Source organism: Mytilus edulis, chromosome 3 (assembly GCF_963676685.1).
Source record: "Mytilus edulis chromosome 3, xbMytEdul2.2, whole genome shotgun sequence".
Classification (NCBI taxonomy): Eukaryota; Metazoa; Mollusca; class Bivalvia; order Mytilida; family Mytilidae; genus Mytilus; species Mytilus edulis.
This window is the reverse complement of record NC_092346.1, coordinates 30,124,043-30,255,378: the sequence shown is the minus strand read 5'-3', so window position 1 is coordinate 30,255,378 and position 131,336 is coordinate 30,124,043. Positions and strand designations below refer to the sequence as shown.

General features: G+C 32.9%; 9 protein-coding genes across 9 annotated transcripts; 6 read left to right on the top strand and 3 right to left on the bottom strand.

Moving 5' to 3' along the window:
• Positions 1 to 6,157: 6,157 nt before the first annotated feature.
• Positions 6,158 to 15,675, bottom strand: LOC139516171 (uncharacterized). The gene is made up of 3 exons (XM_071306071.1): positions 15,459 to 15,675; positions 11,614 to 11,670; positions 6,158 to 11,181 (listed from the first exon to the last, which is right to left on the bottom strand). Exon 3 carries the CDS (start codon positions 11,176 to 11,178, stop codon positions 6,352 to 6,354), a length of 4,827 nt encoding a protein of 1,608 aa, XP_071162172.1. The 5' UTR covers positions 11,179 to 11,181; positions 11,614 to 11,670; positions 15,459 to 15,675; the 3' UTR covers positions 6,158 to 6,351.
• Positions 15,676 to 37,722: 22,047 nt separating this feature from the next.
• Positions 37,723 to 48,498, bottom strand: LOC139516169 (cytochrome P450 4Z1-like). The gene is made up of 5 exons (XM_071306069.1): positions 48,368 to 48,498; positions 44,965 to 45,657; positions 42,336 to 42,437; positions 38,907 to 39,086; positions 37,723 to 38,475 (listed from the first exon to the last, which is right to left on the bottom strand). Exons 1-5 carry the CDS (start codon positions 48,440 to 48,442, stop codon positions 38,158 to 38,160), a joined length of 1,368 nt encoding a protein of 455 aa, XP_071162170.1. The 5' UTR covers positions 48,443 to 48,498; the 3' UTR covers positions 37,723 to 38,157.
• Positions 48,499 to 54,256: 5,758 nt separating this feature from the next.
• LOC139516170 (flavin-containing monooxygenase 5-like) lies at positions 54,257 to 57,879 on the top strand. Its single transcript, XM_071306070.1, has 3 exons — positions 54,257 to 54,314; positions 55,455 to 56,069; positions 56,738 to 57,879. Exons 2-3 carry the CDS (start codon positions 55,455 to 55,457, stop codon positions 57,743 to 57,745), a joined length of 1,623 nt encoding a protein of 540 aa, XP_071162171.1. The 5' UTR covers positions 54,257 to 54,314; the 3' UTR covers positions 57,746 to 57,879.
• A 2,345-nt stretch (positions 57,880 to 60,224) lies between these two features.
• LOC139516168 (dimethylaniline monooxygenase [N-oxide-forming] 2-like) lies at positions 60,225 to 64,098 on the top strand. The gene is made up of 3 exons (XM_071306068.1): positions 60,225 to 60,294; positions 61,350 to 61,979; positions 62,813 to 64,098. Exons 1-3 carry the CDS (start codon positions 60,289 to 60,291, stop codon positions 63,863 to 63,865), a joined length of 1,689 nt encoding a protein of 562 aa, XP_071162169.1. The 5' UTR covers positions 60,225 to 60,288; the 3' UTR covers positions 63,866 to 64,098.
• A 5,530-nt stretch (positions 64,099 to 69,628) lies between these two features.
• Positions 69,629 to 80,765, bottom strand: LOC139516167 (cytochrome P450 4A4-like). The gene is made up of 12 exons (XM_071306067.1): positions 80,499 to 80,765; positions 78,789 to 78,933; positions 78,276 to 78,320; positions 77,571 to 77,698; positions 76,345 to 76,460; positions 75,223 to 75,333; positions 74,230 to 74,365; positions 73,243 to 73,433; positions 72,117 to 72,250; positions 71,817 to 71,881; positions 71,582 to 71,658; positions 69,629 to 69,943 (listed from the first exon to the last, which is right to left on the bottom strand). The coding sequence occupies exons 1-12, from the start codon at positions 80,661 to 80,663 to the stop codon at positions 69,778 to 69,780; spliced, it is 1,479 nt and encodes a 492-aa protein (XP_071162168.1). The 5' UTR covers positions 80,664 to 80,765; the 3' UTR covers positions 69,629 to 69,777.
• A 2,419-nt stretch (positions 80,766 to 83,184) lies between these two features.
• Positions 83,185 to 93,240, top strand: LOC139516166 (uncharacterized). The gene is made up of 5 exons (XM_071306066.1): positions 83,185 to 83,385; positions 85,026 to 85,162; positions 85,876 to 85,957; positions 86,651 to 86,828; positions 91,870 to 93,240. The coding sequence occupies exons 1-5, from the start codon at positions 83,239 to 83,241 to the stop codon at positions 93,111 to 93,113; spliced, it is 1,788 nt and encodes a 595-aa protein (XP_071162167.1). The 5' UTR covers positions 83,185 to 83,238; the 3' UTR covers positions 93,114 to 93,240.
• Positions 93,241 to 103,494: 10,254 nt separating this feature from the next.
• On the top strand, positions 103,495 to 105,197 carry LOC139515163 (uncharacterized). Its single transcript, XM_071304725.1, has 2 exons — positions 103,495 to 103,713; positions 104,055 to 105,197. The coding sequence occupies exons 1-2, from the start codon at positions 103,495 to 103,497 to the stop codon at positions 105,195 to 105,197; spliced, it is 1,362 nt and encodes a 453-aa protein (XP_071160826.1).
• Positions 105,198 to 119,162: 13,965 nt separating this feature from the next.
• LOC139514829 (E3 ubiquitin-protein ligase TRIM71-like) lies at positions 119,163 to 121,099 on the top strand. Its single transcript, XM_071304440.1, has one exon. The coding sequence runs from the start codon at positions 119,249 to 119,251 to the stop codon at positions 120,953 to 120,955; it is 1,707 nt and encodes a 568-aa protein (XP_071160541.1). The 5' UTR covers positions 119,163 to 119,248; the 3' UTR covers positions 120,956 to 121,099.
• A 7,986-nt stretch (positions 121,100 to 129,085) lies between these two features.
• Positions 129,086 to 130,795, top strand: LOC139515161 (ras guanine nucleotide exchange factor O-like). Its single transcript, XM_071304724.1, has one exon. The coding sequence runs from the start codon at positions 129,086 to 129,088 to the stop codon at positions 130,793 to 130,795; it is 1,710 nt and encodes a 569-aa protein (XP_071160825.1).
• Positions 130,796 to 131,336: the final 541 nt, after the last annotated feature.

The following is a 131,336-nucleotide window of genomic DNA, read 5'->3' as shown; positions in this document are numbered from 1 at the left end:
TTGCAACTCATCTGAATTCCTTTTACCATATTTCATGAATTTTCTTGAAACTTTTGTAGAGTTTCCAGCTTAGAAGTTATCAAATTAACTTAATTATTTTTAAATTTAATTAATTGTACAACTGAAAATTCATATAGTTTATATTAACTAATAAAATATTTAAATTGATATGGAACTACCCAAATCTCTTATATCCTTTATTTAGTTTGAAACAATTGTATTAAACTTAAATTTCATTTAAAATTTTAATATTTCTTATGTTATTAACATATTCATTCCAAACATATTTTTTGATAAAAATTAAAAATACGTTTTAATTTTCTTTATTTCTTTAAAATTCATTATAATTTTACCTCTAAAATCTACTATTTTTCCTTCATGATGAGAAAGTGATAAAATGTTGCATTTCTATAAAGTTCATTAATTATTTTAAACAGTTAAATACTTATAAAAACACCTATTGTTATTATATAAACATATATTGAAATATTTTTGTTGGCATTCAAGGAATATGTAACATATAAAATGTTGGCATTCAAGGAATATGTAACATATAAAATGTTGGCATTCAAGGAATATGTAACATATAAAATGTTGGCATTCAAGGAATATGTAACATATAAAATGTTGGCATTCGAGGAAGACACTGAGTAGTCAAGGACAATCTACGTTAATCATTATCGTGTTTGTTCGGTGAGATAAATTCTCATGTTGCTTTCTTAAGGTTCCCGATTCCTCAGACAAAATTTACCTTCGGTGGATTTGGCTATTGTTTTCATGTTCATTCGTTCATTCTAGTATTTATATAAGTATTTAGTAGCCCTTTTCACAAGGCTACAGGTCTGTAAATATCATTGGAGTTCACATTCTCTTAGGTTGAACGTTCCTGATAAAAGCCAATGCGGAAAGCGTTTTTCATTGATCAATTGATGTTTTTTCGTGTTGTTAGTTGCTGTCACATTCACTTTTACGCCACATTGTAAGATAGAACAATGGAGGCTATCACCTGTCACACACATCCGTATAAGTTTGTTTATAGCTAGTTACAGTATTAAAATTGTCTTTTGGTGAATATTATTTCTACGTTCTTGCCTTTATTGCTGTTATAGTCTTACAATATTGAAATTGGTAAGTGTTTATAAAGATTAAATAATTACTACTTGAAGCAAGACTATAGTTGAGCATTGCCAAGAAGAACTCACACGAAAAGACAAACAGAACATTGGGCGCTATTGAATAGTACTCAACGTATGGGTAATATCTGTGAGGTTGGATCCCATGATTTGAATAGGGCTATATAAATACATGCATCCGTGCATAAAAAGTAAAATAACAAAGACATCGTACCTCAACGGAAATTAAAAACGGAAAATCCATTAGAAAATGACAAATTCAAAAGCTCAAACAATCAAACGATCAAACGAAATTAAAACAACTGTCATATTCCTGACTTGGTACAGTCATTTCCTTATGTAAAAAAAAATCAGGCTTAGTCTGGTGATATAGCTAGTCAAACCTCACTTGATGGATGGTCGCATAGAATTTCATTTAAATGACATGATAGAAATATGTGAACAAAACAGACATAATAGGAAAAAAGTCAAAAACTGGGGTTCAGTATTCAATATTGTGATGAAATCTTAATCACAATAAAAAAAAAATAGCTGTTTCAACACAGAAAATCCAAATCGTTTGGATCCTTCGAGGAATGTATTTGGTCGCTGAATAATGTATAAGAAAGAGGTAGGGCAATTTCCCCATATTTGTTTTCACAGAAGGGCCAATTTCAAAAAGTGATGAAAGAATAAAATTTACTTTAAAAACAAAAAGTAAAAATGCTTTTTGATTAATATCTCGATTTTTATATATCATGATATGTGTGAAAGACAGTTAATTCAACCCTAAAAAAGGACAAAAGACAAATTTACGGAATTTAGGGTGTTGTCAGGTTGAAAAAACAGGGAATCTCCCAAGAAGGACATTTCAAACCAAAACAAATCTGTTTTTTTTTAATCATTGTAATTTATACAACTTTTCCCCTCAAAAATGAAACTGGTTTAGTGTGTCCTTAATATCTAAACAACTTTTAAATGAAAAAGTGGAACATCGCTAAATTGTACCTATATAGTTGATTAATACCAGTAACAAATGTATGTACCGTCGGGGCTCAATTGGTAGAGCCTAGAACATGGAAGGAAAGAATTTTATGAAGAATGAGTTCGAATCTCACTTAGATACTTTGATTATTTGTTTTTGTGTTGAAACATTAGATAATAATGTTTTTATTATATTTTTTCGGATGTTTGCTTAAAGGGGCACTAGCTGTCAAATTCATGGTCACTGGTTTGACTCAAATTCTCATATTTTGATTTATAACAATGTAAAACATTTATCCAAACTATCAAAAGTCTAAAATAAACAGTTTACAGAGCATGGGGTAGATAATATATAGGTTCGTTTTGTGTGTATTTTAGTCGATACGCCATCTAATTAACTATCGATTTGACCTCAGACGACCATATAAGCGATGTAAACATAAATGAAGATATGAATAGATTAAACCAACACGTGCAATTGGATTTTTATAGGTCTGTTTGATTTTATCGTATAGATTAAAAATAGATGTTTCTCATTGTTTTTAATCGTACACGAATGATCTTATGTGCATCGAATTAGTAATCAAATGATTTACCGTAGTTTTACTTTTATTATTGACATTCTTTTTCTTTAAATAACCAGTACACGTATTACCAATGTTTTTTCAACTGATCAGGCGGAGCTTACGTTTTAAATTGCATAGGGACAGTCTATTTGAAGATGTGTGTGACAAGGATGATTGCCGTTATAATTATTACTGATTTCTAATCACCTATCAGTGTCACCAAAGGACTTTACAAAACAATGACTGGACACTTCATTGATGAGTTTATCATAAAACACCTATCTATAGATGGACTGGTTTATTATGAGCGAACAGGTTAAACTCCGCCCAGTCAAGTGAAATAAATCGAGTAATACAATGCATGCGTTGTCAATCTCTAGCTAGGGGTTAAATTGAAGTTCACATGAATACGGATTTAAAGAGGTCGACTCATTCACTTGCAAGTGAATAACTAATTATCAACGTTTCTTAGCGTAATTTGACAAAATTGAACCTTTTTGGCTGCAAAAAGCGAATTGTTATTTCACTATTGCACTTTCAGTATTGATTGAACAGAAAAAAATCAAACTTTAGATTTTTTTATATATCTCATAGCTAGTGCCTCTTTAATTCATAGAGTCATTCTGGATCATTTTGACTATATATCATTTTATTAAAGAAAAAATAATGTATCACTTATTTTGTGCATTCGGAATTTCCTATATTGACTGCACATAATCTTGAACTACTTTCTATTCACGTGTTCACATTTATTACATATTTGCAAGGAGAAACTGCCATCAAACTGGAGTAGATGCCTGTACATAACCAATAACACGAGAATTGATTATATAGCAATGAAGCTCAAATGTTGCATGTGTAATATACACATAACTTAAAATAAGGCCATTGTATACAAGTTTCAAAACAACACAAACAATTTTTGGAAACCTTTTTTGAACATTGTATTACATGTAACAAATGCAGTCAACATGGTCAACAGCAATTTTGTTCCAAATTCACCAACTTTGTAGATACTAGTACTGACATTTTTACCACTGTCCCTAAACCGGAACATATAGGTCATCAGAAAATAAAACAACACCACAGAACAAATCAATTCAATACAAATCGTGATTGTATGTAAAAAGTAAGATCACAAAAACACTGAACTCAGAGGAAAATCAATCCGGAAAGTCAATAATCACATGGCAAAATCAAATAACAAAACGCATAAAAAACGAATGGGCAAGAACTGTCATATTCCTGACTTGGTACAGGCATTTTCAAATGTAGAAAATGGTGGATGAAACCTGGTTTTATAGCGCTAACCCTCTCACTTTGATGACACATCTAATTCCGTTAAATTTACATTGAAGTAAAACATCAAGAAGTGTGAATGTTCGATATTATCAGGCTTCTTAACAAGTTACGTGGTATGGTACCTTATGCGCATAAAGGTTGTTAACAATTAGATAACATCATTATAAAAAAATCAATAGTCTTGGCCTTTTTTTTTAAGGAATACCTGTTCAAGGTATGAACATAGATAATGTGACGTATTTTAATGTACTATAATTAGCATCGTTCATACTATCTAAAACATGATTTACCTATCTTATCGAATGAAAAGAATTCACGGGAAATTGGCCATACCTGTTTCCTGCGTTCAGTCTAAATCTTTAATCTGATGCCTCGAGTAGGTAAATAAATTATCATGTTCGTCGTACGTTAAAGGTCCATAACAGGAATTCTCATTGATCCGTAATTGTCCTGTTGGGAAAGACAACTTCTGCCCAAACCTAATATAATCAATTTTCAAGTGACAGTTGAACTCGCACCCTTTATTTCACTCAAAATATCATGCAAAAAATGCATATTGGATTTAATCTTAATTTAATAATTTCCTGAATATGCTTTGTCAGCGAACAACATCAAATCATGCAATCAATGAGGTTGGTGTTACAAATCAAGGATTATTGATTGATCATAAGAAGTCCTGAAGGCTTGCCAATAGTTTTAGTACTATGATGATATATTCTCAAAAGGAAATCAAAACGTAATTTCTGCTGGCAGCCTTTTAAAATTTTTAAAAGTAACTAAACTGCCTACACCCTTACAGAAACAGCCCTGTCAAGCTATCTTTGAATGCAATGGTTAATTTTTTTCTTTATTATATATCTAAATATGGGAATTATGATAATCGGCTATTTAGAACAAAGTAACAGAACCCGGTAGAAAATTCCACAAAACGCTTCTGCATGGTATGTTTTATCACGCTTTATTATATCCTTGCGAAGAAAAGTAAAGTGTATATTCTTATAGTGATTCAAATTAGAGCATTTGACCTAATTTTGCGACTTAAATTTTGATTGTCACCAAAGTAGTAGAACTTGTGTATAATAGTAATGAGAAGAGCGTATCTAGCTTTTGGTTCTGTAGATTTTGAGATGATCTTTGGTCGTCTTTTCCCCTTGAAGATATATTTGACTTTTTGTCAGGACCAATATAACAGCACTTGGTTATACCTTCTCAAAGCATTTTGCAAGGTTTGTTTTCGTCTCACTTCAACTGCACTTGAAAAACAAAGCAAACAGTAATTGTCTATAGGGTTTCAATACAAACTTTGATCTCAGTTGGACGCATTTGTTGAATTTTCAGTTGACACCAAAATCACAACACTGGTTAAGACCTTCAGACGAACATATTTGTCTATGTTTGTTTTCATTGGTTTAGCAGAGAAAGTTTTCACTTGTCTTTTTTCAGTCAATCGAATATTAAAAAGACATAGGTTACTATTTTTTGTTGACGTATCGCTCCTTAACAATCAACACTAAGATAAACTTTAATTTGACCTTAAATACCTTTATATTCGATCGTCATTGATAAAGCGTCTTGATGGTAAGACGTGCATCGTTTTATGATTAAGTGATAACATTTTCCAGGCACCTGATTCGGACTTCTTTTAAAGTGAGTGTTACTGTGTGGATTGGTGTGTTTTCCTTTATACTACAATGGCTAGAGGTATAAGAGGGGGGGGGGGTGGTGAGATCTCAGAAATATGTTTAACTCCGACGCATTTTTTTTAGCCTGTTTCAAGTCAGGAACATCTGGCCTATGTTAATATTGTATGTTTTTTAAATTTTAGTTTCAGAGTTCAATATGACGTCCATTTGCAGTGAACTTGTACACATTTTTATATAGGGACCAACAGAAGCACTCCTCCGGGTGCGGAATTTTCTCGCTGTGTTGAAGACCCCTTAGTTGGCTTCGGCTGTTATCTACTCTTTAATCAGGTTGTTGTCTCTTTGACATATTCACCATTTCCATGTTTCATTTTGTATGTTTCGGTACTGGCATTCTTTTTAAAAAAAATAGACTATTTTGTTTCAATTGTTCAGAGTGCTGATGGTTATTTCTACTGTAGAAAAGTAAATTTCAAAATCTAATATGCACATTACCTTAAGGGAATTTTATAATTTTCATAGATATGATATCACGAAAAAACAGAATTAATTCAACAGTGATATTATAATGTAAAATAAAAATCTTCTAACTAAACAATATATCTCTAATTTAAATAGACTATGTATATACAATATGGATTGACACATAATAATAAGTCTCCATGTCAGAATTTAATGCATAATATTAAATAAAACAATAAATATACACACAAGTCACGTTATTGTAATCCTGTTAGTATTAGCTTACGATATTCCAAAAAAGCGTTTATAAACTTCTAACAGTTCAGTACTATGTAACATCAAGTCCTTTGTTTCTTTGGAAATCATTTTGTCGGTGTTTGATGTATCAAAGATCGGCCAATAAGCTGCTCTGTCCCAAAACTGGGACATAAAAAATGGTGTAAGCGGAATAAGTTCTTTGTGTTCTTCTGCAGCTGTTTTCAGCTTCTCTCTCCAGTCATTTAGAGGCAACGGTTTTAAGTCCATGCCTTTGAAAATGTCACGAAAAGGGAATGTTTTGGAGTTAAACAAATGGTAGGCTTTGGGAAATCCATTACTTTCGTTGCAAATTCGGACGGCAATTTCTACCATTGCTTTCGCACAAAAGTCTACCGGTGTAAGGTCAAATGGAAAATCCATGTCGGGATAATAACCAAACTTTCTCATTCCAATCAAAGTAGACGCAAAAAGATCGTTCTTGGGTCCGGATCCAGTAACTGAACATCCAGATATTCTTGCCGGTCTAAATATTGCTCCGCCAGGTAGATGGTCTATTGCTTCCATTACGATTTTTTCGCTAGCCCATTTACTTTGACCATAACCACCTTCAACAGTACAAGGATCGTCGAAAAATTCAGATTCATAGCACATACGATGTTGTGATTCTCCAGTTTTTGGTTCCGGTGGAAACAGAAATACGCTTAGTGAAGAAGTTTGAAATATATATTTTTGAACTCCGGTCATGGCAAATTTAACAAATTCTTTGGTGCTGTCGACATTTGCAATTCTGTGATCTTCGTAATTAGTATTGAAATTCATCATTGCAGCATTCATGAATACCACATCAATAGCATTACAAAGAGCGTTGTATATATCAGGTGCAATTCCAAGCTTCTCCTGGGAAAGATCAGATATAACTACTGCCACTCTTGTAGAGTAACTGAATTTCCATAAATTGTATCGCCGCAGATTTTCTATGATCCTTCCAAGACCTCGAGCTTCTGTCGTTTCTCTAACCATGCAGCATATATGTGCATTTGTCTGCTCCAGGAGCTGTGACAGTAAGTAAGCTCCGAGAAAGCCAGTAACGCCAGATATTAGTATGTTCCTTGGATACTTGAAATTACATTTAGCTGTACTCGGAGAAAAATACTGAAATTGGACGGCTCCTTTTTTACCAACACGTGTTCGATCATCAAAAGCTATCTGGGAATCTTTTAAAATCAAATCTCTCAGGTCGTGTTTATCTTTAGTGGGACACTGTGACGACTTTCTCAGAACATCTTTCTTGCGTTTTATAACTTCTGCAAACTCCTCAACTGTATCGGCAGTACCTAGATCGGTGAATGATAATTTTACGCTGAGTGTTTCTTCTAGTATCCTTTGCAGAAGAACCAGTTGAAGAGAGTTGCCACCAAGTTCTGTGAACGAACTTTGTCGATGAAGAGTGTAAGCAAACGACTCTTCGAATTTCAGAAGGTTGCACCAAAGCTTAGAAATAGCAAGCTGTGTTTCATTTAAGTGGCTTGATCCAACATACTGCTGTTGTTCATGCACGGACTCGTCCTTTTCTAAGAGCTTTCGGTCAATTTTTCCGTTTAGCGTCATTGGATAATCTATTACCTCTAACTTTTTAATATACGTTGGAATCATATATTTTGGCAGTACTTTTGTAAGATACTCTTTTAGTTCTGACGTGTAAACAAACGTTGGAGAAACATAAGCCGCAATGCTCATTTCTTTGAGTTTTTGACATCTATGGACTACAACAACTGCAATATCTATTTTAGGATGTTGAATAAGAACCTGTTCTATTTCACTAAGGTCTACTCTCTGGCCTCGAATTTTCACCATATCATCTAGGCGACCTATATATGTTAATGTGCCGTCAGGATCCTGAAAGGCATGATCTCCGGTTTTGTAAAGAAGTATATCATCTGACAATGGATTCCTGATAAATTTATCTGTGTTGTGATGACTTGCATGTCCTATATATCCTTTTGATAAGCCTAAACCACCAACGTATATTTCTCCAACAACATCAGGTGGGACAGGTTGTAGAAATTCGTCAAATAAATATACGCATGCGCCAGGAATCCCCTTTCCTATTGGAATGTCTCTATTGACATCTTCATGTCCAAGTCCTTTGTTGAATTTGTAGTTTGTTGCACAAACTGTTGTTTCGGTTGGACCATATGCATTGAAGAATTGTATATCTCTACCAGATGACGTCCACTTGACTGCAGTATTTAAAGTACACGGCTCTCCAGCTGTTATGACTTTTTCCAAATTCGGGAGGTCTGATGGTTTATAAACATTAAGAGCTGATGGTGGTAAAGTAATGGTATTGACTTTCAGTTTGTTCATGGAAACGACAAATTCTTGACCTAATCGTTCATTCTCTCGTAGTATTGCTAAAGTTGCACCGGAAAACAATGCTGTAAATATTTCCGATATAGTAGCATCGAATCCTATCGATGCAAACTGGGCTATGATATCGTTTTCATTTAGACTCCACAGTTCTATTTGGGCCCTTGAAAGATTGAGAACTCCTGTTTTTGTAACTTGTACACCCTTTGGTCGGCCAGTGGATCCTGATGTATACATAATGTAACAAATATCATCATCCAACGGTGCAAAAGACGATTTTCTCTTAGGTTCACGTTGGTTTCTTTGAACGGATTTTTCTTCTGGTTTGAATTCTACTATGACTATGTCTTCATCGCCAACAGTACCAACTTTTGTTTCAATGTTTCTGATTTTTGTAAAGTCAGCTCTTTCATATGTTTCGGTTGTCATAATAAGAATGTTTACATCTGCATCTTTCATGGTAAAACCCAATCGTTCAGGTGGGTAGTCTAAAGGCAATGGTAGAAACGCTTTGTCTGCGTGAACGGCGGCCATGACTGATATGACATAAGACAAAGAGTTTGGTAGGTGCAGTGCCACAATTTTGTTCCCGAACTGAGTAGAACGGTCACGATCACTTATGAGTTTAGCTAACCTCTTTACCTCGTTGTAACATTGTTTGTAGGTCATGCTGCATTGCGTAGATGTTAAAGCAACGTTATTTGGTGCAGCCCTGCACTGTTCTTCAAAAGCTGTAAAGGGTGATTCTGCAATGATCTCCGGATGAGTATAAATTGGATAAAGCTTTCGCAACTCTTCTGTTGAAACCATGGACACTTCTGACAGTTTGGCATCATTTCCAATTTCGACCATAGATTTTAAAAATGTAGGGAAATGCTTCAAAACGTCTTTAATGTGTTCAAAGTCTTGCGAAGGTCTTTCATTATAAAGCAAATGCATCTCGGTTCCGAAATTTTCGAATAAGAGCAGGATGTTGCAGTCATGCAGAACTTTTTCTACAAATTCCCGCTCTGATGATTTTTTAATCAGACTTCCAAGTACAATATTATGATGGGGGACTTGTTTCCGACCTCTCAATTCTGGATATCGATAGAACATGTCCACCAAGAATGAGTGTGACGAGTGGTGTTTCTGTAGTGATTCATGACAAGAATGCAAAATAGAGGACAACTCGTCACGGATGTTGATTTTGAATAAACCAGGACAGATGTCGGAATACAAAGGAAGAGCTGCATCTGAAATTTTATCCTTATCTGCTAAAATACCTACACAAATAGTTTTGAGGCAACATATACGAGCCATAAATGCCAGAAAAGCAGTTGAGAGGTAATCGTTCACATCCTCAAACGTAACTGGTAGTGGGATGTTAGGTAATTGCATCACAGCTGTTTTGACGTTGATTTCAGTTGATACATCTATGATACCGGCAACTACATTCATACGTTGACGGAAAAAAGTTGTAGGTTCATAAGCAGCCATTTTATTCTTCCAAAACTGTTCTTTCTTCTTTATGTCTACTAGTGCATCAGTATTTAAATTGACAGTTGTCAATTTTGCTCCTGTATATAGACTGTGTTCTTTGTAAGTGTTTTGAAGTGGATGGGTGCCATCTAAATATGCAAATGAAACGAAAAGTGGTTTATCAGATGTGCTAACGACTAGAGTATCGTCAACAATATCTAAAATACAACCAGGATCTCCAGATTTATAGATGTCTCCACGAGCTGGTTCAACGTTGGTAACTAAAAGAAATTCCCCTGATGCTGTTACAATTTTTGGACTAGCAAGCGCGTTGTTATGGTTACCAAATTCAAGGGATCTCGCTATATTGTATATTTCTTGTGACTTAGAGTCAAATGATAACACTCCTGCGTTTGGAGGAATAGCATATAAACCAAAGTATGATCTCCCTACTTGTGGTTGTATCTGTCGTTCGACGGTATCATTTCTTATATCTGAGAGCAGATCTTCAAATGCCTGTTTAGCAGCTTCCTGACATTTAAGGTTAAGAGTCAAAGCTGAATCGTTGTCAGCAACAGTAACCTCCTTAAATTGTAAAATATCGCCCGTATCTATTCCTATTTCAATGACGTGCCAACTGATTCCATGTTTCAATTCACCGTTCATAATTGCCCAGCTTGTTGAGTGGACACCAGCATACGCCGGAAGTGGGGAATCGTGATAATTGATTGACATCACACGTGGTAGCCTGAGAACATTTTCTTTTATTATACGTGGATTTGAAATACTGAATAAATAATCAAATTCTGCGTCCTTTAAAACTTCTTCCATGTTAGCTCCTCTCTCCCAGTGACAAATGTTTCCATCTTCACAGTATTTCCGAACAGCTGGAGTATTTGTAAATACGGTGATAACGTTGAATCTTAGTTCAGTTAGGTTTTGCAGACAACTGAGCAGGAGATTTCCCTCCCCAATACAAACACAAGGAATTGGCTCTATTACGCTGGAAGGTGGCATCATGAACTGGAAAGTATAAAAATAAAGATTAACAAAAATCAACACACACAAAATAAAAACAACCGTTTTTTTTAAATGTTCATACACATGAGACTTATTCATTCACTACTATAGAATAATTTATAGAATTTTTTTTTTCATAACTGTTCGCCATCAGCATTATGCCATCACCATGTTAAAATATAGAGCTAAGTTTATATCTGTTCCGAAAATTATTTCTAAGTTGTATATCCATTTTTTTTATTTTAGACTCTTTGTATGGATTTCCCGATTGACTTCTCATAAATTCGCCAAGAACAAAAACTGTTTCTTTCAAACCTAATCAAGAAAAAAAAATTATATCCTAAAAAATCCGTATATTATTTTTTTATTATGCTTTTGTCGTATTCAAATTGATGGAAATGGGCACAGAAAACTAAATCTCACAACTTCACTTACAAGTTTAGTAACTTAATTCTCCCTCTTCTAAGAATATACATACATTCTTCATATAATCTGAAAGTTGAAAATATAAGGTAAATATTTATTATAACAATAAACATGATGGATTTTATTTGGTTGACCCTCACCCTAAAATAATAAGAATATTATTATGCTCTGTAAATCCATTGATAATAGTTTTGGTTTGAAGTTCAGTGTGACGTTCATTTTCACTGAACTATTACACAATTTTAATGAAGAGCCAGCTGTGAACCACCTCTTCGTTGAAGACCCATTGATGGCCTTTGGCCGTTGTCTGCTCTTTGATCGGGTTGTTGTCTCTATAACATGTTTCTCATTTCCATTTTCAATTTCATTATCTTTTAGTTTATGGGCCGAAACGACAAAAATAAATAGAAGCGTACTATAGATTTACACTTAGAACGAACGTTAACGTCCGTTTGACCTTCACCCTTTTCAAGTCAGCTATAGGATTTATTAGGTAGATTCGCCTTATCGAAACCTGTATATTTTTGAACAAATAAACTCATAGATATTCCCTATTTCTATTGAATGTCTTGTCAGTTGTTCTAACCATGAATGACAGAAATATTTGCCACTGGACGTAGTTTTCAATCTAAAAACCCATTAAGTTGTATAAACTTGTAGTTAACCATTTTTATGGAAAATAATATTTCTTAGTTAGATGGATTCCTTTGTGACTGAAAAAAAACTTGGGCGTCTTACAGTGACGTCGTAACTCCGTGATTTCTTCACAAAATATCCGACTGGTGGAGGTAGAACAAATATGAACAAAACTTAAAACTTGCATTTAGTCATTATGTTTCGTAACACTTCCTTTTTGAAAGAAAACTGGGGATGATCTCAGGTGCTCCGGGATTTTTATGGGTGCTCAAACCTACCCCAACATAGGATAATTGTGTAACAGCATAACATGAGAACAAACAATAAAAAATTACTTGGAAATTACTTGACTCAAAAAAAACAACAACAAACAACTAACATAGAGACGAAAAGTTACGAAGTTAGTTTTTCAACAAGTATACTAGTTCGATAATAAAGAAAAATTCCAGAATCAGGAATTATTCAGTCCAGTGATAAATCGTGCGATAATTGTGGTAGAAAGTCAGTTACTATGTCAGTGTAAGAATATAGGTCAGTTATATCCCACGTTCAACAGATATAAGAAGATATGGTATGAGTGCCAATGAGACACTGACCTCTTCATCCAAGTCACAATTTATAAAAGTAAACCATAATATCATAGGTCTAAGTACGGTCTTCAACAAGGAGCATTGGTTCACACCGCACAGCTATAAAGGGCCCCAAAAAGTACTTATGTAAAAACATTCAAACGGGAAAACCAACGGTCTAATCTATATAAAAACGATAGAAACGAGAAACACTTATGAACCACAGATAACTACTGGTCATCACATTCCTTACATAGGACAGGTGCAAACAATTGCAGCGGGTTTAACGTTTAATGGAACCAAACGTCCACCCTTATCAAGTTTACATTTTCACTTCAAAGTTGGAACAGCATAAGCAATGTCAAGTGGGAAGGAGGAAATATCAATTTTAAATTCATCACATAAAATTTGGAACTGAGAATTGTTCAGGTTTACATTGATCACATCCAAGTTTAAATTGGGAAATATCAACTTGGAATTAAGGGAGCTACCATTTGATTTTTATGGGGGGGGGGGAGGGGGGGGGGCTAGGATGAAATTTGAAAAAAATAGGCAGGACAGGAGTTTTGAGTAAAACAAAAGGCAGGATGAGACACTTTGTAAAAAAAGTCAGGATAAACTAATAAAAAAAAAGGCAGGACCGAATAGAGTGAAAAATAAAAAGACAGGACAGAGATTACAACTAAAAAAAATGCAGGACAAAATTTTTCATCCTAGCCCCCATAAAAATCAAATGGTAGATCCCTAAGTAATGCCAACGGTAAAGTGAATGATATTGACTTGGAATTGAGAAAAGTCAACAACGAAGTTAGAAATGCAAAATTGATAGTGAAAAATGTCAGTTTTGCTCATTGTTGAAGGCCGTAAGGTGACCTATCGTTGTTAATTTCTGTGTCATTTTGGTCTCTTGTAGAGAGATGTCTCATTGGCAATTACACCACTTTTTTATACGAAGTTAGAAATGTCAATATGAAAGGAAGAAATGTCAGCTTGGTATGAGAAATGTCAATTACAGATTAAAAAAGCTAAACTTGTCTGAAGTAAGAAATGTCAAAATTGAAATAAAAAACAAATAAAAATAGAATGTGACTTCTAGTTTGCGTACACAACAGATGACGTGTCCATTTGACTTGACTCCCGGTGTTATTCATAGCTTTAGTTGTCCTCAAATATTGTCTTGAGTTTCAACTTTATTAAATTACTTTTTAGTATTCGAAAAAAGGATTCACACAAAGTCATTTTCTTTTTTAAAGCTTTAATTCTGTGTAAAACAAATAATTTAGTGAAAGAACATTACATGCTCAATAGTCACAGATTCGGAAAATGTTCTCAAAAATTGAGAATTTTGTGGATTTTGCAGACATATTTTTAAAGCTTCTGAAAACATTTGCCACAACTTACAATAAAAAGCCCTTTTACAAATGTGCTAACGGGTACCGATAATCCCTAGATACAAAAAGAATTTGGAGCAGGGGTAACCTAAGATATTTATGTTAAAAACTGAAAAATAAAACAATAATTGACGTTTATATAATACAAATTTGGCATCATTTAGGATTCATAATTTTAGTATATATACTGTGTTGTACCTAATAAAAGTTGTGTTTATCGTTTTTTTCGTTTTGTAGAATAATGACCAATTTGGGATAATACCAAAATGTAAGGCCCAGTTTTAATCCTTTGCACGTCTTATAGTAAACAAAAAGTTTTTGAAGCCAGTTATATTCTTAAGCAATTTTTTAGACCCTAATTTTTCAGCGTAATTTTCTACGTGTAAAAATTTGATTGTGACATTGCTTGAAATTTCCTTAATATTCAGTTTTAGCAAAATTCTAGAGAAAGTAAATATACATTTCTGCTGTTCATGCTTGGGACAACCTTTTGGTTTGACAGTATAAGTGATTTTAAATTCTGGATTTTTCACAACACATTTATGACTGCCATTTTTTCAATGCACTTTTTTTTTTTATATTTTTCTTCTTTATTCGCCATGTAATCAATTAGTCACATCTAGCAGCATGGACAGGATCTGATAACATCTTCAGAAGCGCCTGAGATTACCCCCGTTTTTTTGGTTAGTTTTGTGTCTTTTCATTGTTTTGTTTTTTGCAATTCTTTGCTGGTCTCTCTTCGACTGCAGAATTTAACTTTTCTGTTGGTAAAACAATTTCTTTTCTTTTTCTTTTTTTTCTGTTTTTTTTTTTTTTTTTTAAATCGCACTTTTTCATTTAAATCTTTGAATATAAGGTTTAAAAAAACAAATAATATTATAAGAAAATTAGAAAGTCATAACCAAATAGAATGCAAGAAGAACGGAAAGTGGTTCTTGGCATATTGTTCATTGCTATGCACCAAGATAAAGAACTGCACTTTAAAACAAAAAAGACTAAGTTGTAAGACAGAGAACAACAATAAAAAAGTGTGCTTTTTTCGTATATGGTAATTTTCAAGTATGTCATTAGATGATCTTCCCCTTTAAATTGATGTTTTAATGCCAAGAACATATTTCTAAATTTACTAGCTCACACTTGCAACGAACAGTGCAGTGTGTGTGTATTTACAAAACTTTTAAAATTTGTGTTCGTATGTTTTTTTTTATGTTGCTTTAAACCTTTAAAATAATTTACAAGCTGCAAAAAAAATACATACCTATCCTGGCCTTCCAAACCCCAGAACAACACCGGTGGTGGCTCTCTGAAAAAGTTTCTCTTTCTATTAACTTATCTCTGTCGAGTCCATTAAGGTTATTTGGTACACCGTGGTCAAATATTATCAAGATTACAGCCGCAAACTTCTGACCCTAATTTAAGGACGTGGTGACCAATGGGTTCAATAATAATGACAATATCCTTTTACGTTGTGTTTGTCCAGAAAGAGAATCTGTGTTCCAACTGACTGCATCACCGTTATTTTGGCCCTAACAGTACTGTTCATAATATTTCTTATCTCATTTAAGATTATGAAATATTATTCGTGTATGATTGCACTTGAATATTTCAATTATTTTCATTTATTCACTGATATGATATATCTATGCATGAACATATTGGATTGTACGGTTTCCGTCTTAAATGAAAGTTGCAGCATTCGTGTTCATTCTTCATATTGAAATGTAAGTTTTATTTGATGATAATACATAAAGGTTGAGGATGAACACGGATGCAGCCACTTTCATTTGTGACAAAAAAACATCTGTAAAGTGACATTTTATAGCATATTTGATAGATTTTCCATATTTAAGCTTGAATCGGAGCGTTTCTGTTAAAATCTTTCACATAAACTAATTAAATCAACTGAGTTAAGCCTTTTTCAACTGATTTTTATAGTTCGTTCTTATGTTGTACTGTTATACCACTGTCCCAGGTTTAGGGGGGGGGGTGATCCCGCTAACATGTTTAACCCCGCCACATTATTTAAGTATGTGCCTGTCCCAAGTCAGGAGCCTGTAATTCAGTGGTTGTCGTTTGTTTATGTGTTACATATTTGTTTTTCGTTCATTTTTTTACATAAATAAGGTCGTTAGTTTTCTCGTTTGAATTGTTTTACATTGTCTTATCAGGGCCTTTTATAGCTTACTATAATAATGACAGTATCCTTTTACGTTGTTTATGTCCAGAAAGAGAATCTGTGTTCCAACTGACTGCATCATTTATTTTGGCCCTAACAGTACTGTTCATGATATTTCTTATCTCATTTAAGATTATGAAATAATATCCGTGTATGATTGCACTTGAATATTTCAATTATTTTCATTTATTCACTGATATGATATATCTATGCATGAACATATTGGATTGTACTTTTATTTTTTCATAACATTTGATAAAGAGGGGTGAAAGATAGTACACACGACACAACATAGAAAACTAAACACTAAGCAACACGAACCTCACCAAAAACTGGGGGTGATCTCATGTGCTCCGGAAGGGTAAACATATCCTGCTCCACATGTGGCAATTTCCTGCTCCACATGTGAAAGGAGTTGGTTCAGTAAGACCCCTTTTTGGCCCCAAAATATAGCAGTTTTACAAAATTGTTAAAATGTAAACTTTTAGTTATTTATTGGAAAGTAGAATGCTTCTGCTACATAAATATTGGCTGTTTTTTTTTTTACAATACAATGCACATATATCGGGTACTAGCATCATTAAGTCATGGTAAATTACTGAAATCTTCACAATTTTAACATCTATACTATTAAACGAGAAGACATTTTAGTTAAATTTTAGACGGTTTCCGTCTTAAATGAAAGTTGCAGCATTCGTGTTCATTCTTAATATTGAAATGTAAGTTTTATTTGATGATAATACATAACATACACAAAGGTTTAGGATGAACACGGATGCAGCCACTTTCATTTGTGACAAAAAACATCTGTAAATTGACATTTTTAGCATATTTGATAGATTTTCCATATTTAAGCTTGAATCGGAGCGTTTCTGTTAAAATCTTTCACATAAACTAATTAAATCAACTGAGTTAAGCCTTTTTCAACTGATTTTTATAGTTCGTTCTTATGTTGTACTGTTATATCACTGTCCCAGGTTAGGGGGGTTGGGATCCCGCTAACATGTTTAACCCCGCCACATTATTTAAGTATGTGCCTGTCCCAAGTCAGGAGCCTGTAATTCAGTGGTTGTCGTTTGTTTATGTGTTACATATTTGTTTTTCGTTAATTTTTTTACATAAATAAGGCCGTTAGTTTTCTCGTTTGAATTGTTTTACATTGTCTTATCAGGGCCTTTTATAGCTTACTATGCGGTATGGGCTTTGCTCATTGTTGAAGGCCGTACAGTGACCTATAGTTGTATATGTCTGTGTCATTTTGGTCTTTTGTGGATAGTTGTCTCATTGGTAATCATACTACATCTTTTTTTTAATATGAAATAGATACTTTTAAAAGTGTTTAAAAAGTGTTCAAAATCTTTCGTTAGATGAACCTGAAATTTGAGGGCAAAATCGGCCCTTAACTGACCTACTCATTTCACTTATCAATATGAAACAAATCATCAGTTAGACTCTGCCGATGACTTCGTCTTGTAGAGGGAAATAAAAAACACCACAGATGCAGAACTACTACAAAAAGACCTGGAGACCCTACAATAATAGAAGAATGATTGGCTCATGGAATTCAATCCCAAAAAGTGCCAAGTCATTCACATTGCCAACAAGAGAAAACCAATTAGAGAGTCATATATCATCCATGGTCTTAGAGGAAGTATAATGTGCAAAATATCTGGGGTCCAACATCCACTACAAACTGAACTGGACTACTCACATAGACCAAGTAGTAAGGAAAGCCAACAACACCAGGGCTTTTCTGTAGAGAAATATATCGCAATGCCCACGAAAGACCAAGTAACTATGCTACAAGACCCTTGTGAGACCACAGATGGAGTATGCAAGCATCATTTGGAATCCAAACACAGCAAACAACATCCACAACTTGGAAATGGTACAACGTAGGGCAGCAAGATGTGTTACTGGTGACTAGCACCAAACCACCAGTGTAACAAACCTATTACACCAGCTGCAATGGCCAACACTATGAGATCGTAGAGCTACAAACAAAGTCATAATGATGTACCGCATAGTTAACCACCTGGTTGCAATACCAACAGACAAATAATAATACAAAGTGACACAACATAGAAAACTGAAGACTACACCAACACTGACCTAATCACAAACTTAATAAATAAACTTACTAAATTTGTTAAAACCACTACAGATAACATCATACCTGTCTCACCTTCTAGACTTTATCGAATCGGAGAAAACCCAGTAAGTTGGGGTCATAAGGATGAACCGCGCCAACATCGGCACCTGGATTCCCTTGATACATATCGAAGTCTTTAGAAAACAATCAATATGCAAACTAAATTGATATCAGATTTATCTTGTTGTTCAGTGGTTTTCGTTTGTTGGTGTGGTTCGTAAGTGTTTCTCGTTTCAAGTTTTTTTATACATTGGTCCATTGGGTTTCCTGTCGGTATTGTTTTATACTAGTCATTTTTTGCCCTTTATAGTGGTTTTCTTATTTGCACTCATACCACATCTTTTTATCTATATTTGTATGCTAAATTTGGTTTTATGATGGTTGTATTTGGTCATAGTATTAATTGCATATAAGGTTGTGATAAATCTGATTTACATTTTCTTGCTTCATCTCATTCCCAGGTCTTGTTTTTCCTTTTTTTTTGCAGAATCAACTTATTTGATTTATATTTTTTTCTCGTCCTCATATGTTATACAGTGGACGTGGATCTAGCAAATAACCAATTATAGTACGAAAAGCATGAACTTTCACATCACGCTATGTGCTATGTGGCCTTCCAGACAGCCTGATTTCATACCGGTCAAAAATCTAAAAAAAAAAAAAAAGGAACGGCTACGAGTATAAGCCAGTATCTTGACGTCATGAATATGAATTCATACATAGGCGAAATAGTTCATTATGCGTTCATAAATCTTTAGATATAGACAAAATGCTCAATGCATTTTTAGGGAATTAAACTCGATATACGGAGTTTGCTAATAAATAAATACTGCCTTTCGCTCTTAAAAACATTCCATTTAACATGCAGTATATTTACATCATTAATAATAATACTAGTACACTCTTTTTAAGAGTGAGTTGCATGGTCGAGTTTGCACACCAATAAACTCCTTCAAATCCTTGTTCAAAATTAAGTCTTTAAGAATAATTTTATAATAAACTAAAAAAAATGGACAGTATGGGTTTGATGTTGTAATTCCCATTGACAATAAAACGCCAGAATATAGTTTAATTGGTGCAAAGATGACGGAACGAAAGATACCAAATGAATAGTCAAACTCATAGATTGAAAATAAACTGACTACGCCATGGCTAAAAATAAAAAGACAAAAAGATAATTAATAGTAGAAAAGACACAAAGACTTAATTGATGCATTATAATAGAATATTTATGAACTTTGAAGGATTTTTTAGGTGACACAATTACCATTATTTAGATTTACACAAATATACTTCTGGTAATTTCTGGTAATTTCTTCAAACCATGAACGTATCTGATCATCTTTACTTATGACCTTGAAGCACGTTTCATTCTACTAAGGAATTGAGATTCTCGCCAAATTGGTCATTAATTTCTATATTTGGGAACCATATGGCAGTTTCAGACCCATTCATTAAATAACCGGACCAAATGAGAACACGTTACCAGCTATCAAGGTTGATTATAGTACATGAGAATGTAACATTATGATGTGAAATAGTCCATCATTTTGACTGTAGGTAAACTATATCACTGATCACTGATAAAATTACTAAGTTATCATTTGGGTTCTTAGATTAATTAAACTAATTTCAAAATTTCAAAGCCATCAAATTGTGCGACCAGCGACATTATACGTTGCTAGCTTTTATGTCCTTTTTTAATAAATTACTTGTAATTTTTATTTAAAAAACAAACAGATAATTTTCAGCAGTTTTTAGATACACTTTTATATATATTGAACCGCAAAAGAAACGTCGCAGTAATTTAAGGCAAACATAACGAAAGATAAATGCTACATTTTTTTATTGAATGGGCGTAAAAAAAACCTTGTTATTTAGAAAATTCTCATCATTTCAGTTCATTCACTGTTCATCGATAAAGTTTTTTACCACTATATCACAATCAGTAACGTGTGTGTCCGCCATTAGCGTTGAGTACGTGGACGGTCATTTGTATTCTTTGTTGCATTGTGGCGTTCAGATAAACGTTCTAGCATTCAAACGTCATATTGCCTGTTCTCTGTGTAGTGGGTTAAGTCCCCGGTTAAGTCGTGGCATCGGTTCTACATCAAACAGATTATGATGACACAAAAACTTCGCACCTCTTGAATACCCTTATAGAGGCACGGATTCAACGTGTATCTCATCATAATAAAATTTGACTGCGAAACGCGTCCCACGGACTCAGCGAAACCACTATGAGAACGCCCGAATTAATGAAAGCAGTCAGCCGTAACAGAGATTTTGACATAATCCTAGCATCTTTTGAAGGTTATTTACCTAAACCGAAATACATAAATATTTTTTTTCAATGCATTTGAAAATTTGGGTTTTCCATAAAAAAAAAACGACGTTTATTTTGCGGTTCAGTATAGATATTGAAATTTATGTGTTTTAAGAAATAAAAACAGTTCTGGTACGAACCCAAGAAACGAGTTACATTGGGTAGGTAGCGTTTGGGCAAACAAACCTATTCTTTTTTATGGCCTAAGTCACATATCTTATTGAATGTCCCAATGTTGCTGGGTTTTTTTTTATTATTATTTTCAGCCTTTTAAAACATATCCCAAATATTATGTTTTATTATTTCTTAAGAAATCTAATAAATCATATCAAATAAAATAGACTGAACATTATAGAAGATCGTAGGCGATATTAGCGATTATCTTGCTACATTGAAACTTATGTTGTAATAATTTTACAGGATAGTAATAAAACATTTAGTATGTATTTAGGTTACATAACTTCATATTTGATTAGTTAACTGGACTAAGGTTTTCGAATGTGTTCGAAGTACACACTTATGGCAATCCGTGCAAGTTTTAATTTGCAATTGCTTTCTATGCGCATAAAAAAACAAAAGTAATGAAAAATTAAGATAGAGAAAGAGAGAAGAGAGAGATTAAAGTTAAACTTTGCTATTGTGTGTAAATCTTGAATGGTGACTTTTTCGGGGAAGCCTCCTTATGCTTTGGGGTTGGGTTTTTTTTCTCGCACAGTTTAGTTCTAAATGCGTTAAATATACATAAGTAGGTCTGAGTCAGTGACAACTCTACAACAGATTTATCCATCGGATCACCAGCAATGATGGTGATACATGGCTGTGTACATTATGTATATACAATAAAATTGAGAATGGAAATAAGGGGTGGGCCAAAGAGACAACAACCCGACCATAGAGCAGACAACAGCAGAAGGTCACCAACAGGTCTTCAATGCAACGAGAAATTCTCGCACACGGAGGCGTACTTCACCTGGCCCCTAAACAAATATATACGGGTTCAGTGATAATGAACACCATACTAAACTTCAAATTGTACACAAGAAACTAAAAGTTAAAATAATACAAGACTAACAAAGGTCAGAGGCTCCTGTCTTGGGACAGGCGCAAAAATGCGGCGGGGTTAAACATGTTTGTGAGATCTCAACCCTCCCCCTACACCTCTAGCCAATGCAGAAAAAAAGTAAACGCATAGCAATACGCACATTAAAATTCAGTTCAAGAGAAGGTGTAACCAAAGAAAATAAACAAAATGACAATAATACATAAATAACATCAGACGACTACTAGCAGTTAACTGACATGCCAGCTCCGGACCTCAATTAAACTGATTGAAAAATTATGTCTTCATCATATGAATATAAGGCACAATCCTCCCCGTGAGGGGTTTAGTATCATACCATCATAACATATATGAGAAGAACATAACCCGTGTCATGCCAACATCTGGTTTATTAATAATAAATGTATTTAGTTCCGATGCAAAGACCCTATAAGTGAATCAATATTAACGCCAAAATATGCAATCTTTAATGACCTGACAACAGTATCGTAACTATATCCCTTCTTAATAAGTCTATTTAAAGGTTTTGTTAGCTTCTGAGGTGAATGCTGACATTTTTGTGCTTTATGAAGAATATTTCCATAAAATATTTGATGTGAAATACCTGAACGTATAAGAAGTCTGCATGTTTAGTGGAAGATATTAGCAAGCAAAATCGAGGGAATTGTGCAAATGGTGATACAAGCATGAAAATTACCACAAAGCATCATTATTATATACTTTTTAAGAAATAACTGCTGGCCATTACAAATAAAAACTTTTTCAAGATGGCCACGGCCATTTTCTAAAATGGCTGTTTTCTTCAGTTTGAAAATATTGATTTTTCTGGAAAACTTTTCTTTGACCTTCTTTTGGTAAAAAACAATCATCAGGTTTGGCGGCTACCTTCCTTACATCATATATTTATTAAAAATGAATATTTGACATTTCAAGTATTTGCGCATGCGCGAAAATGTTACAAAATTCTTTCAAAATCGTTTGAACTATTTACTATATATTTAGTGTTTTTGGATTTCTAATGATATTGTGAATTGGTTTAATAACATTTTTCAAGGTTGTGATACACATGTGTTTAACAATACACATGTGTTTAACACTTATGCGCATGTGCAAACTATTCATAGACATCAAGAGCGATTTGTATGCACTACCAGGTAATTCTCATGTATTCGATGGATCAGGCGAAAATGTGGTGAATCCCGCAGAAACATCATGATCAATTGTAACTGCAGATCAGCCACTTTTTGAAATGCCTGAGCAAATTCACAGGGAATGGCCTGATTTGTACGGAAAAGATAAGTTTATCGTCATGTTTGGTGGATTGCACATTGAAATGACTTGTTATAAAACTCTGGGTGATAGGGGATGGACATGATGTCTTACTAAAGCCAATATTGCAACACCAAGAACGGCATATTCTTTTTATGTATGTTCAAATGTACCTAGGACTAGACAGGCGCATCAGATACCTGCATGTCTTTTGCTTGAACTGTTAATTTCGGATTATGAAAGCTAAACTCAGAATATATAATTATGTCATGGCTCTGTGACGTTCAATGACTTTAAAGACTGGTGTGAAGAAATAGAGTCATCTCGACCACAGTTTCATTCCTGGCGTTCAATTATAAAATAAGAACTTCTTCTGATTTTAACATTATGCTCATTTCATGAGTGAGATTTCGTACTTTACAAACAGCCCATATAACGCATGATAGGGTATTGATTTAGGACTTGATCAAGTAAATTATGCTCGATCGTTACCGACCCATCTCCAAGATATGACTTCCCTTCCCGAAAATCACCCAAAGGTGGCAATGGAATTTGAAAATGATACTTGCACTGTACGTAAGACCAGCAAATTTCTTTCTTATAACACAATTGATCAGGCACAAACACAGAATAATGCAATTGTGAAGGGCGATATTGGTGCTTTAGGATTAACCGAAGATCCCATTTAGACAAGTGGATGGATGGAGTCAGTATACATGAGGATGAATTTGTAAGATCTTGTGGTTTGGGTCATTCTATAACAGATGAACGACCTAATGAAGACTCTACAAAAAACACAAAAAGATGTCTTTAAACAGCTTTGAAGGCTTTGTAAAGTGATGAACAAGTTTAGAAATTCATTTCTAGAAGAGTTGTCAGATTTGTAAAAAAACAAATACTCCATTTAGGAAATTGTTGAACAGGTAAGATATGTAAATAAATTCCAAGATATTGGTCCAAACAATACGAAGATCTTTTGAAGCAAATGCAAATAACCAAATAACCAAATAAAAAATAACCTTTTCCTATTTTGGCTGCAAAATGACACTGGAAACGTCTATGTCAAAAACATAGCTAGAGAACCTTAAAAGTGATTTGGAAACTTTTCTAGACTTTTCATTTCTTTTCACAGTAGTCACTTTTACTTGGAATATTTCTTTATCCATAAAAACCAAACTGCTCCTCCGTCTTTATCGCAGGATATTTCTTGAAATAGTGGTATTAAATCGCCGTAAATGGGTTTACTTGAAACATTCTGCGATTTGCTGATCCAAATTCGGACGCATTTATCGTCGGTGGGGCAGCAATGGTTCATTCCAGGTCACAAAGTTGGGCAAACATAATTGATGATTATGCAAATAATGTCATACTGCCTACATATAATCTGGCATCGATAAGTATTCAAGAATAGACATTGTATTTGATGTTTACTAAATGAATAATTTCAAGGCTGTGACAAGACAAAGACAAGGTTTTTTTGGTGCCAGATGGAAAGGTGTTGGTTCTGGTAGAACACCAAGAGAAGTTTTCTCTGTGAAGATGACAACGAAACGAAAAATTTTCAAATTTCTTAAGAGACTAATAAAATGTATATGTTACTCATGGTGAACATATTCTTTGCAATTTCAATAAGGATACTTCCTATCTACCCCTTGATGAAGAAGATACACGAATGTTTGTCCATGTTCGGCATGATTATGAGAAGTGTAGTACTGACACAGATGTAGTTGAGCTATATTTACGAATGATGTCCTTATACCGATGATAAAATTTAGTAAATGTTTTGACTAGTCTGTGATATCGAAAACCCTGGTGTAATAATTTTTCAGTAATACATAAATTTCTCTCGTTAAAATCTAAAACATTGTTACATACACGAGCGAATCGTACAAGTTGAGATATATAAACACCGTAAGATGGTGACAAGGGAACGTCACCATCTAAAAATGGATAATTAACGATAGGAAATGAGAAATCATCTCTTTTATCATAAATTTTAGTACTAAGCTTTCCGTTAATGATATATATATCAAGATCGAGGAAAGGGGAGTGGTCATTGTTAATATCAGCTTTATTTAAAGTAAGTTCAACAGGATAAATTTCTTTAGTATACATACTGAAGCCGTCATTATTGAGAGCTAAAGTATCATCCAAATATCTAAAAGTATTATTAAAATTTTGTATCAGATGTTGTTTCGATGGGTCTTTGTTGATTTTTGTCATAAATTGTAACTCAAAAAGGTCCGCAATAAGTGGTGCACAGTTAGTCCCCATTGGAATTCCGATAACCTGACGATATACGGAATCTCCAAAGCGAACAAAAATGTTATCTAATAAAAGTTCAAGGGCAGATATAGTATCAAAGCATGTCCAATTGAATTTGTTTTGTTTATTGCTACTAAAAAATGACCTAAAAGAGTTTGAACATATATATTCACATTCTGAATTTTTAAATGCCCATTTAATTAGGTGTGTGAATTTTTTCTTAATGAGAATGTGAGGCAATGTGGTATATAGGGTAGGAAAATCAAAACTTTGAACAGATTCAAAATCACCAATATAAACATGCAATTTATCAAGTACTTCCAACGAGTTCTTGACACTCCAAAAGGAATTAATTCCACTATTTTATAAGGCCTCATTTGAACAATTTATTGCCGGTCAGGTTTTTGATTGTACCAAGTGTACTGGTAAGAAGAATAGATAATTTAGTAGTGGAACAAGTGTGGACACAGATGAGTGTGGATAGTATGTTTGGATGTTTGACAGTGTTTTATGATAAATGTAGTTCTATGATTTTCCTATATGTGTTATTAACTGTGTTGCACGATGACAACCAACCGGAGCATTAGGAGTATTGTTTATTTTATATTTAGTTTAGTTTTTATGTTCAAGACAGGCATGGAAGAGACACTAATTGCATTAGTTACCAAATGATTATGATAGAGTATGTTCCACATCTTTGATTTTGGATACATTTTATAGCTAGGAGAGCAACACATAATAGGTTCAATTTTTCGTGATTTTTTTAAATTGGGAGATGATATCTGAGAACATGATATAAGGAGCCTGTAATTCAGTGGTTGTCGTTTGTTTGCGTGTTACATATTCGTTTTTTCTTTATTTTTTGTACATAAATAAGCCTGTTATTTTTCTCCTTTAAATTGTTTCACATTGTCATTTCGAGACCTTTTATAGCTGACTATGCTGCATTAGCTTTGCTCATTGTTGAAGGTTGTGCGGCAACCTGTTATTGTTAATTTCTATGTCATTTTGGTCTGTTGTGGAGAATTGTCTCATTGGCAATCATATCACATCTTTTTTTAATTGTATTTGCTAACTATTTGTATGGTTCTATTTATATATACTGAGTGCCAATGAAAACGCAACACTTGGTTTTTCAAAAATAAAATTTATATTAGAAATCATAATCTTTCAAAATGAATTGTTCTTGAAAATTAACAATTCTAACAATAGATCGATATCAAACAAAAATGTTTCATTGTCATCTTTCGGGCGCAATAGATAAACGAAACATCCAATGTCGAATCATCAAATCACAGTCCTAAAAAAAATGTTACAACCCCGTTGTGCAGCGCAATCTTGACAGAGCCGTGGAATTGATCATCCCGGACGTTTAATGTTATCTCGAGGAATATTATTCCACTTGTCCTGTAAAGCAAACTCAAGCTGACTTTATGATATTGGTGGTGGTTTTCATCTTCTAAACCATGTCAAATCTGATGCAAAATTTGCTCTATCGGACCTAAATCTGGCGAAACGCACAACTTTTGGCCAAGGCGGGTGCCAAACGTCTATGTAACCACCACTGACGATTTTTGGTACATAATGAATGATTTTTGGTCTACAGAATTCGATGTTTACACCAGACGGCCGTTTAGATGTCGGCTGTGGTCCTCTTTAACCGTTGAATTTCTGCGCAAATGGTGCTTTACTGAAATTGCTCCATAGGATCTACCGTGACCACCATTGAATTCACGTGACCTTTGGACATCCATCAGAGTCGATATCGGATATGTTAAAGACCAAATGTATTGGTTTTGCTGAGCGTTTCTTGCTTTTTGAACCCCGGGATGTGGCTTATCATTAACTGATCCATTTTTGTTGAATTTGTGGATGATTTGGGTTATTGTATGCTGTGAAAGGCTTCATTGGATCATGCCCGAAACTGCATGTCGCTGGTTGTCAGAAAGTCTTGGCATTTACTCAGATGTTTATTGCAGTTTCCTTACAATAAGGGCGGGAAAATTCATGACATTAGCCTAGCTTTAAATGACAAAATCGTGAAAATGATGAAGTTGAAAAGCGGTGAACTCGGTTTATGTCCGTTCAAAATAACCCTTACTTCGCATTTGTTCCAAAAATCACCCAACCGTAAAGTTGTCGACAATTGTCTTTAAAGTCATTTTCAACCAACTTTACAAAGTTCTAATATAAAATAAATAAAAATTATCAGACTTTTTTGAAAAACAAAAGTGTTGCGTTTTCATTGGCACTCAGTATATCTTTGTGGTGGCTTGTCAGTATCATTAGTAAAACACTTTAAAATGTTGAATTGATCCTCAGATTAGAAGACATTTATTGGTTTTTAGTAATGACAATGCCTAACATGATGCTTGGGCCTGATGAGCTAGAAAGTAAGCTTCTGTGCTGTTTTCTATCAATTCTTTGATAATATCTCCTTCAAAGCTGGTGAAAGCAAAACAAATTTGGTCAATGGACAAATAATGTTTGGTTCAAACAAACAAAAAATGCTTTTATCTCCCTGTTACTTACATTGTACATAGAAATGATAATACTTGCAGACATCCTTGTACATGAGAGTTGTCTGTAAAATCTTTATTTCACAAAGAATGAATTGCATAACAATGAACCAAGCTCAAAGCAAAGCACTTTAATAATACACTTTGACAGAGAGCTCAATCCAGTGATATACTTTGTACTACAGGTCCTTCATGAACTTCCATCAACCAGAACCATATCTCAATAACATGCCATTCTACATGGTTGGATCAGAAGTCCTGAAAAAGACATGATTTTTTTTTTATCATATTTAAAGTATATATGCATAGGTTAAAACTTTCACAAATCTGTGGTATAATCATTCAGTGTCTGGCAACTATCAATCGCTTCATGCACAAACTGATATAGGTTGAGCATGAGTGCCCCTCTGTTGGAAATAAACACATACCTCCACCTAATTTTAGTCTAGTCAACTGATGAAGAAACATTCAAAACTATAAAATGTAATCTAAGACTTGTCAGTGTCTATATAGAGCTATTCACCATCGCCACTGAATCAGTGATATATGTACACATAAATACATATAAGACTCAAATTAAAGTACATATATAAGACTAAAACTGACATTCGGTCTTTACCTTCATTCCCCAAGTCGTGTTCAAATCTGATTCATGATAAAATAAAAATTACAACCAATGAAATCAAAGGCGAATTAAGAGGCCCCCCCCCCCCCCCCCTTGTCTGGAAAGAAAATGGTTGATTATTTAGAGAACCACTGGAGCATGATCAGAGTGGGCCCTCTCTTAGGCAGTCAGTGGACCCCCACTTATGAAAATTTCTGGATTCGCCACTGGAAATATCCCTCTAATAGACTAGCGTTTAAATCCCAGTTTTCTAATATGGTAGCTAGGTGGAACCTAAAACTAAAAAATTTGAAAAAAATATTTTAAATATATTTCAAATGCATGTACATATGATAATATAAATTCTCCAAATTTCACTGTATTTTCCCTTTTGATGTTTTTCAACTACAGCCAGTTTGGTGTGGGTTGATGTTTGATTGTTGTACATGTTATATATCGACATGAGATTTGTTTTGTCTGTTTATATACATAATACTTATTTCCCTAAATTCAAATAAAATAGATGTGAGAAATTAAAGGAAACCATATGCAAATATTAAAAAAATAATTTGCATTTGTTCTGTTGATTGATAGTGGTACACATATGAAGAAATGGTGAAATCACTTATATATAGTTCTGATCAAAAGTTTCATGATAGACATGCATGGTAATTAAGTAGTTAGTAGGTTGTTTGAAGTTTGCAGCATATTCAACTTTGAAAATCTTTTTCAGGTCTACAATCCATATAAAAATCTGTATATATGTGGTATAATTTCCAATGAGACAGCTTTCCAGAGGTTAAAATAACAAAGTAATTATAGGCAACCATACAGCCTTAAAAAGTGAGAAAAAAACAGTCTAGACATGTTAAGTAAGCAACAATTAAATTAAGAAAAGTAATGGCCTGATTTGCAACTTATAAACAACTGGTTTGGAACCCTCCCCCCAAAAAAATCAAAGAGCAGATTGCTCTGAGGGATACGATTGCCGTTGTTTCGTTGACACATGTACATGTATACATGTAGCTGGATAATATTATTTTCAAAACTAATTAACTGCACATGTAAAATAGTTACAAAATAGCCAATCCCAGATAAAAGTGTATGAACAATGCAATTAGGCCTATTGTGTTTATTTTTTGAACTATCATTTCCAAGTTTACTTTCCACAGCAGTCACTGAGACTCAGAGTGAGAGAAGGTATTTCACTTCGTATCTTCTCACCTATTTTCCTACTTTAATTCTAGGAGGAACCCAATTCCTAACTCTTTAAATATTTAATTTCCTTTCGGTCAGTGATCATGACTCCTTTCCGTACACATTTATCGGTTTAAATTGCGATCGTTTTTAATATAATACACTTTATTGTACTTATTATGTAGTAATCAGTATGTATTGTGTAAAGGTCTCATAACATTTAACATTTGCAGGTTTTGGATTTATAGTGGGAAATAACTCAATAATGATTATAAAGTGACACCAAAAAAATATCAACTTGATTTGTGTTTTATGATAAAATACATTGCGTATAAGTTTCAGGACATTTGGTTGTAGCAAAATTAGTTATGTGGAAGTCTTATGCAATAATCATAAATAGTTTCTGAGAAAGTTTTAAGCGAAAACCATATATTGATTTTGAGACACAGCTGGACATGTGAACCCCCCCACCCTCACCTGGGTTTTTTTCTTCCAAAAAACTAAATATTACTTAAATAAAATTTTGAATTAAACCAAATAGTTTACAGATCTTAAGATTAATATAAGCAAAGAAGTGTGTAAAGTTTTAAGCAACAATCATAAATTATTTTTGAGATACAGTGCGACATGTAAAAAACTCTCCCCTCTTTTACAAAATACTCAATAACTCAAAAATAAAATTTTGAATCAATCAGCAAAAAGTACACAGATCTTTAGATGAATAAAACAAAGAAGTGTGTAAAGTTTATAGCAGTAATCATAAATCATTTTTAAAATACTAATAACTCAAAATTTGAATCATCACCAAAAAGTATACAGATCTTTAGGATAATATAACAAAGACATGTGTAAAGTTTGAAGCAAAAATCATAATTTGTTTTTGAGATATGGCCGACATGGAAAAAAACCTCCCCCTTTTTTACAAAATACCCAACAATTCAAAAATGAAATTTTGAATCATCACCAAAAAGTACACAGATATTGAGATTAATATAACTAAGAAGTGTTTAAAGTTTTAAGTCATAATCAAGAATGGTTTTTGAGATACAGTGTGATAAAGACACCCCCCCCCCCCCTTGTTTAGTTATAAAGTGCAGTAACTCAACAATTTTATTTTCACCAAAAACAGATCATTTGACCATCATAAGAAACAACTATATTAAATTTCATGGCATTTGGATAAGTCGTTCTCAAGTTATGGTGAGACATGTTTACGCCAGACAGCCGGACACCAGACATTTCTGTACCATAATATGTCCTGTCAAAATTTTGACGAGCGTATAAAAACAATCCATTGATGTACCTTTCCATTATGTTCATTATTATCTTGTGTTTAAATTTCACAGATTTCTATTTACTTATACTAAAGTAAATATGCGGAAACCAAGAAAAATGCTCATTTCGGCTTTTTTTTGTAGCCCCCAATTCCAAAACTATTGAGACTATAACCCCCAAGTTCTATCCCCACCTTCCTATGGTGGTATTCAACCTCCAAGTATAAAATTTTCAGAGATCCATTCACCAGAACTAAAGTTACTGCAGCAAACGAAATAAGTCTCAGTACGAAGACGCAGACAACATGATAGCATTATATACAACACAACGAAATTGTTCTGGTCATATAAAAAAATGTTAAGCGTCTTAATTTTCTTCCAGTCTTAGTACCGCCTACTTAACGTTTTTTTTGGTACAATTTTCAATAAGCACTGTTAAAGTGTGTGAATAACGTATAAATGTTAAGTTTAATAAAAGACACAAAAACTGTATTGCTATCAATTCTAAAATGAGTTTTGAGGGTGGTGTGAAGAAGCAAGCTTATTATAATTATATATGCCAATCTCTTATTATATTATTTATTGGCAACCCTTATTACCCTCGTGACACAAGTTCTATTTATTTTTCACTTTTAAGAGGAAAATAAATGACTTAGGGTTAGCGCTAAAATTAGGGTAGGTCATCAGGTAACGGTAAACAAACATATACTATTTTTTTGCCTAAGACTAGTCATTTTGCCACTGAGTTTTGAGGGCAGTGTGAAGAAGAAAGCTGATGCCAATCTCTTATTATATTATGCAAGTGTATTTCAAAAATTTTGAGGAAAATACAGCAAGATTAGAGTTAGTTTAGCATGGGCTTAGTTTATTTATAAACATAATGTAAACTTACCTAAATTTTCACTATTAACTACTGAACAGGATCCGGAACACTAACAATACTATGGTACGAAAATACTTCTAATCTGCAACACCTACTAAGAGACCAAGAAATAAAGAGAAATCAAAAAGTGAAATAAATAAGTTTGATTGCACCTTGAGTGAATAATTCTACATATTCCCAAGAATTCATTTTTTATTGAATCTTGGATTTCTAAATACCTAAATTGACTGGCTGATTAAACATACACATGTATCAATGAACTTTAATAGATCAGGTTTTCAATGATCTTTCACTATTTTGGTTTCCCTCTTACACCTCAATTGATATCAATAACCCCAAATAAGAGGCCCACAAACCATAAACTGAATACAATTTCATTAAATATCTGGGAATCCACCCCCTTTATAAGTAACGTACCACTCAGAAATATTAATCTTAAATTTATGTAAATGAAAAGTAAGCTCCATAAATAAAATTCAACAATGTGGCTAAAAATTGACCATAGATAGACAAACAATTCACTTACATTCGCATTTGAACTATGTTTTTGTTAATACAAATTAAAAGTAAACGTCATTCAGACAGCTAAGCTAATTTGAGGCGAATTGCAATTCAAATTACAATTGATGGTAGGATGTAAACCTTTTCAAATGTGAATTAAACTAATTCAAATTAGTTAATGTCAATCCAATTCAAATTAGGTGTGAACTCTGTATTATTATCAGGTAGTTTTAAAACTGAAAGATACTTTTAAGGGAAGGGAAAGAAACGGTTGAAACCATGTGTGTTACAAACACTGTTTATTCAAGTCAGAATCCTGGATCTCAAAAGCACTTTCGTAATGTCAAATGAAAACATGAATATGATAGTAATATACAAAACTATTTATTACTAAGTAAACGACATTTATTTTAGTGAAAAATCTGCATTCCAGGTGTAAATTGAGGCAAATAATATCATTGAGTGCATTTTCTTGTCAAGTGACCAGCAGACATTGAAATCTACCTTTAGAATGAAAGGAGAACTCATAAGTTGAAAATGAATGATGTAAATCTAGATTCTAATAATAGCAAAAGGGAGCTCACATTCACAACAGTTAAAGCATTGCTGAGTTAGTGAACAGAGCATTTTTCTCATTAACTAATCCACCTATTGGAATGGATAAAACCCGAATTTTAAGACATAAGTTATAAAATATCTGATAAAAAGCAGTACTAAGCGTGCATGTTACGCTAGAAACATATTCAAAGAATACAGTTTTATAACTTCTTAATGTGATATCCAATATTTATCAAAACCTAAAGGGGAGATACATGTGTACATGCACCTTACTTCCTATTTTTTTCCGTGGATGTCAATACACCTAATCGCTATTTATTCCATACCGGATAAGTTCTAACATTACACAACTTTTTCATCCAGTTGAAGCTATCTGGGGGCCGTTGAAACAATTCACCATGCACAATACTTTTTAATGAAAACCCTTTTAACTTACCGTAAATACTTAAAACAAAATAATTTTTACTTCAATTTAATTTCGAAAAAAGTGGATCATACTATATTAAAGTTTCTTGATAATCGCTTTCTAAAGTTTTTCCTCCCTCAGCTCTCTACTGAAAAACCTCTATTTTCAGCCGCATGACCCAAACAGGAAGTTTTACATGTGACTGGTTTTGCCAGATTGGACTAAATAGCAATAAGGTGTATTTTCTGGGATTGTTGGAAACTTGCATATTCATCACTATCTGATTTTATGGGTATAACAATCCAGACAGACAAATAGCAATAAGGTGTTTAGGAAAACATGACCTAAAGCCTCCTTCATATAAGTCAAAAACTTGGGAACTCATACTGAATGGTCAAATGTGTTCAATATGAAAATTGCAGTTAAGATGGTAAAATCACAAATCAGCCGTTAACGAAATGGACTGAAAGTATGACTTTTGCGCAAATTTAAAAGGGTAACAGAGGCGGATTTAGAGGGGGGCCCGGCCCCCCCTTTTTGGGAAAAAATTTGGTTGCTTATATAAAGAATCACTGAAGCGTGACTGGAGCGGGCCCCCTCTTAGGTCAGTCAGTGGGCCCCCACATATGAAAATTCCTGGATCCGTCACTGGGAAATGACGGGGAAGGGGCAAATTAACATTCAAGCAGAGCAAATGCTGTTTAAATTAGTATGCGGGTTTTAAATATAGAGTGAAAGTGGAGTCATCTTTTTAAACTTAAGTTAAATATAACTTATGTAGACTTACCTTCTAATTCAATAAAAAAAAAAACCACACACGACTCAGAACTATGTCTAATACACCTTATCGCTATTCCCGGCTGACCCGTCCGCTTGAACTTTTGACGTCAACAACAATCACTTTTCCATTGTGGCGTCAGACATTTTGTTTTATGACGTCAAAATTTTACGGGAACCTGTGTGATTTCCAGCAATGGCGGACAAATAGCGATAAGGTGTATTCACTTGGACTACTAATATGCAAACCTGAAAACAAAAAGAAATATATCATAAAATAGTGATTGAAAAATTCACAACACTTTGAAAGGATAATCCAGACACGTGTTACACGGGGAGCATGTTTGTTTACAAATAATGTCACGTGATCGCGCACTGACCTCGCATGTTGCATCGCCCTTACAATTCACCAATACATAACCATTTTCATGCAAACATGCAACGTGAATGTGATTGGTTATCAAATAATACAAAAATAATGCATGAACCGTTGAAGAAAAAATTATTTCATCAAATAGATGGATTTTCACTTTCGTCGTTTCGAATAGGTCGAGTTGACATTTCTGTCATCGGAGATAGTATTGAGATAAATGGGATAAAACGGACCGTCAAAAAGGTATAGAGAAGCACATCAGTAGAACCTTAACATGAATAAGTAATACTTACAAAAAATTCTCTAATTGATAAACTATATGACTAAAATTTCACGAAAATAACAATAAATAATTTTGTTCTTCGTGATGAAACTGCTTAAATTGGCGCTAAAAAATATTCTTACTCCTACTGCTTCACGTAAAAAAAAATGTATAGAATTGAATTCGACTACAGTTCAGCATAAAAAAACGTGAATATGCAAAAGTCTGATAATATGTTAATGAAAAAGTGTGTATAAATTTTCGTAAACGAAGTTACCTGTATACTTCACCAAGAACTACATTTAAGCGCAAAGATCGTATGTGTGATTCGGCTTATGTAACAATCGTCAATCGGAACTACTCGGCTATTCACTTCGTGCAACCAGAAAGGCCGAGTAGTTCCGATTGGTAACAAAGTACAACATGATTAATGGAATTTTTTGCGTTGCTATTAAATCATTGAAACCACGTGATTGAGGCCATCTATTTTTATTGCGGGTTCCACATATCTAAATCGGAATTATAGAAAAAATGGAATTTTGTGAGCAGAATCAAAACAGAAATGATGAACACTGCAACATTTCCATCAAAATAAAAATAGGATGGAGGATCTGTGTATTATCATTATTTGTAAAACTCTCCTTCTTCCTGTGAAGCGTGTGCTTTACATCGAGGCTTATTATGCTAAGCATCGACGCCACAGTACTTCAACCAATCAGACAATGTTTATTTGGGGCATTCTATCTAATTTTACTCAGATTTTGGAATATTTTAATCGAAATTATAGAAAAATGGAACATTGTTAGTACATATAAAATAGAAAAAGATGAATACTTTTAGCTGGAGATAATTTGGATGGGGGTTCTGTGTATTCACATTATTTGCACAACTCTCCTTACTGATGCCATATTTTGGAATTTCCGTGACCTAAATGGTTCGCGAAAATTAATATTTTTATATATAGTATAGTAACAATGGCTTGAAGACGAAATAAATCTATATTTGTAAGGTGTTTTGTGTAGTTTCGGAAGCCAATACATAGTTGGGACTTTCATTGTTTTTGGTTCTGCTTGTAAAGCGGTAGCTAAAAGTTTAGGTTTGTTACAGATGTCGTTTTCTGAAAATGGAGTCAGTTGGAATGTTGGTGAATTGGTGATTTCTTTTTGTAGAACCTCAATGTAAAACTTACGTCAAACAATAATAATATTATTAGCAGCTTTATCGGCCGGGACAAAAACAAATTCCTTGGCTAGTTCTTTTAGTTTATGTTTGATACGAGAAATAGGTTTATTGTGGTTATTGTTAAGAGTAAAATGTTCTTTAAAATGTTGAATACGTATAGAATCATATTCAAAACAGTGTAGCTGTGGCCATTGATTAATGACAACCTTAAATTATCCCATTGACTGGGGCAGATTAGGTGAACGTGTGTCTGTAACGACAACTGCTCACTACTTACTTATTATAGAATTTAAACTGTGGGGTCACCAAAGGTTCTTAACGCCTTTAATATTAAAATAGTTCGAAAAATTAATCAGGAATAACTTTATGTTTTGATTTATATTATTGATATAAATCAAAACATCGTGTTATTCCTGATTAGTTTTTCTAATTTCTTTATTTAGGTGTGACCCCACAGTTTAAGTGCCTTTAACAAGTACATAGTGAGCAGCGGTTGTTACAGACAAACGTTCACATAATCTGCCCCAGTCAATGGGATAATTTAAGGTTGTCAATCAATGGCCACAGCTACACTGTTTTGAATATGATTCTATCATTGGCAATCATACCACTCATCCTTATTTTTATATAACAACGTGTGCAGGGGTAAACCTTAAATGAACAACTTATTTTGTTAAACAGTTGTCATTGTTATTGCTTAATAACTTAGGCTGTCGTGCGGATTGCTATATATGATTATGTGTTCTAAAATATGATTGGTTTATTTCGTAGACATGTTGAACAGGTCACAATACAACTGTCATCAAGACTTAGGTATTCTTTTATTATATAAAAAAGAAGATGTGGTATTATTGCCAATTAGAACATTCTCCACAAGAGACCAAATGACACAGAAATTTACAACTATAGGTCATCGTACGTCCTTCAACAATGAGCAAAGCCATAATTTATGAACAAAAAATGAACGAAAAACAAATATATAACAAATAAACAAACGAAAAACAAATATATAACAAATAAACAAACGACAACAACTGAATTACAGGCTCCTGACTTGGGACTGCAGAATGTTAGCGGGGTTCCAAACTTCCCCTTTACCTGGGACAGTGGTGTAACAGCACAACATAAGACTGAACTATAAAAATCAGTTGAGAAGGCTAAACTCAACAAATGGATACAAATTCAAATACTTCACAGAGTTGACGTGGCCAGGTACTTGCATATCACAACAACAAAAATACACTAAATACAGATCTGAGAGTACTCGCAGTTACTGACAGCTAGTTCAAAGCCACTAACAACTAATGAAAAAAATCATGCATCTAAGACTAGATAAACATGTTCAACCTTATGTTGAAATCTGCAAGCAATAATCGTCTAATACAGAACTTTCTTGTATCGTACTTTGAAACGCATACATGTCAAACCTGCTCTAAAATATCAGATAGAAACCAACCTTGTGCGAGTGCGCTTATATATGTGCATGTATAAGACATTTGATAAATTTTGGTACATTCAAATACGCAATAAAAGATAAAGTTTGTCCTGTTGTATAGATTTTCTCAAGCAGCTCAATTTTCAAACAGTAACTTAATCTAAACGTTCCTGAATAGATTTACTAATGCAAAACGGCATTAGTCACAGCAATGAATGAGTCATTGATTTGAATGACGGCTTAACTTTATCGTGATTGGCATTGACTATGTAAAAAATGTCTTGCGTAAAAAGTACAAAGAAATATTTGGCACTGAATGTTTTATTTAACTCGTTTTAGTGCTCATATTGTAACTTTTAAATTTTCTGAAATTGGTCATGAATATAGCCCAATCGACAAATGTAGCAATATTATTGTTACCATATAGCAATACCCGTTAGCCACATATACCAATACCCGTTAGCCAATGCATCTTTTGTCCAAGCTGTTTTGAAATGCATGTTATTAAGGATAGGGCTCTTTGCGGTTAGTTCAGCTATATTTTTGAGAGGGGAAGATTTTTTTTAAAAGAGGTGGAAATAGTATGAAAGTATGGGAAATTCTATGCATGCTGCCAAGCAACTGCTCTGTTTTAAAGACGTTTTCCCGTATTTTTCACACCATTTTTACCTTCATTATGAAAATCTGCCCCTATCCAATATGGCCGAATTAACAGTGAAGAGCCCTATTAAAAGACAATTAAACATTCTGTAATGTAAACATCATATCTTTATCTGGGTGCACAACAGCATGGGCCCAGTCAACAACAAACTTTAAGTCTGGTGTGGATTGGTTCTTTGAAAATGTAAACGTATGAAGTAAGATTGCAATAGCTAATCGCAGTTCCAGAACCGCCATATGTTGTCCAATACACACTCGAGAGCTTGCTCCAAATGGTATATACATGTTTGAATGCAAAGCTTCCTCTCCAAGAAAGCGGAATGGTTTAAATACTTTTGAATCTTTCCACAGGTATGGAGATCTGTGAATTCCCCAGGTGAAAATAACGACATCACTCTGAAATGAAATATATAGTCAAAAAAATGAGCAAATACTAGAAGTATCATATAATTTAAGTTAACTTAATCTAAATAAGGAATGGAACATGTTTGTTTTATCTAATAATTCTTTGATAATCTATAAAGATATAACACATTTTTTTTCTAGAGGTTTTTGGTGTGTTAAATAGACCTCTGACTAACAAACGATACAAGTATTGAAGCCATTAGGACTCAATTAACATGCAGACGCAGTTATCACATCAATAACTGCAAGAAAAAAAATATTTAATCTTAAAGTAAATGGCGTATAACACATTTATGTGCATTTTCCGTTGGATTAACAATTATTCTTAGAATAACAAAAAAAAAGTAGCTAGCATTGCAGAAACTTGATTCTCTGTTAAAGCTAAGGTTTACAAATATACTGCATTATGTGTTGAAACTTACATGTTCATCCAAGTGTATGTTTCCCAGGTTTACAGGAACATTGTTCTGTCTGCTAATGAAAGGTGCTATTGGATAAAGTCTTAGGACCTCTTTAATCATACTTTCTATTTTTGGTAAAGACGTGGTAGGTTCTGCCATCAATTCAGACCAGCGATCAATTGCTTCATCTCTGAGTTCTTCCTTCGAAAAAACAATGTTTCATTAATGACAGATTGTGTTAATTTTTTCGAATTTTACAGGCTATGATATTGCTGTATGCTTAGTCAATTTGTATGATAAAATTCAAAAAAAATTAACGATCAAAATTAAAAAATTAATGAGCTATAATTGAACATATATGATTTTTCAATTTTGTGTTGTTTTATGTTAAACAAAATGGTCTAAAGACATGTAGGAGGTGTATTTGGTAAACCTCGACTTTAAGAAGCAGCAAGCAACCGACACAGACAAGCAAAATTATATTTAGAGGTAAATTACTTATAAGAGAGGGTCAGCCAAACTCATAGATCAAAAATAAACTGACAACACAATGGCTAAAAAAAGAAAAAGACAAACAGACAAATCATATTTACACAAGACACAACATAGAAAACTAAAGACTAAACACAAACTCCACTCCAGCTGGGGGTTATCTCAGGTGCTCCGGAAGGGTAAGCAGATCTTGCTGCACATGTGGCACCCGTCGTGACGCTTATGTTATTATAAACCTGGTAAATAGTCTTATTCGGTGGGTCACAATCGTGAAAAGGGAAGGGGATTGACGTTTGACATAAGGAACATATCCGATATCATCTGTGAAACAGTAATTCCAGAACGGTCAACCAACTCGTGATGGCGTCCGTAAAATTTACGAAGGGATGATTTCAAATTTACCATTTGGAACTCTTGGGACCTTCACCATCTGGAACTACACAGACACATCTTACAAGATTAGACGGAAATTTGACATACTCGATCTAACAATTCCAGTTTAAAATTAAAAAAACAAATTGCTTTCTTTAAAAAAAAGAAAAGCAATACATGAACCTAAGACCCCTGACTGCCGGGTCACCAAAAGATTGTTGCTGAATTTGTGTTTGCTTTTAAATTGAAATAATTGACTGTGAAAAGAAGAAGCCAGTTGAAAGTATATATTTACAGCTTTTATTTGAATAGCTATTTTAAAGCTCGACTATTATATTTATCACTTGGGAATGCACATATTTTTTTCTCTCGATTATAACCCTTTGGCAATCCTACTAACCAGATGACTTATGCAAATTGCACAAACCTTTCGCAATATTTTATGCACTCAGTTTGCTTTATCATCTGGAATTCAGGATGTATTTATTTTATCTATCATATCCGACTCGTATTTGAAGCTGTCTTTACTCATGTTAGATGTTGTATGCGGTTAAACCTGTGGCATGCAATTGATTGGGACCTCTTATGGAGAGACTTATTTTGGTCTCATAAAACATCTCAAACTTTAAGGATTTCCTGATTTTACTTAAATCAATTCAAACATTCTACAGGGAAACTTAGTTTTGCCGAAGAATTTCTTAATTCAGAAGTTTATAAACCTGTGCACACTTTAAAAAACAATATATAAAAAGGTATGTAGATATAAAAAGATACCAGAATTAAAAGGATGTACGCCAGACACGAGTTAAGTCTACAAAAAAAAGCATCAGTGACGCTCGAATGAAAAAAGTTAAAAGGCTAAATACATTACAAAGTTAAGGAATCTATTCCTTGGGTAGACAATCCTTAGCTTTTCGAAAAGGTAAAAGTGTATAATAGGACAGTGACTCAAAAAAGAAACAAAAGAGAAACAACTCGAGGTTAGAATACAGTTAGTAATGATCGTGCTTGGAAGTCATATGTAAAGCTCTTTCTGCCGTGTCCTGAATTTAGATAACAAAAACGAAAATAAGCTTTCACGAGTGAATTTAATAGTATTGCATGCAAGTAGTATTTTAGCGCACGAAGTGTAAATAGAAAGCTCAGGAAAAGAATACACATTTGCGTCATCACATATCTTAATCTAATAGTTGAATTCGAATGTCAAACGGCCTACACTAAATGTTTTGACTCAGGATTCATTGACATTTTATCCGGAATTTGTGAGAACGCAAACCGATAGTGTGCTTTTGAAATGTGATCTACTAGTATTAGGTAAATGAATCAAGACGTGTAGGATAGTTGGTCAACACAATGAATACAATTTTCAAAACCGTACCATAGTACAAATATGTAGATGCTATAAGGTTAAACTATTAAAACAAACAAACAAAAATTGAATTAAAATTTTATAATAAACTAACGTTCCGGTCAGTATTTTTTTTTCAAATTCTTTTGAATATATATAATATCAATAAACACGAACGTCAAGTATTTACGGATGGACATTTTATTTATCGAATGAATCTACTTTTAAATTCTAACATTCCACTATGTGAATATTACTATACAAAATATAAGCAAAGACTTCTAAATCCATACTAAAACAGTATAAAATAATCAACATTATGGTTGTAATTAAATTTTATTGTGATTATTGTAAATTATTTTTGCGGTTGTTGTGAGCTGCAAGGATTTAAAATCATGCTTTATGAATTGAAAACAAACAAGTATTTTTGTTCACGACCGTTTAAAATTTAAATATTTAATAAATTTATTTTACTTTCCGTTTTATGGATATATTATAATACAAAAAAATAAATAATAATTACTCATAAAACCCGGCTAAATACTAAAATGGTATGAAATAATTAACGTAGAAATATAATGATTATTGTTTATAAACATTTTTTGTAGGATGCAAGAATTTATTTGGATTTAATTTTTATGTTTCCTTTACAAATGAATATTTAAAAATACCAAAGCAGAGTATCTTGTCATATAAAATACTTATTTCTTAATTGAAACTCTGAAAATATTCTGATTTCAATCATTGTTAGTTTCTTCAGAAACATAAATAAAGTATTATATATTTTTTATATATTTCTTTGATTCCGATTGAATTAAATTCTTTTGATAAGAATATTATCTTTCTGTTTTCCGATCTAAAATTAACATTTTAAACAGAATGTTCTATCCCGTAAGTCTATGATGAAATACACAGTATCCCGTGGTTGAATCTTCAAACATAATTTGTTTACATGTTATCGAGACAACAGACACTACCACGTTATAATTGACCCAGATACACACAGTGTACAGTGGTCGTTTTAAAACACATATAATTGCGTCGTCAAGGGCCATCAAGGGACCATATCAAAGACGTAGATAACAACCTGTGAAGACCTGTATAGATGACCGAAAACTTTCGAGACGTTCCGAGAATTTTATTCTGACTTCTGGCCGAGAGATATCGAGTGGCCCATAGACACATCCAAAACTCGCCAATATATAAGCATGAACTTCATGCAAAAAATTAGCACGTACCTGTATGTGAGGGTAATCAGTTAGCAAGGAAAACACAACTGGAATAGACGAAGCTGTTGTTTCTGTTCCGGCCATCAGAAAAAGCTTCATATTGTCCTTAGCCTGAAATTATAAGAAATAATGTTTATTTGTCACACTATTGTGAAAGAAAGGATGGTTAGATGATTAGGCCAAATAAAAATATATGTGTGGTTCCAGTAACCCTACCGTCCCTACTTTTTCGGCTTAAAAATAGCCTACCCTAAAGATTTTATTGTCATTTTTCATTAAGCACTGTTAAAGTCAGAATGTTGCTCCCATAGACTCAATGTAAAAAAAAACCCATAAAATAAAAAAAAATCCCTAGCTACCTACCCTAACTTTTTTTCAGATGTAACTGGAACCACACATACTTTTTTATTTGGCCTTATAATGAAATGTTTAAAAATTGAAATTCAAAAGCAATCTCTCTGTTTCTTCTAGAATGCCTGTTTGTTTTTATATATTTGACTTGACACACAGTAACATTTAAAGTTGTATGTTTGTGAAGTATTCGTTCCCTTGTTTATCCTCCCTATATACATATGGCGAAAGTTACCAAAGGGACTTCGAAATCGAAAATAAACTTTAAATTGCCATGGCTAAAAAAGAAAAAGACAAACAGACAAAAAATAGTACACTTAACTTTTTCAACTGATTTTCATAGTTCGTTCTTATGTTGTACTGTTATGAGGGTTTGGATGGGGTTAAATGATTAAAGAATAATGCCCTTAAAGAATGAAAATTCGAGAATAACGGGCAAAAAAATGAAGATTAGAGAAAAAAGGGGTTATTTTTTTTAAAGATTAGAGAAAAAAGGGGTGAAAAACAAATGTTTACAGAATAACATATCCCCCCCTCCCCCATTCAGACCCTCTGTTATACCACTGTCCCAGGTTAGGGGAGGGTTGGAATCCCGCTAACATGTTTAACCCCGCCACATTATTTAAGTATGTGCCTGTCCCAAGTCAGGAGCCTGTAATTCAGTGGTTGTCGTTTGTTTATGTGTTACATATTTGTTTTTCGTTCATTTTTGTCGAGCCTTCGACTTTAGTCGAAAAAGCGAGACTAAGCGATCCTACATTCCGTCGTCGTCGGCGTCGTCGTCGTCGTCGTCGGCGTCCACAAATATTCACTCTGTGGTTAAAGTTTTTGAAATTTTAATAACTTTCTTAAACTATACTGAATTTCTACCAAACTTGGACAGAAGCTTGTTTATGATCATAAAAAAGTATCCAGAAGTAAATTTTGTAAAAATAAAATTCCATTTTTCCCGTATTTTACTTATAAATGGACTTAGTTTTTCTGCGAGGAAACATTACATTCACTCTGTGGTTAAAGTTTTTAAAATTTTAATAACTTTCATAAACTATCCTTGATTTGTACCAAACTTGGACAGAAACTTGTTTATTATCATAAGATAGTATCAAGAAGAAAATTTTGTAAAAATAAATTTCCACTTTTCCGTATTTTATTTATAAATGGACTTAGTTTTTCTGCGAGGAAACATTACATTCACTCTGTGGTTAAAGTTTTTAAAATTTTATAACTTTCATAAACTATCCTTGATTTGTACCAAACTTGGACAGAAACTTGTTTATGATCATAAGATAGTATCAAGAAGAAAATTTTGTAAAAATAAATTTCCACTTTTCCGTATTTTACTTATAAATGGACTTAGTTTTTCTGCGAGGAAACATTACATTCACTCTGTGGTTAAAGTTTTTAAAATTTTAATAACTTTCATAAACTATCCTTGATTTGTACCAAACTTGGACAGAAGCTTGTTTATGATCATAAGATAGTATCAAGAAGAAAATTTTGTAAAAATAAATTTCCACTTTTCCGTATTTTACTTATAAATGGACTTAGTTTTTTTGCCAGAAACAAAACATTCACTCTGTGGTTTAAGTTTTTAAAATTTTTATAATGTTCTTAAATTATCCTGGATTTCTACCAAACTTAGACAAAAGCTTGTTTCTGATCATAAGATATTATTCACTTTTTCCGTATTTTACTTATAAATGGACTTAGTTTTTCTTCCAGTTAACATTACATACAGTCTGCAGTTAATGTTTATAAAACATTTATTAGATTCATAAACTATCCTGGATTTTTTACCAAACTTGGAAGCTTCTTTCAATCAAAAGACAGTATCGAGAGGGAAATTTTTATTGATGTTTTTCCTCATTTTTGTTGAGTCTGCGATTAACAGCAAAAGTAGGCGAGACACTGGGTTCCGTGGAACCCTTACAAATTTTTTTATATAAATAAGGCCGTTAGTTTTCTCGTTTGAATTGTTTTCATTGTCTTATCGGGGCCTTGTATAGCTGACTATGCAGTATGGGCTTTGATCATTGTTGAAGGCCGTTAGGTGACCTATAGTTGTTAATGTCTGTGTTATTTTGGTCTCTTGTGGACAGTTGTCTCATTGGCAATCATACCACATTTTTTTTTTTTTTATAAGCAACATAAAATCCACCAAAATTTGGGGGTGATTTCTGGTGCTCCGGAAGGATAAATATAAATATTGCTGAACTTAGTACAAACAAAAAACAGACTTATTTTAAGTGAAAACCATGAGATTCGATAACTACGGGAAAATACTTACTTCTTCAAATCCACAGGCCTCGTGTAATTGAACAACCAGCCGTTTCTGTATTGTAGTATCGTCTTTTTCCAGAGCATCTTTTAATATATTTGAAGTGATCCGATCAAGGCCCTCGTTTGCTTGCTTAAATTCGTCAGAGTCTGTTGAAATTTCATTTAAAGCATAACACCTGTGGAGAATTGTCACCATACACTCTAATAATTCATCTTGTTCGCCGTCCAAAGCATTCAGATCTAACTGCAAAAGCACGTGACCGACAATGTCTAGAGCCAGACGTAGCGACCAATGAGTTATATTCACAGATCTGAGTGATTTTTCCTTCATTTTTAAACACATTTTTTTAATATCTTCTGTCATCGAAGATGCTCTTTCCTCTATAGATGTCTTTCTGAACAAGGATGCGATAGCACGTCTTGTTTCGGGACTTTTTTGAGACGAACCTAAAAATGTATCTTTAAGTGGAGAGTTGTCTAAGTAATGTTCTGCTCCCTTTTCCAATTTGTTGATTGCTGTTTGTGCTAGCTTCTGATTAAAAATGTAGATTTTGTCATTAAAACAAAATAACCCTTGCTTGTGATAAAACTGTGTTAGAAATTCTAACTTTTTTAACTTGTCATCTTCAAACGTTTTTTGTAACAGATACTGTATAATCCCTGACGGCTTTGGAACGGAACCATTACTAAACCATGGAATCTAAAAAAAAAGAAAAAAAAAAGAGAAAAAGTCACTCTTTTAATAAAAGCAAAATTTGTGTTATTTCAGGCATATCAATGAAAGATGGCATTTTTTTTCACCTGCGACAAGTTGCATAGACTGTATCCTTTATACTATAAATGCGTGTATTCTCTTCTCATCATACTTTTCTACTTGAGGGTGGTACAGTTTATTCTGTGTTGTGTATTTTTTTGCCAACCAATTCATAGATTGGAAAGACCTTTTAATTGAGTGTTAGTCCGTATTGTCAAAACATTTGAAATATGCATAGAATGAAATTCAAAACAGTGTGGCTGTGGCCATTGATTGACACATTAAATTCATCCATTGACTGGGACAATTTAGGTGAACGTTTGTATGTAACGACCACTGCTCACTATGTACTTTTAAAGACACTTAAACTATGGGGTCACCAAAGGTTCTCAACACCTTAATAAAGTAATTCGAAAAATTAATCAGAAATAACACGATGTTTTGATTTATATTAATTATATAAATCAAAACATACAGGTTATTCCTGATTAATTTTTCGAATTATTTTATAATTAAAGGCGTTAAGAAACCTTTGGTGACCCTATAGTTTAAATGTCTATCGTAGGTACGTCGTGAACAGTGGTCGTTACAGACAAACGTTCACGTAAATTGTCCCAGTCAATGGATGAATTTAATGTGTCAATCAATGGCCACAGCCACACTGTTTTGAATTTCATTCTTTGCATATTCCCATATACTACTGTAGATATCCAAGTGATGAAAAATTGAAAGCACTGCTTTCGTCTTGCTATATCGAAATGTTGAAAAACTTATCACTGTTAATCAAGTAAAAAAATAATTAGAAAACAATTAATTTACTCTCATACGATTTTGTAAACACTGTTATTTTTTCAACCATCATTCGTATCCATTGAAATCTTGTAATGACAACACTTCTTGTAACATTAACACTTAGACAAAATTAAGTATTCTATTCAATTGTTTGTTATGTTATGTCATTATTTTATGAAATGTCCACCATTCACAACAAATACAAAAATAGAATCATATTCAAAACAGTGTAGCTGTGGCCATTGATTGACAACCTTAAATGATCCCATTGACTGGGGCAGGTTAGGTGAACGTGTGTCTGTAACGACAACTGCTCACTACTTACTTATTATAGAATTTAAACTGTGGGGTCACCAAAGGTTCTTAACGCCTTTAATATTAAAATAATTCGAAAAATTAATCAGGAATAACTTTATGTTTTGATTTATATTATTGATATAAATCAAAACATCGTGTTATTCCTGATTAGCTTTTCTAATTTCTTTATTTAGGTGTTGAGAACCTTTTTTGACCCCACAGTTTCAGTGTCTTTAACAAGTACATAGTGAGTAGCAGTCGTTACAGACAAACGTTCACATAATCTGCCCCAGGCAATGGGATAATTTAGGTCGTTAATCAATGGCCACAGCCACACTGTTTTGAATATGATTCTATGTTATGTTAGATTTTGCTGTAAAAATGTTTCACTTAAAAGTCTAGATACAGAAAATTACTTTAATTTGCCTCTTTCATGTGAATATAAAGAAATATGCAACACTTTTGCTTTGGATTTTTATAAATGTTTATAATAAGAAAACAGCTGTTAACTTCATATCATCATTTGCATTATTGTTTCCTTGCTTATTTTTATTTATATGATCATGATGATTGTTTAAATACAGTACGTATACGTTTTCGTATATAAAATATGACACACATTAGTAAGTTTAAACATACAAATGTTTGCACCTGTCCTAAGTCAGGAATCTGATGTACAGTAGTTGTCGTTTGTTTATGTAATCTATACGTGATTCTCGTTTCTCGTTTTTTTAAATTTTATATAGATTAGACCGTTGGTTTTCCCGTTTGAATTATTTTACACCAGTAATTTTGGGGCCCTTTATAGCTTGTTGTTCGGTGTGAGACAAGGCTCCGTGTTGAAGGCCGTACATTGACCTATAATGGTTTACTTTTATTAAATTGTTACTTTGGTGGAGAGTTGTCTCATTGGCACTCATACCACATCTTCCTATATCTATGTATTTTATTGTTGAAAAAGGACAAACGGATCAGACACACGTTAAACTTTGTCAATTTAAAAACGTCTTCTCCAAAACATTACTAAGTTGAGCATTAAAAAATCAAACGAACTACGACAAAAATTAACACAAGTGCATATATACTAACATTTACCGCACCGCAGATTTATATGTTGTACATTTAATTAAAAGATCTAGAATGACACTATAGATTTGCTAACTTTTTCACTGATTTGGCAGGAGAATGACACCATCAGGCGAACTATTGTTGTAGGTCCTACCCGCCCACAACTTTTCTAAATAAACAACAGATAAAAAACACAGGACCTCTCTTTGGTGGACAACAGAAGAGACTATTTACTTTTAGAACAACGTGTTTATAGAACTACATGAAAGTGCATTCGTAGTAAAAGAAAATAAAGCAATCAGTAGGCGAAAAGAAGCATTGATTTCCTTTACAATACACAGAAAAATTTCGTGACAAGAAATCGTGAAAACAGGAATAAAGTTGTTCTCGCCTACGCATATTATTTCATAAGAACTAAAACAATTTATAAGCATGTAAACATAAGTAATTTGTATTTTTGTTACACGTATTTTATAGTTTAAATGTTGAAAAAACTTACCACATTTATGATATAACAAATCAGTTTTAAACAAAATATACAACAGAAAGACACTATCTGGTGGTAATCAGCCATGTTTCACTGTAATCAGTTGTAAACAAAACGAACATATTGTGATAGACCATCTTGAAGCTCCGCCCATTAATGAAAGAAAACGATATACATTTCAATTTTTTACCATACTGTTAGCATTTTTTTCAAAACCTTTTCAAGCGTTTAGATTTATAAAAAAACGTGTTTTCACATCTACAAATGAACTGCTGTTTTTTGTTTTGTTGTTAGTCCTTTTTAAAGATTTCTTGTGTTTCCGTATTTTTGTTTGTTTGTTAGTTTGTTTTTCAAGTTTTCAAATATTTTTTCGGTAGTTCCTGCCCATGCTTGTGTGTACAACACTAATTGAAAACTAAAACGATTTTAAAATTAGTATCTAATTGAAACAAATAATAGTGAATGTCTGTATAGGATATTCCTTTCTTATATATGTATTTAGAAGTTAGTAAAATTCCCGATTTTCTTACTGATGCTAGTTTCCACCAATAGCAAAATAACCAAATACCATGCCGCAAATCACAAAGCCTTTCAGCAGATGAATGACGCTGGTATACCATAGTTTGTCTGACAAAATTCTTCCATATAATATTCTATTGTTTCTTATGGATAAAAAAGAAAAGCTAAATTGAATAAGATTTATAATTTCTTATGGATAAAAAAAAGAAAAGCTAAATTGAATAAGATTTATAAAGCATAATGGTTTTTTTAACCGTAACCGGATCTTTACGTTCCCATAAATGAAAAGCAAATAATTGGACACTGTAAAACGTATAACAAAAAAAAATCAAGGATGAGATATATCCTTAGAAAGACTGCAAACTGCTCACTTAAAAAAGTGTAATAGATTTATTGAAAACAAATAAAATTTTAAGGATGTTAAACACATTTGTATAATCTGACAATTATTTATAGGTTTCAACTGAATATTGGACAATATGTTCTATTACATAATGGGTCCGTTCATCTAAAAGTACAGGGATTTGTTTTCCTGATCCGCAATGTTATCTATGATCGATATGCTATCTATTAAGTAACGATAAAGGTTAAACTATCATCTGATCAAGGCTAAGGATTTTACAAACTGTTTACAAACGTCATCATATTCTTGTGAAACTTTTTGTGACCACAATATATATTTTGGAGTAAAAGAAACAATGGCCGACAAGAAGGCACCCGTTTTGACAGATGCTATTAAAAGCTATGATGGTATTTTCAAAGGAATGTACGATGATAATCTGCGAGAGAAATTTCTAAATATTCGGCGACTTCTAGCGGAAGGACAGTTAGAAAATGCTCAGACATTGTTAGAAGAATCTTTATCCGAGTCTGGAGAACACACGTCAGACAGGAGTACCTTGAAGCTACTTAAATGTGAATTAGATCGCTATGTAACCTTCCATATTACAAACAATGGCGAAATTGTTAAAGATGTCAACTGGACAGAAGTCAATAATAGAAAGTTAGAGCGACTTACTGAGAAGCACTGGGCTCTTCCGCAAAGTGTATTCTTCTTAACATTTAATATAGGTCCATCGAAATATAGGCTAGTAGGAAGAAAGATCCTCTCGGACTTGTGGATACAAAACAGAATACCTGAGATTCACTGCAGCTTCGTTTCAGCTGGTATGATATTAGGCGTATTCTCCGACCAAAGGATAATTGAAACATTCGTCAATGTATTTTATCATCCGTTGACTAATGGCGAAAAGCTCAGTGTAATGAAAGACATCACAAACCATAAAATAGAAAATGTAGAGTTAGTTTTTCCATTTTCTCTTCTGCGTGAATCGACAAGGAAGGAGTTATGCTCACCTTCCGAAGGTTGGGTTGTTGATGATGCGTTTGACGTTATGCTTGGCTGTGGGGAAGAAAGGATAAGGGCATACACCATTAAATTTCTAAAAACTCTGAACACTCAAAAGTTAGTGTTGTTTGATCCGGCTTGCTCAACTGGCGTCTTCCTGTCAACATTGAAAAAGGCATTTCCAGAGAGTTTTACCATTGGACAAGATCTTAGCAAGCAAATGGTAGGATTTTCTAAAACTCGCGTCGATGAGGTACACTGTGGGAACGCTATGGAACCAAAAATATCTCCAGCATCAGCGGATGTAGTCTTTATTCGTTTTCTCAATTCTGAAGTTGTGACGTCAGCCGAAGCAGAACAACTCATTGGGGCTCTATTGCCGACAGTAAAGAAGGGTGGATATATGGTAATATTTGGGCATACGCCTGTTTTGCTATCGTCTGCTAACTTTTCGTTGATGGAAAACTTCGTTGTTAAACACTGTATTGGCATTTCAGACGATAAAAGTGGGATATTCCAGTATTATAGTCTTCAAAGGCAATGAATATTTATATTTTTATATGATGTTGCATTTGTATATTGAATAAATTTTTGGAAAGTATATTAGCTTATTTTGGCACTTTATTTTGACCTTGTCTCATTCTCGCGTCAGTATACTTTTGATTGCTCAAAGTTTTTCATATAATTTTGTTTTGCTGTTACATTCACACACTGGATCCCGAATTTTCATAAATTAGAAATTTTGAGTTTACTGAAACAGTCGGTGTCTGTGTTTGTTCCTATGTGTACAGTTCACACAGTTTTAACGCTTGATACTAACATTATTTTGTGAGGATCTATGTCCCATATTTAAAGAAAATGCTGCAAATTATAAACACATTTCTAAACAGTGCAATATTTTCAAATTTTCAATTTGTGACAAACCAACAAAATTATAGAAAGTAAAATACAAAATTACCGAACCCGATGAAAAATTCAGAAAGAAGTCATTTATCAAAAGGCAAAAAAAAAAAACCAACAACAAAAAAAAACAAACATATCAAACGAATGGAAGACAACTGTAATATTCCTGACTTGTTACGGGCATTTCCATATGTAGAAAATGATGGATTAAATCTGGTTTTATAGCAAGCTAAACCTCTCACTTGTATGACATTCGCATATAATTCCATTATATTGACAACAACGAGTAAGCAAAACAAACAGACATAATAGGTATAACAATGTCAACATTTGGATTACAGCAGTCAACACTGTATTATGATCTTAATCACAATAAAAATGGCATATTGACACCCTATAGAAAAGTACATAAGCTAAAATGAAAGACAAGAATACTTGTACAAAAAATGACACGAGCACAATAACAAAAAGTCGGGATATATAAATACCTAGCCACGACAAAAGAATATATACCAAAAACAGACTAAACAGTAAATATTAAATAAATACAAACACGAATAAAAAAAGCACTTTAACACATAGTTTAGATGATAAATAACGTCAGTGCCTATAGTCAATACTTCATGGCCATCTTGTATTCTTTGTGAAGTAGTTTTCAACAAGGTCTTGGTTTCTTCCGATGAACCTTCTTTTTTAAGAAAGAGGACGAGACGTTCTTTGACTTAACTATCATAATGGTTCGTCAACCTTCTGTTCTGGAAATGGTGGCATATTAAGTCTGAGTAGCAGCTGCAAGCTCATGAATACCCGAATTAGTAGGGAAATGTATATCCCATATAATAATTTAATTTAAACATATTTATGTATTGTGGATTGGGAAACAAGTTTTGCAACTTATATTAATCCCTTTCCACTTTGCGGGTGCGAGTGCTGCCTTGTAGCGGCATTAGCCTGCTCTTTTTTCGAAATCTACATGAGTGTTTCCCATATGCAGGTGAAGTTGCTTTTTTGCTGCTTAGGAGATTTATAATTCAAATTTAAAATTATATTGTTTCTCTTAGAATCAGGTACCGAGATGACCACTTATGTCAAATTCGAGTTATAAGTATAAATATGAGGTGGAGGGAGCCTTGTCTATTGTTTCTTTTATTTATACTTCTTGAGGATATATTAATGGAACCCAATCAGAAATAATTTGATTTTTAATAGAAAAACATCACCAATATATCTGAATGTGAAACTAAATTATCTTGCTTCTATGATATTCTCATTTTTGATAATTTGTCTGAAGGAACTCCGACTCGTTCGAAAATAAGAAAGGGTCGACATTGAAAAGCGCAAAATTCCATAGGAATGCCGACAATTTGTTAAAAAGGTCTATCTCCAAATAAGAAACTTCATCACATGAAAGTAGTATGTGTTACCTTTTTGTTTACTATTAACATAATATGCCATACGGTATCCCACAGCAATTAAAAGAGTTAAAAATATCCCCAAAAAACATGATCGAAACCCATTGTTGAATAAAGATTGAGAAGAATATACCCCCGCCACCACCACTATGCATCCGCAATTACACCAAACACAAAAAGTAAACAAAATAGAATGGCATAAGGTGTTTGTTAGTATTTTTGCTCACATTACTTCACCAATAAGCAACACCCGTACCGTATAGTTATCTTTAAAAAGGCTCTGAAATGAATAAACAAAAACAAAACAAAACAAAACAAAACAAAACAAAAACGGCATTATTATATACCAAACAACAAACAAAATCATTAATGATATACAGCCACTAAATAACAGGCTTCTGACTTGCGTTATGCACACGAGTCATTATAAAAAAAACATGCAAAACTATGTTATTGGGTATTTTGAGGTCACAGACATGAAAATATATCAAAACAACACTTGCATATGTTAGATATGAATGTTTTGTGATACACAATATAGAGTTTACAGTATGAAATGTTATAAAAACATCCTTAATGTTTTCTTAAACCCTTGGAGATAGCCAGAATAAACTGTTATTTTTTACAATATATATAAATCCTTATTTTTTACAATATATATAAATCCTTTCAGACTTTAAATATGACTATTTTTCATATCATTTGTTATTATGATTTATCACTTTTTATTGCATTTTGATCCATACAAACATTTTTTAAATGATTTAGGAGGTGTATGTTGGTTTTATAATTAAAAATTTCATCAAAAGGAAATGTTACAATTTTAAAGTCAATGGTGTAACCAAAGGACAAATTAGTAGGATAAGAGTTATCTTTCGCAAGATTTGTGCATTTACAACAGTTTCTCCCTTAGCAATGTTACCTGTAAGCATGTTATCCAAAAGAAAACAAACATGATGGCATGATACGGGTTATGTTCTTCTCATATATTTTATGATGGTATGCTACTCAACCCCTTACGGGAGGTATTGTTCTTGATTTTCATATGATGAAGAAATAATCTTTTTTGGAGTTGGCATGTCAGTAACTGCTAGTAGTCCTTTGTTAATTTATGTGTCATTGTCATTTTGCTTAGCTTCTTTTGTTACCTATTCTGACATCGGACTCAGACTTCTTTTAAACTGAGTTTTACTGTGCGTATTGCTTTGTGATTCTTTATTCTACATTGACTAGAGGTATAGGGGGAGGGTTGAGATTTTGAAAAATCATGTCGCGCATTTCGTCTCCGTAGATACCCCGAAAACAACCACGTGGAATCATCACAAAAAAAGACATATTCCATTATAGGCTCACACCTTTTAAAAGATTAAATATAGGTTATAGCTTGGCATAGTCTTTAGACACTCAACTATGGATCACGAGGAGACAATAGTATTGTAATTCCACTTTTTCTTTTATTCTATGATATTAAAGAAATGAACCCCGAAAAGAGCAGCAATGCATAATGGTCGACTTAAAAGATCAGACATTACAACCTCCCAGAACTGTGTTAATTCCCAAACGGATGTGTCCAAATCTCTTTCACCTCATTATGAACACTGTAAACTTCTAATATTTCTTCAGATCAGGCACCCCTTACTATATATGACGTAATATTCCATACATTAATCAGTTAACTTATGAAATATCTTATCAAAATCGTTATAAAATTGTTGAGAACATACAGATGGCTGTGAATACATAGAGACGAGATTCACATAGAGACGAGAAGTACAAGGTATGTAGTCCAGTTATGTTCAGTTCAAATTGTCTCCCTTTTCAGAGAAAGGTATTTTTCAGGAATCTAGACTTTAATGCACCCACCTAATATACAGCTATGTTATAGTATATCATCTAAAAGCTTTGGATGTGTTCTTTGTGGTTTTCCTGTTGTCAAAAATTCTTACATTGCAATCTCCATAAAATAAAGATCAACGGTAAAAGATCTGTAAACAGTCTTTAACTTTGCATGGATTTAACGCAACACCCTTTTTTGGTTTCTTATTTTATATCTAGAAAAAACTCACACGAATCTTATTGAACAGAATATAAAACTTCCAAATTAAACGTAAACCAAGAACTCAATGACGCAGTAGTTACATAAAAATTACAATAAGCAAAATAAAATAAAATTAAGCCCAAATTGGTCCAAATATATTTGATCTTTCAACAAAAAATTCGTATATTCAAATATTTAGTAAGTTTTCTCTGAGACCATTATACTAGTAGTACTTAGTATAATAGTCCCAGGTTTTCTTTGGTATTCGATGTAAATAACAATTTCAAAGGTACATTTTATATTTACATTTTGTCAAAGTAGGCATTACTTTTACAAACTTATAATTCATGATGCTGGTCTGTTGAATTGGTGATGTGACATCTACATATGATAATTTTCTTCTGGTACCACAAATATTTTAACCATTGTGAATGTCTTCTTATAACTAGAACTATTAAGCATTGCAAGCATTGTAAAAACAGGATCACAAAAGAAAACGTAGCAACAACATGTCAATCTCAATATTCTGCTACTATAAAAGAGACCCCTCGGGGTGTCTAATAATCACATAATCACGAAGTTTTTGCCAATATTATCACATAATCATTAACTGTTTTTAAACGAGATAATCAAATAATCAAAAATACATTCTTAGATAATCAAATAATCATAATCATGAAATATTTGGTCTGGTAATCGAATTATCACTATAAAAACGACCTAGTAATCAATACCTGCGCAAATACCCCAACAATAAATTTAAACGTATAGGAACCACCTAAAAAGAGTCCTAAACACGTATTAAAAAGACACCGGAATACAAAAGCATATTGAGTTTAGGAAATATTATATCATTGATGAAATAATCCTTTTTTTCAGATGACAAAACGGGTATGCGTAGTAGGTGCAGGGGTAGCAGGGCTTGCGTCAATAAAAAATAGTTTGGAGGAAGGTTTTGATGTCGTCTGCTACGAGAAAGATACTGACATTGGAGGTCTTTGGAACTATCATACAACAGCGAAAGAGGGCGACACAAGTTTATACAATTCTTGCAGTATCAATACCAGTAAAGAAATTTCATGTTATAGCGATTTTCCTATCCCTAAAGAATTCCCAAATTATATGGATCATAAGCATTTTAAGAAGTATTTAAAACTCTATGCTGATCATTTTGATCTGATGAGCTGTATAAGATTTCAAACATTAGTTGAAAAAATCGAGAAAAGTGACGACAACAGATGGAAAGTCAGAACACAGAACACGAAATCCGGAAAGACCTCTACAGAACTATTTGATTTTGTAATGGTATGCAATGGACATTTGCATGAACCTAACAAACCAGCATTCCCTGGCTTGGACAGGTTTAAGGGTAAAGTGATGCATACACGTGACTATAAGACTTTCCATGGATACGAAGACAAACGCATACTGGTTATTGGTATTGGAAATTCTGGAGCAGACGTTGCATGTGAACTAAGTAGACATGCTGAGCATGTAAGTTTCCATTTATGGTAGTTTCTTTAATGGGAATATCTTATGGTAGGATGCAGAAAATGGTTTTAACAGCAAATACTAACTTACATATAAAAGACGGGGTGTGAAACACATGGCTTTGCGCTTGAAAATTGTTCCTCAAGTGAGTAATGAAAAACCCAACATTTTAGACAAAACATAGCATAAAAAATTTGGTTATGAAGCTATCTACTTTAAAAGCCAGAGATAATGCAGTTTATCATACATAAATGGACCAGAATAAATAATCTCTACTGTTTTACGGTAAATCTCAATTGGTACAAATCGGCTCACAAGTACCCCCAAAACAATTATTTTCTGGTCACAACATATCTTATGCTGCTCAATAAAAAGGTGTTTTTTTTCATTCTAATTCGTTATCTTCTATATTTAGCACACATAAACATTAAACAGAACGAAAAATTCATTAAATGTCGCATAAAATATCTTTAAAATGAAAAAAAAAAGAAGATGTGGTATGATTGCCGATGAGACAACTCTCCACAAGAGACAAAAATGACACAGAAAAAGCTATATGGAAACAACAGAAATCTTACAAATTTTTAAAATGTAATGAAAATAATACAATGTATATGTTTGTCTGTTTGTTCATAACCATATCATTGATTTATACAGTGTGTTTTTTCAAGGTATATGTCAGCACCAGAAGAGGTTCTTACATTCAGTCAAGAGCTGGCGAGTACGGCGTTCCGTTTGATCATATAGCATTAAACAGATATAGCCAGAGTCTTCCATGGGATATCATGAGACCAATCCATTACAACAAAATTAACTACAAATACAAACATTCAAACTATGGACTGGCTCCTAACTTCCGGTTTGATGGCGGAGTTGTCACCATAAGCGACGATTTACCCAACCGCATATTATATGGCGCCATCAGCATCAAGTCGAACGTGGAGAAGTTCACAGAGAAAGGAGTAATTTTTGATGATGGTTCTATGGTTGACAATATCGATGTCGTTGTCTTGGCAACCGGGTTTACATACAGTTTTCCGTTTCTAGATAATTCCATCATTGAAGTAGATAACCATTTTGCGTACTTATATGAACTTGTATTTCCTGTAGACATGGAACCGAGTACTTTAGCAGTAGTGGGTCTTGTTCAACCATTTGGTAGTCTCGCGCCAATTCTAGAAATTCAAGCGCGCTGGGCGAGTATGGTGTTCTCTGGTAAATGCACTTTACCAAGCCCAACCGAACGTCGTAGAGTTGTTGAGGAAAGGCGACAATTTTTAAAGAAAAAGTATGTCGATTCACCACGGTACAGTCTTCAAGTATTTTTCATTGCCTACTTAGATACAATTTCTTCGAAAATAGGTTGCAAACCGAACCTTCTAAAGTACTTTTTCACAGATCCAAAGCTTTGGTATAAATTATACTTCGGGCCTGCTACCCCACCACAATGGAGACTGGATGGTCCAGGAAAATGGGACGGAGCGCGAAAGGCAATAGAGAAAGTTGAGGAGAATACATACTATCCAATGAAAACGCGGCAATCTGGAGCAGGAGAACTTGAAGGATTATATGACGGATGGATCAAATGGTTGAAGAGATTTATTATGTTTATACTCGTACTTTTTATTCTTCGTTTTGTGTTCTCTAACGGATATAGTGTACATTCATTTAAAGTTTGAAATAAATTGACTACCCTATACTGGTAAAGACTAGGACTATACTTTTGATAATTTCTCATAATTTTTTGTTTTGATGTTTTTCTTTTATTGTATATAATTCTTAATTAATGTACATTATAAAATAGTCAGCTTAATATTAGAAATTGTTTTTCTCATTAAAAAAACCTTTCTAGTTTAGGGTATAATTAAGTTGTGCTCTTTGTTGATATCATTGACTTATAGGTGTTTACATCAACAATCAGTAGGCATATAATTATTTCGAAGGGAAAATCCATATAAAGAAAGTGCATGGTATCTAATGTGAATGAAAACAATAAACATACCGACACTCTATTGGGCATGAAATACTGCATGTCCGAAGTTGTACACAGTTATCACACTTGTTGTACATAAGAAAATAGATGAACTATAAGTTTATGAGAGAGAATTGATGAAAGTATGAAATAAAAACATTTATGTAATACATCCATTTTACCATACTAAACATCAAACATTTATGGACCAATCAAACCCGACTATCACTGAAAAATCTCATGACAATCCAAGATGTCAATAAACCTAAACTGGAAGTAACGTCCACGTGAACAGGAGTATTTCAATTCGAAGGTTAACGATAGCTTGTAAAACGTGTTCAGTAATAAGAACATATTTTTCTATGCTCAGAAAATGTTTTTTTCTGGAATAGTTTTTATCAAATAAAAAAAAAAATGGTGAAAAAATTAGGTAAATAGATTAGACCGTTGGTTTTCCCGTTTGAATGGTTTTACAGTAGTAGTTTTTTTGTTCCACGTGTGGTTCCCTTCGTATTGCTGATAGAAGTACAAACCGGTGATAAGTCTAATATGGTAGATCACATTCGGGGTAAAGAGGACGGGATTTGGTTGCGACATTTCCGTCGCCGTCTGCAAAACAGATATTCGTGATGATGTCCGTAAAATTAACGAATGGAGAGTAGTTGATTCCATCTGGTATTCCCAATTAACCAATGATTAGAAATTCATAAGACCTGCAGCTTACATCTTTCGTATCATTTGTATTTTTAAAAACTTGAGAGACCAAAATGAATACATTGACAGATAATACATTTGTCTCTATTTTATTGAATATTAACTTTTCTAGCCATCCTTTTCATTTTTGAAGACATATACTTAAACTTTTGTCAAAAATCTATTAAAACTGTGGATTTAAGCCAGAAACAAGGACACCTTTACTTGATACCCAGAAGCTTGAGATACACACATAAAGCTGTAATTCTGCGAATTTTATCGTCTTGAAAGATTCAATGGTATTTGGATAAATTCCTATATATGGTTAATGAAACATACACATGATGAATTGCCCCTTTCTACTTCCTGAAACTTTTTGTTTTTCAAATCAAGTACTTCAGGACATGCATTCCGGCATTAGTTAATTTTCAGAATAATAAATTGGTCTTTTGATGATAGAACATGTATTTTGTAGTCTTCGATATAGAAGTGCTGAATTTGTGCTATTTTTAGCTTTTCCCACCCTGACAATATGCTTTCACATAAAAAAATGTCCCAAATTGTTATAAATGCACAGCAAGTTGTTTCTGTGGTATTAACATTAAAACATGATTATGTTACCACCAAAAAAAGTTCTTGTCATCAAGATTTAATGAAATTATTTGATTTTTATCCCTTATATCATTGCGTCATAGCATGTATTTGGCACTAACTTTATGATTCTACGGCGAAGGCAGTAAAGCTTGAGTCTTTATTTTCAATGCATATATACGTGCATCTCAAATACTCTGGTAAAGCTGAAATTAAGGATACTGTTTAAAGTATATGTTCTGCTATATAGTAACATGTTATTTTTTTGTCAGAATTGGTAAATATAAATTTTGCCATCATCAAGACGAATAATTAAAAGCTTTACAATCAAAATATGACATCTAAATGTAAAGTAATTATAGCTGACCTTCCTAAATGATGTTTGAACCTTAGCATTTTAATTATTTCAAAAAGTACTAGAACAGCGGAAAATTAAAAAAGATATGGGTATTTTATTATCGTTTCAGTGCATGGGTTGATGGTACGCAATTGAAAAATGAAGGATCGACCTTCTTCAGCTTATTTCAGTTCTTGAACATTTTACAAGATTTTCAATTTTGCTTCAGTGTCAGAACCAAGGGGTTGAAGTATGGGGGTTCCGGGGTTTGAGCCCCCCTTTTACGAGATCAATGCATTCGAATGGCTGGACATATAGTTGGACCCCACCTTATTAACTACCTTTATGAAATGGATAAATTCACCTGAACTTCGAACAACACTTCATTGACATCATTTGGAAAATGCACAAACGATGCATCAACATTTATACTAGTGTAACGTAGTTGTATTGGTTTAAACGAGAAAAAGATCTTTCCATAACACAGAATAGTTAAATATAATTAGATACCGCCACCCGTCAGGTTGTGTAAGTTATGCGTGTTAATTATTTATCTTCTTTAATCCTGACCTTTACCTTTATAAAGCCATTAAAGTTGTAGATAACTTTATCAGGTTGTATACACGGGGATGAACGTAAGTATTTACAATTTTTTGTTTGCTTTATCAATTTAAGATGTTTATTTCATATGAGCATGATGACTAAATTTTAAGACAAAATATATATTTTGGTCCTGTCATGCCTAAAAACTTTCCAAGATGCACCAGTTTGTCTGTAGATTTTGCGGTGTGAACACGGCCATATTTTTTTCAATTCCTTTTGAATGATGAACCTTAATTGATTTAAGTGACCATGACACGTCTGTCCAGATTACTCAGTGTTATCACACGTGGTATGACCAAAATATAAGTCGGCGATAGCGTACATACATACACATATTATAGAAACACATGTAAACCGAAACCAAGTTTAGTTTCGATGTACTTAAAACAAAATGGAAATATAGAAAAAAAAACATGATAAGATGTTTTAGAAGACGAAACAAGCTATTATAGTTTTTACAACAGATGACGTTTGCTTTGCAACTCTGGTTTGTTCCCTATATGTCTATCTTAATGAGATAATAAGTTTAATATTTACAAAACATGAGATTTGGAAAATACACTATTAAAAATATCTAAAACATGACAGTTTGCATGTTTTTTTGTTGATGACTTGCAGGATGGTTGCTAAAACGCCCGGTGACAAATGCTTCTTGAAGGCCGTACCTTGACCTATAATGCTTTTATAAATTGTAATTTGGATGGAGAGTTGTCTCATTGGCACTTATACCACATCTCCCAAAACTATTCAAGACGAAAGCAGATTTAACTGACCCTGAAGCACTTGTTCTTTGAAGTTTGGCACAACTTTTTTGAATTTTGGATGCTCAATGCTCTTCAACTTTTTACTTGTTTGGCTTTATAAATATTTTGATATGAGTGTCACTGATTGCGTCACTGATTAGTCTTATGTAGACGAAACGCGCGTCTGGCGTACTAAATTATAATCCTGGTACCTTTGATAACTATTTACCCACTGGGTCAATGCCACTGCTGGTGGACGTTTCTTTCCCGAGGGTATTAATTACCAGCCCAGTAGTCAACTGGTACCTTTGATAACCAATTAAATAACTTGTTTTCTTCTTCAGATGACAAAAAAGAAGGTATGCGTGATTGGTGCCGGTGTAGCAGGTCTTGCTGGTATTAAGAATTCCTTGGATGAAGGCATGGAACCAGTTTGTTTTGAAAAAGACGACGAAGTTGGCGGGCTTTGGAATTACAAAGACGAATCTAAGGAAGGTGATCCCAGTATATACAACTCGTGTAGTATTAACACCAGCAAAGAAATGACGTGTTATAGCGATTTTCCAATTCCGAAAGAATTTCCCAACTTCATGGCACACAGACACTTCAAACGATACTTACAACTATATGCTGAACATTTTAAGCTTAGAAATTATATAAGATTTAGACATATGATTATGCGCGTAGAACAAGCGGAAGACTTTGAAGAAAGCGGAAGATGGGTGGTAACGTACAAAAACCTCGCCACTAATTCTACAAACAAAGACATATTTGACTGTGTTATGGTTTGTAATGGACATCTCCACGAACCGTTCATACCAACTTTTAAAGGAATTGCAAACTTTACAGGGCGCGTTTTACACACCCATGACTACAAAGATTTTCGAGGTTTTGAGGGAAAGAGGGTTCTTGTGATTGGCATCGGGAACTCTGCATCAGATGTTGCTTCAGAATTAAGTCGTCATGCTGAACATGTAAGTGATAAGTTGCATTAATGGAAAAGATATATGTTATTGCGAATAGTCAGATTTTAACAAAAATAGGTTGGGGATTTAGCTAATAATAGTTAAAAAAAATTGAGAATGGAAACGGAGAATGTGTTAAAGAGACAACAACCCGACCAAACAGCAGAATACAGCCGAAGGCCACCAATAAGAAAACTCCGCACTGGAAACGGGCTTCAGACTGACTGTTACAAATAAGTAAATAAATGAAAATGGAGATACCACTTTATTGCTTATATGAAAGATAAGACCGGCAAAAATGTCGAAAAAAATTGTTTCCCATCATGAAATTGTTTCCTAAGATCTATTCCGCGTTGCGGCTAACAGTAGACAACATATGAAACAATAAGCGTTGATTGTAACCATCTCACATAAAAAATCGTAAACTAGTGGTCGTTTGCGTCGTTCCAATCAAAATGGGGAAAAGAATAAAACGGTATAAAAATTTAAAAAAAAGGACAGCAATCTGATCACAATATAAAACAAAATGATATCCTGTTTTAACGCATGGTGATTATCCTCGCAATAAAAAATTACAAGAAATCGCATGCACATTTCGGAATTTGTATCTAGTACTATTGCTTCAGCAAATTTACTATACAGAAATTTTTTAACAAATAAACAAGAACGGATTTCCCCTTTTTTTCCTCTGGATTATCTTTGTTACTTACCTATGATGAAGATCCCCCCAATTTTGTTTACTCAACAAAAACAAAAACGGAATAGTATAACGCAATGTTTTTCACTGTTGAAAATTCAATTATCTATAAAACAGCATCCAATTAGCGATTACTATTTTACAGGTTTATATGAGCACACGAACTGGTACATATGTGATACAAAGAACAACAGACCAAGGTGTCCCCTTTGACCATAAAGCAATGACACGCTACGGGTTAACAGTACCGTTTTGGTTAATGAAACCGTTTGCTTTTAAAAGGCTGAATAGTCGATTTGACCATACAAAGTACAGCTTGGCACCCAATGGTAAATTTGGTCTTAGTGTTGTCACAATCAGCGATGACCTGCCAACCCGTATACTGTATGGAACAATTACAGTAAAACCTAACGTGAAAGAATTCGCAGCGAATAGTGTTACTTTTGAAGATGGAACAACAGCAGACAATTTAGACGCTATCATCTTAGCAACAGGGTTTAAATTTAGCTTCCCGTTTCTGAAGGACTCCATTGTAAGAATAGAGAACCATTTCCCTTATCTTCATGAATTAGTTTTCCCAGTTGATCTGAGTCGGCCAACCTTGGCAATCATTGGTCTCGTTCAGCCATTTGGAGCATTACCGCCAATTTTAGAGATGCAAACAAGATGGGCTGCGCGAGTGTTCTCTGGAAATTGCCAACTTCCGCCGGCGTCAGTCATGAAATTAATGGCTACTAAAAAGCACGAATTTATGAAAAATCATTTTCCGGAGTCTCCGAAGTACTGTCTACAGATCCATGCAGTAACATACGTCGACAAAATAGCTGGGTTAATTGGATGCAAACCCAATCTTACCAAATATTTCTTCACTGCCCCTATATTCTGGTCCAAACTGTTTTTCGGCCCTGCTGCACCTCCTCAATGGAGACTAGACGGACCTGGAAAATGGGATGGAGCTCGTCAAGCCATTGAACAGGTTGACGAAAAGACGTGGTATCCATTACAAACTAGAAGAGCAGGAGAAGGAACCACAAAAGGGCTTTATGACGGATGGATTTGGTTGATATCCAGATCTGTACTTTTCTCGAGTGCCATTTATGGTCTCTATTGTCTTAAAACACAAAAAGACATAAACATTGACAGCATTAGATCACTCCCTACGCAAGCGATCTCTCTACTAACAAAATGGTCGTCATAAAAACCAATGAAAATGTCTGAAACAATACACGCCATTTTATTTTCAGTTTTGAAATCAAAATGACTGTTACTGAAGAGTTTAAGTCAGCTGGAATCGTGACCTCTGGCCAGCGAAGATTCGGATGTTTTATAGTGAAAAAAGCACTTGTGCAAACAGAAACTAGAAGTTGAATGTTCTCATTTGCGTATTCTTAAAATTGATAGAATTATTAAATGTATTTTTTTCAATCAACTGGTTTGGCTTAATTTTAATTCGAGGTAGGACAATTTTCTATGTTAGGTATTGTTTTTCCGCTTATGGATTCAAGGATTGGTGTCTTTTTATATAAATGAAGGGTTTACTTTTTAAAAACTTGAAGTACAATCTCCAAATACTGCTTCAAAGCGTCGATCAATTATAGATGTTAGCTAATTAATGAAATAGTTCGGGAGCAGATTGACCTGATAAATAATGTGAACAAGTTAAGTAAGATAAGAAATGTTGCCTTGCAATTTTTTTTCTTTTCATATAATTGTTGAAAGTGGTTCTAAATGATGCCATCGAAAGTGTGAGGTTTTTCTCACAAGTGCATGTATTTTAGATTTAACGTCTCTTTTGTTTCTAATGCTCAGAAACGATTCATAAAGACTTTCCAAACTTTTGGTCTCGAGCCTAGCTGATGAAGGATGTTTCAGAAAAACGTGTCATCGCATATAAATAGGTAATACACAACCACTGATCAGTTGGTTCTACTGCTGGTGCATTAACAGGTCATTAGGGATGACAAACATCCAGCCACCAGTACTTCAATACCGATAACATTTAAATGATGCATATGAACTTAAACTAATAAAAACAAGTATTTTAGACACAATTGACTTAAAACGGTTTTGGCAGTTTTAATTCTTTTCTTTTTGTTTTTAATTCTTGATTTTTATCTATCTGACTTGCCAAACATTAGGTCGCCATATTACCTGATTGATGTTCGTGTTGTGTTCAAAATACACCTGCACTTGTCCTGCCGTTTGAAGATGATTCATTTTAAAAGTCTTTCAATTAAAAGACGAATAATATGTTGGAAATATAAAATGTCTTGCAAGTTAATCGATAATTTTTCACCCTTGGCTTAGAAGGTTCGACAGAAGAAGGGAAATTTATCACATCCGGCAGTAAAACTGCAGTTCCGGTTTGGCTGTAGATGCATAAATACGCAGCCCCGTCCGGACGGATAGGGAGGAGTAAAGCGAAATCACTGTCTGCTAGCACGTTGTCTAACCCTTGAAACAACTGATTCACAACTCTTTGAAGAGTCCGTAGGTGGCCTGTGTTTGCAATGCAAAAGTATTGCCCCTATCCAACATGATCTCATTTTCCAATGAATATTTAGATTTTCAACCCTGAATCCCGGATGTGGTCCTAGAACACAACTGACAAAAGCACAGTGGTAGAAGTGCATAATAAAATTATATACACACAAAAAATTAATACTGTTAGTTGATGATAAAATGCAAATATGGGCAAGCATGTAATGATATTTCAAATGTTGTAAATATTTCTATATAAAATTTCAGCAAGATTTTATAGCAAAGCAGAAATGTTTGAAATACAATAAGAAAGGCGGAGGCGTTATCGTCTTCCAATGATTCTAAAATAAATATTTCAAGTGATAGTCGGGTCAATTAAAGAGGACATATGTAGTTGACCGTAATTTTATAACCTTTCCCTTATCAGTTACACAACTGACCAATATTTGATACATACGTGACTTTGGTTACTTATATGTTAGTTCACATAGGTGGAGACCTTCATATAGAGATACTAACAATAGAACAGTTGATAAAAGGTTCGTCAGGTAATTGCGTGGTCTTTCACGTGTGTGTGTACATGTATGTGTACTGCTCTCCTTTTTGGAACGTACAGACAGATATATTGGTTATATGTCATACTAGTCTACTATCAAAGAACGGTAATATACCTAGCTATAGGAAGCAAGCTAGCAAAAGATATTACCCAATGCATAAGTGGCAGATCCAGGGGGAGGGTTCCGGGAGGTGGACACCCCTTTTTTGAACGATCAATGCATTTGAATGGAGACATATAGTTGGAACTCCCCTTTTGTCCTGGGTTGGGAACCCCCTTTTTAAAATGGCTGGATCCGCCCCTGGGCATTTTCTGTAATGCACAAAGAGGAGGAATCTGAATAACTTTTTGTATAGGTGTTACTTCCGTTATTTCCCTAAACTGTTCAGCTTTTGTTGTAATAAAATGTATATTATAAGAGTACAGTTTTTTTCATATGACAAATGTGTGAATTTATTGACTTTTGAAAAACCAATACTAATATTCATTACAAGCAACGGCCAGTGTTAGTGATTAAAAAATGCAATGTTTTCTACAATTGCAACGTAATGCACCCTAAACTGAACAATGCTTTAAAAGAATGTTCAGTTCTCTTGTTATTGAATTTTGTTATATATTCGGAACGCTCTGGCTTTATTCTTGTAATATGCCATTTAGAAAAAAATGCCCACTATAACCCCTTCTTTAATATTTTTTTTTTTATAATTTATTAATGATCAAATTTATTTCTTAAATCTTAAAAAATCCTTGTTATTTTTCAAAGTTTTTGTAATACAGGTGCAAATGTTTAATTATGCAAAATCCAACAGAGAATCACTTCCCGCCAAATGCAAATTTTGTAATGGCTTATATCTCGAAAACAAGATTACGGACACATCATTGTTTTGCTTTTTTTCGTTCCATTATTTATATAGTTCCAATTTATTACAGTCTTTTAAAAAGCTTATTTCAAACAGAGTAGCGAACATGTATTATTTGTTGTATTCTTAAACGTACCATAATTTTTGTATCTGATTTGCAAGTGGAGGGTGGAGTTACGTGTACTAAAGTAAAAGCCTGTTGAAAGATAAAGTTCTGAACATATACTATTTCTCAGTGGAAGTCTCCATCTCCATCGACTCAATCTGTATACATACCCTCTTTACTTGATTTTTGTTTAATTTGTACTGAAAATGCATGAAAAATTTGCCACTGGACGATTAATAAATCAGAATAAGAATAATACCATCGCCTGAACTTACATGCAAAGGTCAAACAAGCAAGCTGTATCTGAAAAGGTCAGATAAACAATCTGAATGTGAAAAGGCCATAAACAAGCTGTATGTGAAAAGGTCAGATAAACAAGCTTTTTTTGACAGCAAGGACGAAATGGGTTCACAAAGTGAACACACAGCGCACAGACTCCGTTCTATGTCAAGTTAATGAGTTTATGATGTTAAATTCAGCGTACTTTTAACATTGTAAAATAAAGATCGAGGTGAAAATGTGAGAGATTTCATCAGGTCAAACTAACTTGTTTGTATATGTCCGTATTGCGCTCGATGACCGATTGAACCGTAACTGTTTGTGCTTGTACAAAGAACAGGAAATTTTTTAAAAAGTCATCTTCATTTTTAAGTTCAATATTTATAGTACCGGCTCACAATTACACCAAGGCTAAAAAAAATCCATTATTTGTTTACTAGTAAAAGTTTTAAAAAAAAGAATATAAGAATAACACACATCCCTGTCTAGAGACAACAAGGCAAAAAGAGCCTGTGTCGATCACCTTGGTCTGTGTGCTGCCGCATATAAAACAAAGAACACACATTATTATAGACAAGAATAGAATTCATGACAAATTGTGTTTTGGGGATGGCGATGTGTTCAGATACCCTAGTGATAATTGTGGCGAAGTTTGGTTAAATTTAAACAAATAGTTTAGAGGAGAAGATTTTGTAAAAGTTAACGAACGATGACGAAGGACGACGGGCGCTGACGGACACCAAGTGATGAGAACAAGTTATGTTACTATCAATGGTTAGGGGTACAGAACTCACAAGTATGCTGAACATCTACAATATTTATTTTCCTCAGCTGTCCCAATTCAATGGTTTCTGTTGGTTACTGTCTGTCATATTTGTTTGTCATTTGTTATTTTCATCAAAAAATCATGCCGTTGATTTTTCTCTGTTATCTTGTCTCGCATGTTGTCATACCGGGAACTTTTATAACTTAATATTGGGTGTTGTTACAGTATTACCGTCTGACACTGAGCTTCAAGTTGTTGTGTTTGACGAACAACTTCCAACGTATATATTTTACTCAGTGTTGATGGTTGTCTCTCGTCAATTTTTTCATACTCTGGATTCACCAGATGTTCTGATACCCGCCAGTCAAAAGGGTCATCATGATAGTTGAGTACACATTTAATCCTGCCTGTTTTATCTTAGTTTTCGTAAAAAGTGTTTGCTTTGTGTACCTATATTATATACCTAAGGTAATATTGCTATCAGTATCCACCTTTCATCAGATAACATGATGTTCATATCTACTTGTATTAACAGTTTTTGTCAATTCACCTCTTGACCCCTTCAAGTGTATGGCGACGTAAGATTGCTATTTATAATTTGTAATGTCCGTTTTCCAAAAAAGAACACATATTGTTGATGACAGGCTTCATAATATTTATGAGTAGGATGTTTATCTTAAAAAATGTAATGGCCGCGATAAATCCTTTTTGTGCTGATGCGGCGTAAAGCAATAACCAATCAAAATTAATTTTGAGTAACTTTCTGAGTTTCAACATCTTGTACCTCTTCAATTTCACAACATTAAACGATGGATTGTATAAGTATAATTGACTGTGCTTTATTGTCAGAATAATATATATTTAAACTAAATTTGAACGACCTCTCCGGTCTTTTCAAATAAAGCTTGACGTACCGTACCGTACATGATGTCACTTGTTTGCTGTTGGAAACCGCATGTTGACATCTATAGAGGTCTTTGTTGTTTTGTCACATAAACTTATTATGACTGTTTAGGTTGCTCATAAACATATGTCAATTTGACTTTTGAGTAACTTTGAAACAGCTAACATACAAGTTGGATGTTAAGCTAGCTATAAAACCAGGTTTTACCCATTGTTTCTTCGGAAATGCCCTCATCAAGTCAAGAAAATGACGACTGTTCTCATTTGTTCTATTGGTTGATGTAGTCTAGCATTTAGTTTTGATATGTTTATTATGGACGACCCCTTTTTTATATACTTTGGGGTTTGGTACTTTTGTTAGTACTTTTTCGTACGTACTTAGTTGCATTTACATACTATTTTATTGTAAACTGAAAGATACTAGTATGCTCTTTGGGGGTAAATTCAATTGCAATTTTTATTCTTTTTTTAGGACTACGACATCCTGAATAATTGCTGTAACATTCACAAAAAAAATTTCATAAATATAATTATTTCGTTTCGAATGCTATGGCTAAAAAAAACCCGATTAGAATGGACATTTCATACCACTGATAATAAACTGTACATCAATGTCTCCATCTTGTTATTTTAAGACCCATTATCCAATATTGTCTTCACCCATACAAAAGACATAAGAATGGAAACGGGAAATATGTCAAAAGAGACATCAACCAAACCAAAGAGCAGAAAGCAACCAAAGGCCCCCAATTGGTCTTAAATGCATCATCCCACAACCGGAGCATGTCTTCAGCTGGCTCCTTGATAATAATGTATACTAGTTCAGCCTCATTCAACCCCAAAAAATTTAAATGATAAAAAAAAACAACAACAAAAAGCACAATTTGAAAGCTAACAAAGGCTTAAGGTTCCAGACTTGGGACAGGCACACTATTTTCTTTTTACTCACAAATAGCAGTGCATCTGCATATGTATCTTAACTGGTTTTATTGATAAAGTAAACGTAAACGTTACAAATTCAATATATTTATTAATGAACAAGTTCCAGTGATGATGGTATCTACTAGTTTCTACTTTCTATTCCATTCTTCTCTCGGCTTGATCATGAACTTGGCAAACAGTTATCCAGTATCAAAGACGCTCTTGTCTTAACCAAGATTTATATTGGTGTCGCCTTTAGATACAAGCCATTCTTGCTCCTTAATATCAACATACTCTCAGGTTCTGCTGGTCGCTCAGGATCCAAATCCAAGTGGAAATTACGGACAATCATTGGAATAATTACTTTTATCTGAGTTAATGCAAACTGCATTCCAATACAGTTTCTGAAATAAATCATATAAAGTGTAAACAAAAGTTGACCTAGAGTAAACTTCAATGAGATGACAAAAGAAAGAAAAAAAGACATTTGAGGTGAATGTTTATCTGAAATTCCGAACATACTGTTTAATGCATTGTTTTTATTGTTGTTGTTTTTTTGTTATGATGTTGCAGTCGTGTGTAAAATACTTTGTTTTGTCTGAAATAAACAAAAACATTCTAGTAATATATATAAAAAATTCGTAAGGGTTTCGCGTAACCCAGTGTCTCGACTACTTTTGCTGTTAATTGCAGACTCAACAAAATTGAGGAAAAAATCAATAAAAATATTCCTCTTGATACGATTTTTTGATTGTAGGAAGCTTCTGTCCAAGTTTGGTAAAAATCCAGGATAGTTTATGAATCTAATAAATGTTTTAAAAACTTTTACTGCAGACTGTATGTTATCTGGAAGAAAAACTAAGTCCATTTATAAGTAAAATACAGATAAACAGGTACAAAATTTTAACAAAATTTCCTTCTAGATACTAGCTTTTGATCATAAACAAGCTTCTGTCCAAGTTTGGTACAAATCCAGGATAGCTTTTGATCATAAACAAGCTTCTGTCCAAGTTTGGTACAAATCCAGGATAGTAAAAGAAAGTTATCAAAATTTAAAAACTTTAACCTCAGAGTGAATGTATTGTTTCCTGGCAGAAAAACTAAGTCCAATTATAGGTAAAATACGGAAAAAAATGTGCTTTTTTTTTTACAAAATTTACTGCTGAATAATATTTTAAAATTCTTATAATCATAAACAAGCCTCTGTCCAAGTTTGGTACAAATCCAGGATAGTTTTAGAAAGTTATTAAAATTTTAAAAACTTGAACCACAGATTGAAAGTAATGTTTCCTGGCAGAAAAACTAAGTCCATTTATAAGTAAAATGCAGAAAAAATGGAATTTTATTTGAACAAAAATTACTTCTGGATGCTATCTTATGATCATAAACAAGCTTTTTTTTTTCAAAGTTTGGTAGAAATCCAGGATAGCTAAAGAAAGTTATTAAAATTTCAAAAACTTTAACCACAGACTGAATATTTGTGGACGCCGCCGCCGCCAACGACGACGCCGACAGAGGATCGCTTTGTCTTGCTTTTTCGACTAAAGTCGAAGGCTCGACAAAAACAATTAAAGAAAGTTTATTCTTGTTTGAAACTCCAGCAGCCAATATAAAATGCATGTGAAGATGACAATACATTAAAAACAAAACAAATTCCTTAATTGAATTGATATCAATATTACATATCAGAGAAGGTTATCAATTTATGCATTTTCATACCTTTAAACACAATGTCTCGACGATGGAAGTTTTTAACGACCTTGACTGGCTATAATAGCCCTTGCACGGTCGGTCACAGTGTCTACTAGACCAGAAATCTATTTCAATGATACACCAACGGATTTCGGTCCGATTTATTTCATATGCATCAAACGCTTCCCCACAAACAGTTAAATAGCATGCATGTACTGTAGCGTGGTGTCATTTTCCAGCGACAATCTATTCTAAATATTGATTTCTATATTTTCTGTTTTTAAAGGAAACTGTTGACTCAAAAGTGCACGTGACCCAATGAAGACCAGAGATAATTAACTGATCCTTACCTTGGTCCCATTGAAAATGCCATAAATTGTAATGCTGAAACTTTATTTTCTGATGAAAATCTAGAAGGGTCATATATCTGAAATGATAAAAGACAACTTTAGGTATAATTGTAGTGATATTTTAGTAATGACATGTGTGAGTGAATTAAGAATGTGAATATTTGAAGAAGAAAATAAGTTGTCAATTTATAAAGTTAAAATAATTTTAAAAATCCAACTATAATATAACTTATACCTCTGGATCTTTCCAAACATCCGGGTTTCTTTGAAGAGCATATATGGATACTCCCATCCGAACCCCTAAAATAAAAGAAAATAAAAATCTTGGGGCAATACATAAAGGTCAAGTCAAATTTGTATTTACACATGTCAAAAGAAAGATATGAAATGACAGTAATTGCATCTTATAATACGAAATTCATTTGATCGTGCTTTATATTTTTATCCAGTATATAAATAAGTCGAAGTGTTACACAAAGTACTAGAAAAACTCCTGAACCAAGCTTAACAATTGTGGGAAACTTAAAATAATTACCTGCTGGAATCAGTCGACCATCGGGTAACAGTATATCTTTCTCTGTACAGCGAGATATATTCGGTACTGGTGCAAACATTCTCATACTTTCCTTCACACACATCAAAGTGTACTCCAGTTTGTTAATGTCTTCCCTACATTAGAAAAAAAATCACTGGTTAATGTCATATTGTTAAAATAGTTTCTATCTCTGAACAGTACACAGATAGAAACTATTTAAACAACTACATATATATTGATGCATGTTGTAATTTTTGTATCTCGAATTGATAGGCCATAACCTTTCTTTTCTACTAGATAAAATTAAACTAAAATTGACTAGTTAAACTCGTATTAAGAAAAGAGACATGCACATGATTGATTTCAGTTGTTTTTCGTGAAGTATTATTCCTAATGCAGGCGATATCCTCAAATTGACACCATATAGCCGTACGAATATGAAATGTTTAAATTCGCGCGAAGTTGGTCCAAGCATGGTCAATTGCTATATAATCAATATCTGAAGAAAATTCGATGCCCACAGAATGTCAGGCAATGGCACACAAACTGCACAAACGATGGCTTTACGATGGGATATTCGCAAGGATATTTGGCAACTTTTGGCCCTAAATCTGGTCAATTACCAATCAATAGACGAAACAAGTTCGATGCTTACAGATGGTCAAGCAATGGCACACGAACCACATACACTTACGAAGGGATAAATGGACAAACGAATTCAACGAAAATGTACCTTCGTAAGGTAACTCGACATTTTTTTTAATGCCAAAGATTTTGCTATCGCTTATGAAGTTGTTGCCTGAGTCTGAGAAACTGAGTAGCTCAACCGGTGGCCATGCAATGGCTTGAGAGTTCGCTCACAAATGACCTTATAACACATTCGAATTTGAACATTTTGTTCATCGTGTTTCCATGTGGAGTCAACTCGGGATAGTCTGACGCAAGCATTAGTCGATCTAAATAGGACAGAGTCCCTATTTAAAGGAATGGGCACATTTCAATAACAAAAAGAAACAGTTACTTTATAAAGCGCCTTAATAATTTCTAACCCAACTAATTAGTGGTTTCCGTCAAAATGTTTGTCAATTTCATCTGTTCAGAGATGTAGACATTGAACACAATTTACCATGTAATTTCATCTTTATTTCCCCATTTTTCTTTGACTTCTTCTCTGCATCTTTCTTGATATTCTGGATGTTTAGCCAGGTTGTAAAGACACCATGACAAAGTACTAGCAGTAGAGTCGTGACCCTCAAACATAAAGGTATCTACTTCATCTTGTATTTCTGTATCAGACATTCCATTCCCATCCTCATCCTGTATAAACAAAATCGTGCTTACTTTATAATAAAGTTAGAATAGTAATAAACATTCAATCACTCAACTTTTATTATCAAATCGTGAAATGCTAATAAAAACGAAAATCTAGAGAAGCATGATTTTGGAAATTCACTTTAAGCTGAAAAGTACGGTAGAAGAACGTCCATTTCAAAATGCTAAATCCCAAGACAACGATGTTATATAGAACTCATTTGTGACGAAGATGCGCTGGAGTATATTCACCTTTTAACGCACGGTAACATATAATTAGTGCCAGATTTTAGGAAATAAGTCTAGCACACAAACATTAGCGATAACATAAGAACCAGATAGCAAAAAAATAACAAAAAATAACAAAAAACATTAACAAAACAAACCAACGAACAAACAAACAACAATGATAACAAAAAACATAGATGTGCAAGGGCAGCAAGACACCCAAATTAATTTGAAGCTATGTATACGCATTTCTACAAATAAGTTTTCGTGTGTGGAATAAAATATTGGAAATTCGAAACAATTAAAACAATGAAGAACACAAAATTCCAGGATAACTCGTTATTGGTACCAAAAACGTCTGCATGTACACGAGCACATATATATTCAAGTTATGCCTGTTTTCTCCTTTTTCTTTTATAATTTAATTAAATGTTTAAATTAAGTCTACTTATGTGAGATTTCAACATTCGTTTGAATTTGAACCTGTTTTTAACAGTATTTTATAAAAAAAAATCGACTTTGAAATCTATACACATGATACCTCACCTGACCCTAGCGTCTAAATCAATCTTACCCTCGAATTAATAAGAATATCCAAGAAGTCTGTATTTCTACTGCCCTTTTCCTCAGTTCGTAACAGCTGTTTTCTGTCAGATATTATTTTAGATGAATGTTCATGAATAACTTCACAAGCTTTGTAAAATTTCTTTCTGAAATAAAGAAATGTCAATATTTCATCTTTATATCTAAATCTTTTATCCATATGGAACTCTTTCCATGAATTTAATTAAAAATCATAAAAAGTTATTATACAAGTGAGAGGTTTAGCTAGCTTTAAAACCAGGTTTATTTAATCATTTTCTACAGAAGAAAATTCATGTACCAAGTAAGGGATTTGATAGTTGTTAACCATTCGTTTAATGTGTTGTAGCTTTTGATTTTGTCATTTGATCGGGGTTCCTTTTTTAATTTTCCTCGGAGTTCATAATTTTTGTGATTTTATTTTTTATGAGGCTCGAAACACAAATATATTTATCTGAATGTTCATTATCATACGAATTGAAATATCAAAGCAATGACATAACCATAATCAATAGATGTTAACGCAGTCTTAGGTTGACATGAACGTTGGTAAATGTTTTCCCCAATTGCAAGCATACGGGAAAGTATAGAAGATGATATTTATACGAAAATACGAAAGGTCTTAAAACGACCAGGTCAAACAACGTACATGGGGTCAGTACTGAAATAGCATGTATTCATCTAATCCTTTTTACACCCGATTACATTGAGTGTGTAGCAAAGTAATATCTATGGTTAGCTTGCTTGCTAGCTGAACAGTGAAGACATTATTAGGTAAGGTATACTACCCTCCTTTCAATGTAGCCTAGTCCTCAGACAGATTGATTGATTATCTGTAGGACTAATCTACTCTTAAAGAAGGGTAGTTTACATAATCTAATAATAACTTCATGGTTCAGTAAGCAAGCAAGCTAACCAAAGATAAAACCCTTACATACACACTCAATGCAATCGGCTGTAAAGGTATTCAAAATTCCTTACTTACCCATTTTCTGTAAATTTGTAGATAAATGGGTTGTGGTGAAATGGATTTGTTATCCGTTTTACTATAAGTTCCGAAACATCATATACTCCTTGTATATATGGATGTCTTGTACTGGAATTAGAGGTATTCTATCATTATATTTATGTTCAATTCTATATGCATATATACCAAAGATCTCCGTAATCTCAGAATCACTTTTACAGGAATTTTCATAGTCTTACTTGATAAAAAGAAAAAGAAAAAAATGATGATGACAAATTATACATTTTGTGATTCTGAAGCGCTTTTCTGGATTTACCTTCAACATGCATGCACGCTCAAATCTTAAATTTTGAGAGCCAAAGATGTATAAATACCAGTCGGCACTTAAAGTTAACCAGTGAGGGTAATAAATAACTAGCAACGTTATAACTTATATAACCAAAAGGAATCTATAGAGAAGACAAAAATTCATCAAAGGTCAACTTTATCTGAGCGGGGAGTAACGTGGAATCTTTTTTTTTATTTTATTTATCAGCGGAGAATTTAAGAGAAAAAAAGAGGTTATATATCATGTCAGTACCGAGCTGATGATGCTCTTGATGACTCATAGTCCACCATCAGTTCTAGAAAATACAAATAGAATCATTTTCATAACAGCGTGGGCAACGCAATACTTCTGTTGATAATAATACTAAATCATTTGCCTTTAACTTTTTGGTCGTCGGCTATCGATAACAGAGCGTGTACGCTCACTCAGTCTGTTAGAGGACCTTCCAGTGGGGATTTAATAGAATAACAGATTAAAGTACATGCAGGTGCACGAACAGAAAGAAAGTAAACATTAAGTAATCAACATTTAAATTAACCCGGTCAATTGTTATCCTGGGCGCCAAGAAATGGTTCTGTCCACGCTGTTGTGAAAATGATTCAAAGATTTATAAATTCCGTTCATCCGAAGCGCTTTTCTCAATTTACCATGATAAGAAACGCCCAAACCTTAATATTTGAACAAAAGGTGTATACATACGTAGCAAAGTGATTTTTATTGGAAAGGGGAATTCGAGGACGGGACCATGCCCTCGCAAATCTGTACACGTTTTACTTTTCTGGGGGGAAAACCTCGAATCTTCATTGTCGTACCTTTCATTTTGACAGTCACTGTTGTAGCCAAACAGACATTTCATCATACTGTCCAAGGTTAGTAGACTTATATGATGGAAAGTTTCTACTGGTTCTGTCGTTTCCCTCCACTTTTCCTAAAATAAATATTTTGATAAATATGAATATATAATAGGAAGATGTAGTATGATTTTCAATGAGACAACTATTTAACAAAGTCCAAAAGATACTAGCAACTATAGGTCACCGTACGGCATTCAACAATTAAGCAAAACCCATACTGCATAGCAAGTATTCATGTATACCTATATACAAAAGTCATCTGCAGTTTCTGTGTTGTTGGGGTACTGCCTTCAAGTATTCATTTGTATTTAACCTTTTTTTTTATCAACATCAAACTTTATTCTTTTCCCTTGAGCCTAGATGCACAATTCACTTATGAATGACCCGATTCAGAAACCTTCTTTCTGTATATATTAATGTTCGAAAGACTGCATTTTGTTGAATTAACGTTCAGTGAAAAGTATTTCATACTTAATAAATCAAAAAATCAACCAATATAGTAGTTTCTTATGAGTATCTGGAACAAAAGAAGTCATGATCAACAGTTTGATTTCTAGTGCGAAAAGTGTTATCTTGTATAATTTAAAAAAAGATTTGCATTAGGCTTCTGCAATAATTCAGATTGGTTTCATATGTGAGGTGTGAAGTATGTTATCTAAAATTAGGACAATGAAAATAAACATAATCATAGTTATGGTCATATGAGAAAAATATTCATGTTGATAGAAAATGTCTTAACTGTCAATGAAAACAATATTATGGTAAGGGTGAAGGTTGGTACCTATAAAAACATTTAAACCCGCTGCATTTGTTTGTACCTGTCCTAAGTCAGTGGTTGTCGTTTGTTGACGTGATTTATAAATGCTTCTCGTTTCTTGTTTTTCATATAGAATAGGACGTTGGTTTTCCAGTTTGAATGGTTTTGAACTAGTCATTTTGGAGGCCCTTTATAGCTTGCTGTTCGGTGTGAGCCAAGGCTCCGTCTTCAAGACCGTACTTTGACCAATAATGGTTTACTTTTAACAATTGTGACTTAGAAGAAGAGTTGTCTCATTGATACTCATACCACGTCTTCTATATCTATATAATCATATTTATTGTCATATGAGGAAAATATTCATACTCATAGAAAATGTCTTAACTGTCGCTGAAAAAAAGTTTGTTTAAAATGGCGGCATACTCACTATCAATATTTTAGATGAATCATAAAATATCTTCACATAATTCTTGAGGATATCTTGATGGAATGCTGGTGTCATAAGACGTCTATTTCTATCCCATTTCTTACCACCACTCAGTAATAGACCATCACCTTGTAAAAAGAGAAAAGTAAAATTACAAAATTACTGATTTCCGAGGAAATTTCAAAACGGAATTTCCTAATCAAATAGCAAAATCAAAAGCTCAAACACACCAAACGAATGGACAACAACTGTCATATTCCTAACTTGGTACAGGCATTTTCTTATGTAGGTATTGGTTGGTTAAATCTGGTTTTATAGCCAGCTAAACCTCTCACTTGTTAAACGTTTCTTTTTCAAGTCTTTGAATACAAAAATTTAGGCAAAACAAGAGGAACATGTTGAATCAACTAAAAAAGGTCACTACTTAAAATACTTGTCACTGGCTTTAGAGAAAGGTGAATGAAACTTGCACAAACATTTTTGCCGAGGAAATAATATCATTAATAACAACTTGAATGTATAAATAAAAAGGTCACTGACCTTAATGAAAATATGGCTTTAGAATAAAGGGAATTTGATTTTCCAATGTCTTTATATAATATAATTAGCCTTAATCATGAACTTTTTCAAACTTGGACCATAAAAAGCGTGATGCCAAAAACTAAATCTTCCCTCCCGTTTAACATTCTTTGAGCATAAACTTACCGATCCATGGCCTCATCAGTGCATAAGAAAACTCATCTTTAGGATCTGTAAGATATGGAACACATGATTAGTTTCATTCTTTTACTTAACATTTCATAAATGAAAAGACAAAGCAGAATATCGAAAATCGTTATGAGAATGAGCGTCAAAATCCTCTCCCGTGTTTAGCATGTACAATACGATCATAAAAGTTTATTTCAATAACAGATCCATGCGTGTTGCGATCACCGGGTTTTTAGGAGTAAGGTCACGGTGAGCTAACTGCATACGGAAAACATATCGGCGAATTGTTAACTGGAAGCAAGCAATTGAAAAAAAAATTTCTTCTAAATTTTGACAAGTTAGAGTTTTCTTGAGAAAAAAAGTATATGAACACAAGTTTTATAACACAATCTAGCCATTCAGTAATAAAAAAAAACATATGCATGATTTGAAAAAAAAAATGGCAAGAAAAACAAATTGGCGAGGAAAAAACAACCTCACAAATAAAAACGTCTTGATTGTGCACAGTACCTGTTCCTGATAAGACGTACTTAACAGTGGAAGGATTGACAGTCATCAAGAAGGCATCTGTTGGTCCCATCCATACAGGGAATGCTCCATTGTATTTCTTGGCATACTCTACAGTCCGAAGCATCCCTTGGTAATCTCCGGTCAGCTAAAACATAGTGTTTCACATTGTTTTACAAATGTTTCTTATTTCCCTCAGTAGATATTTTACCCGCTTTACATGCACTGTTGTTAGTAGAATACAGCATAATAGTTATCAAAGGTACCAGGATTATAATTTAGTACGCCAGACGCGCGTTTCGTCTACATAAGACTCATCAGTGACGCTCATATCAAAATTGTTATAAAGCCAAACAAGTACAAAGTTGAAGAGCATTGAGGATCCAAAATTCCAAAATGTTGTGCCAAATACGGCTAAGGTAATCTATTCCTGGGATAAGAAAATCCTTAGTTTTACGATAAATTCAAAGTTTTGTATACAGGAAATTTATAAAAATGACCACATAATTGATATTCATGTCCACACCGAAGTGCTGACTACTGGGCTGGTGATACCCTCGGGGACGAAACGTCCACCAGCAGTGGCATCGACCCAGTGGTGTAAATTCTTTTTATTCTTTACCTATATCGCTGCACTCGGTAGTTTTATTTCTGCACTGCTAATTGGATGTTGCTTTACAGACATCACTTGTACAGTGAAATAAGGCATGGATTAAGACAAACTTCAGTAGGTGCAATGTTTCTTCATTCTTTTTGGTTTTATTTGGTTGTTGTAGTTTCAATATTTAAGAAATAATTGATGCAAGCTATATTTTATTGTAGTTTTAACACGAGTAGGCATTATATTCGTGATTATTTTTGCCCGAGCGATAGTGAGCCATGAACCTCCCTTTTTTGTATGTAAAGAAGCAAACAACTGGCACTGTGATTTTTCAGGGGAGGAGTTTTGAACAGCCAGCATGAACGGTTGTCGTATCTAAGTCAAATATGTCAATTTCCAAATGCAACACATTACAGTCATAATAAATGAAATAGTAACAACATGTGCATCATTTAAGAGATTGAAAGTGTTTTAAGTTAATGAAATATATTGAATGCATGCAAAATTGATAAAATTCATTATTCTGCAGTATACGCATGTGCAAACAAAAAATATTGGATTAAGAGCATGGGTTTATTCACAAAGCGAAGAAGCACGTCATATAAGAATTTTCAATAATGTATTTTTTTCTTTACTGATTTTTCTCATAAGTTTTTATACCTTCCATACTTTATGAATGTCTAAGGGGAAGAGATGAACACCAACAATACTCTGTTATATTTGAATGTGTTCGTCTGGAAATGATTGATTAATTAACATTGACGTCTAGTGGAACATATTTCATGCATATTCAGGACGACACAAAATTAACAAATAAAATTAATAGAGCAAGATGAACAAACGCAATTTTAGATTTGGGGTACTTACTCTTAGTATATAAAATAGGAATATAAAAGCATGTATATCTTATGCGATATAGGTTTTGCTCATTGATGTAGGCCATTGTCTCAATCACAATGACCTACAATTTTTTATTCTACGTCTTTTTGTCTCTTGTGGAGAGATGTCTCATTAGAAATCTCCTTCTATTCTAATATAGATAATGCCTTATTATGCACAATAATCTAACTGTAAAATAAAAAAATTAGATGGTGTATTCGTATAAAACTTACCTCCTTCATGTTGCCCCATAACCAATGTGGGGCCGGACCAGGGAAATCCTTCAATGCTCTTTGTAGTGCCTTTCTTCTTTGATATAATCCATACAGTTTCTTTATTATGAATAGTATTATGAAAACAGGTATAAATTTCAACAAAGTCAGTGTTAAGGTAGCCATTTTAACCTTTATCTTTTCATTATCTGTAAGTTAGGTAATTCGACGATATTTATATAGTCATTTTGATAAACTTGTGGACATCGTAGATATTAATACACTTTGACAACATTCGAAGGCTTGTTTGTGAAAACTTTTAAAATATTGTTATATAACTATATGATTTAGTCAGGTGAATTAATTTATTTTACATTTACAGTCAGTGGACAAAAGTGATCTCGAGTTCCCACTCAAAAATGTCCTATCAATTCAACTGAAATCAATATTAAAAAAACTATATTACCAAGTGACTTTATTAGACATTTTTATTTAAGAAAAAGAAACAATAAGATGTAGTAGACTTGTTTGCAGTTTTATTGTTTATTTGGCCATTATTTTCGTGAGGGACGTTTTCATTTTCTGATGTGTGTACATGAACATAGAATGCGAGAAGCAAAAGTCAAATATATTAAAGAATATTTTCTGTGAACTGCATTATTGAAGATGAAAAGTCGATTATCCAGTTACGGTTCGAATGGTTGAATGGGTTTAGTATTTAATAGATTGAGAAGGAGGGTTGTTTAACTGGATAAGAATATCACGTAACTGGTACTATAGCTAGGAACCCCGAGGAGCAATGCAGTTTAATTATGGAAGACACAAATGTTACTTGTAGTACTGTTTTGGCCTCCTGGTTTCGAAGCATCACTGCAGTGGCGGATCCACGGGGGGGGGGGGGGGGGGGGGGGGGGGGGTCCGGGGGTTGGAATCCCCCTTTTGTTTGGCCGATCAATGCATTTGAATGGGAGCATATAGTTGGAACCCCCCCCCCTTTACTCTGGGTTAGGAACCCCCCTTTTTAAAATGGCTGGATCCGCCACTGATCAGGCCAATAATTCACCGAGGCCAAGATTGGTGTAATATTTTACTTAAACCAACTAACACATTCGCAGAAATGAATCTTTTAATGATTTAGTCGTAAATACATTCGATTAGATCACAATAGCATAGCCACTCCGACAAACAAATACATATCTTGAGAGAACGAAATATTCGGAGAGACAATATACAATCCAATACGGCTTCCAGTAAACTGGAAAATTAATAAACAAATGACAAAAGTATGATTCCAAACAGAGTAAGATTTGCAATTTTCGTTTTTCCCTGACTTTGAAGATACAATTCTATACCACACTCTACATAGCCTCAGTGGAATATCAAAGCCGAAAATAGTAGTTGCACACTAACGATAATTTTACTAATTTTGTCTTTATATATTTTTTTATTTTTAAGTGAGTTATATACTGAAGTTAGATTTTTCTTCTCATTTCAAATAATTTTTATTTTGACTAGTTTTTTAACATACAATTGAGAATGTAAATGGGGAATATGACAAAGAGACAACAACTCGAACAAAGAGCGAAACTAGCCAAATGCCGACACAGCAAGACAATATTATCATGCATCCCGGCGGAGGCGGGCTTCAACTGGTCCCTTACCGAAAAAGTGTACTAATTATGTGAAAAGGGACGTCACACTAAAGACTCCAAAACATAATTATAGATTCTAAATGACTGACTAAATTTAAAACAAAAAACAAACAAAAACTGAACGTTTTCTCTTCATTTTCATGATAAATCATAGCGTTCTATCTAAAACGGAACAAACATTGAAAAGATTAACTGTTCAGTGGTTCCTGGGAGGTAATATGTATGTCTAAATTTCATACTTTAAAAAAATCAAAGTAGTCCGGCAATATCCCAGTCTGGTCCAAAATCCCAAACATGATCAACTATATTGCTATAAAATGTAAATAATTTTATTGATATAAACAAAAAATAATGAATTAGAAATCACGGTTTTTTTAAATCATTGTTGATATATTTGAACCTCAATTTTACCTGGCATGTGCCTTCTTGTATAAATAAGTAAGTAAGTATATACTAAGTAGTAATAATTTTATAATAGTGACTTTTAGAATTGTGATCATGAATCAATAAATATATGACAATTACAGAGTTTGTATTATATAGGCAATGTTACACCCGGCCCCCAATGCACCTAAAAGTCACATATTTGACTTAATAACTTTATACGGACTAAATGTAAATTAAAAGAAATGTTAAAAAATTTTGATTTAATATATAAAAAATAAAATGTTGTAGATGATACAGCAACTGACGTCACGGTCTTATATAAAATGCACGAACTATAAATTTTGCTGATTTTCTCATATTGAACAGGGATTTTCCATACTAACGTTAGTACAGAAAGTCCCTGTGTGCAGGATCATATATATATAGATACATATCGATATACTGTTCCCAGGTGTGTCAAAGGTCATTAAAAATTTCAATGTATCAGCATGATTCAAATCTGTGAAAATTATCAAGGTATCAACTTCAGCAAAACTATAAATTCGGCATTCAATATATAAATTTAATATTCAAAATATAGAAGTTAAGATGTAAAATGTAAATGGCAGCAGTGAATTGGGTATACGCGCGGGATCAGTAATCCTACTTTTAGAGTTTTTGGTCCCAAGGGAAGTCACTCTATGTTGATTATTTAAAATTTTCCCGCTTGATAATTTGACAGCATGGAAACAACATTTTCATTTTCAGTATTGGTTGGTGGCAAGCCTTTACCTGAATACAAGGCAGACGGAGATACATACATTGAAGCAAACTTACACTCTCAATCGTCGTACATAATACAGGATACGGATGATGAAGGCTATCAACAGGTTCATTTTTTAAAAACAAAAATTTTGTTTCATGGGTACCCCTCTAATTGCTAATCCCTTTTGGATACAATCAACTAAGTTGAGGAAGTAAAGCGAAAAATCACTCAGCACAAATAATCTCAAATGGTGTAAGGTTCCCATCTACTTTATTTTTATCAACTGACAACATGGGAACAACCCCACCATGCCGGTCTCACTAAGGCAGCAACCATTTGATTTTCGAGGGGGGGGTATGGTTTTATTTTTCTGTGCAAACTTTTTTTTCGCCTTCGGCGAAGATCAATCTATTTTTTTAGCGACAAACCGAAAACATTTTTTTCTTTCAATTTTAGCATTACACTGTTACATATAGTGGCAGCTGAGGGTGAAACAAACATTTTTTTTTCTCAGGGTCCAAAACAAATTATTTTTTTCAAAACCTGGAAACAAACTTTTTTTTCCAAACCTCTTTAAATAAAGTCATTACTTACTTACTTACTTATATTACAAGAAAGTTAAGATTGATAGAAAAAAATGAAACATTATTTACATAATGTTTTATCATCTATTATGTACATGTATAACAGCCAGTATAACGTTTAATTATTGTGTTATGAGATTACTTTTCCTTGTGTTTTAGAACATATTAATTATCTTTATAATTTGTTTTTTAAAACTCTTTTCATGCAATACATATTAAGCTCGCAAAATGAATTATTTATTAAAAAAAAATGTTTTCTTGTCGCTAAATAGTCTTCTTGTCGCTTGTTGTCACTAATTAGTGAGACCCCCACCATTCAGCTATTATCGGACAAGCTATGACGTCCTACAGCCCAAGCTTGTCTGGTAAAACAGCCATTGGACCACAGGGGTTTGTTACAATTGCCAGGTTTACTATCCATAGGAACCCCTAAAAAAAACATGTTTTTTTAGGGGTTCGTTAGTCCAAATGTTTATGACGTCTTGGGAGGCTATTTTTTTTTTTTTTGCTTTTCCTTCTGTCGATGTAAGGCGTCAAAGTAAAAAAATATAATAGCCTTTCAAGATGTCATAATTATTTGGACTAGGGGTTGGTAAGGTTAGTAAACTCGGCAATAGGGCTCTTCACGGTTATATTAGTTCGGCCATATTGGATAGGGGGCAGATTTTTTAGAAAGAGGTGGAAATAGTATGAAAGTATGGGAAATCCTTTTTGTGTTTCCAAGCAACTGCTCTGTTTTAATGATGTTTTCCCATATTTTTCACATCATTTTTACCACCATTATGAAAATCTGCCCCCTATCCAATATGGCTGAACTAACCGTGAAGAGCCCTATTGTAACAAACTTAAGAGTAATCTTAGACTAGACGGAATTCTTCTGTCCCTATTAATTATAATTATATATAATGCATGTATATTTTCTAATTTTTCATTTGTTTTTTTATTGCTTTTGCCAAAAAAAAATTGTGCAATATACAGACAGAATTCAGAAAGCAGTTTCCAGTCAAAATAGGAGATTTACATTCAAAATGTTTTCTTAGGTTTGTATTTGTAATTGACAAAATTTGACTGGATTGAATATATTTTACAGAACATGTCCTGTCAGTCCTGTGCTAATTTCAAGGACAGTGTACCATCAAATTTCTATTTTCAAATAAATATCCTGTTTTGTTTATTGCAGCATTATCCAGTCACTCCATTTGAAATTATTGGAAATTTTAAGAACAGACTGACCCTGCCTTGCTACCTAAGGTTATGTGTGGATGGTCAACAAATATGGATGAAGCCATTTCCTCCAAGTTATAGAGAGCAGTCTTTGTAAGAACAAATAACATATATAAGTATAGTACATGTACACACAGATTGATTTAGTTGAAAATGGCTCTTGCTGGTAATATTTCATTATGAATGTTGGTGATCCATCTACATATGTAATAAATACATTTATCTCTGTTTATTATACATGTACATGTAAATACATTTTACCAATTTTTTTTGAGAGTATGGTGTACAAGTCTTTCTGGCAGAGTTTATCTGACTGTCACCTAATTGTCATGGACAATTGCTTTGATAGTGCTAGAATTATTTGATATTTGTAGCAAAGTCTTTATAAAGTCTTTCAACATAAAAATCAATCATGATTTGTCTACATGTTTAAAGCAGGAGAGATATTTCAATGTGTCCACTCTGATTCTGAAATCCAGACACAAATTGTTGTTAAAAAACCTCATCACCAATTCTTTGAAACATCTAGATCTTTTTGTGCTAGAATTTCAACAAAAAATTATATAATTTCATAAGTATGATATATGTCATATGCCAATATTATTATTTTCTTAATGTGTCTCCGATTGTAAAAAATCAAAAAAAAATCAGATTTTAGTGATAGGTCATGTATGTAGTACAAATAGCAAACTCAAAACATTGACAATAAATCTTTAGTATTTTCATTCATTAATAGATAGATATCAAGCCTTGATTGTACCATTTGATTTATTCAACAGTATAGAGTATGTTCTTTTATTTTGCAGTAAAGTCACTGGTATTAAAGACAATAGAAAAGGAACTGTGAAAGAGCTGCTGTTCTCATTGCCAAAAATCACTTCACAAAAGGTATGTTATTCTCAAATTTAATACTTGCAAAGGTTTGTCAATATTTTAAATTAGTTGGCTGCATTTAATAGTAGACTAACATTCTTTAAAAAATAAAATGTTATTTTACATACAATATAAGCACAAATTAAAGAATTGAAAGAAATGATTCTCCATGACTTGGTACTATTTATTGATCCCAATGTTAACAATTGATTAAATATAATTAGTCATAGAAAAACAAGATTTTTGCCTATCTACAGTCTGAGGTTGCATTTTTCAGTCCAAAACATTTTTTTGTAATTTTTAAAAGTATTATACTCCAGTAGAATGTTGTTACTTTGGGTTCATTATCATTCATGAGATACCAAATGTTTATCGATTTCGTGGGTAAAGGTGAACCATGAAGTAAAAAGTTCCTAAATCCATGAATTTGGTTTCAACAACTATAAATGAATCCACAGATGGAGATGTTTGAAATAGTTCAGATGCTAGTATTGAATTATATGTAAAAAGTAAAAATACGTAACTACTCTACCGTTGTCAACATTGTAAACAGGGCCGTACCTTGACCTATAATGGTTTACTTTTATAAATTGTTACTTGGACATTGTTGGATGGAGAGTTGGCACTCATACCACATCTACCTATATCTATATAAGATTCAGAAGGTTTTTGAAATAAATTTGAAACTGTTTTTTTTTTCTTTAACAGGACAAAGGTTCTAAAAATTGGAAGTCAGATCTTGGTACAATAACCCTTGAATGTTTAGAAGCCATTGAAGATGGGTGCTTCCAGACATATCAGAGACAGTTCATCCAAACAGCGCCAAGAAATCTTTCTGATAGAGCTGTACATCAGCAAGCAACTAAGCAAGATTGTTCAAAGAGAGGTATGATTTTTTTTGTTTTCCCAATATAGTTATGTCTCATAAATAAAGTACCTCTTCCGTTTGTTGTGTGAGGAACACCCATCAAGAATTTCAAATTACTGAGGATTCATTTATTTTTTGTGTTTACAGTGTACCAATTTTCGTGGATTGAAGAAAACTCACATTTCCAGGATATTTGATTTCATGGTTTTTCAAAAGTCTGCATTCATTGCTATAAAAAGTTTGAAATTGGTTCATAGACATTTGAATTTGTGGTTCCCTGGTTACCTCGAACTCCACAAAAAATTGGTATCCGACGAATAATAACGAATCCACAGTACAATGCATTACAAGGGTACAAAAATTTATAACAGAATTTAAAGCAACAACTCACCACAATTTGTATTTAATGAAAATGTAAGTATATGACAAATGGAATAAAGCAATTCAACTTTACTACAATAGGTTACAACATACTTTTGTCAACATGAGCTCTTGCCATACATGCTATATATAGATATAAGAAGATGTGGTATGAGTGCCAATGAGACATCTCTCCATCCAAGATACAATTTGTAAAAAGTTAACCATTATAGGTCATATATGAAGATTATCTGTTGACAGTGTGCATTTTAAAAATAAACTTGATTCAAATCTATTTCATGAGACATAAAAATAGATATTTAAATATATTGGCGTTCAAGTACCACAGGAGTAATTATGAATCAACAGTATTTAAGAGCCAGTCTGTGATAAAACCATGCAAAATGGTCCAAATCCAAAATATTCCAATCAGGCTGATATTTTGTATTTTAGATACCTTATATGTAATAACTATTTGTGCAAAATATTTTGAAAAAATATTCAGCCATTATTTGTGTATGCCGAACATTTGAAAATTGTCTATTTCTGTACTGACAAATGACCATTTTAAGCCTATTTTAGGGTATTTTGACCTGATTTTTTTTTTGTTTTATAGAAAAAATTTAGCTTAATGATAACATATATCTTAACAAACAACTTGAAATGAAAGGAAATTATGATAATTCAAAAAGTTGTGAGATTTCTCAATACCCCTACTGACAGGTTGAAATTGCATGGTTTTAAAATAGTGCCGATTAAGCAAAATTTTTATATTTTTAAAGGCTTGAATCTTGTAAGATCATGTTGTATTTTCAATAAAATGTAATATTTCATGAAGCTTATATATTAATCTACAAAATGCTAGAAAACAGTGCTCGGCAAATGATACCTTATCACGATAAAATAATAATTAAAGATAGGCATGATGGCCATTTTGCCAATTTTTTTATCTGTTTCATAGAAACTTTTCAAAAGTATGTGATAGTCAAAATATAAGAAAAATAATGACTGAACTAATGTTAACTGGTTATATTAATTGAATAAACCAAGTTCAACTAAGTTTAAATTAGAAAATATACTAAAGGAGTAAACCTGGGGAGACCGCTTTTTTGCATTTTTTGCCCCTAAACTGAGCATTTTTACAATATGTTTAAAATATTAACCTATTCAAAAGAAAATAACTTTAGTAACTTAAAAATGGGGTGTTTTATTTACAATACTATGCACACTCATCAGGTAATATCACCATGAGTTCTTCACAAATTTAGCATTTTATAATAGTCTAGTTTTTAGACGCTTTTTGTCTAAATTCAAAGTGGCCACAATTGAGTTCAGTCTTAAATTTTTAAAACATGTTGTATTTGATAATGAATCATAAATGTGAAAGCCTTGTACATTCATGTAATTTATTTCCAGAAAAGAGGAAGATTTAATAGTTTTGTGAATTTCATAGAATTGTGCCTCTTACCTAGAAAAGTGCTATATTTTCTATATTATGATACAGCTTTATGCCAAATATAAAGAGACTACTCCTAGAAGTTCCTGATAAAACTGCAACTGAAATTTTGTGACGCTGACATGAACCAGTTAGTTAGTTATCCCTATGTCAATTTTGGGAGAACAGTGGACATAACAGTAATGTCAAGTTTCCTCCTAGAATGTAATCTCTAGCAATTTGAGGCTTGGGAATAAGACATGTAAAATATAGTTGGCCTATTTCTACCAGCTGAGACAAACACAAATATTTCAAATTGCAATAAAATTTATTCCATAACCACATGTTATAACCAGATACTCCGCAGGGCGCAGCTTTATACGACCGCAGAGATTGAACCCTGAACATTTGGGGCAAGTATGGACAGAACATTTAAGCTTGATATAGCTCTGAATTTGGTTTGGGATTAAATAGTTGACACAATACAATGAGTGTGGTCTAAGAACTTAAACTTAAAAACTTTAAAAAAATTAATTTAACATTTACCTATTATGGTCCAATATCCAAAATCTAAATGCATGGTTATATTCAGCATATCATAGAACCCCAAGAATTCAATTTTTTGATGAAATCAAATAATTTTCAATTTTAGACCCTTAAGACCTCAATTTGGACCAATTTGATAACCGGTCCCAAATATTAAAAAACTAAATACATAGTAATATTCAGCATATTGAAGAACTAACTCACTGTTAGATTTGGCATATCAAAGAACCCCAATAATTCATTTTTTTTATGAAAGCAAACAGTTTAATTTTGGATCCTTTTTGGCCCCTAATTCCTAAACTGTTGGGACCAAAACTCCCAAAATCAACCCCAACCTTTCTTTTATGGTCATAAACCTTGTATTTAAATTTCATAGATTTCTATTTACTTATACTAAAGTTATAGTGCGGAAACCAAATGTCTTTGGATGACGACGACGATGACAACGACAACGTCATACCAATATAGGACCAATTTTTTTTCAATTTTTGCGGTTGTATAAAAACAAATATACACAGATAAATGGTTAAACTCTTGAGCAGACATACAATTACCCTACCACGTCCACTTGTATTTTTGTCCATCGGATGAGTTAAGCCATTTTCAACTGATTTTTATAGTTCGTTCTTATGATTTACTGTTATACCACTGTCCCAGGTAAGGGGCTTGATGCTGTCTGAATTTGGATTGTGATTGAATTTTTGACCCAAAAAAAAGGTTTTTGTTACAAAATAAATGTGGCCAAAGATCAACAAATCTATTGCACAATACTGTGCAATTGAAAATTTCTTCTTAAAAATTTTCAAAATTTGAAATTTGAAAAAAAAAAAAAAAAAAAAAAGAAATCCCTTAGATTTTTTTAACAAATCCCCCCCCCCCCCAACTTATTGAAACCCCCCTTTCAACAATAACCCTTAAAACAATCCCATCCTTTCCTTATTAGTATAGAACCTTGTAGTACAATTACAGAGAGATCCATATACATTTTTGTACATGTACTTAAACCCAAGTTATTGTTTGGGAACTAGAAATGTGCTTCTTTTCGGCCCTTTTTTGGCCCTTATTCCTACATATTTTGGGCAGTTAATCCAAAAATAAATCCCAGCCTCCCCTTTGTTATATGAAGTATTGTGGTACAGTTTGAAAGAGATCCATACAATTACACACAAGTTATCGTCTTGAAATAAGAAAAATGCTTGTTTTGGGCCCCTTTTTGGCCCTTTATTCCTAACTTTGATTCCATGACCCATATAAAGGAATCCAAACCTTCTACTTGTGGTTTTAAACATTATGATACAATATCAGAGCAATTGAAATACTTATACACAAGTTATTATCCTTAAACTATAAAATGCTTGTTTAGGGCCCCTTTTGGGCCCTTAATTCCTAAACGGTAGGGACCATCATCCCCAAAATCGTTCCAAAGCTTCCTTTTGTGGTATTGAACCTTCTGAAAAAAAATCATAAAGATCTATACACTTAAACTAAAGTTATTATCCGAAATATAAGTCTACTTTGATCAGTTTTAGTTAAAATGTTAAGGGCCAAAAACTATTACAATAGTGCATTTTATAGATATTTGGGGGCATTTTTTACTAACTTCCCATTATTTGCCAGGCTAAAAATTTTTACTTGTCTTAGAACTGATATGCACCTTTGAAAAAAACCTAAAAGTTTAAAAAAATAAATATGATCTTGAGAGAAAACACCTACTGAGTACATGAACTACATGCAAGTTATCTAATACATCTGTTGCACGAATCTCTCTGGCAACCTGCCAAAAGGTAAAAAGTATGTCAAAATGCATTTTTTCTTTTTTTTTATAATGTTCTTTGCAAAATATAACAAGATAATGCTATATTTAAGAGATATATCAATTATTCAGACCTTTAAAAAGTACCTAAATTTTGGTGATTTTTTTGCATTATTTTTTTATAATTCACAAATATGCAAATAAGGCTGTTAAATGGAAAATAGTGTGAATTAACCCAAATTTTGTTTTTATCTTAACTCCTAAATACCCAAAGATTTTGGAAATATATATAATGTTGCAAAGTTATTACTACCAATTTGGACGAAATTTGAGATTTTGCATGGTTTTATGGCAGACTGGCTCTTAATAGATACAAAACTAATAATTACTAGAGAATGAAGTAACAGAAGTTAATTTACAGTAGTGTGGATTTATTGTTATTCATTGGATACCAATTTTCTAGGGTACAAGTGAACCATGAATTTAAATGTTTGTTGAAATACAAATTTCTATAAAGTTGTATCCAGACTTTGGCAGAACCATTGAATCCTATCCAAAAAAAATGCAAGGATTCCGCAATCCAGGAAAATTGGTACCCATGAAAATGAATGAATCCACAGTATGTCAAAATCATCCTCAGTCATTAACCTCAAATTTTGTTGCTGTTAAAAGAAAAGGGTGGATCATTTAAAGGGCAAAACACCAAGATATATGGAAAAGGGCACATGCTAAAGAGGTGGGCATTGTGCCTTCTGAAAATGGCAGAGATGAAACAATGCATGACATTAGTTTTGTAACACTGTTACATTTTGTAGGTCTAATATGTCTAAAATAACGTAGAGTGGATATGTTAAACCTAGCAATTCAAACTATAATTATTGCACTTTTGTTTTAGAATTTCAGGGATGTTTTCGTATTGTTTATTGAATCCCATCTTTTAAATATGTACCATTATTTGTTGTTAGGTGGCATTGGAGTATCAACAAGAGAAGGAAGAGGAATTTGTACTTTTGAAAACACAGATAGAATGATAACCATGATACGGTATAAATTGGGTCAAAGAAATTTTGGAAAAATAACACTTAAGTACAGAACAAGACACGTTCTAGAGGATTTAGGAATAATCGACAAAGCATGGGCATCAGACAAACATATTAAGGACATTGTTGAAATGTCACCATCTGAAAAAGGAAAAGTTCCAAGTATTGTCAAAGAGGAGGGAATTTCACTAACCTTAGAGAAAGAAAATGTCAGGTCTTCCGAAGACAGAACTGCTAGTGAACCTGACGATGTTCATATGAATTCGCCAGTATCCCAGAAGGCAAATGCACAGTCCTCTAAACACTCGAATGCTTTAACAGACAAATCTAATAAGCCAGTATCAGATAATATACTGAAACCTGCATCGGAGTCTATTGAAGATAACATGGCTCAGAAGCCGAAAAGTGTTGAAGAGAACAATTGGGAAATGGAAATTGACAGCATTAAAAGCAGACTCAGGTCTAGAAATAAGGTAACCAATACAACAGAAGATGATGGAAAGGCATTGAAGAAGAACAATATTACTAATAAAACAATTAAACAGGAAGCAATTAGTGCTGTTGAAGAGAACAATCACCAAATGGAAATTGACAACATTAAAAAAGTACTGAGGTCTAAGAAAAGTGTTACCAGCACTGGTGAAGATGAGTGCACTGAAAAAAGTAAAACAATTAAACAGGAGGCTATAAATGCACAAGAAAAGTACAACGAAAGAGTTGAAAACGTCATCTCAAAATTGCAAGATTTGGATTGTGCTGAAACAGTCAATCCAAGAAAACTATATTGTTTCTCCCCTTCTTTGATTTCGGTGAAAAGGGAAATGATAGAGGAGACAGGAAAATTAGGTTGTCACACTCCTTCCGATATTGGTAAAAATCTGTTCAATGGTAAACTCGGACATCATTCCCAATCGGATCTCGGTAGAGACCTTTTCCGAACCAAACTGGAATGCCATTCAGAGTCGGACAGGATGCAAATACTAGAGTCGCATCAAATCAAAAAGGAAATGATTGATAACGAAGAGAAACGGTTTCGTTACATTGAAATCGATGATGATGTCATCATGCTACAAGAAGTTGATGATGATGTTGTTTGGATGGGAGACGAAAGTTGTTGTTTTATTGACATAGAACCAGATGATATACCAGTCATTGATCTTGTAGCTTAGATTTACCATAAGTTTTACAGCTAATTTCTAAATGCTTGTAGAGTTAAACTTTGGTAGGCTTGCTTGCTCTGTTTGTATAAACTTTAATACAATTACAATTGTACAATATACAAACAAAGAAAGCAATCTAACCTAAATATTGCTTTACATGTATTAGGAAATCAGCTGTAAATACCTTTTAAGTTATCTTTCATAGTAAACTGAACAAAAAAGAACAAACTTCTATTTTGTATATTAGTTGTTTTATTGACATAGAAGCAGAAGATGTACCAGTTATTGATCTTGTAGCTTAGATTTACAATAAGTTTTACAGCTAATTTCCTTAAGCTTGCTTGCTCTGTTTGTATAAATGTTATTTCAAGCTGTGTTATTAACATTGCCATCTTCAAAAAATATATATATATATGCATATTTCAACGTGTATACATTATATTTAGATTTGATTGGAAGTTGTTCCAATAACAATTGTATACTAAACGAACAAAGCAAGCAAGCTAACCAAAGTCTTGCTTTACACACAGTAGTGAAAAAGCTGTAAATACCTTTTAAGTTCTCTTTCTTGGTAATCTAAACAAAAAAGAACAAACTTTTATTTTGTATATCAGAGATGCAAACAGTTTTTTTTTCCTGTCAGACAATGGGGCCTACAGGGTACCAAGTTTTCCCAGACCCATCAAATTTCTGCCAGACCCATATTTTCACTCAAAAATCAAATGAAATTATGCTATTGAACAAACGTTAATTTTGATTTTGTTGATATTATTAACTATGCTTAATAGACCTCCTTCCTAGAGAGCGAATTTCTAAAACAAAAAACATGACGGAAATATGGAGAATTGTTCGGGGCGAGATGGACAAGGTACGAAAGACTATTACTGGGCGGAAATACTGGTTCCCGGAGTTAGAAAATGCGGGGGAACAGGACATTTACTTTTATTAAAGATGATCGCAATTTTATAAACAAAATACTCTGCCGGGGCAGACGGGGATTTCAGTTTTGGCGGACCCAAGCGGACTTAAATATTGCCGGCCATCAGGTCCTGCACAGCTACGAGTTTTGCCGGACCTGCATAAATTCTGCCCCTTAGGTCCGACGGGTCCGACGATTAGTTGCATCTCTGGTATATGTGTCCAAATTAATGGGTTTACCATTTCCCTTTGAAGAGAATAAACATCTTAGGTGTTGAAACTGGTACAATTTTTTTCTAGATTCAGTGACACATTATTAGAAAGGGAAAGCTACTACATGTATTTAAACATATGATCAAGTAGTATACTGGAACTAGACTGAATGAAAAGACAACTTATCTTGTTGTGACAAAAAATTACCTATGTCCATAAAAAATCTTTTGCAAGAAAGCTTAAACGTACACATTTCTTTTTTTGCCATAACATTTGAGTATCTATTATGTTTAAATGAACTACATCAACTCATCTATTCTTATTTGATCAAGTCATAAAAACTACAACTAGTTATGATGATCTATTACCACACTTTATTTTCAATTGTATTTTTTAACACAGTATAAGATCATGACAGTATTATTTAGTTTATCGTGTTTACAGTATATACATGTTTATATATAGCAAGCTGTAAAAATTTTGGTAATTTATAATCTATTATCAGTTATGATATTTTTCAACAAAATTAAATTTGATATCAGATTTAAAGAACAATTTTAACTTAGGTTTGTACATGTACATATATGGTATAAAGAAAAGGGGGCATTTATTTGTATGCCCTACCTACGATAGTAGAGGGCATTATGTTTTCGGGTCTGTGCCTCTGTCTGTCTGTCTGTCTGTCCGTCTGTCCCGCTTCAGGTTAAAGTTTTTGGTCAAGGTAGTTTTTGATGAAGTTGAAGTCCAATCAACTTGAAACTTAGTACACATAACACATGTTTCCCATGATATGATCTTTCTAATTTTAATGCCAAATTAAAGTTTTGACCCCAATTTCACGGTCCACTGAACAAAGAAAATGATAGTGTGATGTTCAGGTTAAAGTTTTTGGTCAAGGTAGTTTTGAAACTTAGTACACATATTCCCTATGATATGATCTTTCTAATTTTAATTCCAAATTAAAGTTTTGACCCAGATATCATGGTCTACTGAACATGGAGAACGATAGTGCGAGTGGGGCTTCCGTGTACTATGGACACATTCTTGTTTATAATTGATGTAAAGATAAATTTTGACTATTTGTGCTTTTATGAAATACAGCTGTGAATTCATTGATTTTGTGGGTAAAGGCTAGGGATACCATCAATTGAAATGTCCAACAATTTTTTTTTAAATATTCTACAGGTTTGAATGCTCAGTTGTGTTATACCACTGAATTAAATATCCACAAAAACGCAATTTTTCCACCAACCACAAAGATTGGTTACAATGGAAATAAAGGAATCTACATTAGTTCTCAGTGGTATATATTGTAAACCAACTTACTTTCACCATTAATATTTTGTGACATTCAGATGTAGAAAATTTGAAAAAAAAATCTACAATTAGTTTTTGAACATATCAATCTCAAATATGTCTATTTCTGTTTTGAATTCATCAACAATTTTAAAACACATTATTAAAATAAATCTGGTAAAAGTCTAGCTATAATTAAATAGAAACCAAAAAATCATCTTTGAAAATAAATTGGTTTACAGTATAACGTGAACATATTAATAACTGATGAGATAGGCTGTGAGCCTCTTGTTGAATATGTCTAGTCGTGGCTTGTTATATAAGCATTTGCAATATTGTGTGAGAATATTCAGATAAAATATATATACTACAATGTTTAATCGGGAAAATAAAGCATAAAAGTATTCTGAGTTTTTAGCTCACCTGGCCTAAAAGGCCATGTGAGCTTTTCTCATCACTTGGCGTCCGTCGTCGTCGTCGTTAACAATTTTTCAAACATCTTCTCCTCTGAAACTACTGAATGGATTTGAATGAAACTCAGCATGATTGTTCCTTAGATTATCCTGCACAAAGTGTGTGCTTCGATTTTTGATCCGTCAAAAAACATGGCCGCCGTTACTTAAAATAGAACATAGGGGTCAAATGCAGTTTTTGGCTTATATCTCAAAAACGAAAGCATTTAGAGCAAATCTGACATGTGGTAAAAATGTTCATTAGGTCAGCCCTGAAATTTTCAGATGAATCAAACAAACCATTGTTGGGTTGCTGCCACTTAATTGGTAATTTTAAGGAAATTTTGCAGTTTTTGGTCATTATCTTGAATATTATTATAGATAAAGATAAACTGTAAACAGCAAAAATGATCAGCAAAGTAAGATCTACAAATAAGTTAATATGACCAAAATTGTCAATTGACCCCTTAAGGGGTTATTGTCCTTGAATGACAATTTTTCACAATTTGTTCATCATATTTGCTAACTTTAAAAAAATCTTCTCCTCTGAAACTACTGAATGGATTTGGATGAAACTTAGCATGATTGTTCCTTAGATTATCCTGCACAAAGTGTTTGCTTCGATTTTTGATCCGTCAAAAAACATGGCCGCCGTTACTTAAAATAGAACATAGGGGTCAAATGCAGTTTTTGGCTTATATCTAAAAAACGAAAGCATTTAGAGCAAATCTGACATGTGGTAAAAATGTTCATTAGGTCAAGATCTATCAGCCCTGAAATTTTCAGATGAATCAAACAAACCATTGTTGGGTTGCTGCCACTTAATTGGTAATTTTAAGGAAATTTTGCAGTTTTTGGTCATTATCTTGAATATTATTATAGATAAAGATAAACTGTAAACAGCAAAAATGATCAGCAAAGTAAGATCTACAAATAAGTTAATATGACCAAAATTGTCAATTGACCCCTTAAGGGGTTATTGTCCTTTAATGACAATTTTTCACAATTTGTTCATCACATTTGCTGACTAAAAAATCTTCTCCTCTAAAACTACTAAACCAAATTCAACCGAACTTCAACTGAATGATCAGTAGGGTGTATAAAATAAAGTTTGTGCTTTATTTTTTATTTCGTCAAAAAACATGGCCATCATGGCTAAAAATAGAACACAGGGTAAAATGCAGTTTTTGGCTTATATCTCAAAAACTCCAGCATTTAGAGCAAATAAGACAAGAAGTTAAAGTATTTATTAGGTCAAGGTCTACCTGTCCTGAAATTTTCAGCCGAATTGGGTAACTGGTTTTTCAGGTATAATGCCCCTGAATTGATGATTTTAAAGAAATTTTGCAGTTTTTGGTTATTATCTTGAATATTATTATAGATACAGATAAACTGTTAATAGCAAAAATGTTAAGCAAAGTAAGATCTACAAATAAGTCAATTTGACCAAAATTGTCAATTGACCCCTTAAGGAGTTATTGCCCTTTAAAGACTTTTTTTCACAATTTGTTCATCATGTTGACTTACTTTAAAAAATCTTCTCCTTTGAAACTGCTGTATCAATTTCAGCCAAACTTAGGCTAAATGAGTTTCAGAGTATCTAGTATAAATTTTATATTTCATTTCCTTGTATGTCAGAAACATAGCTCCTATGGCTAAAATAGAACATAGGAGAAAATGATTTTTTTTTTTGCTTTTGAAGAAAATAGGACGATTCAAAGAACATTTAAATAAATTGAAAAGCCAAAATAATCATTGATGATATATTTAACCAAAAAAATTAAGGTGAGCGATTCAGGCTCTTGAGAGCCTCTTGTTTATATACACATGTAATAATAGCTACCATTTGATTTAGAGGAATGTTTTTCTCAGTAGATTTCTAATTATCCTAGTTCCCGGTACTACATTCCATGTATTAGCTGATATCCAAACGCTGTCACAAAGTTATATTGGTATATGTGTAACATACTGAATATTGCAATCGGGAACCAGTCTTACTTTCTAATGAAATTGTACTGCTGATTTACAGATAACAAAAATTGAAATCATTTTTAATTTTTTTGGTTTCAGTCACAATGTGAATTCAGAGTGGAACATGAAAATAAAATAAAATTGTATTGGTTTCAAGTTCTATAATGTAATTTCACCATAGTTAATAAGTCATGAAAAGAAATAATATTTTGATTTTGGTTAAAAGTCCTTGATAATTCTTTTTTTCATAAAGATGTTCCATAATTGAAATACATATTTTATTATTCACCTGCTGATTTTACAGTGGAGACCTAGAGTTATCACCTTATGGGAGCTGACTGCCCTATGGTGACCATTAGTTGCTTTAATCTACTTCATTTGGTCTCAGGCGGATAGTTCATTATAACACTTTTATAAGTAAGTCATCACTACTAGAAGAAAGAAACAGTACATTAAAAGTCATGGTCATAACTTAATACATCTTAAGTCATCCCTGTGCACATGTACAAAAATTCTTTCCATTCTCTAATGCATAAAAAGGGATATTTATAACAGTAATCCCCAAAACAACTTTAGATACATGTAGATATAGTTTCTGTTCCAGCTTTACATTTGACAATCTGCATGATCATTTACAAATAATTCAAGATTATTTACACTGAACAGAACTTCATTTAAGATCAGGATCTAGAACTTTCTTCAAACCTCACATAGATGCATGTACAAAAATTGCTTTAGGATCTCCAACTTTAATACCCTTTTGTTTTAGGATAAACGGTGGCATCATCATTCAACCCTACTAGAAGACATGTCATGAACAAACAGGAAACATGTACATTTGTCACAGAAAGTTCAACATAGGGATAGTGTTCCGTCGCTGCGTCAGCTAACTTCTTAAAAGATTTATATTTTAGAAAAGAGGGATAGTCATACTCATAGATTGAAAATAAACACACATATAATAGTACAGAAGAGAAAACAAAAGACTAAGCAACACGAACCCCACCAAAAACTAAGGGTGATCTCGGGTGCTCCAGAAGGGTAAGCAGATCCTGCTCCTGACAAAGGTGCAAGACCTGGATGCTTCATACCTTGTTTATAGATGCCCTATGTTATGCAGTTTCCGTATGTGACATGTCCATTGACCTTCACCTCATTTTATTTCTTCAGTGACAACTTGAAAAATTTCAAGATTTTTTTGTAATGGTAATTTCTCGTATTCTTTCAGACAGTTTTCAGTTGACCTCGACCTCATTTCATGGATCAGTGAACAAGGTTAAGTTCATATCTGAGATACTATAAGTAAAAGGATTGTAAGGTGTGTGTTCATGTCCAACTGGCAGGTGTTATCTGACCTTGACCTTTTCATGGTTCAGTGGCTACAGTAAAGTTTTTTTTTCTTTTCTTATTCTGTATGCATTAGGTGTACTATATTTTGTGCAGGAAATATGTTTTGATGTGCATGTCAGTCTTAGTTTTATTTGATATTGACTTCATTTTCACAGTTTATTGCTCAGTATTTAGATTTTGTGTTTTGGTGAGTTTTTGTCACAGAAAGCTCGACATTGGGATAGTGATCCGGCGATGGCGGCGATGTTGGCTAACTTCTTAAAAGCTTGTTATTATAGAAGAAGGCAAACACGTATACTTCATACTTTGTATATATACACATGGAAAAAAGTATTGCAACACCAAATTGAAATTGAAATTAAAAAAAAACACTTTTAATTTTTTTGTGATATAATTTGATAAAATAGAACTAATTAAACATTATTTAAGTATCACCTGAGTTAAATCAATAAATATCTACTCGATAAGTTTTTATCTGCACATGCAGCTACTGTACCTGTAAACAGCAAAACAGATGTTTTCATCCTCATTGTTTTCAACACTTTAAATAACCAAGTTTTTAAAGTTATGTGATTGACACCTTGTAATGGGTCCTCGGCAACTCTAAACTGCAGCAAGATGGCAGATTATCACAATGAGAGAAGCAGGGATGTCGCTGAAACAACTGCACGTATTTTTGGTCATCACCATTCCACTATAAGTCGTTTTGAGAATAAAAATAAGGCACTAAACGATGTTAAGGACCTTCCGAGATAAAGAAGACCCCCTATACCATTTGCTAGGGAAAATCAAGCATAATGAAGGTTGGTCAGAAGGAAACCCATTGCATACAATACAATCCTAAAAAGAGAGTGGTGGGCATACAGGAGCCTTTTAACGAAAACTATTCAAGATCGACTCATCGCTACTGGTTATCGTGCGATAAGACCATTTCGGAGACCTTTGCTTACGAACAGTCACACAGTTTTCCGTATCCAATGTAGTGCAGAGCTCGCTAAAGTTGAAAATTAGCATCGTGGAGGAAGATCCATTGTTCCAATGGAATTCGGTTCATCTTCCTTGGACGGATCGTAGCCCGGATTTGAACCATATCGAGTATATACGCGACACTATTGGGCGGAACGTGCGCGAAAGGACACCCCAGTTCAAACACATCATGAAATAAACAATGCCCTTCATCAGAAATGGTTGCTGCTATCTTAGCAACAAATTAGCCGATTTTTGGCAGGAATCAGAAGACGTTTAGATGCGGTTATCCGTTTGAATGGAGGCTGCGCACAAAGTACTAATTATTTGGCGTATAACGATCAACCATGATGTGAACCGTCATCTGAAGATTATTTTTTAAATGTCTGACATTGTAAAGTTCGACTACAGTAAAAGTTGTAAAATGCATTTTTTTGTACAAAAAACACTTCATTTTGTTATTAAAATTGTGGTTATATAAATCATTTTTTTTTCAAACATTTTTTGTTCGTTTCAATGCCAATGTTATCATAAACTATGTTTCAATAATATTATACAAATATTTTATTATATTTCATCCAAAAAAAGAGGCTGATTTTTCAAATTTTAAAAAATCAAGGTGTTGCAATACTTTTTACATGTGTATAGATGCCTCATGTTACGAAGTTTCCATTTGTCAAATGTCCATTGTCCTTGATCTCATTTTCATGGTTCAGTGACGACTTAAAAAAAGTTAATAAATAAGCAATAGGTCAACAAAATTAGTTTGAAAGATGAGTTGATTACGTCATTTTAGTGTTCAAATCATTTGATATAAACTAAAACCCTGGTTTGAACTTTGTGTCACTGTCGAAAACAATAACTGTCTATAACCAACACCAGAATGAATGCCAGAAAGATCAACCAATTCTGTTTGGCATGTCTTGGGTTCTGTTTTGCACCCTTTGATTTTGCTTTTTATTTGTTCCACCCATTACAGTGTGTTTGGCAATTATAGGGGTGAAACTTTAGGGCTTTGAATGTTTTTCATCAGCCGATTCTTTGGCTTTTCAGTTTATGGTAAACAGTTATGGCATGCATCTGTGTGCAGTGGCATTCGACAATTTTATTAGCAGTTGACCATCTCCTTTAAGAAATTCGTGCGACTTGACTTAATAATCTGATGTGTTATAACTATCAATAAAATATAGATGATTAGAAAAGAAGGTGATACATTTCAGCGTGTTCTTAATTTACAAGCAATATGTCAAGTATATTTGTTGTATGGAAGTTTGTAGTATGTATATTTCTGTCTTGCAGGTATCATCTTACCGTGACCTCATTTCCATGGTTCATTTGTCAATGTTAAGTTTTTATGCTTAAGTTTGTTTCTTAGATACTATAAGCAATAGGTCAACTATATTTAATGCATATATTTAAAGTAAGGTGTACTGTCTGATAGGGTTCATCTGACCTTGACCTCATTTTCATGGTTTTCTTGGTTAAGTCATTTTTTTTGTAACTATAGGTCAACTATATTTAGTGTGTTAAAAGATTGTAAGGTGTACATGTACTTCTTGGGTATTTTATTTATCCTTGACTACTTTTTCTTGAATCATGTAAAGTTTATGTGGTAGTTGTAGCAAAGCTTTATATTTTAGACTATCAACATAATATCAATGGTTATCAAAGAAGGGGAGACATTTCAGCGTGTGCACTCGTGTGTTTATTTGTAGTTTTTTGTCGAGCCTGTGAATTTTGTCGCAGAAAGTTTGATATAGGGATAATGATCCTTCGGCGGTGTTAGCTTACTGCTTAAAAGCTTTATATTTTAGAAGATGGAAGACCTGGATGCTTCATACTTTGTATATAGATGCCTAATGTTACTAAGTTTCCGTCCGTCACATCTCACATTGTCATTGACCTTATTTTCATGGTTCAGTGACTACTAATGAGGTCTTTTTGTAATGTTTATTTCTATCTTATGAGTAATATGATAACTTTATGTTGTATGTGCGTACCTTTCAATGTTCTCATGCCCGTCAGACAGTTTTCATTTGACCTTGACCTTATTACATGGATCAGTGAACAAGTCCATATCTCAGATACTATAAGCAATGGGTCTAGAATATTTGGTGTATTGAGGGATTGTGAGGTGTATAGTTCAACTGGCAGGTGTCATCTGACCTTGACCTTATTTTCATGGTTCAGTAGTTATAGTTAAGTTTTTGTGTTTTGGTCTGTTTTCCTATACTGTATGCAATAGGTCTACTATATTTGGTTTATGGAATGATTGTAAGGTGTACATGTCCAATTGTCAGATGTCATGTGACCTTGACCTCATCACCATGGTTCGCGGTGAAATTTAAATTTTTGAGTTTTTGTCATATTTTCTAATACTGTAATAGGTCAACTATATTTGGTGTATTGAAATATTTTATGATGTACATGTTGGTCTCGCAGGTTTTATTTCACCTTGCCCTAATTTCACAGTTCATTACTCAGTGTTAAGTTTATGTGTTTTGGTCTGTTTTTTTCTGAAAACATAAGCAAAGGGTTAACCATATTTGTTGTATGGAAGCATTGTAAGCTGTACATGTCTGCCTGGTATTGTTCCTCATTTTCATTGTTAAATGGTCAATGTTTAGTTTTCCTGGTTAAATAAGTTTTCTTAGAAACTATAAGCAATAGGTATTTTTAGTGTATTGAATGATTGTAAAATGTACATGTTTTTTTCGTTTGGTTTTTATGACCTTAACCTCATTTCTTGGACCATGCTAAGTTTATGTAATAGTTGTAGTCAAGCTTTCTATTTAGGACTATCAACATATTATCAATGGTAACAGTAAAGAAGGCGAGACATTTTAGCGTGTGCACTGTTCTTTTTTGTTAGGGGGGGGGGGGGGGGAGTAGGGCGTTATTAATCAGAAGGGACGAACAATACAAGGAAAAATAAGTAATTCATCTATAAAACATACAGAAAAAGTAAAATCACAAAAATACTAAACTCTTGAGGAACATTCAATCGGAAAGTCCCTTATCACATGGCAAAATAAAATGACAAATGCATCAAACGAATGGACAACTCAGTCTGACCGACATTTATTTCATAGTGTATCGTTCCACTTGAACCTAACATTTATACGGTTTAGAATGACATTCTAAAAAATAAGGAAGTATTTTATTAATAGACCAGGTAATATTCATAAAAAGTGTATCAATAATTTTTCATAAATCATTTGGAAATGGCGTTTTCTCAACTCAAAGAGGAAGCTCAGACACCAGTAACGTGTCAATTCTGTGAAGAGTCATCAGATATAAGATGGAGATGTATAAACTGTGATGTATTTATGTGTCAACTTTGTACAACAAAGATTCATAGAAAAATTAAATCAGCTGAAAAACATGAAATTTTAAATCTAAAAGATTGCGGAGGTATTGACGCTGCACAGGCAATCCGAAAGGTTGATCTTCAGGACATGCCATGTTCAACTCATATAGGACACACGTGTTGTGTATTCTGCATGGATTGTGGGAAATCTGTGTGTGCAAGCTGTTTGATAGAATCCCACCAAAAACACAAATTTAAAACATTGAATGAGATTTATGATACCACGTTTTCTAAAATGAAAGAAGTGCAAAATAAACTTGAATCTAGTCTTGAATTTTCGACAATGAAAAGGAAAGACTACATAAACTGCATCTAGATGGAGCCAAAAATTTCCAAAAAATAAAAAACGAAATTACGCTGACTGAGAAGGAAATATCAGAAATCATATCAAAATATGCAAAAGAACTTGTACAGGAACTTGAATCAATATGGAAGCCAACAGAGAATAAGATCAAAGCAGAACTGTCTGACATGCAGAAGAAGAAAGATAACTTATTAAAGAGGGAAGAAAATCTGAAGAAAATCTTCCTATCCCATCAAGCGTCCGACATTTTCAATTCAAGAAAATTGTTGGATGAGACTCTGCCAAAAAAATCAATGGGGACCTTATATTGCGACATTATGAAAACGAAATTTATATCTGCAAATATACTTGATATAAATATAAGAACAATATTTGGTGACCTTAATGCAGTTCCTAATTTAGAACTAGTCAAAAGCTATCAAAGTGATTTTCCGAATGTAATGAACATTGTTCACTGTGATAACAATATGACATTCATTACATGCCCTACTGAGGTAAAACTACAAAAAGTCAAATTTGAGGAAAATAATATAAAAATAGAGGAAAGCATCATTTTATCTGCACTAAATATGGCAAAATTAAATAAAAATGACATCATACTGTCAACAGGAGGAAGTGAACTACAAGTGTATTCGAGTGATAAACAATTCAAACCATTTAAATCATTTTCTCCATTAAAGCCCATAAGCGTTCATGTTTCCAAAAACAATAAAATATTTGTGGGGTTAACCGAATGTTACCCTGTTATATATCCAGCAACAGAAGACTGTGTGAGAAGAGTGGTGGTTCTTAATCAGGAAGGTGATAAACAACTTATTTTTGAGTATGACAATAATAATCAGAGACTGCTTACAGAACCATATAGAATCATAACCATTAATGACATGGTATACGTTATTGATTGTTTAAATAACCAATGGGAAGGGAGGGTTTTGGGATTAGACTATGATGGGAAAATATTGTGGACATATAAAGGTTGTGTTGTCGATTTCATAGAAATATTTAAATTTTATCCTAGTGATATTGCAGCAATTTCTTCTGGTATGGTTTTAGTTTTAGATAAAAATAACCATGCTATACATATGTTAAATTGTGCTGGAGACGTTATTGCATGTAAGGACGTAAAACCCCTGGGTATTGAATTACCACTTAGTTTAAGTATTGACAGTAATAGCATTTTGTGGATTGGCTGCAATACATGGCAGGCAGACAAAGATAGTAAGGCGAAAATATTTGCTGTCAAACTAATTTAAAGTTAAGCATGCATTTGAAATATTAATAAAGCACTATTCATTAATTGCTTACAGTCAGGATTCTACTTCGTCAAAATTATCTCCCCATTACGCCAGTTCATTTTCACAATCGTAGAAATGGAAGCCATTGTAGGGATGACGCGCTGCCAATTTTGCTCTCGGAAACCGATAAATTTATCCACATTGCACCATTACGATCCTTATATGTCAGTTGTATTTTAAAAGACAAATGTATCAACTAGCTAATGAGCATCAGTTAATGATCTTGTCTGCATTGATTCAACTTAAAACTATTGTCTGATTGGTTGTCAGGTGGAATTTTCGAAAATTCATAAACATTTAAAAAAAATTCTAATCAAATATTTCGTGGAAGGGCAAACTAGATTTTTTAAGTGGTTGAAGACTATAAACCCTAGTTTTCACACACAAAATAATATAATTTTTCGAAGTTATGCATTTTCATCATCCAACTTGAAAGACTGTCGTCAAGTACTTTCAGTAAAACATAGCTATTCGAACACACGTACTCTGTTTTTGTGATTCATTAGATAGGTATTTCACTTGACCCATATATTTCATCTTTTAGTACTGTGATTTTTTTATGTCAACCTGTAGCTTTGATATATAAAAATGATAGAATCTGAAGCGAGACGATGTATGAATTATTCTTGATGTGTACGATATCAAGACAAGCTGTTCAACTCAAACACACCCTAACATAAAAAGGTCCACTCGATTTTTTCTTTTCGTTACAATTGTTACCCATTTTTTAATTTTTTTTTCGTCAGTCACATAATGGAAGGGCAGACACGAATATTACTGAACTGATAGATTGATATGTTTCCCGTCCGTGGTAAATTAAAAAAAAATATCGGAGGTTATGCATTTTCTACATCCAACTAGAAAGATACACATGTCGTCGACTTGATATCTAATTGTTCTGCTTAACTATGTACTAAATAAATTGAAAACTTATGCAAATGGTGTTTTTAAAATAAAACACTTCGTAATTGAGAAGAAAATTGTAATTTTGTTTGTTTCCATTAACTTTTAAAATTTTTGTCACTATAGTAAACATTACGGATAGCATTTATCGCCTTCTCTAACAAAGAGCTTCGATTCTTTTGTTCTATTTCACCCGGGTTTCCGACTGGCTTAGATTATTTGATTCTTTAGTTTTCTATGTTGTGTTTTGTATGCTGTTGTTTGTCGTTTGGTTTCTTTGCTATTTTTATGGCGTTGTTAGTTTATTTTCGATTGATGACTTTGAATGTCCCTTTGGTATCTCTTGCTACTCTTATACTTGGTGAAATCGTTTCCAAATTATTGAAACATATATTTTCTTATAGCTGAAACTTTCTACATGTTTTAATAAGAAAGTTAACCATAAAAAATATTTTCAACATAAAGGATAATGTTGATTTTTTAACAATAAATGTTCAAATAAACTCATCATATATACCGAGATTAAAATTTTGTATTTGCACCAGACGCTTGGCGCATTTCGTCTACAAAAGACCAATCAGTGACGCTCGATTAAAAAAAAGTTAAAAAGACAAAATAAAGTAAGAAGTTGTAGAGCATTCATCACCGAGAGATGGCTTAAGTGATAAATGCTTTTTTCAAAATGGGACAATGATTTGAAATTAAGGTGATAGTAGTTTATCGATGTTCAAATCTCGTAAATCAATATAAATAGAGAGACAAATCAAGGTACCAAACAAAAACTGAGGGAATAGCATGAACTCAAAAAGGAGACCTTGAGGGTTGTGCGTTTGATACTATGAATGCACTACAACTCAAGCTAAATGACGGCCACAGTAGTACATGATATTTTAAGAAAAAATGGTGGGTTAAACCTTGTTTTGTAGATAGCCAAACCTCACGCTTTATTGCAAAGTTTAATATACCAGTGCGCTAAAATGACTTTGATAAAAAAAAAACTTTGAAGTTTATCTGCATAAGTTTTAAGAATCTCCTGATTGACTACTAGTTATCTCATTAAGATATTTAAGGCCATCTGCAACAGTAGAATGGAAAAACTTTTGAAAGATGTTTTGTCGAACATTTTGACAAGTAAGCTACAAAAGCCTACAAAACCAACGTTGTTTGGTGCTTTTTCTGTGGGAACATTCACAGTTTTACTGCAAAGAGAAGATAAAAACTACATGTGAGCTCATAGCACATCTTCGATTTTAATTTCGTTTCTGAATGCATGAATGAATAGCTTTGATAATTCAGATAAAGTATACAGTTTTGGTTTATATGGCTCGCGCTTTTTGAATGTTTGGAATAGTGCTAAACTGCACCAATCAGTAACTCGAATCGTTTTGAAGTTGATGGACTGTGAAGAAATTGTCCATCTTAATTGAAACTAAGTTTCTGATTAAAATATGAATAAATGATCTCACTACTTCATCTCTTGATAATGGAAATTCCTAAAATATTTTTTTAAAGATAAAGACTGTTACGTTGTATTATCTGCAATAACTATCTTGTTTATCTATCTACTTAGTACCTATCTATCTATCCATTTTAATCACACATTTTATGCGCATATGAATATATTTTGTACAAAGTTTGGCTATACTTATTTTTTATTTAATGATATGCATTAAAGTACACAACGGAATTTCTTAAATCAGTACAAAATGATATTTTCTCAACAAAAAAAGAAGCTCAGACACCAGCCTTGTGAAGAGTCTTCAGATATAAGATGGAGGTGTATAAACTGTGATATATTCGTGTGTCAACTCTGTACATAAAAAAATTCATAGTATTAAAATTAAATCGTCTGGAGAACATGAGATTTTAAATCTGAGAGATATTGGAGATGAGGATGCTTCATAATCAATTCGCAAGGTGGATCTTCAGAACATGCTTTACACAATTCATAGAGGACAACAATCCTGTGCATTCTGTACAGACTGTGACCAACCAGTTTGTATGGATTGTTTGATAGATTCCCATCATAAACATAAATATATAAAACTAAATGATGTATATGAAACCACTGTTTTGGAAATAAAGGAATTACAAAAAATACTGGAATCTTGCCTTCAAATGTTGGGCTCTGAAAAAGAAAGACCCGAAAAACTTTTCCTAGATGGTGATAAACATTTCCAAGAGGTAAAAGATAAAATACTGCTCACTGAAAAGGAAACGGTAGAAATTATATCAAAATATGCAAAAATATGCAAAAGAACTTTTACAAGAACTAGAATTGATCTGGAAACCAACTGAGAATAAAATCAAAAAATAACTGTCTGGCATAGAGAAGATTGAAGAGGACTTAATCATAAGGGAAGATTGTTTGAAGAAAACCTGAGTCTCATCAAGCATCAGAAATTTTCTCTTCGTCGATAGTGGTCTAACAAGGAGTGAATGTGAGACCTAATTTTAATGATTAAAAATTAATAGTGTAAAACCATTCAAACGGGAAAACCAACGGTCTAATCTATATAAAAAACGAGAAACACGTATAAATTACATAAACAAACGACAACCACTGTACATCAGATTCCTGACTTAGGACAGGTGCAAACATTTGGAGCGGGATTAGACGTTTTAATGGTACCAAACCTTCTCTCTTTTTCTGAAACAATAGCATTACATCACAACATGGAAAGCCACACGGTAAAATATCAATTGGAAGGCTGAACTCAATCAAAAACCGTAAATTAACACACTATGAACGAATAAATTTAATCTGCGATACCTGAATGCAAATGCACAGTTAAATAAAATACTAGGAACAAACATTCAAGACTAAAAAGCAAACAAACAAGTCCAAACAAAGCCATGGCAAGACACCACCGCGAAATATTTAACCCTTCGAAAATAATCACTTTTGAAAAAAAAAACGGTTTTATTAATATCTACAGTTAAATGAAAAATAACTTTGTCGTTTTAGGTATACTACTTATGTGTATAAAATTCTTCCAATAATTAGGAATACCAAGAAAGTTCTGTCATATAAATACATAATTTAACGCTAGATACAAATTAGGGTGAATATCAAAAATAAAATTATGCAATTAGAGCTAGCTTAAACTTCCCTGTACAGATTTAAGGAGAATAATATTGATGGTCATACAAATGTAGTACGAAGAAGTGAAAATTAGTAGATATTCCAAATAATCAAAGCTGGTATATAAACAAGATAACCCATTAATTACTAGAAAATGTTTCTTTATATTAAGCTTACCGTTCAAAGTATAAACAATTTATTTGGCATTATTAATTTTTGCCAAATTTTGGAACATTTTATTGCTGTTGCTGATATGAAATATCACTGATACGGTTACTTATTCTGTAAATGTACTGTTTATAAAATGTTGAACCATATGCAGATTGCATTAGCAAACTTTATCATAACGTTTTTGGCATTAGTAAACTTTATCATAACGTTTTTGGCATTAGCAAATTTTATCATAATGTTTTTGGATTGATGGGTTCTAAATCTTCTTCAATTTGGAATTGGATTTTGTCTTACAAATGCTTTCATTTTAGCGCCACTGGTAGGTCTTATAAAAACCTTAGTATCATTGATGAATTTTTACAACTATTGGCAATCCTAAATTAAGGTTGTGACTAGAATTCTGTTTTAATTCATGTAGTCTGTACAAGTTAGAATGATTATTGGTTGCTGGATTAACATCTTATTTTTTTTTAAAGCATATTATAAAAAACCAAGCAAAGATCACAAATTATAGCACTCAAGCCCATATCAAGTAAAATCAAAGTCAAAAGGGATTAGAGACACCCAAAATATACTATAGGTATACAATAAATATGTGCACAATAGCATTTTATGTTTAAAATTTGTGAGGAAAGTTTCAATAAATTCGATTAATAATGGGTCAACAAGAATGGAAATTGAGCTGGCACTGGAAAGAGGGTATTCAGGGCAGAGACAGAAGTTCAGCCTTACCAAAAGCTACTTTTTGATCTTGTTTATCTATCTACTTAGTATCTATCTATCCGTCCATTTTAATCACACATTTTATGCGCATATGAATATATTTTGTACAAAGTTTGGCTATACTTAATTTTTATTTACTGATATGCATTAAAGTACACAACGGAATTTCTTAAATCAGTACAAAATGATATTTTCTCAACAACAAAAAAAGAAACTCAGACACCTACCTTGTGAAGAGTCTTCAGATATAAGACGGAGGTGTATAAACTGTGATGTATTCATGTGTCAACTCTGTACATAAAAAAAATCATAGTATTAAAATTAAATGAGATTTTAAATCTGAGAGACATTGGAGATGAGGATGCTGCACAATCAATTCGCAAGGTGGATCTTCAGAACATGCTTTACACAATTCATAGAGGACAAAAATCCTGTGCATTCTGTACAGACTGTGACCAACCAGTTTGTATGGATTGTTTGATAGATTCCCATCATAACATAAATATATAAAACTGAATGATGTATATGAACCACTGTTTTGGAAATAAAGGAATTACAAAAAAGACTGGAATCTTGCCCCTTCAAATGTTGGGCTCTGAAAAAGAAAGACTCGGAAAACTTTTCCTAGATGGTGATAAACATTTCCAAGAGGTAAAAGATAAAATACTGCTCACTGAAAAGGAAATGGTAGAAATTATATCAAAATATGCAAAAGAACTTTTACAAGAACTAGAATTGATCTGGAAACCAACTGAGAATAAAATCAAAGAATAACTGTCTGACATAGAGAAGATTGAAGAGGACTTAATCATAAGGGAAGATTGTTTGAAGAAAACCTTAGTCTCATCAAGCATCAGAAATTTTCTCTTCGTCGATAGTGGTCTAACAAGGAGTGAATGTGAAACCTAATTTTAATGATTAAAAATTAATAGTGTAAAACCATTCAAACGCGAAAACCAACGGTCTAATCTATATAAAAAACGAGAAACGAGAAACACGTATAAATTACATAAACAAACGACAACCTCTGTACATCAGATTCCTGACTTAGGACAGGTGCAAACATTTGCAGCGGGATTAAACGTTTTAATGGTACCAAACCTTCTCTCTTTTTCTGAAACAATAGCATAACATCACAACATGGAAAGCCACACGGTAAAATATCAATTGGAAGGCTGAACTCAATAAAAAAAACGTAAATTAACACACTATGAACGAATAAATTTGGTCTGCGATACCTGAATGCAAATGCACAGTTAAATAAAATATTAGGAACAAACATTCAAGGCCAAAAAGCAAACAAACAAGTCCAAACAAAGCCATGGCAAGACACCACCGCGAAATATTTAACCCTTCGAAAATAATCATTTTTGAAAAAAAACCGGTTTTATTAATATCTACAGTTAAATGAAAAATAACTTTGTCGTTTTAGGTATACTACTTATGTGTATAAAATTCTTCCAATAATTAGGAATACCAAGAAAGTTCTGTCATATAAATACATAATTTAACGCTAGATACAAATTGGGGTGAATGTCAACAATAAAACTATACAATTAGAGCTAGCTTAAACTTCCCGGTACAGATTTAAGGAGAATAATATTGATGGTCATACAAATGTAGTACGAAGAAGTGAAAATAAGTAGATATTCCAAATAATCAAAGCTGGTATATAAACAAGATAACCCATTAATTACTAGAAAATGTTTCTTTATATTAAGCTTACCGTTCAAAGTATAAACAATTTATTTGGCATTATTAATTTTTGCCAAATTTTGGAACATTTTATTGCTGTTGCTGATATGAAATATCACTGATACGGTTACTTATTCTGTAAATGTACTGTTTATAAAATGTTGAACCATATGCAGATTGCATTAGCAAACTTTATCATAACGTTTTTGGCATTAGTAAACTTTATCATAACGTTTTTGGCATTAGCAAATTTTATCATAATGTTTTTGGATTGATGGGTTCTAAATCTTCTTCAATTTGGAATTGGATTTGGTCTTACAAATGCTTTCATTTTAGCGCCACTGGTAGGTCTTATAAAAACCTTAGTATCATTGATGAATTTTTACAACTATTGGCAATCCTAAATTAAGGTTGTGACTAGAATTCTGTTTTAATTCATGTAGTCTGTACAAGTTAGAATGATTATTGGTTGCTGGATTAACATCTTATTTTTTTTAAAGCATATTATAAAAAACCAAGCAAAGATCACAAATTATAGCACTCAAGCCCATATCAAGTAAAATCAAAGTCAAAAGGGATTAGAGACACCCAAAATATACTATAGGTATAAAATAAATATGTGCACAATAGCATTTTATGTTTAAAATTTGTGAGGAAAGTTTCAATAAATTCGATTAATAATGGGTCAACAAGAATGGAAATTGAGCTGGCACTGGAAAGAGGATATTGAGGGTAGACAGAAGTTCAGCCTTACCAAAAGCTACTTTTTGACTGTTTATTCTTTTACTCATATGCTTCTCGTTATTCAAGAAATAATTGATGCAAGCTATACTTAATTGTAGTTTAAACATGGGTAGGCATTATATTCGTGTTATTTTAGCCCTCATTATCGCTCGGGCAAAAATAATCACGAATATAATGCCTACCCATGTTAAAATTACAATTAAGTATAGCTTTCATCAATGATTTCGATTCTGAATAGGACAATTAAAGTTATTTCTATGTCCGATAAGTATAAGTGTAAAAACGTTTGTGTTGGCTCTTCCATGGACCTCCCTTTTTTGTTTGTAAAGAAGCAAATTGCTGACACTGTGATTTTTCAGAGGGAAGAGTTTGAACAGCCAGCATGAACGGTTGTTGTATCTAGGTCAACTGTGTCAATTTCCAAATGCAACACATTACAGTCATAATAAATGAATAAGTAACATCATGTGCACCATTTAAGAGTTTGAAAGTGTTTTAAATTAAGTGCATGGTAATTTGATCAAATTCATTATTCTGAAGAAATCAATATAAGCATGTGCAATTTTATTGGATTTAGAGCATGGGTTTGTTCACAAAGCGAAAGAACCACGTCATATTAGAATAGAAAGTTTCGTATTCACTCAATATGAGGAATCAGAATTAAGTCCAAATTCAGTTCAGATGCCCAATATTGTTCAGAATTGATGAACCATTAAAGCAAAACACAAAACAAAAATGCAAAACAAAAAACAGATTAAATAATTAAACTTAGTATTAAATTGTACTTTTGAATATTTTAAAGAAATTATTTTTCTGTTTATCATGGATAAGTCATCCCCATTTATTTCCTATATACTATATATTAGACAAACTCTCCTTACCTAGTTATCATCATACACTTGTTTTTTCCCCACTAATTTTCCTATTCAAGATTAATTTTTTTTTCATATAACGATCTGACTAAAACGAAAATGTTTGCATGGAGTTTCCAAGAAAAAAATATTGCATATTTTTGTTTCCTCAATCCCTTTAATTTGTTTACTTTACACAATTTTACCACCAAATCCGTTTAATTGTGTTTTCATAGAAGCCAGAGCTTTCTTGATAGCATCATTGTCTGCGTCACTAGGATCTTTCTTCAGAAACAGTTTAAAGGGTTGAATTACTTTCTTCTGACTTTCCTTCTTGTTGTATTTACTTTCTATATGCATCATTCTTTCACAAACCAAGGCAAAGTTTTTTGTGCCAGTAGCTTGGAATGTTAACATTTCTCTTAATTGCTGAATCATAAAGCTGAAAATAAATCAATGTAATAACAATGCATAATTATTCCATCACTATCATAGATAATGGAGAACAAAACTGAAAAATTTCAATTTCTGTTGATTACATGATGCTTGCCACCTGTGACATTTAGAAGCATTATTTGATGTCTGTTTTTATATGCTATTGAAACCCAAATTAAACACATAAATAAATTAAGATTTTTTTGTTTATTACAATCTTAGTAATAAATTAAACTATTTTCCTTTTTCAACATTATTATATCAAACATATGAAAAATAATATATTGTATATTGTTTTATGTACTAGTATATATGTAACAGAAGAAGTTTCGGGGTCATATATTAAACTCACAATTAGAACAATGTATTTGGCATATTAACTGCTTTTCGTTGGAATGCATTGTACTTAAGATTCAATTCATAAAATTCTGTTATCCCTTTAATGTCATACATATTGTCTAAGAATTTCCCACTTCAATTTCGTCATTTGACTTGGTGAAGTCTTATGTGAAGTCTATTTTTTCTTGTTTTACCTGATAAGATGCTATCAAATAATGATAAATCTGATTTCTTCTTTGCAATTTTTGTCTCTTCTGACATCTGATACAGTTAGAACGCACTGCTAATTCAGAAAGAAAAAAGTTTGATATCTTGTATGATGTTAAACCATATTCTTTAAAGTATATTAAATTATAAGCCCTACCTTACTACTAGTTTAACATCTGTTTAAAATCAGTTTTATCTTCCATGAACTTCATTCGTTAATTACAACTGTAAATACTACTCAGCAAATAAACAAAAGAAATATAATAGCCGCAATTTACATTACCTTAGCCGTATTTGGCACAACTTTTTTGGAATTTTGGACCCTCAATGCTCTTCAACTTCGTATTTGTTTGGCTTTATAAATATTTTGATATGAGCGTCACTAAAGAGTCTTATGTAGACGAAACGCGCGTCTGACGTACTAAATTATAATCCTGGTACCTTTGATAACTATTGCTCATGTGTCATATAACTCATCATAGATACCAGGATTAAATTTTGTATTGACACGCGTTTCATATAAAAAAAAGACTCATCACTGACGCTCGAATAAAAAAATTATTAAAAAGGCCAAATAAAGTACGAAGTTGAAGAGTCTTACAAAATGCAGCTTGCATTGCTCTTTTTGCTGTTCATAATTCCTACCCATCTATTATTGTTTTTGAGATAGTGTCACTAGAGATAATAATCGTCAAAAATAGGAGGCATATCACTTAATTATCTCGGTCAAACTGACACTTTGCAGATCTTGTATTCCTGATTATAGTATTATATTTATTGAATTAAAAGGTAGAAAACTTTCGCTTGACAAACATTTTTTCAAGTTGTATAGTGTGTAGTTGAGAGACTCTTATTAATACTTGTTTAAAGAGTAAAATTTATTATCACCTAGCTATTTATGCACTTAAAAATATAAATCTATAATACTAAAATTACGAGGTCCAATTTGTCAGCTGTCATCACGTAAAAACGATGAATCAAAGAATTCAACTTTATATATAACTAATATAGAACTATGCTGTTGATTAAAAATTGCACCACTCCAGGCCCATTTGTTTTCCACGTAATTAATATTGCCAATAATTAAGAAGTTCCGGGTCGAGTCAGACACCGATACCAATAGTATATGTAACATATAGCTTCCGGTCATATTGCATGTGTAAGTTGAACATTCTGAAAAAACTATTTTAAGTCGAACTCAGTTGAACTGAAAAGTAATGCTTACAGTGTAGGGTTGCCTTGATGACCAACACAGGCACCCGCTTTAGTTCGTTCACTTATTTAGAGCCACAATGGAGGGAACCCAAATCGAGACTTCGGTGCACAACGTTCACCCACAGGAATAAAATTCTGTAAATAATAAAGTCGACTATCAATAGAGCTTCTCGCTTCTCTACGTTCTGAAAAAAAAAACTATTTTAAGTAGAACTACAAGGGTACACTGCATTGACAGTAACAAAATAAAAAGGTGGACGATGTGGGTACACTGGCACTGCTAGGGTAACTGCCTTGACAGTAATCTTCTCTACGTTCTGAAAAAAACTAATTTAAGTCGAACTACAAGGGTACACTGCATTGACAGTAACAAAATAAAAAGGTGGGCGATGTGGGTACAGAGCCAGTTTTCTCCCATGGACAATTATATGTTGCCCTATCTAGAGTCCGCTCTTTTCATTCATTAACAATACTTCCTAACAAAGATTCCTTCGTCAATGAGAAATACACAACACAAAATATAGGGTACAAGAAAGTTTTAAATTAAACTTCAGACTATTCTTTGTTTTAATAATGTAACATATATTTGCCATCTTTTTATACCTCCACCAGCGAACCGGCCATATATAATATTTTACATATCCGTCCGTCCGTTTGTAACATTTGTAGGTTCAAACAACTCTTATATATATGTATTAAAAAAAAGATGTGCCATCGAGACAACTCTTCACAAGAGACCAAATGACACAAATTAACAATTATAGGTCACCGTACGGCCTTCAACAGCGAGCAAAGCCCATACCGCATGGTAAGCTATAAAAGGCCCCGAAATGACAAATGTAAAACAATTCAAACGAGAAAATTAACGGCCTAATTAACGTACAAAAAATGAACGAAAACCAAATATGTATATATTATAACACAGCAACAAACGACAACCACTGAATTGCAGGCTCCTGACTTGGGACAGGCACATATAAATTAGAGATCCAAGTAACTATAGAGGTATAGCAATATCTAGCTGTTTAAGTAAGTTGTTTGTAAAGATCTTATGCAACCGATTATATTTTTTTGTAACTGAGAACAACATACTATGTAAAAATCAAATAGGCTTTAGAAAAGCTAATAGAACAATGGATCATGTTTATACATTAAAATCTATTGTGGATGAAATGTTGAGGGCAAACAAATATCTATATTGCTGTTTTGTTGATTTTAGAAAAGCCTTCGACACAGTCCGGAGGAATTTTCTGTTTTCTAAACTTTTTGAGCAAGGTATTAGTGGCAATATTTTCCATTTAATTAAAGATATGTACACATGTGTTAAATATTCAGTTAAACTAGATACCGGACTGACTGATTCCATACTCTCAAATGTTGGTGTTAAACAAGGGTGTATACTGAGTCCCCTTCTTTTCAATTTATTTATGAATGACTTTCCAGGATATCTTGATAAGAAGTGTGATCCAGTAGATATAGGGAATACAAGTTTAAATTGTTTAATGTATGCAGATGACATAATTTTAATGTCTCAAACCAAAGAAGGGCTACACAATTGTTTATCCTCATTGGAACTTTATTGTCAAAAATGGCAATTATCATTGAATATAGAAAAAACTCAAATAATAGTATTTAACAAATCAGGTAAATTATTGAAAGACTGTAATTTTTATTTTGAGCAAAATCTGATCAAAAGTGTTCAAGAGTATAAATACCTAGGTATTGTAATGAGAGCATCTGGTTCTTTCAGTACTGCAGTTGAAGATCTTAGTAAGAAAGCACTTAAAGTAATTTCCATGATTAAACGTAAATGTCATTGTACACATAATAATACACCTTTGCTTTTAAAGCTTTTTGACTCCTGTGTTAAACCCGTCCTTCTCTATGGAAGTGAATTGTGGGGTTCGTACATTCTTAACCTGGACAAATGATTAACACAAGGTTCAAATGATGATTTAGAAAAAACTTTTTTTAAATTTTGCACCTGAAAAGGTTCACATTCGATATTGTAAATATGTACTTGGTGCCACGAAATATGCTTCTAATATTGCCAGTATGGCAGAACTTGGTCGTTATCCAATCTCTATATTTGTTAGTTTGCAGTCTCTTAAATACTGGCTATATTTGTATAAAGACCCTCTTTTGAATTTTTCAAAATTAGCATATAAGTCAATCGAAGATGTTGATTGTACCTTTCCATGTACCTTCAATAAACACATTTTTCAGTTTCTAAAATTCATTCGTTTTGACCATGTTTGGAATAATAAAGGAACTATGTCAGAAGGAAAATTCATATCTGCCGTGAAAAAGATATTACAAGAAAGATATGGAAATTATTTTTTCTCATGTTTGTCAGGTGAAAAGCAAAACAAACTATGCACATATTATAAGTTAAAAAAAGAATATAAACCTGAGACTTATACAAAGTTAAATATCTCAAAACAATATATTAGACAATTATGTAAATTTATAATTTCTAACCACAATTTACAAATTGAAAAAGGCAGATATACTAATACGCCTTTGGATCAAAGAATATGTAAACATTGTATTGATAACAAAATTGAAGATGAGTTTCATTTTATATGTGAATGCAACCTCTATCAAGACGGGAGGGAAACGTTTTATGATGACATTGTTAATATTATACCATGTTTTTGTAATTTAGATAATTTTGATAAATTTAAATATTTATTGAACTGTTCGGAGACTGATGTCCTCACCAGATTTCTTATATATATTGACAAATGTATTTTGATTAGACATTCATCAGTGGGAATAAGTGCATAATATCGAAGTGGGAGTTTTGTCTCTTGCTTGTAATAAATGTAAAAATTGTTGGTTGTTATGTTTTATTCCTGTTTTGTTTTGTATATGTTTTATATGTGTTCATGTGTTTCAGCGATGATCCTTTTGTACTGGATTTTATACTGAATAAAATTTAGTTAGTTAGTTAGTTAGTTAGTTAGTTAGTTAGTTAGTTAGTTATAAACATAATGTGGCGGGGTTAAACATGTTAGCAGGATTACAATCTGATCAAATAAAAATAGTAATAGTTCAGAGCAAGTTCCTGATTTAGAGATTTGATATTCCGGGATTGACAAGACATTTTAAATTGCACATTGTATAATCAATCATTAAAACACCCTGGAGAATACACACTTAATTCTTTCAGAACAATCCATTTCACTACATCCAAAATATTCATTCAAATTAACACAATCAATCGGCAATAACACTGCACAATCACGGGTTATTACTAGTAAATAAGAATAAAGATAAATGAAAAACATGTAATGTTGTTATTTTTAAATGCCTTTGGTTGTTCATTTTCTTTATATCTTTCTCTGGATTAATTTTTAATATTTGTTTTGGAAAGAAGAGATGTATAAAAGTAATGAATAGGTAAACAATGCCAGGAAATTCCTTAACAATTATATATTAACTATAGGTACAGTGTGTAACAGTATTTGACATACATTAATTTAGATATCTAGTTACATATCCACATGAACATAACTTGTACTTTGACCTCCCAACAAGGAAGTAATTTACATGTAACCTTTAGATACAGTAAATTCATACAACATGTACAAGTGCACCAATGGTTTTTTGAGATCATTTTTTTTTATCATTAAAAAATGGCATTTTCACACCCTACAGATGAAGCCCAGACACCAGCTATGTGTCAGTTCTGTGAAGAGTCATCAGACATTAAGTGGAAGTGTATAAACTGTGATGTATTTATGTGTCAACTTTGTACAACAAAGATTCATACAAAACTTAAATCAACGGACCATCATGAATTAATCAATTTGAAAGACTATGGAAGTGAGGATGTTGCAAAGGCAATTCGTAAGGTGGATCTAAAAACAATGTCATGTACAAGTCATACTGATCAAATATGCTGTGCATTCTGTACAGATTGTGACCAACCAGTTTGCGTGGACTGTTTAATAGATTCCCATAAAAAACATGAGTGTACAAAACTGAATGAAGTTTATGATATGGCTATTTTTGAAATGACGGCCTTACAAAATAAACTTGAATCTAGTCAAGAGATTTTAGGAAATGAAAAGGAAAGACTAGAAAAACTGCTTCTGGATGGTGATAAAAATTATCAAGAAATAAAAGATGAAATTCTGTTAACTAAGAAGGAAATGACAGAAACTATATCAAAATATGCAAAACAACTTCTAGATGACCTTGATGCAATATGGAAACCGACAGAAAATATGATCAAAACAGAATTGTCTGACATACAGAAGAATAATGAGGACTTATTAAAGAGCGAAGGGAGTTTGAAGAAAGTCTTACACTCTCACCAGGCTTTGGAAATTTTCTCTTCAAGAAAAATGCTGGATAAGAACTTGCCAACGAAATCAGTGAAAACAATCAACTGCAACATTCTTAAAACAACATTTGTTTCTGGAAAAATATTTAAAAAGCAAAATATAGGAAAAATAGTATTTGGTGATTTATATGAAGTTCCAGATTTACAACTAGTCAGAGAATATCATAGTGAAATTATAAACATATGGAACATTCTTAACTGTGATAGCAATGAAGCATTTATTGCAAGCTATACTGGGGGGAAACTACAAAAAGTTATATTTGAAGGAAATAACATTAAAGTAGAAGAAGACTTCAGTATTAATGTATTAAATATGGCAAAACAAGGTAATAACGGAATTATTTTGTCAACAGGGGAAAGTGATCTACAAGTGTATTCAATTGATAAACAATTCAAACCATTTAAGTCATTTTCACCTTTAAAATCCATAAGTATTCACGTTTCAAAAAATAATAGAATATTTGTTGGGTTGGTTGAAGACTTTCCTATTACATACCCAGCTACCGAAGACAGCGTGAGAAGAGTTGTGGTTCTTAATCAGGACTGTGACTTGCAACATATCTATGAGTATGACAAAGATAATCAGAGATTGCTTACATCACCATGGAAAATCACAACCTTAAATGACACTATGTATATCATTGATAGGGTGAATAAAAATTTTGAGGGAAGGGTGATGGGATTAGACTATGGAGGAAAACTGCTGTGGACTTATAATGGTTGCGACACCAAGTTAGACTCAGGAAAGTTTTATCCTATTGACATATCCACAAACTCCTCTGGTATGATTTTAGTGGCAGATAAGGACAATAATGCTGTACATGTATTAAATTCTACTGGGGAATTTATTGCATGTAAGGTTGTAAAATCTATAGGTATTGAATTACCAATTAGTCTTGATATTGACAAAAATGGAATTTTATGGATTGGCTGCAATACATGGAAAGCTGACAAAGATAGAAAGGCGAAATTATTTTCTGTGAAACTTGTTTAGATTGTTATTTAGTGTAAACAATATTTAATTATGAATTATAATACAAGTACATTTTATATACACATTCACAATTAGAATTCAGAAACATGTTTCTATTTGTTAAAACATGCATTGCAAAATATTAATAAATCATTATTCTATTGATTGATAGTACATAACGTACATTTTTATTTTTTTTATGGCAGAAAGTTACTTATTATGAATTATCAAGCTAATATTATCTATTGCTTAATATCGAACATAAGTCATGTAATACAGGGATCCCTATTGCATTAACTTTAGTTTTGTATTTTGTGGTGTTTTATTAATTTCTGTAATGTGTCTTAAAGTAACAATCTTTTTTATTCTGAGCTTAGAAAAATCCGCTTTTCATTTCGATCGTTAGGTTCCTTTCAGTTTTTTGTTACAGATTTTCACGAACCATGTTTTTGGGTGAAAGAAGACTTTAACCACTTTTCTGATATGTTTTACATTAGTAACAGATCAATGTTTCCCTGTCGAAAAGGAGAGTTGTTAATAATTAACTGAGTTGATGAGAACGTTTTAGGTAATTCAGTTCTTCCCTTCTAATAAATGCTGATTGATGCAGATCCAATTGCAGAACATTAAAAGGAGTCAACTGATTATTACTATCATTTTTTCTCTTGCAGATCTTGCAGCGTGCAGATCATTTTCGCTATTACAAAAATCGCTTTTACTAGACGTGTGAGTTTTAAGATCCCTTTTAAATTTCATGCCTCTCTTTTGTCTTTTGTCACAGACAGCACAACAAAGGGATAGTGATCCAGCGAAGGCGGCAGCATTAGCTAACTTCTTAAAAGCTTTATATTTTAGGAGATGGAAGACTTGGATACTTCATTCTTTGTATATGGATGCCTCATTTACAAAGTTTCCGTCTGTCACATGTCCAATGTCCTTGACCTCATTTTGATGGTCCAGTGACTACTTGAAAAAAAAAGGTTGAGATTTTTTGTAATGTTAAATTCTCTCTTATTATAAGTAATAATATAACTATATTTGGTATGTGCGTACCTTGCAAGGCCCTCATGCCTTTCAGACAGTTTTTACTTGACATCGACCTCATTTCATGGATCAGTGAACAAGGTTAAGTTTTGGTGGTCAAGTCCATATCTCATATACTATAAGCAATAGGTCTAGTATATTCGGTGTATGGAATGATTGTAAGTTGTACATGTATAGCTGGCAGGTGTTATTTGACCTTGACCTCATTTTCATGGTTCAGTGGTTATAGTTAAGTTTTTGTATTTTGGTCTTTTTTTCTTTTACTGTATGCTATAGGTCAACTTTATTTGGTGTATGGAATGATTGTAAGTTGTACATGTATAGCTGGCAGGTGTTATTTGACCTTGACATCATTTTCATGGTTCAGTGGTTATAGTTAAGTTTTTGTATTTTGGTCTTTTTTTTTATACTGCATGCAATATGTCAACTATATTTGGTGTATTGAATGATTGTAAGGTTTACATGTCTAGCTGGCAATTGTCAATTGACCTTGATCTCATTTTCACGGTTCATTGCACAGTGTTAAGTTTTTGTGTTTCGCTCTGTTTTTCTTAAACTATAAGCAATATGTCAACTATATTTGTTGTATGGAAGAATTGTTAGCTGTACATGCTTGCCTGGCGTGGTTCATCTGACATTGACCTCATTTTCATGGTTCGTTGGTCAATGTTTAGTTTTCTTGGTTAATGTGAAGTTGACAGTTGTAATAAAGCTTTATATTTTGTACTATCAATATAAGATCAATGATTTGTAAAGAACGTGAGACGTGTGCACACTTGTTATCCATTGATATTTTTGTTTAAAAGATAATTACACTACAAGAGATAAGTTACGAAAGAATTCACAGAGGGCTCTACTATGTAAATAGATAAAACGTGATATGACTTGAGAATTAATCTGAATTATCATATTTCAATATATTTTTGATATTCCACTTTTCTATAGGGTTATGTTACACATTAAGCATTGAACTAGCACGGCATAGAAGTGATTTCCATGGTCCTTCTGTAGGATATATTTTTGTTCCAAGTTAAGTAATATCCGAGTAAAAATTGCTAAAATTTATTTTATGTGGACTCTGTTGGATAGTTATTTATTATTCAATATAAACTGCATCAGTGTAGTATTGTAGTATATAAAATGATAAAAACAAAAACAAGTACCTTGTAACTGCTCTGCACATATTGAATGCTACCTAAACATATCCAAACTTTTGGTATTCTAACCATCATTGTTATTTCGATGAAACAGCTTTTTTCAAGAAATGTTACCTTATCTAAACTCGTTCTATCAGCAGTTTTGGTTTTAATATAAAAAAAAAAAGAGGTGTGGTATGAATGCCAATGAGACAACTTTCCACAAGAGACCAAAATGACACAGAAATTAACAACTATAGGTCACCGTACGGCCTTCAACAATGAGCAAAGCCCACATCGCATAGTCAGCTATAAAAGGCCCCCAAATGACAGATAAAACGTCTTCAAAAAGAGATTAAATACACTACTGGAAAGAAAGTAGTCTAGGTTGTGTTGTAAGCACTGTATAGTAAGGATGCGGTGTGATAAAACAACAAAGTATGGAATACAAAAGTAGAAATTTATTTTAATAAGCTAATACAAAAGAAAATGTTGTTATACAAAATATCACAGTTAATGAGACACAATGTTCGAAAAATAAAACATATCAAAGTCCTCAAAATATAAAATATACACTCAGTCTGGTAAATCAGGTACTTAATTTGCTGGTTTGTTATTCAGTGATCTGGTGAACCTTAATAGTGTCTGTTAACCTTAAATTATCTAATCATATTCATATTACCTTATTATTTTTTTTAATAGATTTTTTTTTTTATCAAATAAGCTAATACAAAAAAATATTGCTATACAAAATACCACATTTTATGAGACACAATGTTTGTAAAATGAAACATCTTAAGGTCCTCAAAATATAGAAAAAAAACTCAGTCTGAGTCTAAAATGTTTTCCTGGTATCTATGATGAGTATATCTATTTCATCAATTGGGTATTTATTTTTGCTGGTATGATATACAAAGAGCTTGTGAGCCATAATGAGTGTTTGATAACCTTAAATTGACTGATCAGAATTTTTTTTATACAGATACATTTTTTATTTTTTTGCTTCTGGTTGTGGTTGGGGTGTTGAAATAATGGGACATAAATGTCGAACTAGGCAGATATGAGGTAAATCTTGATATTTAAGTCATATCTTTGTATGTCTAAAATGTGAGAATTATGCATCTTTTATGAAAATGCATGGTGGTTTTTTTATTTCTGTGTCATTTGGTCTCTTGTGAATAGTTGTTTCACTGGAAATCATACCATATCTTCTTTTTTATATGAATTGTCCAGTATAAACAAAGGATCTTTGCACTTTTCTTTGATTCAAATATAATGAATCTCAATATTTGGTATTCTTTTTTTCAAATATTATCTTAATGTTACCACTGGTTTTGATTGGCCAGATCTTTATGCATTATACAAATAAGTTGGAGCAAATGTTGAGACCTGATTTTACACAGCTTCTCTACATGTAAGATTATAAATAACATATAGAAAAATGTATTAGAAGTCACTATCATTTAAACTCAATTTACACAGAAAATACTGAAAGAACATATAAAAAATTCGTAAGCGTGGAACCCAGTGTCTCGCCTACTTTTGCTGTTAATCGCAGACTCAACAAAAATGAGGAAAACATCAATAAAAATTTCCCTCTCGATACTGTCTTTTGATTGAAAGAAGCTTCCAAGTTTGGTAAAAATTCAGGATAGTTTATGAATCTAATAAATGTTTTATAAACTTTAACTGCAGACTGTATGTAATGTTAACTGGAAGATAAAAACTCAGTCCATTTATTAGTAAAATACGGAAAAAGTGGATTTTTTTTTACACAATTTTCTTCTTGATACTATCTTATGATCATAAACAGGCGACGACGACGCCGACGACGACGGAATGTAGGATCGCTTAGTCTCGCTTTTTCGACTGAAGTCGAAGGCTCGACAAAAAGAAGATGTGGCATGATTGCCAATGAAACAACTGTCCACAAGAGACCAAAATGACACAGACATTAACAACTATAGGTCATCGTACGGCCTTCAACAATGAGCAAAGCCCATACCGAATACTAAAAAAGTAGTCAGCTATGAAAGGCCCCGATAAGACAATGTAAAACAATTCAAACGAGAAAACTAACGGCCTTATTTATATAAAAAAATGAACGAAAAACAAATATGTAACACATAAACAAACGACAACCACTGAATTACAGGCTCCTGACTTGGGACAGGCACATACATAAATAATGTGGCGGGGTTAAACATGTTAGCTGGATCCCAACCCTCCCCTAACCTGGGACAGTGGTATAACAGTACAACATAAGAACGAACTATAAAAATCAGCTGAAAAAGGCTTAACTCATCAGATGGACATAGACAATAACTGTTTAGTGTCTTTAAATATCAGCTGTATTTGTACGAGGCTAGGAAACAAGGTGTATGTGAGCTTTTAGCGAGCTATTACACCTGTTTCGAGCCGAGTACAAATACAGCTGATATTTAAAGACACTAAACAGTTATTGTCTTTATCCTGCAATTAATTCTGAATATTATTTGTGTTTTGAAAGACACAAAAACACATCTTTTTCATTTATTTTCGTTTGAAATCCCTTGAGGCCCGTGTAGTAATACGATTCAGTAAATACACATTCAGCTAAGACGGGTTCGCAAAAAAAGAATCTCGAATGGTCAACAATAATACATCGCTCAAAGTAAATAATTATCTATTTTAACATAACATCTTATTTCAACAGTAAAAACAAATTACAATACATTGTCCAATTTGAAACAGGAGTGTACGAGTTGTCCTACGCTTCAGACTCGACATTCAGTAATCATGCATGCTGAAATTGACATGGTTGTTTTTGTTACACAATCCACAGGCACTTGTCTCAGAAAAAAATTTCCTATATACCTAATCATACACATTCAAGTTTTGAAATCGAAAATTGTCATCGTAGAAAAGACTACTGTTCATGTGTGTATGTTATCAGAAAATTGGTGTGATTCTTATTGCTCTAAAGAAATGTTTGAAAACATACAGAAGGTATAAACTAATTGTTAATTCGCAATTGATACGTCATTGGAGTGCGATTGCAATACACATTCGGTCACGCAGGGTCATACAATACTCAGTCCGGCAGTGGGCGGAGCTTTAAAGAGATATCTGTATAGTATACAGATACAGCATAGCGATATCTGTAGGGCTGTATCTGTATAGTAGAACACCCAATTGCAGGATAAAAAAATATAAGTGAACGTGGCCGGGTACCTATACATCCCGACACAAAAAGACATAATGAACAGATCTGAGAGTACTCGCAGTTATCTGACAGCTAGTTCAAAGTCAATAACAACTAATAAAAAAATCATGCATCTAAGACAAAACTATCAATCCGTACACATCCAACATCCAATGGATTTAGTGTAAAGACGTCATAAACAGCCAGAGAAAAACATGACCTTGTGCAATGCCAAGTTACAGGTATCGACAGATTGTAGATCCATGAATATGTATATGTATAAGTATATAAAATACTAGTAATATTTAGTTAGCTTTTGATTTACTGATAACACAATCAATATTTATACCAATAAAAACAATATTCGTTGATCTTATTGCAGTGTTGAATAGATAACCTTTTAGAAAAAGTTTATTTAAAGGAGCGACGAGTTTACACGGATCATTTCTAAATTTCCGGGAACGGTTAACAACATTTTCGTAAAAATGAGGATGTGCTATTCCGTGTGAAATATGTTTTTTACAGGTACAACCAAACTTCAAAACCAAATCTTTATATGTATGGAAATATTTAGTAAAGGCTTTGCTCATTGTTGAAGGTCGTACGGTGACCTTACTTTCCGATATATTGATGATGTTCTATCATTGAATAACCCATATTTCAGCCAATACTTACATCTCATATATCCCAGTGAACTTGAAATTACGGATACTACTGATACTAGAGGGACTGCTTCATACCTTGATATTTTCCTCAATATTGACGCAGATGGACGACTTCACACGAAAATCTATGATAAACGGGACGATTTCAACTTCACAATTATCAATTTCCCATTTCTCAGCAGAAACATACCCTCTTCCCCTTCGTATAGTGTTTACATATCACAATTGATACGTTATTCTCGTGTTTGTTCTTACTATACGGACTTCATATACAGGAGTGTGCTCCTTACGCAGAAACTGCTCCAACAAAGTTATGAGGAGGGCAGATTAAAATTGACACTCCGTAAATTTTATGGACACCATCACCAATTGGTGGATCCATACGATGTGTCTTTGACCAAACTAGCTAAGTAAAGGCAACAGTAGTATACCGCTGTTCAAACTCATAAATCCATGGACAAAAAACAAAATCGGGGTAACAAACTAAAACTGAGGGAAACGCATTAAATACAAGAGGAGAACAACGACACAACACTACAATGCAACACACACAGAAACGGACCAAGCATCAGACAAAATCCCACGAGAAAAACAAATATAACATCAAAACCAAATACATGAATTTGGGATAGACAAGTACCGTGACACGTTTTATCGCAATGTGAATTTACACTCAAAATTAAGAGAAAACAAACGACGCAACGTTAAAATGTAACACATACAGAAACGAACTATAATATAACAATGGCCATATTCCTGACTTGGTAAAGGACATTTTTAAAGAAAAAAATGGCGGGTTGAACCTGGTTTTGTGGCATGCCAAACCTCCCCTTTTATAGCCATGTGAAATATAACATTAAAAGGACAAGTCAACACCACAGGACTACAATATAAATAAATTGGAGAATACAATTGACAAAGAAACACACGAACAACAGCCAACAAAAGGCAACAAGTTGAAAATTTAAATACGTCAGAAATGCATTTTATCCACACAAGATCCACCAGTGACGCCCAGATACAAAAATTTGAAAGCCGAAACAAGCACAAAGTCGAACAGCATCGAGGACCAAAAGATCAAAAAAGTTGTGCCAAAAACGGCCAGGGTTTTCTGTTAGTTGCCAGAACATCCTTATTATTTAGAATAATTTTTACTTTTTGCAAACAGTAAATTGATAAAATTACTAAACAAAAGCTGTACATGATAGAACTGAAGTATTAATGAAATACATTACATAACCAGATATTTGCAACACAAAATGTAGACACATCCGAACAAGCCCAAACCCCAACGCCAAGGGACGTCATATTTGAAATTGTAAAAAATGACAAAAAAGTGATGACGTCATTTGAATTTGTAAAACAGATCATCAAAAAATGAAAAATGACGTCATTTGAATGAATAAGATAGAATTAGGATTGATTCAAGATTATATTTGAACTAAATACTGATATTGCATTTAATAACAATGCACATTTTAATATTTATTATTAGCAAACTAAGGTAGCAATTAACTATATTATAAAGCTATGTCCGGTTTGTTTTGAATCTGACTTCAAACGTAAAATATCGTACTGATTACGTTGAACAAAATGAAATCTAATAAATGAATGCGGTGATTAATATTATTTACCATAACACATAAATATAATAGAAAAGACATCAACACATTTGACAAAATCCGATGAGAATTACAAATAAAACATTAAACATTTAAACTAAATACATGAATTTGGGATAGACAAGTACCGTCACACGTCTTATAGTAATGCGAATTCACACTCAGCAAAACAGTCACAATTGGGAATAAGTCACGTTTGGTAATTAAAAGATTAGACGACATAATGACAAACAACAATCTACCATGTGGGAAGGGGAAATGTTAAGCTAGGTAAAGATAAAATATTATCAGGAAATTCCTTTAAAAATATCTATGTTATGTAACAGTCTATTACCTACAATAAAAATCTAGTTTATCGTTCCATTTAAATCTTTCATTTTATATTTAGCTTTTGTACTAAGTTTTCCTTGACCTTCCAAAGAGGAAATTGTTTACTGGTATCTTATAGTTACAATGATATACATTCAAGTACCTTAAGGATTTTCTGAAATTAGTAAGAAATGGCTTATTCCCAACCTACAGATGAAGCCCAGACACCACCAGTATGTCAGTTCTGTGAAGAGTCAACAGATCTAAGGTGGAAATGCATAAACTGTGATGTATTTATGTGTCAACTTTGTATAACAAAGATTCATAAAAAAATCAAATCATCCGATCATCATGAATTAATTAATCTTAAAGACTTTGGAACCGAAGATGCTGCAAGGACAATTCATAAGGTGGATCTTAAAAGCATGCCATGTACAATTCATAGTGATCAAATTTGCTGCGCATTCTGTACAGATTGTGACCAACCAGTGTGCTTGGACTGTTTGATAGAGTCCCATCAAAATCATAAGTATAGAAAACTGAATGAAGTTTATGATACTGCTATTTCTGAAATGAAGGACTTACAAAATAAACTTGAATCGTGTCATCAGTTTTATGGAAATGAAAAAGAAAACCTAGAAAAACGTCTTCTACATGGTGACAACAATTTCAAAGTATTAAAAGATCAAATACTGCAAACTGAGAGGAAAATGACTGACACAATATCAAACTATGCAAAAGAACTTTTACATGAACTTGAATCAATATGGCAGCCAACAGAGACAAAAATAAATTTAAAGTTGTCTGACATACATAAGAATATAGAGGAAATAGTAAACAGGGAAGATAGGTTGAAGAAAACCTTGCTGTCTCCTCAAGCGTCAGAGATATTCTCTTCAAGAAAAACGCTGGATCAAACTATTCGGACAAAATCAGTGGAACCAATTAAATGTACCATTGTTAATACAAAATTTTGTTCTGGAAATATATTCCAAACGCAAAACACAAGGAGAACAATATTTGGTGACCTATATGCAATTCCAGATTTGCAGTTAGTCAAAAGCTATCAAACTGACTTAAGAAATATACTGAACATACGTAACTATGGTAAGAACTCAGCAATCATTGTTTGCCTAAAGGAAAAAAAAGTTCAAAAAGTAACATTTGAAGAAAAAAATATCAAAGTAGAAGAAGAGATCAGTATAACGGTGTGTAGTCTGGCTAGACTAAAGAATGATGAAATTCTGTTGTCGACAGGAGGGAGTGACTTAAACGTGTATTCCATTGATAAACAAACTAAACTGTTTAAATCGTTCTTGCCTTTGAAATCAATCAGTGTTCATGTGTCCCAAAACGATAAAATATTTGTGGGATTGACCGAATGTCATCCTGTCACATATCCAGCTACAAAAGAGAGTGTGAGAAGAGTGGTGGTTCTAAATGAGCAGAGAGACATACAACATATCTATGAGTATGACAATGATAATCAGAGATTGTTTACCAGACCAAAGAGAATTGTTTCCCTACATGACAGTATTTATGTAATTGACATCATTAATGATAATAAGGAAGGGAGGGTAATAAGGTTAGACCAAGGGGGACAACAATCGTCAATATATTCTGGTTGCTATATGAATTCATATCAAGCAAAGTTTTATCCTAGTGACATAACAGTAACCTCGTCTGATATTATTTTAGTTTTAGACCAAACAAACAAGTATATACATGTATTAAATTTTGCTGGAGAGGTTATAACAAGTAAGGATCTAAAAACTTTAGGCATTGAATTCCCGTTTAGTCTCGATATTGATAAAGATGACATTCTATGGATTGGTTGCAATACAAAGAAAATGGACAAACAAGGAAAAGCAAAGATTTTTGCTCTTAAATTAATTTTATAAGCACAATTTAATTGAATGTACATGCATTATGTAAATTGACAATCACAATAGAAAAACATATTTGTTTTCTTAGATTGTTCAATCATTACATATAGTTTAACAGTTCTGCTAATTGTACTTCACAAATACAATGTTTACTCATCATTATTTCTATTTTAGTAGTAGTAAATGGTCTAAATGTCTAATATAAATGAAATTACTAATTAGGTCTATCCACTTTTCTGTGGAAAGACCTATTGTTTTTCTTCTGATTATTTTTTTTTTCTTCCGCCTAATTTTGTTCTTGCAATAAATATTTGTTTTGCAATATGTCACTTAGATATTTGGTATATGACATCGAACAGTTTATGCGCTTTTGAAATTTACCCTGCGTAACCGAATACTTTTCTTTGTAGGAGTTATCTCCCCAAACACTGTTTTCCTTGTGTCCACGACTCCTTCGCAACTGTAAAAGATTACGACAAATTTATTTTATAAAATTGCTCGTTTTATCCTTTGCATGATTTGTCCAATTTCGACCGAAGCAATATGAATGCTCCAT

Excerpts from the sequence above, each read along its gene's own strand:
- LOC139516171 (XM_071306071.1), bottom strand. The coding sequence starts at position 11,178 with ATGATGCCACCTTCCAGCGTAATAGAGCCAATTCCTTGTGTTTGTATT.
- LOC139516169 (XM_071306069.1), bottom strand. The coding sequence starts at position 48,442 with ATGGCTGATTACCACCAGATAGTGTCTTTCTGTTGTATATTTTGTTTA. Across the intron at positions 42,438-44,964 it reads AGGCCTGTGGATTTGAAGAA|GCTAAGGACAATATGAAGCT; the intron begins GTAAGTATTTTC and ends TTATAATTTCAG. Across the intron at positions 39,087-42,335 it reads CTGATTACCCTCACATACAG|GAAGAACTCAGAGATGAAGC; the intron begins GTACGTGCTAAT and ends GTTTTTTCGAAG.
- LOC139516170 (XM_071306070.1), top strand. The coding sequence starts at position 55,455 with ATGACAAAACGGGTATGCGTAGTAGGTGCAGGGGTAGCAGGGCTTGCG. Across the intron at positions 56,070-56,737 it reads TAAGTAGACATGCTGAGCAT|GTATATGTCAGCACCAGAAG; the intron begins GTAAGTTTCCAT and ends TGTTTTTTCAAG.
- LOC139516168 (XM_071306068.1), top strand. Across the intron at positions 61,980-62,812 it reads TAAGTCGTCATGCTGAACAT|GTTTATATGAGCACACGAAC; the intron begins GTAAGTGATAAG and ends ACTATTTTACAG.
- LOC139516167 (XM_071306067.1), bottom strand. The coding sequence starts at position 80,663 with ATGGCTACCTTAACACTGACTTTGTTGAAATTTATACCTGTTTTCATA. Across the intron at positions 78,321-78,788 it reads GTACGTCTTATCAGGAACAG|ATCCTAAAGATGAGTTTTCT; the intron begins GTACTGTGCACA and ends CATATCTTACAG. Across the intron at positions 73,434-74,229 it reads ATATTCTTATTAATTCGAGG|GATGAGGATGGGAATGGAAT; the intron begins GTAAGATTGATT and ends TTGTTTATACAG.
- LOC139516166 (XM_071306066.1), top strand. The coding sequence starts at position 83,239 with ATGGAAACAACATTTTCATTTTCAGTATTGGTTGGTGGCAAGCCTTTA. Across the intron at positions 83,386-85,025 it reads ATGATGAAGGCTATCAACAG|CATTATCCAGTCACTCCATT; the intron begins GTTCATTTTTTA and ends TGTTTATTGCAG. Across the intron at positions 86,829-91,869 it reads GCAAGATTGTTCAAAGAGAG|GTGGCATTGGAGTATCAACA; the intron begins GTATGATTTTTT and ends ATTTGTTGTTAG.
- LOC139515163 (XM_071304725.1), top strand. The coding sequence starts at position 103,495 with ATGGCGTTTTCTCAACTCAAAGAGGAAGCTCAGACACCAGTAACGTGT. Across the intron at positions 103,714-104,054 it reads CTGCACAGGCAATCCGAAAG|GAACTTGAATCAATATGGAA; the intron begins GTTGATCTTCAG and ends GAACTTGTACAG.
- LOC139514829 (XM_071304440.1), top strand. The coding sequence starts at position 119,249 with ATGGCATTTTCACACCCTACAGATGAAGCCCAGACACCAGCTATGTGT.
- LOC139515161 (XM_071304724.1), top strand. The coding sequence starts at position 129,086 with ATGGCTTATTCCCAACCTACAGATGAAGCCCAGACACCACCAGTATGT.